Source organism: Dendrobium catenatum, unplaced genomic scaffold (genome assembly GCF_001605985.2).
Source record: "Dendrobium catenatum unplaced genomic scaffold, ASM160598v2 fragScaff_scaffold_1446, whole genome shotgun sequence".
In the NCBI taxonomy this organism is placed as follows: domain Eukaryota; kingdom Viridiplantae; phylum Streptophyta; class Magnoliopsida; order Asparagales; family Orchidaceae; genus Dendrobium; species Dendrobium catenatum.
In genome coordinates, this window is record NW_021319908.1 from 2,717,578 (window position 1) to 2,861,756 (window position 144,179).

Sequence of the window (144,179 nt, forward strand, 5' to 3'; positions counted from 1 at the left end):
AGGGATAATCTAGTATCTATTGCATGTTGTTCATCGTCACCCATAAGTGGAATATTGTATGCATAAAGAGTCCCCTACAATGGCTTGTAGGTGTTCATATGTATTACACATATATTGTTCTTGCTCCTAAACGGCATGTTGTGTGCATTGCAACTCTTTCATCATTGATTGCAAGAGAACTGTGCTTTTTGTTGCATATCAACTTCATCAACACAGAGCTTATGCATTTGTTATATACTTGATTGGCATTGACTGTTCAAATGATCTAGCATCCACTGCATATTGTCTATGTATGTTTGCAAGGAATATCACCATTTGCAGGCAAGTTTAGTGTGTTCACTTACGTATTGACTTTCATTTATTCATAAAAAATGGTTATATTTGCTTTCAGGTTGATCAACGTTGACTATAGGAATGCTACTATGTTGTTGATTTCCTCGTATATGTTGGCTAGTAAGTTGTTATATTCATCGCATACTAGCTTTTATTTATAGAAGATTAGTGTACTTGCTAGATATTTGCTCGTGCCTAGCCATAGGAATAATCTAGCATCTACTACATATGGTTCATAGACACCTGTAGGTGGACGAGTGTATGTATGAAAAGCCTCCTACAATTGCTTGCAAGTGCTCATGTTCATAATGAGCTCTTGGTTCTTGCTCGTAGATGAACTATTACTTCATAAGTTCCTTGTAAATTCAGTGCAACTTCTTTAGATATTCTTGTAGGGAAATGATTGTACTTGCACCATATCCACTATCATTATTCATAGGTAGCTTAGTGCGCTTGTTTGCAGTTGATTGATATTGACTGTGGGCTGGATGTGGGGTACACGATGATTCATCCACTATTGTTGGATGATGCTTGCACTTAGTGTAGATCTTCTAAAGAAGCATTGTGCACATCATAAATCTTCTAGTGTCGCTCATAGATGCCTGCATTCCTTGCAACACCTCTATCATTGCTTTGATGACATCCTAGTGTACAACATGTTCAACATGTTCAGTGAGGAACATTTGGATCATCTAAGGGTGGTTTTAAAGGTGTTACAGAAGAATCAGCTAAAGGAACCTGAAGAAGTGTTATTTTGCACACGCTAATGTGACGTACTTGTGGGATATTATACCATAGAAGGGTATGGACGTTAATCAGGCCAAGATTGAGGCAATGTTGAAAAGTCCTCTACTTAGGAATCTGAGGGGATTAAGGTTTCCAAGATTTGATTGGATACTACAAAAGATTCATGAGGGGATATAACATCATAACCTGACCACTAACAGAGCAATTTAAAAAGGATAGCTTCTTATAAGGATAGGAAACTACCCAGGACTTTGAGAGATTGAAGAAAGTCATGACCACAATACAAGTCCTAGCCCTACCCAATTTCAGCAAGAGCTAAGATGAGGTTGATTTATGAAAGGGAGATGATATCCATTATATTACCCATTCAAAAGTGGCGGCCTTATTTGTTGGATCTACATTTTATCATCAGAATAAACCAGAAGAGCTTGAAATACATGTTAGAGCAAAGACTGGTATCGAGGAGCCTCAAAGGTGGCTGTCAAAGCTATTTAGCTATGATTTTGTGATCCAGTATAAGCCAGGACTAAAGAATATGGCGATTGAAGCCTAATCCAAATGCGTGAGAGAGCTCCAAGAGTTAACCATTTTTATATCACTGATGTTAGTTTAGGGAGTGTTGACCTCGATTTTCGTTCAAGTGCCCTCGAGGGCCTTTGATTTAATCAAGCCCCGTCAAGTCCAATTCGAGCTCGAATTAGTTCGTATTGAGTTGAATTAAACTCGACTGTTTTTGATTAAGCACGATTAGTTCACCTTAGCCACGTCGAGTTTGTTATAATTCTAGTCGTCATTTTATTTAAATTTAATTGGGTTAATTTGAGCAAATCAAATTGAATCCCAAATTGACCCGAATCAGATCTGATTTTGAGCTTGATTTTAATTCAATGTGCTTAATTTCTTTTAGGGCTTCATGAGAGGAGGCTCTTGCTTTTTTATCTTTTCTCCCTCTCAAAGGACTCCCAAGCCGTGAGACTTCGTCTGAGAGTTGCCTTAACCCTTCCCCATCTTCCCCAACCTAAACTCATCATTAACACCTCGCCGGCGGCGAGCTCTCCAACTAACCAAGCCAAAGGACCTTCCAAAGCTTCTCCAGCTCTATTCATAACTCGTTTGGACGATGTTTCAAGTAGAGAAATATATGAGGACAATCTACAAGCTCCACCGTTTGAAGATCTCGAAGTTCTAACAATAAAAATTTCTTAAAAAATCTTAAATTTAGGTCACTACACTTAGATCTATAAAAGCTTTTTAGAGCTTCCAAAAATCACCCAATATTTTCTGTTCATGATGTTAACCTAAGTTTAAAATTTCATTAAATTTGGATGTCTCAATTGAGAGAACGAATATTTTTTTCGTTTTAAAAAGAATTTAAAATGAATTTAAAATTATTTTAAAATCTTAAAAAATATATATAATATATTATTTTCTTTATGATTTTATCTTCTTTATTTTAAAACAAAAATTATCCATAAATATAATATATATTTTAAATTATTTAATTAAACTTATTTTAGGTATTTGTTTAATATTTAAATTAATAATATATTAAAAAAATTATAAAAAAAAAATATTTTCCATTAATATACTCTAAATAATTATCTGAGAAATATTAATTATTAATTACTTAAATTACTTAATTAATAATCAATTAATTTAAAATTTAATTACTTTCAAAACTTATGAAAATTAATTTCATTAAATTATTTTAAATTCCATAAGCTTTAATATTTAATTTAATTTTTATTTTATTTAAATAATTAATATCTTAATTATTTTGAAATTAAAATTTATTTTCAAATTATTTTGAAACTTCGTTTAGGTGACCAGTGGATCTCTCACAGTCTCACTCATATGAACATAAATTTTTTTTATTTATATTATTTTAAAACTAATATGTCTATTTATTTATATATATTAAAATTATTTTTAAAGTACATATATTTTAAATTCCTTAATTTAGGGGATCCGCTTTGTGAAATTTTAAACATAGGCTTTGCACATGAATAACATTCATGGGGGAGGCGGATTAGTGGATGATTGAGCATCAATCTTTCACAAATCACAACGTTAAGCGCACTTACTCTTCTTTTTTGTTATCTCTTGCATGTGTAGGATGCACGGGCATTTAGCCTTGGCCCTCTTATATCTTAGGATTGGTGTGTTTATTATTTTTATGCATTTCCTTCACGTTTACCTAAGCGTTAGTCTTGAACATGTGATTTAAACGCATCCAACATAGCGACACCCTAAGGATAATAATTAAGGACTCATCTAGAGAACTTAAAAAAATTATAAGACCTAGGAAAGATTTTTGAATGACACGAAACTTTCAATATTTAAACTTAGTGACATCTTAAACCTTAATTAACAAACACTAATTTACTTGTTAATTAAATCGCGATAACTTTAGAAAATTGTAATAAATTCATTTCAACTCAAAAAATCACTCAAAATATATCAAACTCTTCAGAATTTAACCCTTAATATAAAATAATTATATCCCTTTAAATGGACTTTAATATGAACCTTAACTCAACTTTGATGAAAATTTACCTTTTTGCTTTTATTAAATAATTAAAAATTATTAAAAATTCTAAATTTTCTCCAAACACTTGGGAATATCTTCTTAAGTCATTTCTAACCTTTAGGGCTGATTCCAATAAATTTAAAGCTGATTTGGATCAAAACCCATAAAACACCCTTAATCAACCAATTTTGATAATTCATTAATTATCCAAAACTTTAAAAATTCATAACTTTAACTAGAAAATTTCAAATTTATCAAACTCAAAGCCTAATTACTCGTTGTAAGGCCTAATATTTAATTAAAATACTATGACCCCCAAATCTAGCACATATCCAATAGTGATCTTTTGGACCCTCTTAGCCTAACACATAAGAAGACCCTACATAAGTCCAGGGCCAATTAGGAAATTTTCTAGACATCGACCCTACTTCCAAAAATTAAACTACCCACCTATCTTTCATAAAGATTGTACAACATGAATTTTACGCGCCTAGATGGTTAGCTGACTTTCTTTTTTAGGCAAGATATAAGCTCAGATGCATTAGTTAGTATATGAGTGTTAGTGTTTAATAAAACACTAAACTCACCTTAGATCTAGGATTCAAAGCAACTACATTTGGTGTCTCATAGTACGCCTAAATATTGGGTGAGTTCTTTCTTTTCGGGAGCTATAAATCCTACATATCTGCGTCACGTGGATGACACCACTTCTATCCTCCCCCTCTGTATACTTTGAGTGTACAATATGTTCTGTCTCCTTACTGCCTTATTCCCTCCAGATGTCAATGGTTCATTTCTTTTCCTTTGAGTAGGAACTCCTAGTCTCTTTTTTGTGTCAATCCTCATTTTCGAGAAGAATAATATTTGATCTTTAATCGAGAGTATTCTCGGGCTCCGGCCTAAGATATAATTTACCACGAGGGCTTACGCCCTGAGAAATGAAAATCCTTCATCAAATAAACCCCACTCGAGCTGATATATCGGGTGGGGGAAACCCCATGAGACTATCAGGTCGTACATATTATCACCCATCGAGATGTGCTGGTGAGAGTCGCTATCCTCAAAGATTAATCGTATGTATGATCTAATCTGCCCTCCAATTAGCTCGCTTGCAAGGAGAGCAAAGGCCTGCGATCGTTTCTATCCCCCATGGCGGTGCGGTCGTATACCCTCTGTACTCTGCAACTACAACAATATCCTTTCGGAGGTCCACAACGAGCTATTAAGGAGGAGAGTGTGCAAAACAAAGAGCTGAAGGGGATTAAGAAGAATGTATTGAAAGATAAGAGTAGTCACCTTGGTTATTCCCTAGAAGAGGAGATACTCTTGTACCAGAGGATATTTGTGCTGCCACTAGGGGTGCAACCGAGTCAAGCCGACTCGCGAGCCGGCTCGGACTCGACTCGATAATAGGCTCGACGAGTCGAGCTTATCAAGCTGGCGAGTCGAGCTCGAACACGATTTCGAGCTCGACAGTTAATCCAGCTTGAGCTCGAACATAGGTCGGACTCGACCGGCTCGACGAGCAGCTCGATGGACAAATATCGCGGGAAATCCAAATATCGCGGCGGGAAATCAAAACAACTGTAGTGCACGCCCGGATTAACGGCGGACGAGCTCGGGGATGACTGGTGTACGCGACTGCGAGCTCATGGCAATGGATATCGACGGCATAGCTCGTCCAGAGCTCGTCGGATCTCGAGACGTTGGTTCTGGACGGCGGACAAGCTTTGGACGACGGGCGGCGCTACTGCGAGCTTGATGACGACGGACGCGATGGCGGACGAGCTCGGGACGTCGATTTTCAACGGCGGTTCTTGATGGCGGACGAGCTCGGAATGTCAATTTTTTTACGGCGGATGCTATGACTTCGAGAGACGAATCTCAACGGCAGACAGATGACGACTAACGAGCTTGATGACGACGGACGCGATGAGGAGGGCGGAACTCGGGTCTCAAGACGACTGATGTTACGACGGGCTCGACAACCGAGCTCGACGAGCCGCTCGATACGACGATGAGTCGAGCTTGAGCTCTGATTTTGAACTCGACTCGAGTTAGAGCTCGAGCTCGAGCTCGGGTTTTGATTGTCGGCTTGACTCGAAGATCCCCTGGCTCGAGCTCGACGAGACTCGTTTGCACCCCTAGCTGCCACGGACCTCAATTCATGGGAGCTCTATTGGGGTCACTCTAGTGTTCAGAAGATATACAGGAGATTGTCGACAAAGTTAAATGAGAAGGGGGTGCCTAAGGATATGGAGGAGATGGTGGTCAGGCATGAGGCATACCAGAGAAATAAGTGCATGGCCATGGCTTCAGAGGGATTATTGTAATCACAAACTCTTTCAAACAGAGTATGGGAGGAGGTTTCCATGAATTCCATAGATGAGTTTTCCAGATCTGAGGGGTTTATAATGATTTTCGTGGTGGTGAACAGGTAGAGAAAGTAAGCTCAGTTTATTCCATTACGACATCCTTTTATTCCCCTACGACATCCTTACATTACAATGACTGTTATAACAACATTTATTAGAGAGGTGATCAAACTACATATAAGGGTGTCAAAACTTGACCTGGCCCAAAAAAATTCGGGTTTGGGTCAACCTGTTTGCCATACGAGTCGAGTTCATGTTCAAGATTTCAACCCATTTTTAAAATCGGGTCAAGTTCGAATTGACCTGCCAACCCGAAATTGACTCGAATTTGACCTGCCATCAACCCTCATCTACGTAGGGTGTCTCCGACTCCAACCCCCCACTCCTACCTACCCGCATGCGGCAGCAGCATGCCTCGAGTAGTCGGCCTCGACTCCCAACCGCAATTTGTCGATCCCACATGCTGGCAACTAGTCTAGCACCCACAGTCAAGCCGGATAAACTTGTCCTCGTGGTCGAGGACATCGCCCACTCGCCCGAGAAGCACCAACCACGCACTGGTCTTATGGCCTCAGGCCTCGCCCCGCACTGGCCTAGCGATCACATACCTCGCCCGAGTCACACTAACTATGCATCCGCGGCAGCCACGCGACACTACAGCATTTGGTTTGTTATTCACATCTTAAGAACGGGTCACGAGTCACAGGTCAAGTCAACCCGGTAACCCATGCGGGTCGGGTCCATGTTGAAAAACTTGACCCGTTTGTAGAAACGGTTCGAGTTTGGGTTGACCCGTTTAAGGCCATGTCAAATTAGGTTCGACCCGAACCTGACCCGTTAACCCAAATTGACACCCCTAACTGCTAGGAGTGTCAATTCGGGTCAACGAGTCGAACCCAAAACTCACACAGCACTATTCGGGTCAACCCGAACCCGATCCGTTTTTAAAAATGGGTCAGGTTCGCTGACCCAAACCTGACCTGATTCTGGTCTAAGTTAACCCGACCCAACACGAATGACTCGGAGTTGACCCAAAATTGCTATTTTTGGGGTCAAATGGGTTTTTAGGTTAAATATGAGTTTTCGTGTCAATTTCGGGTTGCTTGGTCAACCTGAACTCGACCCGTTTTTTAAACAGGTTGATTTGTTGAACTCGAATCAGACCCGTTTCGAGTCCGAGTTGACCCCAACTCAAACTTTTTCTGGTCAGTTTCAGGTCGTGTCAAAAATTGACACCCCTACTAATTGCATGGGTTACTGAACTTTATAGTGTTTGATTGAGATAAAGTATTCCTCAGTTACTTTTAGAGGGAGTTGTTCAAGCTGCATGGGACTGCGTTGAAGAGGACCACTGCTTACCACCCTTAAACGAATGGCAAAAGAAGTTGGTAAACAAGAGCCTAGAGACATACATATGATATTTTGCTTCAAAGACACCTAGGTTGTGGGCAAAGTGTTTGGTGCCAGCTGAGTACTGGTATAGCACTTCGTATCTTTCAACTTCCTAAATGACTCCTTTTAAAGTGTTGTACGAAAAAACCCATCTCACTTAGTGCACTTTTGGCAGAGTAACACAACAGTCTATTCAGTTGAGTAGTAATTGGAGGGATAGGGTGATGGATGATTTGAAAAGACACTTATTGAGGGCTCAACATATCATGAAGAAGTAGGTAGATAGGCGTAGGAAGAACATTCAATTTGAAGTAAGGGATAGAGTATACTCAAAGCTTCGTCTCTAGAAACAAAGGGCGATGGCTAACGGGAGGAATGAGAAGCTATCCCCAAGGTATTTTGGCCTTTATAAGATATTGGAGAGGAATGGGGCGCCAGTGGCGTATCAATTGAGGTTAACCCTAGCCACTGCCATACACCTGGTGTTCCCCGTGACATAGTTGAGGAGAGCTATTGAGTATTATGCATCCAATGTGGAGTTACCGTGGTATTAACGGAGGATTTTCAAGTGGAATCGAAACCACTGGAGCTGAAGAGGTAATACAAGGATGGGGAAAAAGCAAGGAAGTGTTGATAAATTAGAAGAAACTTCTTGAGCATGACACCACAAGGGAGCCGTATAAGAGGATTAAGCATCAAATTTCGTCCTTCCACCTTAAGGATAATATGGGTCTTTGGGATGGTGATATTGTTAGATTGATTCATGAGGGACAAGCTAGATTTTACAGTAGCTTGAAGCCTAGTTTGTCTTAGACTTTGTTCACTCCACTTGGGTGGGTTCCACTCCATAATGAAGAAAGAGAAGGGTACGATTGGGACAGAAATTCAAATTGCAGGGTTGTTTGGGTGTTTTATTTGGTTTGTATGCTTTTAATAGATTGTGTACCCTAGGGTTAGGGTTATGTTATGTTTTGACTGAATTTAGATTGTTCTTAGATTGTGAGACCTCTAGTTGATGGCTAGGGAATTGAGATGGCCAAATCTTTCTCTCCAATTGAAGATCAATTGTTTCATGCTATTTTTCTTTCATATTTCTTACAATAAAAAGATTCATGGTGTGTTCTTCCCAATTTCTCTTGCAATTCACTGGTTTGGTTAAAAATTCTACTTCCTATCACAACCGTTATATTTGGTTGGGAATAATTGAAACACAAGCTTAAAAATGAAAAGAATGTGCATCAATGATTCAAAATATCTAGAGGGATAAAAGTAAGAGGCAAAGAGAATCGTCAAACATTTGAGAATTTCTTCTAAGAAAAGAAAAATATAAAATTAGCTTTGATATCATCACTTTTAACATTGATGAAATCATTAAGGATAGAATTCCACCCACATATTATATATATAAAGAGAGATAGAGGAATTTGCACAAAAGACAATTAAATCTAGTGTAGCGCTCTTAACAAATAATAGAAAATCAGGATTCAAAAAGCGAGCCCAAAGCAGATGGATCAAGGCTAATGATGACAGTAGTTTGAGCACCTAATCTCACGGGAAAAGACCACCAGAACATAAGGCAATCAGCAAACCAAGTGCAGCAAAATCATTTACAGGTTGCCAGTGGTATGGTTTAACGAATAAAACCCGAGTTATTATATGTGAAAGCAATATGTGAGCATCATAGTAATCTTACATTGGTGGTGAGTAGGAGTTTCACAAAATTTTGTGTGAGCTGCCCAAGGGATTTCTCCTTTCTTTCTGCAACTGCAAGAAAATCAGATGGAATACATAATTCTAGCAAATAACATCTTTGAGCTAACACAATATAAGTATCTTCCTCTTTTCATCATCATAAACATTCTTAATTTTTTATCAAATTTCATCAAACAATACCATAGTCCCTGTAACAGATATATAAAGACATACCACATTTAGGCTTTGCAGCAGTATCAGTTATACAGAGCCTTCCTTCTCCATAATCATCATTGTGATCTAAAGATTTATCATCGTCTTCATCATCTGAAACCTTCAATTTTACCATAAAAATTGCAAGTGAACTATAAGAAACAGAACACGTAAGCCAAAGCATGGCAAAATTTGCCCATGCTCAACCTGAATATAAAGTGCACCGTAATATTTAAAAGCTAGAATAAAACTCATTGGCCTACTTTTGCAGACGAGCTTTCCAAAGATGATATATTATGTTCCTTTGCAGTCCCTTCCTAATTTACATAAAGGCATTCAATATTTAGGAAAATCTGACGAATAAACTTGGTAAATGGATCATAATCAGAGATGATCATAGGAAAATCAGGAACCTTAAGTTGCTCAAGAGTAATAGGGATCCCTTTAAATCCTATCCACAGATATCTGTTCTTCGCCTTCCTCGTTAAAACCTGCTTCCATTTGAAAAAAAAATAAAAAACAGTGTTTCCTTAATAAAGCTCCAATTCTAAATTCAAGTTATGAGAAGTTAATTTAACAACCTACAACAATAAATTATATAGCTTTTCCCAAAGCAAAACTTTAACGTAAATGACAAAGATCAATAGGGAAGATCTCACCCCAATGCTCTCCATCACATTCACAATATCATATATCCTCCTCCGTTCAACGCCCAGCTTTATGGCGGCATCATCCAAACAGACAGTATCCACATCACCTTTGTTGTAAAGAGATACAAAACTAGCAAACAAGAGGGCCGAAACTCATCAATCAATAAAAGAATAGATCCAAACTATCGTTCACGAAATTTTCAGAAGGAAGCAGATAGAAGGATCGGTCCATTACTTAGAGCAGAGAAGACCCAGAGATTTCTGCTTCCGGCTGTAGGCATGGTGCCTGCTGCCAGATTCGCTCTTCTCTGCCATGGATTCGCAGAAATTCGGGTAGAGAGAAGTAGAAGAGTGGGAGCGAGCGGACTTTAGTAAATCGAACGAGGGACAGCGGCGACTTTATGACCGTTCGATCTAGTGAGAGAAAGAACGCTGGCCGTTAGAATTTTAGGCGAAAGATTGGGCGGGGGTACTAATTCGGTAAATTTTTAACGATGAAATGAGAAATTATGTGTAAGGTCCTAAATTTTCCCTCTCTTACTTTTTAGACCTTCACGCGTTTAGAGATAATACGAACCTCGGGTAGAAAAGTAACAAAAAAATTTTCTAAGCCCTCCATTTGCATATTTCTCATGCGATTCTTGGGCCCACTTGACGCCGCGCTGTTTCGAATTTTGAATTAGCGCGGGATGATGAAATTTTCCTGGACGAGACTGCCCTACACGGTTCGTTATTTTAACAATCTACGCGCGCGAAGCGGGAGCAGAATAATAGAAGGGCAATTACGCCTTTCATTGGTCGAAATATTGGATTGCCAAGGAATATTTTCCATTTTGTATGAATTGATAGTTTAGGGTTAATTTAATTGTTTAATTACTAATTTTATTTTATTAAAAATGATAAGTTTGTAATTTGATGTTAATTGATAAAAGAACTTGATACCTCATCAAAAATCTTCTTGACCAAGCACGAATCTCGATGCAATATATAAGATTGAAACTTCCAATATTTAAATGGGGATCATCTTATCTCCAACTTCAACAAACTTATAGTCAAATTGTATATCTCAAGGATGAACCCAATAACACCAAATTTGATTCAATCCGAGTCCAAATGAATCTAAATCAAGTGTCCAAAGCATTAATTGGATAATCAAATGATGGTTGAATAAGGCATGCTTGTAGTCAAATCGAGCGACTCAACAAGACGAATCCAATGAGCCCAATATCGCTAAATCCTGATATCATTAAGACTTTCAAATGATCAATAAACAATCGACAATCAATGGGATCAATATCGGTCATCCATTCAAACCACTCTCATATTGGCCTAAATCTTTCACATATTTAGAAGTCATGTCACTCTCAAAAAACTATAAATAGCCCCCATTCTTTTCATGAGAGGATGGAGAAGGGGGGAAGCCGCCGACTATCGTTATAGTTCTTCCTGACCACCACCAAACTTTCATCCATTCGTCGACCACCGTCAGAGTTCTTCCATACCACTGTTGGACTTCCACCCCTTTTGTCGATCACCAACAGACTTCTGCCCATTAGTCGATCACCGTTAGAGTTCTTCCAAACCACCGTCGGATTTACGCCTGTTCGTCAACAATCACTAGACTTTTGTTCGTTCACCGACCACCGCTGGAGTTCTTTAGAATCATCATCGACTGCCGACTACTGTCCTTCTGACCATCATCGACTATAGATTATGGTCATTTGGACCACCATCGCCAACTATGATCCTCCTGACCTTAGTTGCCCACAAACTACGGTCCTTTTTTACCTATGTATCTTGCCGACTACAGTCCTTCCAATGACCGTCGCCCACCGACTACAATCCTTTCGACCACCGTCGCCTGCTAACTATAGTCCTTATGACCATCGTCGTCAACTACGATCATCCTAACCTCTGTGGCCCACCAACTTTGATCCTTCCAACCACATCGTCAACTATAGTCCTTCTAAACCTTCGTCTCCCGCCAACTACAATCCTTCTGACATCCATCTCCCGTATATTACAGTTTACGCTCTTTTTTATCACTGTTGCCCACCTATGGTCCTTCCAAATCACCATTGTCAAAATATGGTCTTTTTTACCTTCGTCACTCGACTACTGCCCTTCCGACCACCGTCATCTAACTACGGTTCTTCCAACCTATATCGCTCATCAACTATGATATTGCCACCCAAACAAACATATCAACACTGATTCTTCCAACCCCCACCATATAATGCACTTTATATGATGTATATTTACTACATCGAGCCAAGATCTTCCTCCTAAGAAAGGCCCATTTGTAATCAATTGCAAACATTAGTGGATTCAATAAAATTGGATCAGACCCCATGGTTTTTCTCCTTTTCATGAGTTTTCATATAAAATTTATGGTGTCACTTATAAACATTATAACATACTCTTTTATTTTTTTTTGTGTTATATCTTTGTACAAAGCCAAGACGCTAAATTATATCACTCTCTACCATCGTAAATATTTCAGGACGGAACAAAACTAATGTTGATATGTCTTTAAAAATGTGATTATTTTTTTAAACTAACGGCATATTCAAACATACAATGAGATTTGTATTGGATAATATTATTTTAAATTTTTTAAACAATCACATCAAAATTCATATATATATCAATCGATCGACCTTCTAGAAGTACAATCACATTGAAAAAGCAACTTAATCTTCTAATTCAAACCGTTTGTCAATGTTATTTTTAAAGCATGAACATTCAATCGATCATCATAACATTTCTTCATAGGCGCTAATCTTCAAATCTATATTTTTCATTGATTTATTGAACATATCGAAGGGCGCGATTATTCAACTTGAATCTTAAGAGTAATATGGCTTGGTTCTCCATCCTTTGGCCAATTGAGGAAGACAATTCTCATTTTGGTATAAAATAGGTCTTAGTGTTTGCATGACTCTGTATTAATTTTATTATTGATCAAAATATCAAAATGCTATTGATCGAGATGTATTTTGTTTAACAAGAATCTCAAATATGATAAATTAAATTTGTCCATTGTAAGATTTGCATAGCTAATTAAAAAAAATCCTTATCTTAATATGGGAGAGTATTAATATATTTTGTAGTCGTTATAATTCTACAATAAAAGGGAAGCCCTACCTCAATATGGGAGAGTATTAATATAACATAAATGATTATAATTGTGCTAAGTGTTTGTTGTGATGGTGAATAGAATCTAAAGATCTTGATGTAACATATTTTATGTGGAAGTAATGTTAATTATTGGGTCTAAAAAAGTAAATAATCGAATGAACTAGATTTATCAAGCAATTGAAGGATCATGATAAACATTATGTAATAGGGATTAGTATGATGGAATGATTTGGTTGACCTAAACTTGACAAGCAAACGGAGATGGTGGACATAATTTTGTCATTAAATAAGGGAAAATTAGGCAATTTATAGATGAAGAGTGATTAAATGTCACACCCTGGGTCGAGAAGGCAACACACCCCGGTAACACGTGATACGATAAAGGGATATAAATACTTATTTTGCACTCACAAAGAGAAACATGCATATACAAATGGAGACAACAAAATATATATATGCCATAGTAAACAATGGAAAGAAAATTAAATATTCATTTTATTAAATAAATAATCAAATGAATAATACACCCACATAATGGTATTAAAACAAGTAAATGAAGTATGAAAGAAAAAAACAATATTTAAGAAAACTACCAAATCCTCAAAAGCAAACATAAAAAACCTACTAAACATATAAAAGTACCAACTATAATCTCTGTTGTTAATAGCTCTGGTCCTGAAGCGGCAGTCCACCTAGCACTCCTAGAAGATCTGCTACAAAAAAGTAACAATGAGTGAGTTTGATAAATCAAACTTAACAAGTAGCTCATATCTATTAAATCAAAAATGTCAAAGGAATAAGACGTGCAGTATGAACAATCAAAAGATGAAATAGTAACTTATAGTCACTATATCAAAATAGCAATGACACATCTTATATCTCCTACAAGAAATTCTAGTATGTTGGTGTATATGTCAAATAATGCCAAATCATTATAATGCTTACAAATGCATCACAATAGGTACAGGTACCTCAGAATGACTTTTATGTCATTTATTATTTTAACTCATTTCCAATTTTATATATTAATACATTATATGTATATAACTATAATCAATTTATCAAATACCTATTATCAGGAAGAAACAACAACCCAAAGAAATTCAATAATTTTCTATAGAGTTTTTAGCCAAAATCCAATAGGATTTTAATGACATGCTCACAATCATATAGTGTAAGTACATTTATAAATAATTGTTATGTATTATTTAAATTAACATGGAAATAATAAATTGTATAACAAACATGAATTACAACAAGAGTATCATTTATTGTATTAATCAACACTAATATGTATGAATTGGATTCTCTGTTGCATTGAATATTTTAAATGAAAAGACTTAATATGCCATCTTGATACTCGCACCAGGTAAAAGGCATTTATATTGCGTAAAATTTATATATTGTGGACCTTTTACTTGGCATTTGAATGTCTTAACGATATCCGAATTCGACGATCATGAGCTCGCTGGATTCGTCTCGTTGAGCCGCTCGATTCAATTATAAGTATGTTACATTTGGAAACCTTTTGGTAATCCAAATTATGGTTTGAAACTTTCAAAAGGGGCTTTGAGTATTTGATTTGGACCGATTTGAGCTCGGGTTTGGTTCGCATTTTGGAGACATTCGATTTGACTTTAAGTTATCTGAAATCAGGATTCAGATGATCCTGATTAGTTTTTGGAGTTTACAACTTGATTTTGCGTCTAGATTCTTGCCCAATCAAAATAATTTTTTGATGATATATACCCTCCAAAACAGCTGAGCGCCTTGCGAGCTCACTAGCCTTCTCCCTCAATCCACACTTGTGTTCCTCTGATTAAGTAGTCTTGGTTTGGCGGTATATTTCGACCATCCTCGGCGGTCTCATGACATTAGCAGCGAGCAGCCGCCCTCTTCCCCGAGCTCGTAACCTAACATTTGCTTGCTTTGGGAAGTCGTGCCTGCAGGTGATCATGCGGAGGGGTTGAGTGATGGTAGGGAAATGCGGATTCGTCAACGATGAGGCGGCCAGTTTGAGGATCCATGCATTTGTAGCCTTTATGAGTATCTGAATAGCGAAGAAAGACGCATGGAGTTGAGCAAAGGGCGAATTTGTGACGTTGAGGAGGTGGTATGCACGGAAAGCAGGCATAGCTGAAGGCTCGAAGGTGAGAATATTGTGGGTTTTGTTTAAATAGTAGTTAATAGGGAGACTTGTTCTTGGTTACAGTGGATGACATTTGGTTAATTAGGTAGACGACTGCCTTGACAGTGTCGGGCCACAGGTAATAGGAAAGGTTGGCGACATGAAGTAAGGTTATAGTAATAAATAAACGCTGGTGTTTGCGTTCAGTTTGGCCATTTGGCTTTGGCAGCTGATTTGATGTAGAATGCCGTGGGTGTTGAGGAAAGTGCAAAGCTCTTTGTTGTGATATTCAGTGCCACCATCGGGTTGTAAGCATTTTATTTTATATGGTAGCTGATTTTCAATAAATGTTTAGAAATGAATGAAGTGAAAAGGAACTTCATATTTATTTTGGAGAGGAATTAACCAAATAAAGTGTGAGAAATTATCGATCAAAACAACATAATATTTATATCCTTGATGTGAGATAATTGGGGAAGGACCCCATACATTAGAATGTATTAGCTCTAGTGGTAAAAGCTTGTGACTACTAGATTTAACAAACAATAATTTATGACTTTGGAGGCCTTATAAGAAATGCAAATATTGGCAGTAACTTGAATGTCAAGAGGGTGATTGCATTTGGAGATGTTGGTGCTGACTTATGATGAGGGTTATCCAGGTAATGATGCCAGTGAAGGGTTATGGACACTGAAGCTGTCAAGGCTGAGCGGACGGGTTGCTGAGGAGAGATTTGAAGATGATGGAGTCCGTTACGGCATGGACTTGCGACAAGAAGTTGGTTGGTTCACTGGTCCTTGATTTGATAACCAAACGCATCAAGGAAAATTAGATATTGTTGTTAGATGTGAGATTGGAGATAGAGAAGATAATATGAGAATGAGATGGAACATGAAGGAGTGGGGAAATATTAAACTTACTATGAGGGGTAGGCAACAAACCTTTACTGGTATTGGCGATGGGTAAGGAGCTCCCATTTCCAATTGTAATTTGATCCATGCCTTGGTATGTGGTGGTTATCCATATGAGAGGTGAGGTTAGATGAAGCTGATGAAGCCTCTGAGTCAATAAACCAGTTTGTTGTTGGTTTGGATGGTCTTGCCGACAAAGCTCTGGATTGAGATAAAGGGAATAATGAGCTGTAGTTGATATTCAGGTGATGCTAGCATTTGGAAGCTATGTGCCCATGTTTATTGCAAATTTGGTAGACTGAGGGTTGGATACTGACCGAGCTCCAGTAGTGTGAGGTAATTCATGAGCAGAGCATTGGGAGTAGTTTTTGCGGTTACCATAATAACCTCTACCGCGGGTAGTGCTAAGAGCAATTTTAGAATCGAAAGCAGGGAGTTTTGCTCCTACGATGCTTCGGTGGCTAGGTTTATTTCTTCACTAATGAGAAGAGAGTAAATGTCCTCAAGGCTAATTTTTTAAGTTTGGTTTTGATTGAAGTTTTGAAAGCTTGGTAGGAAGAAGGTAAGCCATTGGGGTATAGAGGATGGTGTCTCAAAATCAATGGTCGATTCATAGTTGCAATTTTGTCAACTAGAGTCTTTATGGCTGTGAGATATTAGGTCATTGGTTAGTTTTTCATTGAGATGATATGGGGCTCGTTTTTGAGCTGAAGGACTCGGGAACGATTGGTGGCTTGAAGTCGACATTCAATTGCAGACCAAATTTCATTGCATGAGTCGATGTGAAGAACATACGGAAGAACTGTAGTTGTGAGAGTAGTAGAATAGATAGCTACGACAAGGTTTTGCTCTATGAGAACCTATTGGGTGTATGCTGGGTTTGGAGTAGAGTGTCTATCGGAGGTAATCAACAGACGGTTTGTTGCAATGGAGGTTCCATCCAGGAATCCTTAGTAACCATTTAGGCGAAATAGTTTGAGAATTTGGGATTTCCACATGGTATAGTTTTTATTGGAGAGTTGTGTTGAAACAATGGTTTTGATATTTGAGATGACAAACTTAAGAGCTGGGTGTTGGGGAAATTGCATCCCAAATTGTGATGATGCTGATTGATCCATGAATAGACAGTAGAATACATGTAAGAAAACAAACTAAGCAGATAATGTTTGCTGTGGAAAATAGAGAACAAAGACCTTCATAGTAGCGGCTGTGTTCTATATGCATTTTCATTAGTTTGCTTACAAACCTTTATGCACTATATATAAACTGTGATAATAGTTTAATAGAAACATGCTACTTTACATGTGTCGGGTGATAGTTAGCTTAGATGGTTTTGATCATGTGGTTGAGTGGGTAGATAGGCAAAGTGGCTGCTGCTAGTAATCGTCACCACATTTTTATGTAGTGCTAAGTCATATTTTCTTTTATTAGTGATAAAAGTAAAATAAGTATAGGGTCTCATTGTTGTTGTTGTGAGTTTTACATACATACCACTTAATACTATTCTATTTACATATTTAACACCTAAAACTTTAATATTACATAAATACCACCCATAGTTCATTTTCATACAAAATATGAGTGGTAGAAATGAAATATATGAGTGGTAGGAAAGAAATATAAGTGGTATATTTGATATTAAAATAATATAGGGTGGTATGGATGTAATATTAAAGTTTTAGGTGTTAGATATGTAAATAGGATGTTATAAAGTTGTATGTATGTAAATTTCCCTTTTTTTTAATATATCTCATATATGCTCTTTGTTGAATTCCAAACTATGAATACTTCACAAATTTGTTGAATAAAGTTTTGTTTGATTTTAATCCTGTTAAAATGTTTTGATGATTAGATCATAAATTCACGGTTGCTAAGGCAGGTATAAAGAAAAAATCGGGCTATGATTGAAACATCAGGAATTTTCTTTTATTTAACTATTTATATTGAATGAATATATTTGAAGATCTGGTTTAACTATGCAACTAGAGACTATTGCTTTTTGTTGGATCTAGGATGAGGAAGAAGCTTCTTCTTGATTCTCCTTCTTGAATGGGAGAGAGTTGTAAGGGAGAAGAGAGAAGACAACAGGGAAAATCAGAGAGAGGTTTTTTCTATTTTTTGTTACCTTATTACATACTAATGGAGTCTATATATAGACACAAATGGTAACACAAAGGGCTACACAAGAAACTAAGCAAGCTAGTACAAGGGGCTACATATGAACCTAACTAAAGAAAGTACAACAACAAATCTTGAATCAATCACAACAAACTCCACCTTGATTCAGATTTACAAAACATTTGAGTCACTCCATATGACTCCATTTGACGTCTCAACCATGTTGGCGTCATCTTTGGGTGTAGCTCCTTTCCGCTTCAACAAATCTGGACAATTTTTGTTGAAATGCCATTCTTTATGTATGTAGAAATGTTTTTTTTTTACTTTACTCGTGTCTTTCTATTGCTATCAGGATGTCGCCAACACATTCTTCTTTATCCTCATTTCTACACTGAAGTTGTTTGGACACCAAAACTGACTTTACCTCGACCATGGTCAATGTTTGCTTTCCATATAGTAATATATCAATTACATTCCCGTATTACTTTGGAAAAGAATAAGAGAATAATATCTTGATCTTCCTCAATCTTGACATCTATTTTTTTAAGGTCAAGGAAAATTTTGTTAAATTCATCAATGTGCTTTTTCAGGTCTTTACCTTCATTCATCCGCAGTGTGTATACATCTTTCTTTAGATACAGCCGGTTGACCAATGATCTCTTCAAGTACAACGACTCTAGTTTCTCCCAAACTTCTATAACATAACTCTATTCGGCTAGTTCCCTCAATTGGGTTTGCCTAGCCCTTACCCTGTCAGTCACAACAGTCATATCTTCCCTAGAGATTGTCTCAAAGGTTCCTTGATAAACAACGAGAGATTTCATTTTGATTCTCCATAAGCCGAAATCATTTTCACAAGTAAATTTGTCGATTTTGAATATTTGTATTTACATGGTCAAGAACTTTACCCGAGTAGCAAAGCCGCAACCCCGCACTTGCTTGCACTCCACATTCCTACCCGCACGTTCCCGCTCACGCATGCTCTGCTCCACTTTAAGACGACTGCATCCCCCCGACACACTGCATCCCATCCAACCAACTCTGTGCACTGCTCCTATTGTTTCTAGCTAGCCCTGCTCACTGCGCACACTTACACCCTGCTCTCACCCCCTTGCTCTGCGTAGCCTCTCTCAAGCACCTCAGGCATGCCTGTGTTCCCCATAACCTGCTGTCCGCCCGCGTGCCCCGCACCACAGCTTGCAATTGTTAGCCCTTGCCTAGGTCTGACCGCACTCAGGCGGCCCACTTTTGTACCCAGACCGCGCCCACGCCCTAAGCGGCTATCACGCCCTCTACGCGTTCAACCCGCAAATAGGACCGCCTCCAACAGCCCAATCCAGTTGCAAAACCCTCTGCCTTCGATCCCGCGGCCTCTCTTGTGATTATGTCCGACCTCATGTACAAGAATGGGACCTCACGAGCTCGTAGTTTCTGTTATAACTAAAAAATTTTAAAACTGTATTTTGACCTGCAACAGTAAAACAAATTATTTAGGAGTCATTATAAGCCCAAATAATAAACCGTCTTCTCCATAACATCTCTATTATTGCGTTTTAGTTTCCCAAATTATTTCATATTTTTTAGCACTGGTAAAATTCTTTAAGAAATATGCACCTATCCGTAGAAGTGGAGAGTTCGGGATTATCAGGTATTTGTTTTGCAAATCGATTTCACCTGAATTTTTAAAATAAAATAATTTATTTATAGATATTTTTCTAAAATTTTTAAAATCCGTAATAGAATTTTTATAATTTTATTACTGAAAATTCATTATAATATCATTATTTTATAAAATATCTAAAGTCACTTAATATTAAAGCCATTTAAATCATTTTATTTATTTCATTCGCGTTAATAGAGAAAGAATTTTGGGAGAAAAAAGATAAAAGAGAGTAGAAAGAAAAAGGAAGATAGATTTTAGTAGCTGCAGAGCGATTTTTATCTGTCGACCTAGTTGGGAAATTTATTTGTCTCGAGATAGGTTATGTTTTGCCAATTTCAGATTTCAATAATTTTGTGTTTTCGATATTTTTCCGATTAAATTTATATTTTCGTTACCGAAAAATGACGATAATTTTTTTTGGTAAAATTTTCAACGCATAACTTTTTATGTATTATAGAGATTATGATTACGAATATTTTGAGTATATTCCGGAAATTTTTCGTTTAATGATTTTGAAAAAACAACTATTTTTATATACTTAAAAATTATTTTAACATCAAAAAATAATGCTTTAATTCAATTAAAGCTTTAGAATGATGTTTTACACAATTTGTGGTAATTTTGTTATGTTTGAAAATTATAAATTTTTACTCACTAGTATTTATGTTGTCTATCGTAGGGACATTTTGACAATGTTTGAATTCAATACAATTGTGTTTTAATTAATGCAATGCATTGAAAAATATGTTGTGAGGTGTTGTGATGTGATGCTGGTGCTAGTGGGCGATCGAGGTGAGATTATGTTATTACGGCGGTAGTTGGCGATTGAGGTTGGATTTTATTATGCCAACACCAGTGGGTTGTCGAGGTGGGATTCTATTATGCCGGCGCCAGTGGGCAACTGAGATGGGATTCTATTATGCCGGTGAGATTTTGTTATCTAAGTGTTGTTATGTCGGAGCCAATGGGCTACCGAGGTGAGATTCTGTTATGAAGTATTTGTTTATAATTCTATTCATTTTAGTATTTATATAATTATAATTCATCACAATTATCTCAATTCTTTTGGTTTTGGTTACTGATTTCTGTTTTAGGCTACGATAGCATGCTGAGCTGTGTTAGCTCATTCCTGCTTTTGCTTTATTTTCAGGCCCCGGGAAGGGTAAGCGATGAGGACATCAGCAAGAGATTCTGGCTCGTCTATCAGATGATACATCGTAGATCAACGGCTACGATTAGGAGTCTTTATTTGTGATGCATTTATGTCTTTTATTTTATTTATGTTCTGGTTTTACCATTGTACCCCTGAGAGGGATTTGTTGATGTTGTAGCTTATAGGCCAGTTCGTCTTTGTGTCTTTTGTTCCTTGAGGCCTATATATGAAGACCCTAGCTTTGTAATAGGATGATGATTGATGAATGAAATTTCAGCTCTTGTTCTTCATTTCTTTGTGATCTCTTAAGAGAAGAGAGAACCCTGATAGAGGGCGAAAGCAATACCCGACAGCCGTCGGAAGAGTCCGGGCTCTCTGTCTCCCCTTCCCCACCCTTTTTCTCACCAAGCCGCCGAATACATTCCCTTTCTCCCAAACCGTCGTTCACCACTCCCTCCTCCTCCCACACCACCGGCCACCTCCCCTCTATACCCAAACCGTCGGCCCTAATCCTTTTCCCACTTCCATAGCCGCCGGCCAACCCACCAAGGCCCCTTCACCCTTTGCCGCCAACCAACCTCCTCCCAATGCCCTTGATTCCAATTTCAAATTAGGCTTTACTACTTTCCTAAATTAGCACATTGCTAATTTGGAAAGTCCCCTAATTGAAACTCAAATAAATTTGAATTTCAAAATTTTTCCTAATTAATATTTCATATTTTAGGAAGTTTCCCAATTACCACAAATCTGAAATTAATTTAGATTTGATTCCCCAATCAACAATTAATGCAAGGATCCACACACATTGAATGTGGACGTTTATCCCTCCCCTCCTTTGGCTAGCCCCCTCTCTCCCCATCTCTCCTTTATTTCTTTCCCCAATTACAACCCTAAATTAGGGGATAATACTCACCCCTTCCCTCCTTCTTTTCCCCTGAATTCAAATTTCAAATTCCCCTATTCAAATTCAACCAAAAAATCTAAATTAAATTTCAAATTTTGAAGTTATTTTCCATATTTTGAAGTTATTTTCCCTCTCCCTTCCATAACCCTAAATCTAAAATTAGAGGAGCCTCTCCTAGCCTTGGCCGAAACCCTCCAAGCCTCTATCTCCTTCATTACCTCTCTTCTCCCTTGCTTCATCTACCGTCCAAAAAGGAAGATACACCACCACTCGGCCTACGTTCCCCATGAATGGCCGATCCTAAACAAGACTATGGATTCATATACGATTGTCAAGGAAGAGTAGTGATGTGTTGAGATCATCTTTCTTCGACCTCAACTTGGAGATCGACCACACCGTTGACAACTACGTCGACCGGATCCTCTTTACTTTGGCGACAGCCATTGACGAGTATCAAACCTCCGGACAGTGCCAAGTTCTTCAACTTCCACCGACTTCTGTCTTTTCGATTAAGTTTTCGTTGGGCAATACTGCAGGCGTCCTATGTCTTTTATTGGCGTCATTAAGTTTGTTGAAAGTACTCTTCCGCTAAAACAACCCTCAAGAGTGAGAGTGAGGGAAACTCGAGGTGAAATTTCTATTTCTTAACCCGTGAAAATTTCTTTTTTTCTTTATGATGAGGTATTTGCTCATGTTGCTTACTTAAGAAACAATTAGCCTAATCATCACCTTGGCAGCTCAAAATAAATGGAAGATACATCAAATGGAAAATCATCCTTCTTGAAAAACAAGTATATATTCAACAACCACCAGGATACGAAGTTGAAAGTCAAGAAGATAAAATTTTAAAATTAAAAAAGTCTCTAAATAGGTTGAAACAAGCATCAAGAGCATAGAATAGTCGGATAGATAAGTACTTACATGATAAATATTTTATAAAATGTCCTTATGAACATGTTCTTTACATAAAGAAAAAAGAATAATGATGTCTTAATCGTTAGTTTAAACGTTGATGATTTGATCTTCACCGGAAATAATCAAATAGTATTTCAAGAATTCAAACAAGCAATGACTAAGGAATTCATGATGACTGATATTGGGCTGATGGCCTATTACTTGGGCATTGAAGTCCATCAAATGGAAGATAGAATATTTATCTCACAAGAAAGCTATGCAAAGGAGATGCTGAAGAAGTTCAAGATGGATAATTGCAAACCTATAAATACTCCTATTGAATGTGGAGTTAAGCTATCAAATCACGATGAATGAGAAAGTGTCGATTCTACATTTTTCAAGAGCCTAGTTGGGAGTTTGCACTACTTAACATGAGCAATGCCTGATATTCTCTATGCTGTCGGACTTGTCAGTCGCTATATGGAGACTCCAACTACCAGCCACTTAAAGACTACTAAAAAAATCCTACGCTATATCAAAGGTAAATTTCACTTTGGCTTACTCTACTCCACGTCTAATGATTTTAGACTTGTAGGATATAGCGACAGTGATTGGGCTGACGACATGGATGATAGTAAGAACACCACTGGTTATGTGTTCTTCATGGGAGATACAACTTTCACCTGGATGTCAAATAAACAACCAATTGTTCTTCTATCTACTTGCGAAGTAGAGTACGTAGCTGCAACATCTTGTGTTTGTCATGCAATTTGGCTTCGAAAATTGTTAAAAGAATTAAACTTACCTCAATAAAATGCAACGAAGATTCATGTTGATAATAAGTCTGTAATAGCATTAGCCAAAAATCCAGTTTTTCATGATAGAAGCAAACCCATTAATACACGCTATCACTATATCAGAGAATCCATTATAATGAAGGAGTGCAAGCGGAATATGTGAAGTCACAAGACCAAATTGTTGACATCTTCAACAATCCGCTCAAGTATGAAGACTATATCAAGATGAGCAATTTGCTTGGAGTTCCAAAATTAAATTTAAGGAGGATGTTGGAAATTAAACTTAATTTGGCCCATTGTTATTTGGGCTTTTGTTTGAAGTTCATAATCTAGAGTAATCTATTGAAGAAGACTTTAGAAATCTTTTATGGAGTAATTATTAGAAAAGTTTAGAATAGTCATTTAATGTCATTTATGACAGAAGATATGAAAATACTCTAGAGAGTCATTTGTAACCATTAGATTGAAATATGATGACACAATCCTAACAGTGTATTACTAGTATAAATAGTAGTGGTGCTTTGAGTTTGTATCAAGCAAAAAGTGATAAATAAAATTTATAGCTTCTTTCTTCTCTTTAGCCTTCTCTTGTTCCAAAAGCTTTTTTCATTCCAACACTCTATTCCCTTATCAAAATTATTGCAAGCCACTTATGCCAAGAAGATGTTTGGAATTCCTTGAGTGTTGCAGCCCAGGGCAATTTATAAAACAGGGGTGGGATAACAAGTCTTCATAATGAAACAACGTCACTTTTGTAGAGGATTATTTAGCCAAAGAAGCTGAAAATATCTGGTAAAATGTCATGAAGTAAGTTGAAACAGCGGATATGCAGATATAATTAGGATGGGTTCAAGTATGAAAATGTTGACATATTCTGACCAACCTCAATTTGCACATCATGAAGCTAACCACAGAACTTTCCATCGTGATGCTTTGGCTGATGGAAGACCTTATACATCATTTTTCTGTAATGAAGTGAAAGTGCATCGAGGAAGATTGATCTCATGTTGAATTTCAGAAGTGATAATACAACAAAGTGACTGTCCTTTCGTTTTTCCCTCTATTAGTCTGTATGGTATTGATGGAGTGTACTTTTTTGCTGCTACACGATCACATAAAGCAGCTTGGATTCAATCTCTTCTAAGGAGTGTAAACAAGCCGAGCTCAAGTAAGCTCAACTCTCATCTGTTATTCAGCTCGGCTTAGTAAGTAAATGAGTTAAAATATTTTATTTATGTTTACCATGTTTGTTTATTAAGCTAAGCACGAGTTATTTGTAAAAAAAAAATTATTTGAATATGTTATATAAATTCTAGAACAAAACATCCCATCACACATTTATATGCATTTCTTCATACGCTCGTGTATGCATTTCTTCATACAAATATACATATATAAGTACACATAATCTATATATTTACGCATGAATACATGAAAGTAAACAAAGTTGTAAAAACATATTAAATTTAACTAATTATTGATCTAAAAACAAATAACAAGCTTTTTTGATAGCTTACCTTCGAACTAAGAAAGTTGTAGTGAGGTTCATTGTTAACAGCTTCTTTCATGGGATGAGTGTCACAAATTGCTTTCTTGATCTTTAGCTCACTTTCATTATTATTTTCTTTTCAAATAAATAGCTTTGAGAAAAAGCTAGAAGGAACCTATCATGTATCAAACTATATTGCTTGGATTTCCTTCTATCATTGCTGATAACCATTTTTGTTATTCTAACAATCATACTGCAAGACCTGCAATTATTCTTTGAATTAAACTGTTTTTTTTGCTCAAAATAGTGGAAAAGATAGGCTAGTGAAATATCGTTTTTCAATTTTCCAATGAAGTTTCTTTGACATTATGATTATCAACTAAATACTTGAATTGCAAAAATAACACTTACAAATATTCCTTCTTTTTTGTAAGTTATTATGAACTTTAAATGTATGTACAGAGGATTTTTGATTTTTATTGATTAGCTATAGGCTTCATTTTTCTCCCTTTTTCCATTGGCCTTCCTCATTTTTGTTCCTTTCTATTAACATGCTTAACTTTTCTTCCTATCCACAGAAGAAAAGCTATAACTGATGAAAATGTTGAGTAATTAGCTTCTGTAGCTGGACCAATTGTTGTTGAACTGGAATTCAAGCAGCCCGCCTATGGGATAGAAAAGATTTGTGAAGCTGATGACTATCAGATGCGAGTTCACGGCTAGAAACATCCAAACAGTTGCCAGCTTTTGAGAAAGTGACCTCTTTGTGGGGACTAACTCAACTTCTGCTTCTGATGCCTAATCTGGAATATCTTTTCTATCTACATATCAAATTTTATGGTGTATGTCCACTTTGCTACCTCACATGGTGGGTTCCACGCTCCTGCAGGTCGATCTCTATATGCCCAGCTTAAGTAATTAATTTCATGCATACTAAAGTAGAGGTTCTTAATGAAAAATTTATGCATCATTTACATAAATTTCTTGGCCTTCTGCGGCAGTCAACGCATCTTAACTTTTCTTTGCCATTTCGTTAGGAAGAAAAAGAAGTGTCGACCTTAAGGCATCCTGCTGGCAATTTGTTTTCACGTGAAATTATTGATTGTCCATTTCTATATGGTAATTTGTTTCCTCATCTACCTTTTATTGCCATGTCCTCCTTATAAGTTTTCTATTGTAATTGTTTTTAACATAACATTTAGCTTGCAATCTTTTATTTCTTCTTCTCTGAAGTACTATAATGTATACTTCTTTTAGTGCATCAAAATTTACTTTTATCTATTATTTTTCCTTTTTGCTTTATTATTATATTTTCAGATTTGCATATGCACTTGAGTTGTGGTAAAAGAAAGTTTCCATCATGTGTAACATGGGATGTCGTTCTGTAATTGGAGTCCTTAATTAAGCAAACAAATAAATCAACTATGAGGGTTTATAGGGTTCCAAAGTCATGGATGGCTATCTTTTGAGTTTAAAATTAATTAGGGGCATTATCTCATTCTATTTACAACTATCTAGAGAGCCTAAAACTAAGAAAGGGAAAACACAGCTAATTGTAGTGAAGAAATAGGGTCCATTAAGCAAATGATTGATTTTCTATTCGTGTTTCTAGGAAATTTAAGTAGTTCATTTTTATATGTTTGTAAGAAATCTAAGCAGTTCATATTTATGTGAACGTCACCAAGGGGTTGATTGATTTGTTGGAAAAAGGAATGTAGAGTAAAATGCAATGTATTTGAAATGTTTGGAGTCGTTTAGATTAGTCTCAAATAAATACAGGAGATTACTTATAAGGAAAAAAAAAAGTTTGAAGCTCAATGATGGTGGTGGTCGGTCATCGACGAGGGAGAGGGGGTGGGGGAGGAGGTAGGCTACAAGTTGCGATGGGCAATAGTGGGCGGAGGTGCGGCTGATAACGATGGGTGTAGAGGCTGCAGTGGTGATGAAAAGTAGTGATGGTGGTTGTTGGCTAGCGACAGTGGTGTCAATAAAGGAGTTAACGTGTAGCGTATTTGAAATTTAACAAAAAATGAGTAAGTTTTTTTAATACATTAAAAGTGAACTATGGAGGTAAGCTGCAAGTTGCGATGGTTGGCAATAGTGGGTGGTGGTGGTGGTTGACAGCGATGGGCATGGTAGCTGCTATTGCGGTGATAGGCAGTGATGGTGGTGTTTGGTCAATGTCAGTGATGTCGACAACAAAGTTAATTTTCAGTATATTTGAAATTTAACAAAAAAATGAGCTAGTTTTGAATACGTTAAAAATGAACTATGGAAGTAGGCTGAAGTTTCGATGGTCAACAACAGTGGGCAGTGGTGGCGACCGACAATAGTGGCCAGTGGGTGTGGTAGCTACGGCGGTAGCTGCGGCGGCGGTGACGGGCAATGATGGTGGTGGTTGGCTAGCAACAATAGTGTTGACAAAAGAGTTAACATACTTTATATTTGGAATTTAACAAAAAATGACTGAGTTTTGAATACATTAAAAATGAACTATGAAGTGAATTTGAATTAAATTCTTCAAAAAATTTTACTCAGTATTTTTTTTTTCATCAAACAAAACACTAATATTTCTACATGCTTTATATCGCTTTTCATCCAATCAAAGAATGCATAACCATCTGCTAAAGCTTGAATGCCATAATTTTATTTTTGTTCTCTACAATTTGTACTTTTCTTGCCAGGAAAAATGATATAGTTAATGCTAATATCACACCCTTAGCGATGATGTAGTTTTGATTTAGATATAAACCTTTAAAGTACGGCTATTTCATTTTTGCAAAATTAATTAAGAACAGTTTTAATTTATATACAGATGAAAAGTTGAGGTACTTAAGAAGTTCTATCCATTGCTTGATGAAATCTTGGGGTTTACTTCAACTATTTTCTAGTTCTTAAATCAACTTTTGGTCTAATTGACAAAGGAGCATCTAGAGGATAAAAAGTTGTTGTCAATGCTGTTGCAGTCCATAGTAGACAATGTTGGGAAGAAAACAAAACCTATGCAACTATAGAGAGCGAAAAGTAGAAAATGGTCAACTCAATCACACAAGAAATTTATATACGTTAACCCAATTGATGGCTATATTCTTTTGCCATCGTTGTAAATTTCAAAATTCATGATTGAGAAATATACCCACCGCTAGGCAGTAGCTGAGGACCTCTAAAAAAGAACAAATAAACAAGAAAGCGGAAAAAGAGAACTGGGAAACAATGGGAAGAAAGAGTGGGGCCGGCACATTTTAGAATTTTATTTTATTTTATTTTTCTGCATCCTTCCAATGTTTGCTACCATTTAACTATTCAATAAAGATAGCAAAGGCTGTTATGAAATCAGTTGGTTTCCTTACAACTTTTCAAATCTTTTTTTTTACACAATTTGTTGCGACTGTGAAAGTAAATCATGTAACGAAACAAATAAGAAAGTAAAAGCAACAGAATAAAAAGATATCAGGATTTAACTTGGAAAAACTCTGAATTTGGAAAAAAAACACGGAGCTACACCACATCAAGAAATTTACTATGAAAGTTGAGAGAAATAAGTGCAAATCTCTCTTATCTCTTGCTCTCTCCTTGTTTCTCTTCTCTCTTACACTGTTCACACATTCAAAACACTAGAGAAAGTCAAGTAAATAACACTAAGAGACGTCACCCTTCTAACAAACGAGAAAGAAAACTATTCAGTCCGCCTCAAAGCGTTGCGGCGCTTAAACCTCTTATCCTGATCCGTCTAACGATGCTGCGATGTTCAAACCCGCAGCGCTACAATGCCGAATCTAGAGCGCTTTGATGCTCTGCTCTCTATCGTTTCTCACAGCAAACTTTGCAGCACCAGGGCGCTAAAAAAACAGTGTTGGGGCGCTTAGGTACATGGCGCCAGGGCGCTCGGATACATAGCGCCGAGGCATTATACTAAAAAAAATTAATTCAGTTTAACTTAGATCCAAGATAACTGTACAACCCGATTGTTCGACACAATCAGATTCCACACAGACTAACATCTTCTTGAAAAATCAGACGCTAATGTGGCGAGTAAAGGGTCGATGTCGTTCCCTTAACAGCCCAATGTTCCCATCCAGATTTGTATCATTAGCTGTACTTCTATTAAATTGATACTTAACTAAATGTCAGGAAACGGAGAGGTTGGAATGAAAAAGAAGTTAATGCACAGTATTTTATTTTTTTAAGAGACGACAAAGATTCAAATAAAAGAACGTCCCAGAAGCATAAATTAATGTAGTAAAGCTATCATAATACAGAACACAAAGGAATGCTGAAATTGCTGTTAATACATTATATATGATATGCTTTTTCTTTTTTATTTGAAAAAAAATTGAATATTAAAGCATAAATTTAATGTAGCAGAGATTTGATTTAAGGATCTTGACAATATTTTACGATATGATTTCGCATTGAATGATAATTATTAATTTCCTGTCTTGGAATAAAGAAACCAAAGGTGGTGGGGGGAGGAAGGTAGCGTTCCTTGCTGTAGCATAACAATTTCTTCAGATCTTAGAGGCAGAACTTCATTAATCATGATAAAAAACAGCAGTTGCAGTATGCAAATTGAGGTTAAAAAATAATGACAAATTCATTATTCATTGATCTCTCAAAAAATTATATTTTATTAATTTTAATATATGACTATTTTTAGACAATTCTTATGTTGTAGGCTTAGGACCGTTTGGGATAGTTTTTTTTTTTTTTACATTTTACATTTTGGTTTGTAACTATAGTTTTATTTGATTATTATTTTCTTGTTACTTTTTAAAATTTCTATAGTGAAAAAGTTACCAGAGTTGCTAAATACGGTAACTTTCAGAAAGTAATTATTTCACTTTTTAAAAAATATATATTCCTAATATATGCAGTAATTTTTTTAAAAATATATTTATCTCATAATAGTTTTACAATCGTCTTTATAAAAACATTACAGTGGTCTTAAATAGACCATTAGAATTAGCAAACTGTAAATAGAGTTTTTCTTTCTCAAAGTCGCTCTACGTTCTAAACAGTTACGAGTTTAATTTAGGCTTTATTTGAGACAGCTTTCTTACTACTTTTTAAAGCAGTTTTTTAATACAAAATTTTTTAGTTTAAGGCTTCGTTTGTTTTTTTTTTTTGTGCTTTTGTAAAAGATAGTCTTAAAAAATATTAGTTCAGAAAATGAAGTTTTGTAACGGAGAAGCATATATAAAAAACTTTCTCAAAACTGCAGAAAAATGAAAAAAAAGAGTTATTGAGAACGTGATTTGACGAACCAAATAACACAAAAAAAAAATTCCTCCGTTTCCAAAAACAGAAAAGGCAAAAAAACACTCAAACAAACAAAGTCTAAGATATTTATGTATTAAAAAATTGCTTTAGAAAACAATAAAAAAACTATTCCAAACGAAGCTTTATTTGGTAATTACAGCATTTGAACTTAGCATTTGCCATTAGGCTTGCTAATTAACTAACACAGACACTTGAAAAAGAACCTGGACTGCTGGCAAAATGTAAGTATGCAAATTCTTTATCTATTGAAGCAAGTAAGACAGCTTCATGAAATCTCGATAAACAAACAAATCTAGATTGTTATGGCACAGCGAAGCACATTCACTGTGAGCCTCATTGTATTTTCGAAACAATTATTTAATGGAGCTGTTGATGCGGTACTCAGATATGATCTTGACAGTATCCTCACGCAAAATCTTTTTAAATGGGACCGTTTGAATCTCTTTGAGTACGGCTTGATTTTGCCTAAGTAATTAGGACTTAAGAGGTTTTGTACTTTTGTGTGGGTTAAAATATTAAAACAATAGCCTGGAGAGGTACATTAAATGCACATAGTAATTTTTAAGGTTTATGAAATAGAAATTTCAATAGTTTTTTTGGGTACTTTGCACATAAAAATCAACTGAACTTTCCTGAATATGAGGTCATGATTCAAAGTAGGATGATAGAATAAATTAAAATTTAAAGCTTTTTTTAAGGTTTTTAAAAAAATGATGAGCAATAAATTGTAAAGTATTTGGCTCGAATTTACGACTTCGAAGATGATACTGTCTTTTTTGACTAATGGGTTATGGGTCCTTTCATGGAAGCTTTTAATTAAGTTGGTTACAAATTCATTCAAGTCATTTCTAATTCAGCAATAAAAAATACAAAATGAAAAAAATACTCGGCCGGGGCTGATAAAAAATTGCTAGTTTTCGGGTTAAAAAATGTGTCAATATATGATTTTGGGGTAAAAAACGGGTTTCTGGGTAAAAAAAAAAGGGTCAATTTTGAGTTTTCGTGTCAACCTGAACCTGGCCCGGTTTTTGAAACTGGCCAATTTGTTGAACCCGAACCAGACCTGTTTCGGGTTTAGGTTCACCTTAACTCGGATTTTTTGAGTCGGATTGGAATCGGGTTTTCGGGTCGTGTCGAATATTGACACTTGTAAGAAAAATACTTTAAATATGTTTGGATGAATATAAAGTAAATGCATGTGAATGTTTTTTTTTTATTTGGTTGGAAGTAACGAATGAAAGTCTTAAATGGTGATGGCCGGTGTTGGCGGCGGTTGGGAGGCTGTAGCGGCAGTGGGCGATGGTGGTTGGCGAGCGCCAGAGGTCACCGACAGCGGTGTTCAAACAAGGGGCAAGCAGTGTAAATCATACTCGCCCAAAATTAGGGGAGAACACTTTACTTCAAAATTGAACTGGAATGAAATACATTGTATTTAATAGACTTTACTTTGGATTTGCATTTCAACGTACTAAACACCAACAAGTGAAAGCAAAGCATAGTTAATACGCTACACTCACTTCCTCCAACTAAAAAACCCCTTAGTGAATTTAATATTTGGATAAAAATGGAATTAGAAAAAATGAAGTTAAATTAAACTTTTAAAGTCTTTCCTTTTCTCTCTACAATAATGTGCATGTTTTCTTGCATCTTTTCATATAATTAGTATTAGTTGTTCTTTTCATTGTTGTACTTCTTATTCTATTTACATAAGCGGATTTTGTGCAAGAATAAAGCTTTATTTGTCCGATTTTGAATATGCCGCAAGGGACTGTTTGCAATAGTTTTTTAATTATTTTATTTTTTAGATATAAATATGAATGTTCTAAAATAAATAAAGAGTATTTATGTATACATCACAAAATTTTTATATCCAATCATTAAATTTTTATATTTATTTATATCATTTTAGTGTCCAAATGTTACCAAAATATGCGCATCAATTTTTTTTTATTTCAAACGAATTAATATTTAAAATTTAGGATATTTTTGATGTGATTTAGAGTTTTGATTCGTATATATGTAAATATAAACATTTAAAATTGAAAAAAAATGGATTAGTATGGACTTAAAAGTTACTGTATTTGCTTTAAGATTAGTTACTGTATTACTGTATTTGCTTTATGAAGGGTTTATATTACACTATTTTCAAAATAATTTTAGCGACTTTAAATTCATTTTATTATAATTTATATATATCAAGATTTTTGGCATAATTTTTTTATATGTACCTAAGAATTTTATAACATGTATATGAATTCTCTAATAAAAATTAATGTTAGGACTTAGGTGCACATAATGCACTTTTATAAGAGCAAAACTACAACATTAAGCCTTTGTACCACTACGAGGGGTCCGCTACATGAATCTTATAAAAAAAGATAATTTCTAAAATTTTCTAACAAAATCTTTTTGTCTACCTATACCTTTCTTAATATAAGTCAAATCTAATGTATCTATTTTCCTTGCTGGATCATTGGAAGGCCGTCGTTTTATGTGACCAAACCATCTAAGGTGACCCTCTCTCTAATCTTATCTTCCACTGAATCTACTTCCAACATTTTCACGTATATGCTCATCTCATATCATGTCTCTAAGGGTAAATCCATTCATCCATCTGAACATCCTCATCTCTGCAACACTTAATTTAGTATTATGCTTCTCTTTTAACGGCCAATATTTTGCACCATAAAAGCATTGCTGGTCTCACCACCATCTTATAGAATTTTCCCTTAAGTTTGAGGGAAACGTTTCTATCACACAACAATCCCGATGCATTCCTCCAATTCAACCATCAAACTTAAATTCTACTAATAGTATCGCCATCTATTTTACCATCACTCTGAGCAATAGGTCAAATATATCTAAAACATGTACTCTGAATAATGACTATCATCCAAAGTCACAATTCATCTACTAGATCTATTACTACTAAACTTATCCTTTTTTAAGAGTAAGACAATTTTCAGATATTTGATAAAAAATAGATTTTTATAAGAGTGCAAAATAAATGTTGATATATTGGATAATATAATAAATTTAAGTAACATATGTAGTAAAATTTTTTTTTTTTGTGACCATTTGCCTTACTCTTACTCCAGTGAAGCAAGAGAAGTCCAGCAATGTAACATGTTTTAACCATTAATCTCTTCCTAAATCGCTTTCATGGCCAGCAAAAATATATTGGCAAAACCAGTACGGAGCAATGGAATAGAGCTATCACAACCACAACTATTCATGCAAGGATTGCAAAGCGCCAACCAGCAAACCTGGCAAGAGCTGCATCTTCACGTGCTTTGTCTTTCTCCTCTCTACTGAGATTCCACTCCACTCATACTATCGCACCATTTCTTCTATAAGAGAAACCCTATCTGTTCACTCTCTGCAACAGCTAGCTATCAAGGAAGAGAAAAGATAGCTAGCTTGCTAGATAGTTGTATTTAGCCAAAGCCATGAATTCCTCCACCAAGCTCTCAGCTTGTCTCCTCATTCTTATGCTGTCTATCTCTTCCTCCTTCCATGTTGCCATTGCTTGTGGTTACTGCCCGACGCCTACAACCCCCAAGCCAGCTCCCAAGGAAGGGCCTATCATCCTCCCTCCGGTCATCGGAAAACCACCCATAACAGTACCTCCAATCACTGTAAAGCCACCCATCACTCTTCCTCCGATCATTGGAAAACCACCCATCACTCTTCCTCCTATCATTGGAAAACCACCCATAACAGTACCTCCAATCACTGTAAAACCACCCATCACTCTTCCTCCGATCATTGGAAAACCACCCATCACTCTCCCTCCGATCATCGGAAAACCACCCATCACTCTTCCTCCGATCATCGGAAAACCACCCATAACAGTACCTCCAATCACTGTAAAACCACCCATCACTCTCCCTCCGATCATTGGAAAACCACCCATAACTGTACCTCCAATCACCGTAAAACCACCCATCACTCTCCCTCCGATCATTGGAAAACCACCCATCACCCTCCCTCCTATCACCGTAAACCCACCAATAACAAAACCTCCGACGCCCGGAACACCGGGGTGCCCTCCACCACCAGCTGCCAAAAAAACTTGCCCAATAGACACCTTAAAGCTCGGTACTTGCCTAGATATTCTCAGTAATGTTATTCAAATCGGAGATCCAGCGGTCAACGAGTGCTGCCCGGTCATCAAGGGTCTCACCGGCATTGAAGCGGCGGCTTGCCTTTGCACCACCATCAAGCTCAAGCTTCTTAACATCAGAGTGTTATTTCCCATTGCTTTCGAACTACTGGTCAGTTGTGGCAAGACGCCACCTCCAGGCTACACCTGCGCTTGATTGAGTTCATTATTTTCATCGTAGTGTAAATCTGTTGGTTTTAATTGTTCCTCTCTATTTGATCATTAGGTGTTTTAATTGTGCTATGTTCTTGTAAGAAGAATGTGTCATGCATTAATGCTTTGACATTTCATTGTTCAATTAATGTCAGTCATGTAAGGCTTGAAAACTTGGTATTATGTACTATTCTTATATTTCCTCATTTCGTAATAAAAAAAACGACAAAGGTTGTTCAAATGGTAGATCAAAACAATATCTATGTTCGAGCTTTATGAAAACATATTTATTGTTTTTTTAAAACAGTTTTTTTAGTAGTAAGAAAGCCACCCCAAATGAAGCCTTCATTTGAGATGTCTTTCTTACTGCTTCTTAAAACAACTTTTTAGTAAAAAATTAAAATTTTTGTGCTGAAAAACTGCTTTAACGAGCTGTAAGAGCCCCGTTCCAAATGAAATTTTAATATATTGCAAAGTGCATATACTTGTAGTTATATATGCCAGAATGTGCATGAATCTTTATAATTCGTATAAGTTACAAAGCACCTGGGATATCTGGCTTAGGTTTTGTTTGGGAGGGCTTTCTTACTGCTTTTTAAAGCAGCTTTCTAGTTAAATTTTTTTTACTTTTGTACTAAAAAGTTGTTTTAAAAAACAGTAAGAAACCGTTCTAAACAAAACGAGCACGCCTAATATGGCTCAGGGAAATCGGAATCTGGCCAGGATTTACCAAAGGCCAGCTTGCAGTGACCTCACGTACTTTTTTTTTTTTTTTTGGGACATTTAGGCCATTTAAGGCAAATTCACACACACAACGCATACACATAGACTCGAACCCTGAACCTCTTAGTTGGAAGCCTAAGCTCTCAACCAATAGGCCAAGGAGAGTTGTGTTCCTTCCTCTCTACTGGACTATGATGTGTTGTCTATTGCTTTTTGTAGTTTCTTTATTTCATTACGATGAAGCTCGTTATAGTATTATTAACAGTTTACTTTGTGATATTGTTCCTGTTGATCGTTGAAAAAGTTATAAGCACATATAGTTTTGATTTGACATTACGGACTTGTGATTGAAGCAGTGCAGTGATGCATAACTCGATAAGTTTCTGAACTAGTGAACAATCACCTCTTATGACCCACCAAGCTTTATTTGGTATGCTCAAAGAATCTTTGTGGGAAAGAATTTTTTATTTATAGGAGCATAAATTTATGATTTTAAAATTACCCTCAAACTTTTTATTGGAGCTTGAAATTAATATTAAAGTTTTAATTTTTTTATTATTATATAGTTGTTGTTATAAGAGGATAAATTTTATAATAATGAAAAAAATTATTGTTATGCTCATCTAAATGAATTTCAACATAAATTTGTTTGGACTATATATTTCAACTATTTTTTATAATATATTTTTATATCTAATTTAAATAAAAATATAATTAAAATATTTTATAAAGAATAGTAAATATATAAAAAAGTTGGATCTTATTAATATAAAAGTTTATTAAAAAATATGAAAATTATAATAAGCATATTTTAAAATACTTGATTTAAATTTCAAAATTATAATTCTTCTCTAGTATAATTTGTTGACTTTAATTATATAAAGTTTCTATCAAGAGATTTGGAGTTTTAAAAATAATTAAAAAATTGATGAAATTTTTAATTAAAAAAATATTAGTAATGTGAAGAAAAATAATAAAAATGGAAAAAATATATAAATAAGATGAGAGAGATAAGAAAAAGGGCAAATTTTCGAAATAAGCAACATTAATAATTAAACTATAAGATTAAGCATGTATATGAATTTCTATTTGAAGCCATGAAAAAATCCCTATGTTATATATGATTTGTGTTATTTGTTGCAGGTGTGAACGGCAAGTTTCAAAATTTTAAAAAAAAAATTCTGGACATTAGTGGCGGTTATAACCGCCACTAAGTCCCAGAAAACCGCCGCTTAACGCCGATTAAGTCGATTTTGCTTGCCTTTGTGGTGGTTAAAACCGCTATTATTCTGGGGAATTACTGGCGGTTTAAACCGCTGCAAAAAAAACGCATTACAAAAAGCTACCCCGTCGGTCCTAAAACCGCTGCGGAAGGCCATTGCAGCGGAAGGCAAACACGGCGGATCTGCAGCGGTTTAATGACCGCTGCAAATAATGTAGTGGCGGTTATAACCGCCAGGAAAAGTAAAAATTTATGCTGCAAAAACCCTATTTTTTGATAGTGACGATACAGAGCGCCCAAGTGATGTGGCACTTTGTTATTGATCTCTGGACGCGTTCGAGGTCCGGACACAATAATTACTCGACGTGGGCAGGCAGGAAAGGCGAGCGGGTAGCTAGGGCCACAGACATGCAACGTTACAAGCTGGCAGGCGGGGGTGGTACTGTGGTAGCCAAATTTTTTTGAATCTTTTTATTTTTCAAATATTTTTTAAATAAAAAAGTGAGTCATTACTCAATGAGTATATCATCTTTTAAATTACAGTACTATAATGCATTTAGAATAATTTGCATGCTCATTTCAAAAATTCATTTTGAATATTACTATCAATGTTATGCATATCTATACGTGTCACATATGTCATATATTTATCTTTTCTATAAATAATACAATTGTTATAGAAGACACTGTCTAAAATAATACCAATGCTACACATTTTCATTTCCTTTTTCAAAATATTTTTCTTTCATGCTCACAGGTATATTACATTCTGAGTCAGTACCAAAGCATGTGCTCCATTATTTAATCATACACATGCAAGTATTTTTATTTAATAACTTTATTTGCATGCTCCATATAATTTCATATCATTTCAATATAATATTTGTGCTAAATTACATAAATCTATATAATCAAGTTCGATATAATCAATTACATTTAAAAGAGATAACACATATAATTTGTTATAATGATATGTAGTAAAATCCAATTAAAATAAGTAATACAATTATCGTAATATAGAAACATAAGTACTTGCATTGACATTTCAATTTAGTCAAAACTATCGTCAGCTTCACGAACTTTTATTTGGTCCGATCACCTGACGTAGCTATACGTTCGGACGCCAGTAAAGTAGTGCCACGTGTTCTCACTATTTACCGCGCGACCCGACAGCCCCGACCCGGAATGGAGACGAGATTGCTATATTCTCATGTTGCTAGGTATTGCTTGGTATTGGTCGATTTTGCTCGGCAATAACCAGAAATACAATTATGTGAAGACCAATACAGAGAAATTTCTCGGTATTGCTCTTCACAGAGCAATATTTTTCATTATTGCCAAGCAATACCTAGCAATACGTAGAGCAATACCGAGCAATACGCGAACATAGCAATCCTGGGTCAAGTCGTCGGGCCGCGCTGTATTGAGTAAGATCACGTGGCGACATATTATTGACGTCCGAACGTAGAACTACGTCATGTCACCTGACCTAATAATTGTTCACCTATATAGTTACGTTCTCATTATTATAATTTATACTTGGCTCAAAATATACCACAATCCCAATAATTAATTTCTTAAATATAAATATCTCTCTCTAATTAGCTAGTTAAAGCACCTAATTTCTCTCATATTTAACCAATTTCTAAAAATACATCCAGAGTCAAGTCGTCGGGCCGCGCTGCATTGAGTAAGACCACGTGGCGACATATTATTGGCGTCCGAACGTAGAGCTACGTCATGTCACCTGACCTAATAATTGTTCACCTATATAGTTACGTTCTCATTATTATAATTTATACTTGGCTCAAAATATACCACAATCCCAATAATTAATTTCTTAAATATAAATATCTCTCTCTAATTAGCTAGTTAAAGCACCTAATTTCTCTCATATTTAACCAATTTCTAAAAATACTGAAGTTTAAATTAATGATAAAATGTACCCTCCTTGCTCTAGATGAAAAATCATTATTTAATTATTGATATTTTCTAAATTAAATTTATATATTAGTTTATTTATTTAATGATGCCTCTAAGAAAAATAGAAAATATCCTTTTATTTTCAAATTTAAAATTTTACTTCTAATTTTAACGATTCCAAGTGACGTCGAGCTCCTCGCCTTCTTTCACTTCACGTGATCGGGAATTGTTGCTCGTTCAGCTTCCACGATTCCAGGCAACCAAAATGGCACCGAGTGTCTTCTTCGATTTCTTCATTTCCTTCATCTTCTTCATGTGACTCGAAGTAATGAAAAACTTGTTCCGACCGTGCTTCTTCTTCACGCGGCGGGATCCTGGGTTTGAGATATTACATTTTCAGAGGCAGAACCAACCTCTTTTTTGCATACTTCGAGGCATATAGATCAATTAGTGCTGACATATAATTGAATCCAATGATCATATATCTATCATTGGACCTGAGATTGATGTTGATGATTGTCTAAATTAGATGATTGGATCGATGCCAAACTGCCAAACTAATATAGGTAAAGTGTGCATCTTTAAGATTGATAGATGGGTTGACACAATCATTATCTAATATACAAGCTAAAAAGTCTAGTATTATTTTGATCCTTATTAAAGGACTATTTCGTTGATAGTAAAGTGAATGCAATATAAAATAAATGTATTGTAAGATAAATATTTTGATGTTATTTAATTATTAGTAACGTGAATGCAAAGGGGAACCATTTTTTCTGTTTGGTTGGGTACTTGGGTATATGCAGAGTAAAGTAAAATCCATTTATTCTGAATACTTAGAGGTTGTTTGATTGAGTGTCTACAGAATAAGTAAAAAAATATTCTAATTTATATTTTGAGTCCATATTAATAATTATAATTTTATGATAATATAAAAATAATTATATGCTTTAATAAAATACTTTGCTCCATGAGCTATCACGACTATACATCAATAAAATACTTTGTTCTATGAGCTATCAAGACTATGCAATTTTTTTAGTAAACTAGCAACATGCCAATTGTAAAAATAATAGTAGTTGTAATCTATAGCCTAACAATTCTTTTTTGTTCAATGAAACTCAATAAAATTGAGTTAAAAGCTACAAAATATCAAAATATTAACAATATCAAACCAAGGTTTCAACACTCAAGAGATTTTACAAAAAAAACTATAACAATATTATTGGCATTCAAAATATCTTCTTCTTCAATAATCCATGCATATGCTATCATCAACCACTTATTCTCTCATGGCAAAAAATATCTACAATATAAAATATAATCAAACTTTTATAAATGTTAAAGAATGAAATCCAGTACAAAGTGCTAAAGCCACAACATACCAATTTCATTATTCTGATGCTAATGAATCCTTTGTTTAACTCTTTTCACTTCCATCAAGCCTTTGATTCCTTAGGTTTGGAGAGAAAGAATTAAATGAATCATTATTGTGTTCTTGAATAACTTATCATATATAATATCAATCTCTTCCACTCTAGAATGCTAGATAAATCTGTCACGAGCTCACTAAATATTTTTCTTTACTCAAAAGCTATTATTGTTGTTTGAATTGCATTAGCAACTTGAACTACATTGTTTTCCATCATTGCAATATAATTAATCATGAAGACTATGATCATCAACATGTCTTTTACTCTTTTTCTTTTGGGTGGACTCCTTAGAAGATGACGACATTCCTCGCTTTGTCGTTCCTACAATGTATTCACTAACATTTTGTTAATGGCAATCAACATCTACTTATGTATCCACAGGAGTCTCCACATGACCAACTGTCTCCTCACCATCCAGGTTAATATGTTGAGTATCCAATGGATCTTAGCAATTTCTTGACCTAGCCCAATCTCTAATTGTTTGATATTCACCATAAACTTTCTCTAATTCTATATAATTTGAGAGAAGAATATTAAGATATATCACATTTTTTGGAAGTCTGTAGTTATTCAAATTAATAAGCGTAAGACAAAAAGACTGTATCTTTACATCTGTAAAACTCATCTAAATTTGAAGTATCATCTAGATATGCGTTAGAAACTCCTCTTGACCCATCAAGATAGTCTTCGTTCCGTATGTCATCCCAAGGCACTCCAGACATCTTTCTTAATTCTTTATGTGCTTCCAAACACTTCTTTAATATCTAATTTGATTCTTGCATACTCGGATCTGACCTAAATATCAAAATTCTCTTTTAATTTTTGAGCAACACCTTGATAAATAGCATCTTTGAAGCCATTTGTAGGTCTCGTGTTAGCATCGACATGCTCACACATTATCTGCAATAACCCAGATATCCATTCAAGTTTTAAACTCCATAGAAAGTTTTTTCTCTTCTTAAATTTGACACTTGATTTGCTAGATGGATATCGTGGCTTCATTAATCCTGCAAATAACCACTTAGAATTCATCTAAATTTGAGACAACTTCATTATCATGCCAGCGAATAAGAATATGACATATTCAAGTACAAAAGATATATTAGCAACAAATATGTCTTTAGTGCATTTACATAACTGCATATACAAATAAGTGCTATACAACAATAAATACATATTTTTATATCTAAAAGCTAACATTCTCCAAACAACTCCGCATATCAAAAGCAATTAGATCTCATTTCTCCAACCACTCTCGAGAGTCATCTACAATAGCTTCAAGTTTACCTCTTTCATGATGTCTTACTCTCCACTCATCTTCTGCCAAAATTAAGTTATCCCCACCCTCAATAATTATCTAGTTATACAAAACACAAGATCTCAATAATGAAGGAAGAGACAGGATGCAAGAGACCCATGTGCTTCTCTTTCTCTCGCGCATCTGTCTGTTGAATTCCTTTCTCGTACGATTTTGGATGAATTTCTTTTACGCACAAATTGACCTGACTCATGAAGTTTAGAATATTTGAGATTTTACTTTAATTTTCTTCTTTAAATCAACCAAACAAATAAAAACTTAAAACCCAAGTATTTACTTGACTTTACATCCAAAATATTTTCAACCAAACAACCCCTAAGTAAAAATCATCTAAGCATAAATCACTAATCTTGTTATTTCTTAAGGTCTTATCAATTGTCTCCTTATTTTAAAATAGTTCTTCTAATATATATATTTTTTCACCTTAAATTATGTCATTTTATATTTAAATGCACTATGTACTAGGCTACTAGGTGGAGGTGCTGTATTTGTGATTTTTCTAAAAATTTAATGTGAATTTTTAAACCCTTTATCACAATCACTTTAAACATATCAATACAAATGTTTTCTTAAAATTTTAGTATGAGAGATTCCACTCTTTTTATTTATTAGGCAAAAAAAAAAAAAAAAATCTTTCCTTGAAGACATAATGTAGAAAAAAAGATTCATGTAGTCGACCCCACCTAGCAAGATAAAAATTTGATATTGTCGTTGTTGTAGAAAAAAAATAGTTAATGATGAAAAATTTGAACCCAATTGATAAGAAGTAAGAAGTTCAAAGTAGGAGTAATAACAATGCTTTAAAATAAGCTTTGTTTTGTGCTGGAACATTCACGATGGTAGAGAGATGATGAATTTAATGTACTAATTTTATATGAAGATATAACACACATACATATAAAAACAATGAGGTCTAACCAAGTCAAAATAACCCCACTAGTGTTTATTGTTACAAATGTTGCACTTCATCCAGGGAATTCATTGACTTAATGCAATAAATATATATTGTATAAAGTTTATTACACAGTTGGCGTTGAAAGAGTCCAATGACATGAATAACAGTTGGCCTGTTCATTTGGTCAGTAAGATTGTAGTCAGTGGGCGGTTGTGGTCGAAGGGATCATAATCGGGCGACGGAGGTCGAAGGATTCGTAGTCGATGAGCGACTGTGATCGGGCGACGAAGATTAGAGAAATCGTAGTCGAGCAATTGGGGTTGAACTGTTGAAGGGTTGGGGGACAGAGGTCGAAGGGATTGTGGTCTCTGGGTAATAGAGATGTAGCATACAATATTATGAACTAGTTAAATAATCTTTTAGAAGTTATTAAAAGTCTAATTTAGAAATCTAAGTCTAATCTTTTAGAAGCCATTGAGAGACGCTTTTCCTAAAGGTTGACCTAACCTAACCCGACTCCCTCTTTTATGATTTCTCTCGCCTCGGGCTCAGTACTCATTTGTCTACTGTTAAAGATAAAATGGGCACTAAGCCACTGGCGTGAAAGTGATCGAGGAAGAGAGCCGGAAAAATGGAGAAATATTTCGGAAATCCTTATCGCGGTGATCCTGGCGTGCCACACACCGATCCCGAACGCTTTGCAAACATCTGGATTGGCTCATTCGCCTTCTCCGCCCTCGCCTTCTTCAACCCTTACATGTGGCAGCTGTCCAACCAATTCAAGTTGGTCATTCTATCCTCGTTTCCTTCTTATTAGGGTTTCACCACATCAGAGTCATAATCGTTATCTTAAACTCCTCTGATTTATGTTTCCACGCATTGGTGATAGAAAGGAGAAATTTTGAATTTACTTTGGGAAGTTTTCTGTTTGTTGCCTTTTTATTATAAATCTCTGTATGCATCTGCGCTTTCACCAGCTTTTTGAGGCTTATTGATACAGGTTACAGTGACTTTGGTATTGGCAGGATACAGTTTATCTGCGCTCAATTTCTGTTGTGGGTTTTTGAAACAACTCAGAGAAATACATAATGGTTTTATTGATTGAATAATCATAAATTTCTTATTTGTTATGGATTTTTTTTTTTAATATTTTTTCTTCATTTTGGTTTCTCTTGTTGAAAATGCAAGTCAGCTGGCAGCCACCTCGATTTTCATGGTCTGGTATAGATAATCCTGGAAGGACTTGAATGAAAGCTAGTTGAAATAATTAAGTGATGGAAACGAGTGAACTTATATCTATAATTGGTGTGAATGTCTCTTTATCTATGGTGGATTTAACGTGCATTCCTTATCTTCTAACTCTTTGTATGTTATTCGGAGTAATCTATCTCTAGCAAGAACCTATGTTAGCATCCATGTAAATTGTCAGGAGTATAGGTTCTTTTAATGTAAATCATGTTTTCAAAATAAAATTATGCAACTTACTGTAAAGAGTTTGAAAAAACTATAACGATTCTTTTCCTTAATGGTAAAATATGTAAATGCATACTCACTAATGATTTTTTTTTCGCTTGTAACAGGAAAAGGTTATTTCTTTTCAACATTGAAAATCAGTATTTGTAAGATGATTTTCTTCTTAATCCATGTACATCTACAAGATAGGCATAGAAATACATAATAGTACTTATATATATATATATATATATATATATATATATATGCATTTAAGCACAATTATTCATATAAGACATCAGGGAGGAGAAGTTTATGAGATCATGTTTGTTTTGGAATTGATGATTTCAACCGGCCTAGCCTAATTAATCATAAGTGTAATTTAGATATGCTGGAGCACATGGATTAAGCCAAAACTCTTCTTAGGCAAAATAATGCCTAAAAGAAAGTTAATCTGGTTCATTTTTTCAATATGATAGTATTATTATTATTTTAGGTTCCAAGGGATTTGATTCTCAGCTTCTAATCTCTATCATTATTATCAGGCCTCATTTGGCTATTTGAAGATAGAAAACATGTTTTAGGAATCAATATTTTATCTTTCACTCATTTTGTGTTTGAAGATGAAATTATCGCATTTGAGAGATTTTGAAGTGTTTGTAGAGTTTAAAATCAATAAATTTTTCTAATTGCATTCAATCAAATAATGAACACTAGTAAATTCATCATGTTTAAAATGGGTCCTTTCTTATCTCATCCACTTGGGGTTGGCTTTACAAATGCTTCTACTCCATTCATTTATGTCAAGTATTGTGTGATGTATTGATTCTATTTTGTGCAAATCTTCTTGTATACTGTTTCATATTATACTTAATGTATTGCTTTTTTCCTTCTGATGCTTAAAAGTCATGGATTAATTTAGCTAAGATTGCAATTTTTCTCTGGGAAACATGGCCCAATTTGATATGAAGAAATTGGGCTTGAAGAGGTTTTTGGTTAGTTTAGGAGATTAAATAAAGAATCGTTAGACAAATAGGGATTTCAATTTAAAGAATCTGTTCTGCAGTTTAAGCCTACAAGATTAGCTTTTGGTTCCTTTCTTTTTGGGATTTGTGAAAATGAGGTTCTGGGTTCCTTTAATTAAAAATGTCATTTCTTGGCTCTTCTAGTTGTGCTTGAGTGAGAAGAGTATTGTTATTTTGTGGCAATAGCTGGCAAAAGTGCCACCTTTTAGAAACAAGAGAATGAAGTAGGCATCAAACAGTGTCTATTTGTAGCTTTTATCCTAGATAAGCAGGAAATTTTGAGACAAGTATTTACAGTCATCGTTGAGTTTTCTTGATTGCCTTGTCTGGATTAGAATAAAGCATTTAATACAACTTCTGAGTTCTTTAGTGAATTTCTGCTGCGTGCAGTGCTTTAATATAACTAACTAAATTGCTTGTGATATTTCTCTGGTGATGCCACTCTTCGTTATTATATTCTTGTCCGTCTCTGAAGTTTAAAAATCGTATGCTTGGATATATTTTATTTTCCACTTTTGAGCCTAAGGTAGTAGAAGTGACATAATCTTATCCATCCAAATGATTATTTCTTTCTTTTGGATCAAGCTGTTTGGATGTAATTCCCAAAAAAAAAATAAATAAATAAAAATTCCCAAAAAAAGCTGTTTGGATGACAGCCGAAGTATGGTAAAGATGATATTCTTTTTTCAATATATCAAACGTGTGTAAAGATGACACTTGAGGTTTAACTTCTTGAGGTGATTTTGAAGTGTTTGCACCATATTTTGTTTTAATATTTTAATTTAATTTCATTGTTTTCTGTACTTTGTGTATGTATCCAGCCCGAAATGTGCTGTACCACTTTACTTATATAAGAAACTTAAAATCTTTATGCTTCTATTTATCCAAACATCTACTTATCTCATCTCGAGTATACATTAAATGCTTCCTGCAGCTGGCATGACAAGGCCATGCTGTTTGAGCACTACCATTGGAAGAAAGCCAAGGAGAAAGGGGAGCCATATCAGTTCAAGGTACATTTGGGACCCTTACTAATACCTGTGATGTTCTAATTTGCATAGTGTAGCATCTCTGACGTTTCTTATGTTTTCTTATGTTTTAAACTGATATTTAATGCCAGTGAGAAACCTTAAGAAGTTATTAATGTGGATCAATCTTGTCAATTTACTTTTAAGAAGAGATATGCATCAAGTTCATGTAGTTAGAAGTTTTTTCATATATTTTTAGAAGCGTATACAATTCTGAAGCCTTTTAGTCATTTATTTAATTTTTTGTTAATATTTTGTTTTTGGTTTTTTGGGCTATAATCTGTTGACTTATATATTGTTGTTTGCATCAAAAACATGTGTAAAAATTATTGAATGAAGAAAATTTTAAATTAGATTTTTTCAATATATGCACTATTATATATACTGTTTTTGAAGAAAAAAGATTTATTTTTTATATTTGAGTGTGTATTTTCTAATACAAAGAATGGGAAAGAAATATAAGAAATGTAGTCATTTTGGTTAAATTTTTATCATGTGTTGTTGTCTTCACCTTCAAGGGAGGATCGACCCAACCATCCTCAATGGCCTTTACGGTCTTCTTGTGCCTTTCTTATGTTGCTTCCAAGTCGTGCAATTTCCACCTCTAAATGATTGGTTGCCTTGATTGCTCTTAGTCACCACCTTTACCTTGTTGTATCGCCTCACTTGTCGGCTTTAAATCGTGCCATTTCCACCTCCAAAAGGAGGTCCATACTAATTGCTTTCAAATATATTCAAAACCTTTATGCACCTTTCTCACCACATTCATATCATGGCATCACCTCAAGAAGTAAAACTTCTTGACTACCCTCAATCACTTACACAACCTTCATGCATTGTCTTGCTCGCTGCTATCAAGTGGTGCCATCTCCACCTCCAAATGAATTTGAACTAGCAGCCTCATCAGCTACCTCCAGGTTGTGTTGCCTTCACTTTTAAAGGAGGATTGACCGAATCATCCTCGATGGTCTTCACAACCTTCTCACATCAATTCTCATGTCATTTCCACCTTCAAATGGTGGATTTTTTTGCTTGCCCTTTGTCACCTCCATAACCTTCTTGTACCATCTCTCTCATCACCTTTAAATCATACTGTTTCTTCCTCCAAAAGAAGTAACATGATTGCTTTTAGCTACATTCATAACCTTCATGCACCTCTATCAATTTCTTCAGATCATAACATCTTGACCTAGGAGTGTAAACGAGTCGAATCGAGTATCTGCCTGATCGAGCTAAGCTTGTTTAATTCTTATTGAGCTCGTTGAGCTTGAGCTCGGCTCATTCAAAAAATTAGTAGGCTCGAGCTTAGCTCATTTACTCGAGCCCGTTAAGAAAGATCGAGCTTGACTCATGAAATAATTAAAATTATTTAATATATATTTTACTATATTATTTTAAAATTAGATTTTAAATATATTTTAATTTAAACGAGCGGCTCGACAAGCTTATGAGCCAAGCCTAGCTGAGCTTGAGCTCAAGCTCGTATAATATACGAGCTCGACTATAAGATAGTAGTACACTATTAAGGTTGAGATTAAATTTTTGTTTATTATATAATTCATTCATTAATTATAGAAACTATCAATGATTTGAATGAAAAGTTAAGAAACATTGATCTATATTTTTGCTTGATAAAGTTTCATTTCATTTTTAAATAGTAGCATAGATTCTTTAATAAATTTTATTGTTGGAATTGCAAAAATTCCTAATCAAGCATAAAATTTGGTGCAAGGTACATATCTTAGAACATTTAAAAGAGACTAAACATACCATAAAATTTTTATTTCATACATTAATTGTGAAGTTGAATGAGCTCTAAATCGTGCTAGTATCAAAATGACTAACTCATTGCGCAACGAATTCATTAAACACTGAGGTCGCGCAATTTGGAGCTTAGATGATTTCAAACAAGTTGGACAAAGGAGAACCTCCTCGTCTGTCACTCTCAGGTTTTGTTGTCTTCACCTTCAAGAGAGGATCGACCCAACCATCCTCAATGGCCTTTACTTCTTGTGCCTTTCTTATGTTGCTTCCAACTCGTGCAATTTCCTCCTCTAAATGGTTGGTTGCCTTGATTGCCCAGAGTCATCACCTTTACCTTGTTGTATCTCCTCACTCGTCAGCTTTAAATTGTGCCATTTCCACCTCCAAAAGGAGAGCTCTGAATTCAGCGAAGGGAAACCGTTTGTGAATGATATCTACAGTTGGTAAAAGCTATTTTTACTCTGCTAGGCCTTGTAATTTCTCACTTTTTCGAGTTCGTGCAAAAAACCCCGCATACCTTGCTCGATCTATTTTATATTTATCATTTGTGAATTTCTATTTGAAGCCAAGCCAATCACACTCAATCAACTAGACTTGTACCAGACAATTCACTCAATCAACTAGACTTATACCAGACAATTATTATAAAATTAATAATCAGCAGAGTGGCTTGTTGCAGTTTTTGCCTAAAGCATCTGAACCTTAGTGATATGCCGTTTCAGTGTGAACCAGCCCAGTCCGGCCCCTTACAGGAGGCGGAAGTAGTCCGCCAACTCTAGTGTGTTCCACCCAAGGGGGTGGGCCCCACTTGTCCAAGCTATTTCAAATTGAATAGGAGTGGGCGGTTAGGGCTTGGGAGGGAAATTAAATTAGAAAAACTTTTTTATGAAAGAGGAGGAGAGAATTAAGGATGATTAGGTTATGATTGATTGAAATTAGGGTTTCTTGGCGACTTGGTCTTTAAACTCTCTTGTCTAGAGATTTGGGAGAGACGATCCTCCTCTCGAATTGAGGATCTCTTGTATCTTTGCTTTGTTCTTGTTTCCCTTTATTTTTTATTAGTATTGCTATCGTTTGATTGTTCTTCCACTACGATTTCTTTGTGTTCTCGCTGTTTTTAGAAATTATTATTAGGTTTGCTTGCGATGTCAATTAGATCTGGTAGGATCACTCGCGAACTCAAGTATTTCCTATCACTTAGTTATTTTGCTTTTTCCTCAACATTGCCATCTGTGTGACTATCATTGTTTGTGATTTATATTGTTTTGAGAATCACAATTGTGACGCAGCTAGCTATTAGAAATGGATCACAATCAAATTAACTAGTGTTCTTAATTTCCCTTAAATCATTCAGAAAGATTAACTATCTTGTTTACCTTTAGGAAAGTTTCTTTTCATTTTTTTTTGTCTCATCTCCTGCAATAACTTAAATTCTTTTATCCTTCTATGATTACAGTGGAACCAGTACATGAGCAAGCCGCTGCGTGACTCATACTACTTCAATTGGCCTGTTTACTTCCCATAGAAGTATTAGTTCTTATTCATCTTTCAGGTTAATCTGTCAGTTTTAGTTTGCAAACTTGAATCTGTTTTTGTAAACCCTTATTCTACTTTTGCTACTTTGCAAGACCTCTGAAATTTATTTGATACTATTTTTGAAATTGTTGCTTATCTGGAAATCATATTTATAGCCCTATAGGAAACCCGTGCCTGCATTATTTTGAATAGAGCTGAAAATGGTGAACTTAACAACAGCAATATCGTACGGGTTTGGATGCAAATTGGTGATGGGCTAAAAGTTGTCGGCCGAAAGAAGCCAATAAACAAAGTGGTACAAATTGTTTCATAGTTTTTGCGTTTAGGAACTTTTTTGCTTATCAGGCTTTTCTCATCATCTTGACTGTCATTTTCAACCATTTTGTAAGTGCATGAATCAGATTTTGCTTTATGTGATGGGTGTATTAGTTTCTAAATGAAATAATTGATGTTAGATTCACATTTGTCTTTAGATAAGGAAAAATTATTATGGACGTTGAATGCGTATGGAGACCAATATGGATGCGTCACGCCATCCAATACACAGTGCATTGGGTAACGTGGTGCGTCCAGATTGGTCTCTGAATGCGTTCAGTGTCCGTACGTAATAATCTCGTAGATACACCCAATTTTATTAATAAATCATCTTCTAATTAATAACTAAAGAACTTAGAGAGATTCAGATGAATATGGAGAGAGAGAGAAATCATGATATAAGTATACTCTAAAGACCTAAGTACAAAAAAATATATATATTGAATGTGCTTTCTCACACATTCTTTATAGGGTTTGGAGTGTTAGAGGGAAATATTATACTCAATGAAAAAGTAAAAATTATTAATGCAAGAATGATAAATTATAAATTTGGCAGGTGCTTGCGTGGCTTTGTATCTTCAAAATATCTGTCTTACGGTAAATTCTCTGGCAAGTTTTAATAGACTAGTGTGTTAGGCTAGTTTTTTGAAAAGGTCACACAAGACGAGTTTATATGGGTGAGTCCTCAGAGCGTGAAGGTTAGTCTTTGAAAGCTTTTGACCTCTGGATGTGAAGGGTGAGTCCTTTGGGGACAATGATGATTGCAAGACTGGGTCGGAGGGGTTGTAGTTATTGGCCCATGAGATGTGCACTTGCTGTAGCCGGATCGGAGATGTCAATGGAGTTTGACAATTCTGTTGATGATGAGTGACCCCGAGAGGTTGATCTCTATCAAGAGATCGCAAATTTGACCAAAGCGATGAGTCGTCCCATGCACGCATATTGAAAAACTCAAAGCAAATTCTTTCGAGTGCTAAAGGGATACTCGTCTTGATAAAGTTGCTTCACAAAACAGTAAGAAAGCGGTCCCAAAATGAAGCTTTAATCTGGAGACCGGATTTTGGATCATCATGAAATTAATTTTTTTTGCTTAAAATTGTTAAAATATAAGTTTGTAGGAGGTAATTGGACCTTGAAGGCAAAGCTCTTGTTTGAGCTAGAAAACGTTAATTGAATGGATAAAAAATTAATTTTCGATCTGTGAATGACCACTGCTACAAAGTATCTCACATATTTACTGCATAGCATCGTATATACTCTTTAACTCTTAATTGAAAGTTTATTCTCATAGATTAGCTTCTGAGGGGCATTTTATATATTAAATACAATCATTCAAAATTTAAAAACCTAAGTCTATTAATTTTTATTGCCAAGAATTTGTTGAACTTATTCATTTAGCTATAACTCCAAATACATAAACAAACATTTTTTTTTAATTTTATAAATAAGATATTGAAGTTCTCACTAATTAATGACTTATTAGTATCTAACTTTGAATATTTTTCAAATCTAAAAGCTAATTATCCGAAGGTTATCTTAATTAATCCTCAAATTATGATGAACATTGTTAATACCACAGTTAATTGTGCTTTAATTTTAATTAATGTTCATAATCTAAATAACAATCAATAATCTTATGTTTCCTTAATTATCCCAATTAAATTAAACAACCTGAGCTCATATTACCTTCCAATAAAAACTATTCCTACTAACAAGAACAGATAAGCAAGCAGCAGAAAATACAGAAAGGAACGCAGGGCTTAAGGGGAAACATGGCAGGGTCTGCCACTTTCATAACAATTTTATAACAGTAAGGTCTGCAAATGTATAACATAAAGAAGAATCAAGCCTTGTTTAGTGTAAGTAAGTAGATTTGCCTGATTCACCTAATAAAGCATGTAAACGGGTCACAGTAAGTTATTTTGCCTTGCTGGATATGTTGTTTGAAAGCCAATCAAGGCCTTCATATAGGCCTTCCCCAGTGGTAGCACAAGCGCTTTGGATATACCTGTTTGGGAAAGACAACCAACCATATTAACTTCCATTAGATAATCTTCACTGGTAAATTACTCATTCTCTTGTTAAAATAAAGTTTCAAACAAGCCATTATACTAGCAAGTATTAGTTTACAATATAAATATAACTGAAGAGCATGGTAGCAGTATAGCACCAAGGAATCATATCTAGTTTCCATACTTTGGTGTTTTTGAAGATGTTGGAAGGTTTCAAACATTCACAAGGTGATCTTAGAAATATATTATGGTGTTAATTACAGTTGAATCAGTTCATCTTTATGATTTTTTGCAGTTACAGTTCAGTTTCTATGATGTTGGTATGTGAACAAGAGAGAAAAGAATGGCATTGTTGAATAAACGGAGTTAAGAGGTGAGAACTTGTATGAATAAATGTCTAATATCTGTGTATTAAGTATGGTGTTGGATAATTGAGATGATCAACTGAAGTTTGTCAAGAGTTCAGAATTTAGAATTAGAGGCGAAAATATATGATAAAATATATTTTAGATTTAAAATAAAAAAAATGTTCTGTAAGATAATACAAAAAAAAATTCAGAAGACAATCGACGAATATTAGCACCTACGAGCTACTGTAGGAGATTACTCATTCACACGATAGCCACTTATAGATGGCAATGAGCAAAATACAAGACTATAGCAAATGTAGGGTGTTCGTATGGTTAACAACAATTAAGTTGTCATCAAATGCATTAATCTGCTCGGAAGTATCGATAGTGGATATGAAGCGAATGCAACAACACCTTGCCAATCAACTTCGGGGTGTAAGGGGGTAAGTACAATCACTAAACAACATACACAAAAGATGTGCAATAGATATGCCACTATATTCCACTATGCAGTCAACATCAGTATACAATCAAGTGGCGATGAAGACGAGCATGTCTTTTGCCCCAAGAATTTAGAATGAGAGAAAAAATTGTATGACAAAATATAAAATGCTTAATAAATTCAAATGTGAATATGATACCAGCGGCGTTGTCGAAGGGCATGTAACCCTAGCTTATCAGTAATTTCAGAAATACTCATTGCATTTGGAAGGTCTTGTTTGTTGGCAAATACTAGTAGAGTTGCGCCATGTAATTCATCCTGAATGCAGAAAATGTCCTGTAAGCTGCAACTCGACGTGCTAAGAAGGAAACATCAATACAATTTAAAATTTTTGATACATATCATAATTGTTTGTGTGGAAAACAGCATTATCATTTCTATTTAGCATATCCATCAAAGTGTCAGACCGCGAAATGAAGTTCCTGGCACTGAAGACAACTATGTCAACTGAAATGAATACCATTCTTGGCATCTAAGTCAAGAAGGGACCACTTAGCTGAACTCTCCATTCTATGCATCTTAAGAAGTTGAAAATGTAAAAAACATGGTAAATAAAAGTGATCACGTGAAATTACTCTTCTTTTTGCTTTTATCAACATTGCTTTGAATTAGTAGTAACTAGCATCCATATGACCTTCCTAACGGCTATTAATCAACGACATATGCGTTATTAATTGAAGCAACGCTATTATGAAAAGTTTTCACAATTAGTTGGATGAAAATTTAGACTAGGTAACCTCACTCAGCATTCGATGCAGCTCATCTCTAGCTTCCAAAATTCTTTCTTTATCATTGCTGTCAACAACAAATATAAGTCCTTGGGTATTCTGAAAGTAATGTCTCCACAAAGGTCGAATCTGCACCACAAACATGATTTAAAAATAATGAAAAAGATTGAGCTCTAGTCTTTCAACTACATTTCTTATATGAAGTAAGTAAAAGTGAATCAAATTACATGCACGCAACAGAAATTCTAATAAAAAGAAAAAAAGCATCCAAAACTAGTATTTTCGGATAAGTTACCTTCCATAACAAGACACATTATACTGAAAGAATGTCGATATTAAATCGGTATCAGTAAAGAATATTTTTTAAGGTTTAGGTCAGCAGCTGTAGTTACAGAATAGAGGTCTAGAATTTCAGTTATGCCAGTTCTATAATTTAGGCATAAGTTTTCTTTCATCAAATTTTCTTCCTAGGCAGCATTTTAATATTTAGTATAAATATCAGATGTTGGAACTAGACTCTTTAAGGTACTTCACAAATATATAGTTAAGCAATAGATTATTTTTGGCTCTTTGCAAATCATTTAAGGAGGTACTGAAGATACTGCAATAAAATTACATGTACATTTGTAGGGTAAGTGAGAAACTTTGAATGAAAAAAGAAAAGGATGGCCTTCATATGAGATGAATTTAAGTCTTCTTATTTTCTTTTCTTAAGTGTCATTTTGTGCCATTCAATGGCCACATCAAGTAATAAGGTTTTAAATTTGACTAGAGATAAAAAATGGAAAATTTTAGCTCAGATTGAAATAATAAGCTAGGCTTGACTCAAATTGAACTTCTGGGCTTGGATTAAAAGGAATAATAATTTAATAATTGAAAAAAATATAAAATATCACAAAATAATAGTGAACGATCAGAAAATTTCAGCAACTGTGAAATTCATGATAGAAATAATAATAATAATATTGGATGCTAGAAAAAAATCAGTCACTGTTAATGTAAAATTAGCAAATGCTTTTTTTATTTTAAATAATAATTTAATGATTGAAATTTTCTAAAATACCACAAGAAAAATAGTGAACGAGCATAAAATTTCAGCAACTGTGAAATTCATGATACTAAGACAACAACAACATCAAGCCTTCATCTCACTATATGGGATTGGTTATGAAAAGAAAATTTTATATCTAAAATACTCAATAAAATTTCAGCCATGCATGAAAACCAGTGACCAAACAAAATAAAGTAAGAATAATATTAGAAATCACCCAAAAGAACTAAGCCTTGCCAGTACAAGGAGACTCACCCAAAAAGTAAATTTTAAACCCTGTGAAACACTTAAAACAATACACATTCAACCATCACACACGAGTAGAAGAAAACTAAAATTCTTTTTACATTTCTCCATGTTCTATAATTTTGGGAGCATCGAAATTCCTATTTAGATAGCCCACAAAATAAGAAATCTCATAATTTGTTAAAATTTAGTCAAATCCAACATGTTTCACTTCATCTGATCATCAAACATGGAGAATTTAAAGAAAACTAGAATTCTTATTATAATACTCAACGTTCTATAATTTTTACAAGCCTCATGGCCCTACTAATAATAGCCTACAAAAAAATCCAAAATAATAAACTTCTCAAATTTTGTTAAGATCAAGTAAATTACTACTTTTCAATACATCTTTTATGAATTCCAACAGCATCAAATCTCCCATAGAAAACCTAAATCTTGATTGTACAGTTCAATTCTCAAATTACTTAGAGACATGCAAAAACATGGTATCAGCTTTCACGAATTAAGTAATTAATGTATGAGCATAACAATGTGTGTTTTGCAAGATAATCCCTAAATCATAACAAATAAGTTTGTCATCTAATGACAAAAGAAACTTGTTAAATCAGCCATCACTAATGCACAATCCCTCCATATAGCTCAATTTATAGAATAAGATGAGCAAATACATCTGATAAGGTGCTGGATGTGAATTCACAAAGCAGGGATGGAAAGAGAAAATCCATGATTTGGCAGCAGGTTTCAGAAACCAAGTCAAATAAAAAACATTGAAGTTTGAAATACTACCAGGGCTTTCCAAATATTTCAATTCATAAGTATTTAACTTTAATGCCCTGCATAGCTTTATATAGTCACATATTTCTTGCAATTAGATTCTAAAAGATCCTTGTAGGAAGCCCTTGAGATGGCAAAATTTTAAAAAGGATGAGCTTTTACGTAGGATTTAGGAGAAGGAATGCAATCTAAATAAAATTTAAAAATGATAAAAAATGCAAAGCAATAGTGCGTTTTTCACAAAACCTGAATCAGAACTTCGTTTTCACGAAAAATGCAAAGATTAATTGCGTTTTTAATAGAAAATGTGATCTAGATATGTGTTTTCTACTTAAAACCCTTTCAGCTTTTATATTTTGTTGTTTTATATTATTATAAAGCATATTAGATATTAAATAAATTTAACCAAAAAAATTAATATTAGATATATTATTAAATAAATTTAATATCAGATGTTATTAAATATATCAAATGTGATATTACAAAAAACAACAACATCAGCTTATCCCAACACATCAAATGTGATATTATAAATTTATAATCATATATTTGCGCTGCCGGAAACCCGTGGGCGCTGCTATGGCCCCTTAATGAACGCGACCTGATCGGGGAGGTCGACCTCGCCAGAGGGGAACGCCCTTGACCCCTGGCAGAACGGTATATTGTCTGTTTACATGTTGTCTTATTATTGGATATGTTTGATTTATTCATATTAATTTAACTTGAATGTATTCATATGTTATGATTGGTTATTGTTAACTCTGAAAAGCATGTATTTATTAGCAGAATGCTCTGTTTGACTAGGGGGAGTGGATAGGTGAATTTCAAAGAGCATATGTGAAAATTGTAGCGTTAGTTGTTGATTATTTATAAGCTTGGTAAATAGTAGAACATTTGGAAGGAGGAGGGAATGTGTATTTAAATGCAAGTATGTGGTGGCACCTACAAAGGGATTATATTCATAGGAGTTGAAGGCCATTCTACTTTAAGATTTCTAGCCATGGAAATTAAAATGTCTCATAAAAGATTACTCAAGTCGCAGTTGATTTGAATTGAAACAGACTAGTTGATGAAGCTGAATCTAGGATCAAAAGGACACTCCCTAAAGAGGTACCTTTGCCATCTACTCATGGCTCATCTCACACTTCTTCCTCATCTGTGAGAGTTGATCAAGCTTTATCATTTAGAAGTGAAGGATATGAAACAAAGAAAAGAAAAGGAGTTGTCAGTAGCCCTCTGGAGAAGGCTTTTAATTTGCAGCAGCGAGAGGAATTGGATGGTGAAATAACAATGATGTTTTTTTCAGCGGGGCTTCCTTTCAACCTTGTAAGGAATCCTCATTATAAAAATGCATTCATTTTTGAATATAGCAACAACCTTGCAGGATATGTTCCACCTGACTACAATGCATTAAGATCGAAATTATTGGAAAGGGAAAGAGCACATATTGAGACATTGCTTGAACCAATAAAAGGAGTGTGGAAACAAAAATGTGTTAGTTTGGTGTGTGATGGTTGGACAGATCCTCAAAGAAGACCCCTTATTAATTTCATGACCGTTATAGAGAATTACCCAATGTTCATTAAAGCTGTGAATTGTGAAGGAGAATACAAGGATAAACATTTCATTGCCAATTTGATTAAAGATGTGATAATCATGATTGGGCCTTCAAATATTGTGTAGGTTATCACATATAATGCACCAATGTGTAGAGCTGCAGGATTATTAGTGGAGCAAACTTATCCCCATATATTTTGAACCATGGTTTAAAATTGCGCAATATGAGGCTCGCCTTGAGGCCCGCCTTTACGCAATTCAAGTAAAAAACGCCTCGATGCTTACGCCTCGAGTTTTTTTTATGAGGCTTGCGCCTCAACTTGGTTGAGGTCCGCCTTGAAGCCCGCCTCACCTCACTAGCAACACCCTGTGTTGTGCACACTTTAAATCTTGGTCTAAAAAATATTTGTGCAGCAAAAAATATAGAGGCTAATGAAATCATTTATGTTGAATGTCATTGGATAATAGTGATTGTAGATAATGTTGTTCTGATCAGAAATTTTATTATGAACCATTCGATGAGACTTTCAATGTTTAATGATTTCTCCCACTTGAGAATGTTAGCTGTTGTTGAAATTCATTTTTCCTCTGTAATAATCATGTTGAGAAGATTCAAATAAATTAAAAATGTTCTTCAATCTATATGGTGATTAGTGAGGAGTGGTCTTGCTATCAAGAAAATGATGTTAGGAAGGCAATGTATGTTAAAGAAAATGTCTTAGATGATTTGTGATGGGATAATGTAGACTACATTTTGGCTTTCATTGATCAAATTTATGATATGTTGAGAGAGGCTGACACAGATAAAGCATGCCTACATTTGATTTATGAGATGTGGGACTTTATGTTAGCAAAAGTGAAAGAAATTATATACAAACATGAAAGAAAGTCACATGAAGAAGACTCAAATTTTTGGAGCGTTGTCTATACCATTCTTGAAGATATGTGGAGCAAAAGCAACACACATCTGCATTGTTTGGCTCATTCATCAAATTCAAGGTACATTTGTATTTATCTTTTAAATTAATTTAAATTTCTTGATAAATGAACATATAATTTTATATGCTTTATTGGGATATTTTGATTTCACTTCATATATTATATTTTTTTTTATGTTTTATATTATTCACTCATTAGTATATAAAAAATTTATCATTTATGTTTACGCAATCTTTTGATTTTGAGGCTTACGCCTCAAAACGCCTTGAGGCATACGCCTCGCCTCACAAATAAAAAACGCCTCAATACCCGAATACGCAATTTTAAACATTGTTTTGAACACCCTGTGTTGTGCACACTTTAAATCTTGTTCTAAAAATTATTTGTGCAGCAAAGAATACGGAGGCTAATGAAATCATCTATGTTGAATGTCATTGGATAATAGTGATTGCAGATAATGCTATTCTGATCAGAAATTTTATTATAAACCATTCGATGAGACTTTCAATGTTTAATGATTTCTCCCACTTGAGAATGTTAGCTGTTGTTGAAACTCATTTTTCCTCTGTAATAATCATGTTGAGAATATTCAAATAAATTAAAAATGCTCTTCAATCTATATGGTGATTAGTGAGGAGTGGTCTTGCTATCAAGAAGATGATGTTGGGAAGGCAATGTATGTTAAAGAAAATGTCTTAGATGATTTGTGATGGGATAATGTAGACTACATTTTGACTTTCATTGATCTAATTTATGATATGTTGAGAGAGGCTGACACAAATAAAGCATGCCTACATTTGATTTATGAGATGTGGAACTTTATGTTAGCAAAAGTGAAAGAAATTATATACAGACATGAAATAAAGTCACATGAAGAAGACTCAAATTTTTGGAGCGTTGTCTATACCATTCTTGAAGATATGTGAAGCAAAAGCAACACACCTCTGCATTGTTTGGCTCATTCATTAAATTCAAAGTACATTTGTATTTATCTGTTAAATTAATTTAAATTTCTTGATAAATGAACATATAATTTTATATGCTTTGTATTATTTGAATGACTTCAAGAAGACCATCAACGTGTCTCACCACAAAAAGATTTAAAAGTTTCAAATATAAGAAATATATGCCTGAAAAGATATTTCCAAAATGAGGAGAGAAGAAAAAGTAATATAGAACTTGCAAAGTTCTTTGGATATTTAGAGGATTTTGGTAATCAAGAATCTTTGGTTGATAGATGGACGATGGATCCAAAAATATAGTGGTTGATTCATGGAGCTTCGGCACTGCTTCTTCAAACAATAGCAATAAAACTTCTTGGTCAAGTATCATCCTCTTCCTGTTGTGAGAGAAATTGGAGCACATACTCATTTATTCAATCAATGAAGAGGAATAAAATAACTCCACAACGTGCTGAAGATTTAGTTTATGTGCATACAAATCTTCGTCTTCTATCAAGGAAAACCCCACTTTATATGACAGGTGATAGCAAGATGTGGGATGTTGCTGGAGATGAGTTCAAATGCCTTGATGATATGGGATTATTGGAGGTTGCAAATCTTTCTCTAGATGAACCAGAGTTGGAAGCAATGATATTCAATGAAGATGATATTGAAGGCCAAAGACCAACCTCTGAATCTAATTTTATTATTCACTTTATTGAGTAGTTGGACCTTGATGATGTACAAAATGATTTTTTGCTTATATTTTTGTGGTTGTACTAGACATTTTGTACTAAACATCTTTATGTTATAAGCTAAACATGTTATCATAAAATTAATTTATTATTGCTTATCATTTTTAATATAATGTCACCTTAATTTCTATATATTATATTAAAAAATTATTATGTCGTGTCCACGCCGCACCCGTTTCCTATATTTTTAAAAAATGTCGTGTCCCGTGTCCGTGTCGTGTCGATGCATCATAGGCTAAACCTGACTTGGAATTGGATGAGCTTGAAACTATAAGGTAAGTAGAGTGGTGAAAAAATGATAGCTCAAATGAAAGAACTCAAATTCTAATTGTTTATACCTTCTTCCGAGTCAAACATATTTTACATATGTGCATCAAGCTAAAATAAAATGGTTTGATTTACCAATCTCAGAAGAAACAATAAAACGTGAAAACTTAAATACAGCACCTTATCTTGACCCCCTACATCCCACACCGTGAAGCTAACATTCTTGTAATCCACAGTCTCCACATTAAAACCTGCCCAAAAAAACAGACATGAGAGGCATGCCACCAATCATTGTGAACTATTAAGATTAGGTCAATTTAAAGAAAGTAAACGGAAAAGATGGATACTCAAATAAACAAAAATCTTAGAATCTGAACATTATCTTGTATAAAATATTGTCAAAATATAGCAAAAATCTTGGAATCTCTACATCAAAATTCTTTGAACTATAGTCAACATAAGGAAACCATATCCTATTTCTGCTGTAATAATAGGCCCCGTGTTTAAAGGATAAGATTTTACTGAATTCTTGAGAGTAATATCTGCAAGTGACTTTAGTGTAATATTACTAGTTTGCATGCTCCTAAGTTATTTTCAAAAAGCGTGTTTCCTCAAACTTAAATTGTTAGGAAACTCCATACAATGAATCACAGTACAACATATGTAACTTAATAGCATCAGTTGAGCCACAGAACACAAATTTTGCAATAAAAAAACAAGATATCATATGATATAAACTTTTCTGACAGAAAGAACAAGCATATCTGCACCAAAAACGTGGCTTCTGGAGACAAAATAAAGCAGTTAAGATTATTATTTTCTTAAACAATTTGAAAACATGTCCAAGCGGTTACAAAACATAAATCTTACAAATGCAATCTATGGTGCAAATCTCATTCATCCATTCATTTATCCAAAGAACTGGAAAACCTAGACAAGTTCATATCTTAAGTATAAAAAATAAGAGAAACACACAAATATCAAGTATTGGAACTGTCAAAGCGTCCAGAGATTCCAAAATAGTGTACAAAGAGTGGGAAGCTTGGTGGGATAAAAAACTAGAGGCGAACTATGTCAAGGATAGTCATGGGTAACAACTAAAATAGGTAAACTTTAAACACACTTGTAAAAATTAAGGTATGGCGATGAGTGTCTGCAATATATGGTGACGAGTGCGCACAAACAAATAAACTCAGGAGGAATCTTCTCTCTTTATTGCTCTGTTATTTATACCAACACTCACCCATGACACCATTAACCTTAATAATAGGATAGAAAACTAGGGATCCATGAGCCTATTCAAGGACCAGTAAAACTTATTAAAGGATCAAAATATTGTATGTTTATCTGGTTCCTAATTAGCTTGATCCTTGACTCAACACAAAATAATAAATAAAGTATGAGTTTTCAATAGATCAATATTAGATGCGCCAAAACTACTTGCATGCATGAAGTTGCATTGATGCGGACATCTGTACAAAGATTTGGCGCATTTATCACAGGAGGCATCGTAAATCGACAGCTATTATTTAAATCTTCATTTATGAGTTTTTTCTGAATTTTAGTTATTATTTAATGTATTTCATGTTTTACCCCTAGGTTAGTTTATGTGAGAGTTGTGGCCCAAGGGGCAATTTTGTATTTTAGAGTTTTCTTATGTTGTGGCCTATATATATGACCTTAAGCTATTGTAATAGGGATGGATTATTGATATTAAAAATTTGTGTTCAACACTTGTGTTCTTTTGAGAGGACGATAGTGAGATTCCTATGGGAAGGAATCAGAGTTTTCACAAGCCGCAGGATGGGTCCGGGCTCGTGACTTGAAGTCCCTTGGAGAAGGGCAAAGAATCACCCATCAGTCTTTGGAAGAGTCCAAGGCTCGTGGTTTTTGTTCCTTCTTATTGTTCCTAGTTTTCATCTTCATCTTCTACCTACGTCCACCTTCATCTTCTCCATCTCCAAATCGTCGTCTCCATTTCCACCATAAGCCACCGGCCACCTCACCAGAAAATCCTCCAAACCGCCGGCCATGGCTCCCTAGCCGCCGGCCTCATCACCACTTCTCCGTCTTCTTGAAATTTCCTAATTAGGTTGATGATTTAATTGGGATGATCAAATATTTCAAATCCTTTTGAATTTGAATTTGAAATCTTTCCTAATTGGGTTTGATCCATATTTGGAAGGTTTTAACTATCCAATTCAAAATTCAAATTTGCATTAGGAGTTAAATCCCCCCTCAATTTCCTCCCTTTAATTCAGGAATTAATCGCAGCTTTAAATCTGAAATTTAATTTCAGATTTCAGATTTAAGAATTAATTCACCTAAGTAATTGGGGCCCACTTATTTGAAATCAAACCCCTCTCCCTCCCTCTCTCCTAGGCCGGCCCCTCTTCCTCCTTCCTTTGCCAAATTAAGAGTCAATTAATGCTCCTAATTAACCCCCTCATTCACTCAAAAGCTCTTTGGAAATAATTCCAATATTTGAGAATTTTGTCCCTGGCCGAATTTTCTCTAAAGTCATATTTCCTAATTTTTGTTCCTAGATTAACTCACTGGTTTAGGAAATAAAGATTCCCCAAATCCTCAATATCCCGCTGGCCTTGCTCTCCCTCACCGCCTCACTTCTCCCACCGCCTCACTTCCCTCCTCATATCTTCTTTCCTATGCTATTACAGGAATTGATTTGGAGCCTTAAATTCTCCCCCAAGTCATTAATTCCAAAGCATACGGGTCCGAATTTTCTAAGCAACTTTTGGAAACAAAATAGTTGAATTTGCTTTCAGATTTCATTGACAAATGTCTCTTACTCCACCGCCTACCTGCTCTCTCCTAATTGCTCCAGACGGAATTTCTAGTGCAGAACCTGAGGCTTGGCATTTACCTCCAGCCTTCTCATCGCCATTAAGGCTTGACTCCTCCCTTAATTTTCTCTACATTCTATTCTACTAAAATCTGGAGATTCATCTCAGACTTTTGCAAGAAATCTGAAACTGTTTTCAGAATTTAAGAGAAGAGGTTTAGAGCTTGTATTCTCTCTCCTATCAAGAGAACCTCTATTTTCTAGAGAGAAATCTGAGGTTCTTCTCAGGTTTTGGGCAAAGAAGTCAGAATTTCCTTCAGGTTTTGGAGAAGGGATCCTCTCCCTTGCAAAGCCGTTTCCCGTTCTACATCATGCACCTAATACGCATCAGAAGTGGGATTTGTTGTGTTTTATTTCCCTTAAATCAACTTCCTGTTCTCTAAGAACTACAGTTTCAGAGACCTGTGGACTCACCTATGGTTGGGATGGTGGTGATAACCTCTCCAAGCTTGAGCTTATAGAGGATAGTTGTCTTGCCGGCCGCATCGAGACCCACCATCAGAATACGCATCTCCCTCCTTGCAAACATCATCTTGACAAGCCTAGAAAGTGCCAAGCCCATGGCTACCTGCACACAGGAACAAGATAGCAATGTCGATTTACAAGAGAACGAGAAATGATTGATTGCTGGTTTTTTTCCTATGTTTGCTATAACCTTTTTACAGGCAAAAAAGCATAGGATTCAGATGGAGAGAATAAGATGCAAAGGTCCTTTGAGCCTCCTTTATTCTTTATTCTTCTTCAATGTGGATGTCATTCTCCATCACTGGCTAGAGGCTGTTGTAAAATATAAAACTTGTGCTTTACACGCCAACCATAATTACTTCTTAGAAATCCATGCAGTTAGTTACTTATCTCTTACCCTTTCCAAATGACTAGGTATCCTATCAAAATGATTGCTCGGAGTTCTAGCCTACCACACTTTTTTTAGGTCCAAGAAGGCTATCAGCATATAAGGAGGTATTAGTAAACAATCCTTTTAAAATAAATAATCAAAATGATCCCTAAATTTTTTTAAAAGTATCCATTTGAATCTTAGACTTATCAAATATTCATTTTAGTTCCTCAACTCATTAAATCTAAACCAAATTATTCCTGCTGTCATTTCTTTAAACATAAATTGGTAGAAGGAAGCTTTTCATAAGAGCATTTCGTACATCTTAGAGTAGATCTCACTACTTAATATCAGCTGAAACTAACGAACTAACTATAAAAATTTCAAAAACACCCTCATGAAAAGCTATTCTCGGTCAACGAGAAAGTTGAATGTATGAAATAATTAGTACAAATTTGCTGAGTTGATGGACCACATTGAACGCTTGAAAAAATATAAATTAAAATGCACACAACTAAAAAGTTTAGGTGCTATGTTGGTTATTTATTCAAGCTTTTTAAATTCTACAAAATCAAATGGCTTGCAAATGGAAACCAAATTATGAAAATACAATTTTATTATTGCAACATGCTAGTTTTCCTTCGCATCAATCAATAAAAGCAAAAATAGGGCATGCATACAACAACCAGTTGACATGCTCCTCACCATCACTTGCTCCTAGGAAGCAAAGTACCACTCCTCTGGTAAAAATGGCAATTGTGCTTTGATGTTAAGGAATCCAATCAGATTGAACCCAATAGGGCCCGATTATTTTCTCAATAGATAAAGTTGGGCTAACAAGTGGTCGACAAGGACAACGATAAGTTTTCTAAAGAAAAGCTTCAACAAAGTACCCTAGGTGTTGTACAAGGAGATTAAAGATGGTCAGATAATCCTATTGCAAATATATTATGCAATTTATCCCAAAAAAAAAAGAAAAAGAAAACAAGCAGCATTATAAACTCATAAAAATTTGGAATTTTCTAACAATGTCCATCTTACAGCATGCTCAAATTAACTTGAAAATCTTTTGCATAGAATAATAGGTAAACTTCATAATATGTAGGATTTAATATGCACAATAGGGTTCGGGGGGCAAATAGGGTAATCAATGGTAGCAAGCAATATAAGATTTCTACATGAATCTTAAAGCATAACAAGTTAAATTGCCTCTAGAATAAGATTTAGCTTGAGTTCAAAATAGATCAAACCATAAAGCAAAATACAAATGAAACTCCACAATTATGTATTGATTCAAATTGAAGTCCACTCTATGAACTTCTGTTATGATCGTCTTGGTCTCCTCAACAAAAGTCTAATCTTGATCCAATCATACGAGACTCATCAAGATCTTGTCACCATTTTTTTTCAAGCCATTTAAGTTAGACGGAATTGAAGTAATTTTTTGTGTGGAGTGAGGGATAAAGTTTTATACTTTATTAAAGGTTAAAAGGGGTTCTTCCAATGACAGATTAATGGAAAGTTGGTAGACCTCTAGTGGGATAGTTTTCGAGAGAGATTGGTGGGTGAGATGGTGAAGATATGGCATTAAGGGGGAGGGGGTTATAGTTAGAGTTTCAAGGTCAGCCATTTATAAAGTTTTGAATCTAATAATAAAATTGTTTTTTTTTTTATTTATCGCCATGCATGTCATTTTTCTCGATCAATTCTTAATTGATTTTGATTTAATTGCTTCTTTCTGGACTCAATCCTTACTTGTTACTAGGATTAATTAGGAACTATAGAGAGAAGCAGATAAAAAGATGAGTGGGGAAGGATATCAACCAGAGAGATGATGTTGAGGGGAAAGTTGAAATATTAGAGAGAGAATATCAAGAAATGAGATAGAACTAAGGGGAAAAAGAGGGATTTGCGTTTACTAAACTGTTACAAGCAAATTTAAATTTTAGACTGGAGTCATAAGAAAATTTTCAAGATGATATCACATTCATTGTTGCAGCTGCCAAATCTTGCTCATAAAGTCAAATATACAATATTCAAGAGCTATAAGAAAATGTATTAAAAAGTCTAAGAATAAAAATTTGCCAAATGCATTATCGTCTTCATCTACATTTCCCAACTAGAATAAAAATGAATCATCAATCCATCAATGTAGTTTTTTGGCCTCCACGTACAGTGGTTCAACACCACCCCCCCCCCCCCAAAAAAAAAAAAAAAAAAGAAAGAAAAAAGCATCATGGTTGCTATTTACATGCTTTACTGTCTACAACAAAGAAAAGTAGAGCAGGAAAAATAATTCAACATTAAAGAAAAATTTATAACATGAAGACCTTTTGCTAAAACATTATCTATGTCGCCAAGGTCTCGGTACCCCTACTGGTCATGCAATGGTCTTCCACTCAATAATTTTGGGGTTAGACCACTTCAATGTCCAGTTGTGCCAATGAGAATTGTCTTTTCCTAGGTTAGGCTTTGATCAAACCCAGGCCCCATCAATTAAATAAATAATATATTGTCTATCATTAAAATTATTCCATAAGAAAATATTGCCATGCCTATATTACATATGTTAATTTTTCATTATTATGTTTTAGAGGACAGCATGATTTGAGTCCGAAAATCAAGCCTAAAATGGTGTCTAACCCTACCCAAGCAATATCAAGCCATTAGAGCCCTAGGGTAGCCCGGGGGAGGCAAATCAAAATTGGGCATGGTTAATGAGTGCTTAGATTTGACTCCAAAATTTTACTATTGTATCTAGATGGGTGGTTCCACAATGATGGAATTTAAGAAGCCAAAAAACCTAGAGGACAAATCAATTTATCACACTTAAGGAAAATTATATTCAAGTAATTGCGTAGGCAAATGAACTTGATATCTTTGTAGTTATGTACCAAAATATACACAAGAAATGGTTATTTAAAAAACCAAATAAAACGAAAATACAAGTAAACTGCACCATTATTACTCAAACATTAAAGCCTGTTGCTAGAGGTGCAATTGCGCATATCTAGCTATCAAGAGGATCAAGTTTGCTAATAGCAGTCCTACTGGTAATCAGCTACTATTGTCCAATGCTAGAACAAAATAACATAACATCCAATAGAACTCACTGAAGAATCAACTAAACAAGAAACTTTATTTCAAATTCGTTTCCTTCTCACCATCTTTCTTGATTCTAATCATTCTTTTAACTGTTTTATTAAAAAAAAAAACAGGCAACAAAAAAATAGCAATGCAACTCAAATATATTGCATCAAGAAACAAAATCATACTGAAAAAAACTTTCCAGAAAAACAAAGTCTCACCAAACAAATTGTAAGCCAAGCCACCCTCTTCATAATTTTCTGCAAATCTCCTTCACCTGTCTTCTCTGTATTCCATCTTCAAATCATCCATCAACAACCTTTTTTTCTCTCAATTACTTCTCAGACTCCTCACAACTTCCAGCTAGGCAAGACCAGGTCGTCAAAGCCCATAAAGAAGGCCACCAATGATCAAGGGAAAATTAAAAATTAAAAATTAAAAAAAGGAAATGTTAATTCGTTTCCTTCTATTCCAAAAGTTTATAATTCTGCCTAAGTGGCTGGTTCCACAATGATGGGATTTAAGAAGCCACCAAACCTCAAGCACAGCATTTACCACACTAGAGGAAACTTTTATTATAGTAATTGCCTGACCAAATAAATTTAAGAACTTTGTAGAATGCACCAAAATATACACAATTTTGCAACAAAAAGCCAATTAAAAAAAGAAATCAGATGAAAACATAGGTAACATGCATCCACATTTCTTAAATTTTTTAGCCTATGGTTAAATGTGCAATTGCGTGTCTGGCCTAACAAGAGGCTCAGGTTTGCCCACAGTGCTCCAGCTGCTATTCTGCCTATATGTTCAACACTAGAAAAAAAAGTACTATTAGCATCCATCAAAGCTTACGTGAGAATTAACTAAACAAGTAACTTCATTTCAAATTCATTTCGTTCTCACCTTTCTTGATTCTGATCATTCTTTTAACTTATTTTATTAGAGAAGATCAGGAAACAAAAGAATAGCACCGCACCATAAATGTGTTGCATCAAGAAACAAAGTCATCCAGCAACAGTTTTCTTAAAAAACAAAGTCACACAAAACAATTTGTAAACCAAGTCACCATCTTCATAATTTTCTACAAATTCATTATCTTGCCTTCTTTCTATTCCATCTTCACATCAGTCATCGCTACCCCTTCTTCTTTCAATTTCTTCACAGAATCCGCACTTCTAGCTTCGGTTGTCTCACGGTTTGGTCGTTGGATGTTTTGGTTTTGAGCTGAAATTTTGGGAATTAAGTGGTTCTAGCTCATAAATGTTTGGTTTCTTCTCAAGTCAGCTCTAATGAGTTTCTACTACTTTATCAGCTCATTAATGCAATTAATTAGATTCATTTCTCCTTACTTTGGCTCCTTGGTTTCCCCCTCATTGATTCTTCCCCTCATGGCTGGTTCTCTTCCCCTTCCCCTTTGTCTTCTCAATTTCTGCTGGCTGTTAATGTTCTCGTGGTCTCTCCCTCTCGGTTTCACACCCCTATCTATTTTCCAGTGAAATGCTGCTCTGTTTCCTGTGTTGGCTCTTCGGGTCCCTTGTTGGCTGGGTTTCCCGTAGTTTTCTCTCCCTGTTTTCTGTGCAGTTTTGTGTGGTGTCTTTTGGCCTTCTATTTCCCTTTATTTATTAGGTTTTAAATAAAATTTTAGGGGCTGTTTGGCTGCCCTCTTTCTCCTATAAATATGTGGTGTTTTATGTTAGAAAAGAGAATGTTATGATGGTATTTTTGGAACTGGAAACCTGAGGGATTTCCTTTCTTCTTTAGAAAAGCTTGCGAGTTTGTTCCGTGCTTCTCTTCTCCTTTAGGAAAGCTTGCGAGCTTGTCCTTTATTTGTCTAGTCTTCTAACCTCTTTCTTCTCGTCGCAAGTGCCACTCCATATGTATCCTTCTTCTCAAAGCTAATGAAAAGCAAGTTTAGATGCGTGTGTTTGTGTCAAAATTTGTAAGTCTTTTATTTTTATAAAAGTTGTAATTTGTCTATTTTGTCATATTTTGTTTAGTTTTGAGTATTTTGTGTATCTTTTTATCCTAGGAAGAGTCTTTATTTTACTCGCAAAAATTTGGGGCCCTTCCCAAATTTTTGCTTGCATCAATTTGGTATCAGAGCAAGTTGTCGTGTGGGTCTTGGTGTCATATATGTGAGAGTCATGTAAGTTTTTGTTTTGAGTCTAAATGGATAGTCCATGCAATTATCCTTCAGAAGCCTCATATCAAGATTCAAATGAGTCCTAAGGAGAATTTGACCCCGCCAAATTTACAAATGAACCAACTATTATGGATGTGAAGATTCCAATTGTAGAAGGGATTCCATCGCAAGGAAGTTCTACAAATCCCCTGCAAAACGAGTTGTATAAAATTCAATATCAAATGTTCTTGTGTTCAGAGAAATTCGAGAAGAAAAAGAAATTTCTGCAGGACCAATTCAAGCAAGAACGTGAGAAGATTTTGAAGAAATACGAGACAAAGATTCAAGAGCTTGATGCGCCTTCTTTGCCTCATCGAAAGAAATATAAAGACAACTCATCGGGAGATGAATTCTTTCAACCGGAGAAGAATTAATGTAGACAGGGGGGGTCAAAACAAAATGAATATTTTGTTCTTTGGGCTGCTTGTTGTCTCACAGTTTGGTCCTTGGCTGTTTTGGTTTTGAGCTGAAATTTTGGACAATTTTGGGAATTAAGTGGTTCTAGCTCATAAATGATTGGTTTCTTCTCAAGTAAGTTCATTAATGAGTTTCTACTTCTTTATCAGCTCATTAATGCAATTAATTTATTCATTTCCCCTTACTTTGGCTCCTTGGTTTCCCCCTCCTTGGTTCTTCCCCCCCCCTGCCTGGTTCTCTTCCCCTTTCCCTTTGTCTTCTTAGTTTCTGCTGGCTGTTGATGTTCCCGTGGTCTCTCATTCTCGGTTTCACCCCCCTGGCTGTTTTCCCGCGAAATGCTGCCCTGTTTCCTATGCTGGCTCTTCGGGTCCCTTGCTAGCTAGGTTTCCCGTGGTTTTCTCTCCCTGTTTTCTGTGCAGTTTTTGGGGGCTGCTGTGGTGTCTTTTGGCCTTCTATTTCCACTTATTTATTAGGTTTTAAATAAGATTTTAGGGGCTGTTTGGCTTCACTCTTTCTCCTATAAATATGTGGTGTTTTATGTTAGAAAAGAGAATGTTATGATGGTATTTTTGGAACTGGAAACCTGAGGGATTTCCTTTCTTCTTTAGAAAAGCTTGCGAGTTTGTTCCGTGCTTCTCTTCTCCTTTAGGAAAGCTTGCGAGCTTGTCCTTTATTTGTCTAGTCTTCTAACCTCTTTCTTCTCGTCGCAAGTGCCACTCCATATGTATCCTTCTTCTCAAAGCTAATGAAAAGCAAGTTTAGATGCGTGTGTTTGTGTCAAAATTTGTAAGTCTTTTATTTTTATAAAAGTTGTAATTTGTCTATTTTGTCATATTTTGTTTAGTTTTGAGTATTTTGTATCTTTTTATCCTAGGAAGAGTCTTTATTTTGATCGCAAAAATTTGGGACTTTTCCCAAATTTTTGCTTGCATCACTTTCACCATAAAGAAAGTACTTCCTTGCTAAGAACTGATTCTATATAGTTCAGGGAACTGCTACTACAAAATGATGATGAAATCAAGAGAAAATTGTCCGGTATTCATTCTTTCATACACCCCCACCATTCTCCATTCTTCAATTTCTGCAAGTACAAGCAAAATGGCATTAGGAGGCTATTACTATAGGATGTATAGGAATTTCCCTAATATCGCCTTCTCCTGCACAAGCAGCTTCTCTTGCACCTTTTATGATAGTGTAACACACACGGACATTATTATGTTGAGACTAACATGACTATGGGAGTCCATGACTACTATTTTCTGTGTCCTTGGGTTGCAGTGGCTTTGTTAAGGATTTATTTGCATATTTTTACAACCGCTTAGTTAGTTAAATTTTTTTTTTTTTCTTTTATTTTGCTTGTTTTATTTTCTGTTTTCTTATATCTTTTAAATAGCCTAAAATGTACACTGATAAACCTTATTCTAATGAATTTAAGAAAAAATAAAAATAAAAATAAACCTTATTCTGACGATAAAGCAAACCATGAAAACAAAATAGCCCTTATAAAGGAAATGGCAGCACATGAACCCATAAAATTTGACTTGATGATAACTAGGAGAAAAATATGGAACAAAATAGATACTAAAACTATGACCTACAATTGATAACTAGAAGTTCTTGCAAATCATATTCATACTCACGACCAAGTTGTAAACCCTTCATCATCTCTTGTGTTGTCGGAGTTTATTACCTTCCTCACTGAGGGTCTAACACTCTTTCGTGTTCAAGAGCCCAGTCATGGCCTGCTCAAGATTGTTTATGACTCAAACATGACTTGCATATGGATAAGTTCAATTCATAAGTGGATTAACCAGTAATTTATTGAAATTTAGTTAGCTTGAATCATTAACAAAAATGATAACTTCTCATGCATACATTTTCAATGCTGTTACACAAAAATATAACTAATGTATAATTGTTACTTCTTTGACACAAAAAGGATAAATGAATGTTGAGCAAGAGACTAGTCAATTCATGTAAAACATTGATGGAAATAGATGGATTATGACTTGATTGAAGGAACTTTATTAGCCTCTACCTAAACATTTATTTCCATTTTGATACTATTTGTCTGCTGTTTAATATAACAATTTTTATCATAAGTTCCTCTTTTCTTGGTAAAACAAAAGAATTAGACAGATTTGTAACTCACAAGGTCTAAGGTCATAATGCAGCATCTCACGCAATGATTAAATTGAAGATTTACTTTTAGACATGAATTGGAACTCATAGGAAGAAAACCATAAGTACTACTAAGAAGAGCAAGAAGCCATGAAATGGCTTCCAAGAATGACCTGAAAACCATAGTTAAATTTTTTATGGTAGAAAAAGCTATGTGATATCCATAAACAACTAGAACTTTCACTTAAGGATAAGCAAACATATGAACATGACAAATTTAAAAAGATGTGTTATGCTCCAAGGATCAATTCTAGACCAAGTAAAGCTTTGGCTTCAACTACCAAGTCACTACTGTAACAAGCATTCAAGAAAGTTCCCCATCCACAGAAGTATATGATTTCAGCATCGTCATGAAGCCCCATCAATATCAGCAAAATATGCAGAGCTTCAAGTTGTTTGAATGATGGAGACGTCTGCCTTTAAATATTATCCTCTCCTTTAATAGCAGTGTATCCTTCCCATGCATTCCTATACAGAATGTTAACCATTGTCAAAGCCAGAATAAAAGGCTAACGCTTTTTAATCACAAGAGGCCATGATCAAGGAGGGTTATTGAAGTCAAAGTTGACCTTAAGTTGATAATGTAAGTATTATAATTTAAGTTCTAATGGGTTTGTTTGTTTGCATGTGTTAGGGTGTATTATATTGCTTTTTGCATGCATTTGACTTTTTTTTGTTTGGTTTAAAGCAAATGGATAAAATTTTAAGCATAAAGAATATCCCAAAACTCTTATGTTCCTTGCATTTAAAAATCGGCAAAGTTAGCTGATTCAAAATGCATGCAAATCATTTATGTATCACTCAAGCCTGATCCAATCACCCTCTCCATTCTTCATCACCGGCAACCTACCCCGACCTCCTCCCATCATTGGAAACATCCCTCTTAATTTCACTTCATCTTCCCCTCCCATCACACTCCACCATCGCCATAGTTGGAGACCTTCCCTGACCCCCTCCAATCATTGGCTATACCTTCCTCTCCATCTCAAGCATTTATTTTGCATTCACAACCAAATTAAAAAAAAAATTGCTATATCTTTTAAAGAACTAACTAAAAAATACATTCATTCTTAAGTTGCATGTATTTAATTACTCTGTATTCTTAAAATGCATGCATCCTATAAACATGCAACCAACCAAAACCTAACCTAAATTCAAAATCACGTAACATATAAAGTAAATACCTAAGTTGATGTTAACACTCCTCAAACTTATAAATTCTTATAGGCTTAAATGTTTTGGAAATCAAGAGCATAAAATAAGCAAAAGATAATAGGAACTTCAAGTTTTGTTGAATGATCAAGAAGTTGCCTTCAAAATACTCTACTTCTATGATATGATATCTCTTCCATGCATGTCTACACATAATGTTAAGGATGAAGGCTCAACTAAAAGGTTAGCATTTTTTTAAATTACAACAACATCAAGCCTTTATCCCACTATGCGGAGTCGGCTACATGAATCCTTTTTCTCCATTGTGACCTATTAAGAGTTAAATTCTCATTTAAATCTAATAAAGAAATGTTGTTTTTAATATTTTCTAAACAAGTCTTTTTAGGTCTACCTCTATCTTCTTTAACATAAGTCAAATCTAATACATCTACTTTCCTAACCGGGTCATCCGAAAGCCACCATTTTATGTGATCAAACCATCTAAGACGACTCTCTCTAATCTTATCTTTTCACGTATATACACATTTTGTATCATATCTCTAAGAGTAAACCCACTCATCCACCTGAGCATCTTCATCTCTGCAACACTTAATTATGCTTCTATTTTAATGGCCAACATTCTGCACCATAAAACATTGCAAGTCTAACCACCATCTCATAGATTTTTCCCTTATGTTTGAGGGGTACTTTTATATCACACAACAAGCCTAATGCATTACTCCACTTCAAACCATCCAACATGAATTCTACTAATAATATCCACATTTATTTCACCATCACTCTGAACAATAAAACCAAGATATCAAAAACTTATACTCTTATTAATGGCTTGATCACCCAAAGTCACAATCCCTGACTAGATCTATTATTACTAAAATTACACTCCATATATTCAATTTTAGATCTACTCAAACAAAAGCCTTTAGACTCTAAGGTTAACTTCCATAATTCAAGTTTACCTACAACTCCATCTTTAGTCTTATCCACAAGTAGAATTAAGATATTGAAATCAAGTTTAAATTAAAATTAATAATGCTCTTCACAGCCTCTACATGACCGGTTGCATCATAGCAGTAGCAGTAGCAACGATCACCTCATTACCAACTATTTAGGGTAGGCATATTAAGTTCTTCTTCACCATTCATCCTAGCTATCAGAAAGTTTGCTGGAGTAGTAGTATTCACCAAATTAAATAATACGACCCGTTGTATCATTTTATATGATTGCACAATATCATCTATTTGGTCTATGATTATAATAATATAACATGTACTCCATCTCCATCACACAAAGATATTGAATCCACATAACATCCAAATCTGTGTTATCTACCTCAGCAAACAGTCTAAAGATCTTCACTATCTTACTCTTCCTTAAATTTTCAGCTTGGGAATTTTAGGACAACAATCTTATGTCATTTCTTTTGCATCCTAAGGACTACTAAATGGGATAAAATAAAAAAAAATCATTTACAGGCCTACCATGCAAAATAAGAACATGTATTCTAAACTTGCAGTAGAAAGAAGCCCACTTTATCCATACAAACTCTCAAATAATCTCATGTTGAATAGATTGTTTAAATGATAAAAAGATTCTAATTACAAAGGTTATATATGATGCATAAGAGATGAACATCAAAATTGAGATCAGCCTAAGCAACGGCAAAAGAAATATGAGACAATTCGAATGAAACATCAGAACTGCCATTTACATTGCATTGAGCAAAAATAACAGGGAAAAAACCCTTACTTTAACCTTCAAAAATCGACTAGACCTATAATACATACCACATAAGTTAGTGATTCAACGATGTTTGCTAGCATGCTGCATCTGTATCAACTGATTAAGTGACACAACATCCCATCCATCTAGTCCTTGTGCATATAACACTTCCTTCACAGAGTCTATGCAGATGCTTATATTGCCAAAACCATACACTGGAAGGCCATTATGTGATCTGCCAACTTTAGGAACAAAAATCAAACCTTGCTCTACTGCATAATCCTCCACAATCTCTTTCAAGCTCATTTCAGGATCCGCTCCACCGCCATCCCTTGGAAACCCATTGGCAGAAGCTGAAGAAGTATGCAGATGAACTGAGTATCCTGCTGTATGTTGAACTTCAAACTGCCTCCTCTCGGTAACTCGTAAGTAACTTGCATTCTCTCGAGCTCCAGGTTGAACCAGCTCCATACCTTCCGAAGCTTGGTTCATCATAGACAAACCAGAATTAAATAGCAATCTGATCCGCTCATTGGCAAGCAATTCCGGTGGAAAAAGACCCTTCCAACCCATATACCATTGCATTACCTCATTGAAATCAGGATTTGAACACAACCAATGGAACAGAACCTGCTGCCACTTGCTGAAAAAGCCAACTTCTAACATATTAACTACATGTTGGATTGGTATAACAGAAGCCCAAGTCATAACCCAGTTGAACTGATCCAGTGTCTGGTTAGCTGGATTAATCTGAAATTCCTGCAACGCACTCATCAGCTTTGGAACTATGAAGCGCACAATAAGATTTTCCCAACTGGCTGCATCAAAAACATCCTTCCAAGGAGAAAGGATAGCATAAGCAGAAGCATCACTAGCATGCCAAGCATGAAGAACGTTACCCAACTTGAACCGAATTTTATGATATAAATCCTCTAATCTCTGACCAAGTAGAGGCAGCCATGGATGTATCCAAACATGAATAGGCACTGTCTCTCTACGAGGGTCCCAGGAATCCACAGCAGTGGAGAGTTTTGGCATTATCACATGCTCTAAGATGGATTGTAGAATGATTGGAGGAAGCAACTTCTCCCATGACTCCACAAACCGTAGCATGGGCTCTGGATCCCTTGCCTGCCAACTATTTGTCCCTGATATCCTGACTGCTGGCAGGATTACCTCACCTACCAGATGGGCATACGGTGAAGTGTTGACTACATCATCTGAATAATCAAAAGGCTGATCACCCTGCAGAAGATCCCTCCATGAAGACATAACTGTCAGTCCATGCAACGGATTCTGTAGTGGCTCCCACCCCTGGAAGACTCGGATAAGCTGTGGGATGGCAAAAGAACAAGCAATGCAAGAAATATTGAATAACTTATAATCCTCTGCAAATCTCTCTTTCAAATCACTGAATGTCCTCAAAAGTGATTCCAGTGTCAAGATACCCGACAGACTATCCTCCTCAACCTGTTTCACCATCTTTGCTATTGTCTCCATTGCCTCCAGCTGCCGCTTCTGCCTGGCAGCTTCCTTCTGCAACTTTTCTTTCTCCTTCTGCAAGCTCACCACATTTTCTCTCTCCCTTCTCAACTGATTGTCAATCTTAAGAATATCAGACTCCGCCATATCCACAATCAGCCTAACATTGTGCTGGAGTTCAGGCATAGGCACCTGATTCTCCTTCGCCTCTACCTCAGCATTCAAATTTTCAAGATTGGAAAGTACTCTAGCCTGTGGTCCTCTCATGTCCAGAATCTTCTGCTGAAAAACATCAAGCCCCTGCTCCTGTTTCTTTGCAAGCAGCTCATCAGCTGTCATAAACTCTACTTTCTTTTTTCCTTGTTTCTGCTTCAACCACCTCTTTTCCTTAGGCCTGCTGGTAGTCACGGTTGGTGTGGCCTTCCCCTCATTAACAGCCTCATCTAAAGCTGGCAACTTTGCCTCCTCGTAGTCATTAAAACCCATGCCCATGCCCTTGGGTCGCAACTTTGCTTCAATGGGAACGGTGATGCCTTGCTCAGATTTCCCCAATCCAGTACCCACTTTGTAACCCATTTTCTCCATAAGCTTCAAGCCAATTCCTCTCGTATGGCTCTCGAACTTTCCCAACTCTTTAGACGAACCCGTCTCTCTTCTCCCAATTGATTTCTTCTCAGACCTCAATTTCTCCCTCTCCATCTCTTCCCTCTCCCTTTCTCTCCTCTGCGCTGCCTCCTTGATCTTCCTGCCAAAAGCTGTCGGGAGAAAGTTCTCATCTTCATCGCCCTCTCCGGTCTTATCAGGATCGACCCGGAATCCCAACCCGAACCCGAGGCCCGCACTGGGATTATGATTTTCAGAAGCAGTGCTCTCCTCAGCGTTGCGCTCCACCTCCTGATTGGGCATGACAGTACCTGTGGAGATGAACTGAACGGGCTTGGATAGGTCGGGTTTTCTGATGAGGCCGCGTTTGCTCCGCTTCCTGGAGACGCGGCCGTCAGAGTCGGAGTCGGACGAAGCGGCGGCGAAGGAGCCATAGATGGTATCCTCCTTGGTCTGAGTCCTCTTCTCCCTCTTAGACCGGTAGTAGTACTCGTCACCAATCCAGCGGCCACCATCATAGTCGTTTTCCATATCGAAACGCTCCATTTCCTGGTCCTCATCCATGATTGCCGTCGACCTTCCCCACCTCTAGGGTTTCTCCTAAGCGGGCGGGTATAGGTTGTGTATGAGATCGCTGCTCGGAGGGCAGCCCGCGATCCCTGTATTCTTTCGGAGGAGAAACGGCGGCTGAGTGTCCGGAGGAGAGAAGGCGGCGGAGGCAGTTTTCGGTGAAGAGGAGGCGCCACAAGCGAAAATAACCCGCGACCTGCGTTCTTCTGATTCAGCGATAGCTGGCCTCACTGAACCAAGGGAATTTCATGTGCATCGTTCAAAATCTTACGTATTAATAAAATTAATGTTTAAATGCTTTTATTTTTAAGGGAATTATATGCATAACATATATATATTTATTTATTTATAAATTTAACATTTATATTATTTTTAATTATTAAATCATTATTTGCATGTATCAAATTCAAATTGATAAAAATTTTAAGGTACAAATTCTCTTGATCAAATTATAGAGCATTCAATATTTTATTTTATGATTTTTTTTTTTCATGAGCATTATAGGTATAAAAATGTGTGGCTGTTTATTTGACTTGTCTTCTTAAAACTAACATATATTTATATAAGTGAATTTTCTTGACCAAAATATGTCATTTTGTAAACAATTTTCACAAATGTGTTTTATAGGATAACTAATTCAATTATCTTTAGAAGCTTTCATGACCACCTTATGTTGTCTCACTAATCAATTGTGTCATCTATATCGTAGGGAGGATGAACTAAATCATCTTTACTAGCTTTTAATAACCTTCTTACATGTCCGTGTTCATCAACTTTAAGCCATACCATCTCCACAATCAATGGAGCACCTATCTAACCAACTTTAAGTGGGTTTCGTGAGCTTTCTACACAACCTCACCTAATATCGTTTAGTCATATAATTTTTCACTCTATATGAGTCAAAATCAAACCATTTTTAGGATCCTTCATTAACTTCTTGTGTCTATTTTATTGTCATCTTTAGGTTATATCATCTCCACCTCCAAAATTGTTCAATTTAATCATCTTTAATTCCCTCTACGATCTTTTAATGCTGCTTCGTGTGCCACTTTCATGCCATGCTGCCTTCACCTCTGGAAGGAGAATTGGCCTAACTACCTCATCTGCTGCCACAAACCTCCTAGGACACTCTTCTATCACCTTTAGGTTGTGCCTCCTTTGCCTCGAGGTTGAGGACCATTAATGGCCACCCAATGCTTTTAGTATCACTTCATTCATTATGTTTTCGCCTCCTAGATGATGGCTATCCTAATACATAACCTTATTGTATTCTAAACACGAAGGATACATAAATAATTCCCTTGTTTCTCTTTATTTGTATTGATACTTGCTCTGATTTTGTGAACAAACATCCAATTAGTTCAAAACACAAGTAATAGCTTAGATCAGGCACATACAAAACAAAACATTCATTATTCCATATACACAATATTCATTTCATAAATTCCACCACAAAGATAAATTCAAACATAAAGTGTAACTACTGTTGTCTAAAATTAAAAAAAATAAAAATAAAATTCATCCTCAATTAGTCTCTTAAAAAATTGCATCCCAATAGTTTTCTCTCCAAAAGGCTCAATATCTAAATCTTCCAAATTATCACATTCCAGATTTTCAGTTTTAGCATCACCAAAATCACCTTCATCTACAAACGTGACATGTGAAATTATTATTTTGCCGGAATATAATTTTTAGATATTAGTAGAAACTAAGAAACTTTCACTAAGTTTGTATATTGGATACCAAGGTGGCAATGAATCAACAAATTGTAAAACATGATAAACAAATATAAGACAAGTTGACCAAGCTATGTAGTAATGAAATACAACAAAACAAGGTAAATAAAGGTCATATGCAACCTATTCATAAAAATAACTAGATTATGATCCAACATGATTTTTTAGGAAAAAAAATAGCACAAATATGCATTTTGAACTTCATCAAAAGCGGAAACATCAAGCAAGGGCTAGAAGATTCGAGGCAAACAAGGTGATTATCTAACCAATCTACATATAAGTTATCATCTATGCAAGGGGGGAGAGAGAGAGAGAGAGATCACTTACATTCAACAAACACAACATCAAGTCGATGTAAATGAGGAGATGATGCAGGCAGCATCTACTTGGGTGAACCGGCGGACCATCATACCCGCGTTTCAGCCTCCACTACTTCTATTATTATTAGCTTTAGTACTATTATGTTATTTTAATACTATTTCCTGCACTTTTTCAACCTTCTAGAATGAGTAGTTATCCCTCAAAAGACCGTGAGCTGCAGAGGGGGTTATTTAGCTTATTTTCAATACACAAATTGTTCACAGTTTTACTGTTCCATTGAGCTTAGCTCTCCGTGTGGTCTCTTCCTTCTTTGCTACTGCACCATTGTGGTATCAGAGCTAGGCTGTTCGCGAGAATGGCGGAAGGCAGCAGCCACCCCCGACCCGACGGCGAGCAGAGTCTAGAATCCCTGTGGGAGAGCCACCGACAGACGTCGAAGCAGCTTGATGAGCTGATAACCAACTTCGGCCATTTCGCAGAGAAAATGCGAGACGAGCTGCGCCAAATAAGAGCGTCTACAACTCCAGTAGCGCGGCCATTTGTTCCGGCAACCATACCGGAGCTGAGGCAACCAGTCCGTCGCGCTCCTGGAGGTCCTGTGTTGATGCCGGAATACTCAGAATCAGAGGAAGAAGACGTACAGAGACCAGAGCAATCCGATTCAGAGGGGGAAGCATTCTTCCCTCATCAGGCCAGAGGAAGGAGACATCGAATGCCACGGATGGAAGCTGAGGGATTCCGTATAAAAATGGACATTCCCTTCTTTGACGGGAGATTACATATTGAAGACTACTTGGATTGGGAAGGTGCGGTAGAAAATTTCTTTGATTATATGGAAGTTCATCCCGAGAAACAGGTTAAATATGTGGCCTGCCGTCTCAAAGGAGGAGCCAATGCGTGGTGGTTGCAACTGCTCCAGAATCGCCACCGTGAAGGAAAGAGTCCAATCCGTAGTTGGAGTCGATTGAAGCAGCTCATGAGGAGACATTTCTTGCCTATGGATTTCGAACAACTGTTGTATCTTCAAAATCAACAGTGCCGGCAAGGTCACCGACCAGTCCATGAGTACACTGAGGAATTTTACCGTTTGAGCGCCCGAAACAATTTGTTGGAATCTGAGAACCAGCTTGTGGCACGGTACATAGGAGGATTAAAGGAGAACCTTCAAGACAGATTAGAACTCAACTCAGTTTGGTCACTCTCTTAAGCTGTGAATTTCGCCCTCAAGGCGGAGAGTCAACTTCAGCGGCATTACCGGACAAATCTTCCCCGTCGATCATTCGCGGATGGCAATGCTAGACCTTCGAAGGCGGTGACTCCACCAATAAAATCTGCTACATCTCCCACAGCACCAGCCAATGTGACTCAGGAAAACAGGGGAACCATTCGGCCTCGAGCTCCTGCACGAGAGAATCCCTATGCCAAGCCCAATGTGATAAAATGTTTTAGGTGTTTGCAGCCCGGACACAAATCGAATGAATGTCCAGCCCGACACCAACTACAGTTAGTGGAGGGCAAGGAGGAACTTGACCCGGTCAGTGCTCAGGAGGACATTGAGGAAGGGGTGGAGGAAGTCTTGGCAAATGATGGCGAACCCATTCTGGGAGTTATGGAGAAAGTGCTATTAACTCCGCGGACTCCTGTTGACACTCAGAGGAACAAGTTATTTCGCATCACCGTCAAATACTGGTTTCCTATACCGAGAATTTCAAATCTCTTGGACAAGTTATCCGGCTCCGCAATCTTCTCCAAGCTGGACTTGAGGAGTGGTTATCATCAAATCCGCATAAGACCCGGTGACTAGTGGAAGACTGCCTTCAAGACGGTCGAAGGCTTGTTCGAATGGAAGGTCATGTCGTTCGGTCTTTGTAACGCACCGTCCACTTTTATGCGGCTCATGCACGAGGTTTTAAAGCCTTACCTCGGTAAATTCTGCTTGGTCTACTTTGATGACATCTTGATATTTAGTAAATCTATGGAGCTTCACATGAACCATCTCCATTCCATTCTTGAATTGCTACAAGAGCATCAATTGTTCCTCAATCTGGCAAAATTTGAGTTTGCGACAGAAAGCATTCAATTTTTGGGTTTTGTACTCACTTCGGCAGGAGTCATGACAGCTCCCGAGAAGATTTCGGCCATCTGAGATTGGCCAGTACCAGCAAATTTCACTGATGTGCGCAGTTTTCATGGGCTTGCCAATTACTATCGGAGATTTATTAAAGGCTTTAGCAATATAGTGGCTCCTATAACAAACTGTTTGAAGGCACAATCATTTTCCTGGACTCCTACCCAGCAGAGAAGTTTTGACAAGATCAAAGCCGCTCTTTGTTCCGCCCCCGTGCCAGCATTGCCTGACTTTGACAAGCCATTCCAGGTGGATACGGATGCGTCGTCCATAGGCGTGGGAGCCGTGTTATCTCAGGAAGGTAGACCGATTGAATATTTTAGTGAGAAATTAAGCTCAGCTCGGCAGAAGTGGTCAGTATACGAGCAGGAGTTGTACGCCGTAGTCCGGGCGCTCAAGCAATGGGATCATTACTTGTTACATAAAGATTTCGTTTTATGTAGTGACAATCAAGCCCTGCAGTATATTAATAGTAAAAAAAACATCAGTCGCATGCACGCCCGTTGGATAGTTTTCTTTCAAAGGTTCAGCTTTGTTATCAAGCACAAGGCCGGACATACCAACCGGGTTGCGGATGCACTAAGCCGTCGAGCTGCACTGATTACTCACCTACAGACTGAGATCACAGGTTTGTTGGAATTAAAAGAACTGTATGCAGGAGATAAAGACTTTGCTCATATCTTGACCGAATGTGTTCAAGGCCGGCCTCAGCAGGACTACACCTTACAACAGGGATTTCTATTTAAAGGCAATAATCTGTGTATTCCCGATTCCTCATGGCGACCTCAACTAATCAAGGAGCTACATGGTGGAGGACTAGCGGAACATGCGGGGCGAGATCGAACACTCGAGCTGCTGCAATCTCGTTTTTTCTGGCCACACTTACGACGAGATGTATCAAGGTATGTTGAGAGATGTTCAGTATGCCAACGTTACAAAGGTACATCACAGAACACCGGGCTTTACCTTCCACTACCTACGCCTGATTCCATTTGGGAAGATTTGACTCTCGATTTTGTTTTGGGACTACCGCGAACCAAGCGAGGGGCAGATTCAATCATGGTTGTGGTAGATCGTTTTTTCAAGATGACGCATTTCATACCGTGCAAGAAGACGTATGACGCTGTCAACATTGCACACCTGTTTTTCAAAGAAATCATCAGACTACACGGTCTCCCTCAGAGCCTAACGTCTGATCGCGACGTTAAATTCGTCAGTCACTTTTGGCGAGAGCTTTGGAGGTGCCTCAAGACTGAACTTAATCTAAGCTCCGCCTACCACCCACAAACCGACGGTTAGACTGAAGTCGTCAACCGGACGCTTGGGAATATGCTACGATGCCTAGTCCAAGATAATCCTAAGAAGTGGGAGGAGCTTCTCAGTCATGCGGAATTTGCCTATAATTCTTTGGTGAACCGGTCGACCAAGTCAAGCCCATTTCAGGTGGTATATACTAAACCCCCTAACCATTTGGTTGATTTGGCTATCTTACCGAAATGCAGCAAACCAGAAGTCAACAGAACCATTTCTCAAGCAGCAGACACCATTCAGACAGTGAGGAGCATCTTGCAAGAGTCAAATGCCAAGTATAAGCTGGCGGCAGACACTCGCCGGCGTTTTAAGAGCTTCAATCCGGGTGAATTGGTGATGATCCAGATGCGTCGGGAGAGATTTCCACAAGGCAGTTATTCCAAGCTCAGTCCAAGGAAGTTAGGACCATTTCCGATCCGCCACAAGATCAATGACAATGCCTATGTCATTGATCTGCCACCAGAGATCCTTACTTCACCGACATTTAACGTATCGGACATTTACAATTACCATCCTCCTGATGGAGTTCAAGTGATAGAAAGCTCGTCGGAGTCGAGCTCTTCGGAGGCGGGGGAGAACTGATGCAGGCAGCATCTACTTGGGTGAACCGGCAGACCATCATACCCGCGTTTCAGCCTCCACTACTTCTATTATTATTAGCTTTAGTACTATTATGTTATTTTAATACTATTTCTTGCACTTTTTCAACCTTCTAGAATGAGTAGTTATCCCTCAAAAGACCGTGAGCTGCAAAGGGGGTTGTTTAGCTTATTTTCAATACACAAATTTTTCACATTTTTACTGTTCCATTGAGCTTAGCTCTCCGTGTGGTCTCTTCCTTCTTTGTTGTTGCACCAGGAGATGAAGTTGGTGATGCTATATAGTCAGAGAAGCACGGTCGAGGGAGAGAGCCGCTTGCAAAGAAGGAGCTTTTGAAGTAAGGAACCATACCCATTATCGATGATAGAGACCAACAAAATCACACGTTTGCCAGACGTGAAGGCGAGAAGATATATGTCATGGGTTTTGTCAAAGGGAGATAGGGTTATATGTTTTAGATTTAAATTTTAGATATTTAAGTTAATTAATAGATTATTATATTTTATTAATTTGGACAGTTAGATAAAAGAATTGGCAGTGCTTGCGCAACATATAGTTGATCCGGCGACTCCAAAGAATTGGTACTGGTTCGACGATTAGCTTGTCGATCCTTTAGTTCGCACCAATTCTGATTGACTAGTTGCAAAACACGAACTTGCCTATTGATCGGTTCACAATTAAATCGATCGATTCGATCTAATTTTTAATTACTTGAATAAAAAAGTTGTCATTATAGTATTTTTATAATCACTTAAAAGTAATTTAAGGAAAACAAATGTGCCAAATTCTTTGAGTATTTTTACAAATTTAAAATTATCTTCTTACAAATCGAATAGGGCAATTCTAACATTTCTACAAATGTAACACTTTTAGATATCTGATTATTTTTTTGATAATCATAAATTTCAAAATAATCAAATTTATTTTAAATTGAACGAAATAAAATAATATAATTAATTGTTCAATCCAATAATATATTATTATCCAAAAATTTCCCGAAATGAAGAAAACGCGAAGATTAAAATTTCTAAACGCCTGCCAGACTGGAATATTGGTGGGGAAATTAAGCCGGCGACACAAGATACCGCTCTCCCACTCGCGAACTTTGAAAATGGAAGCAGCGTCGATCGATCTCCGGCTTCTCTGAAAGTCCTCTCTCTTTCTCTCTCGCCCCAGCTCACCTTCTCGCTCTCTCCCCTTTTAAACGGGTTAGTTTTTCTATTTTTCTTCCATGCATCTATTTCTGATTCTATCTATGTCTGCTGAATTGCTTTTCTATATAAAGAAATGGATTCGGCTTGACTAGTTTGGTAGCGGATACTTTCTTGATTTAATTCTCAGGCTAAATTGATTTGGTAATTCATAAAAGGGCTCATATATTGATTAGCAAAAACACTACCTTAGTTAGGTGAATCAGATGTTGATCGAAGTTGATGTGGATATATCAAATCGAACATTTTAATATCAATATTATCAAAAGTTGAAGTCCTTATCACTCTTTCTTGTTCTTATTCTTCTTAATTTTTGCATAAAGTTTTGAGGTGTCTTGCTTAATAGGATTTTGTTTGGTGTTGGGTGATTTGGACGAAGATTCTGTTATTGATAAAGAGGATGGAGGGAGGAGGCACGCAGCAAAGTTTGAGGAAGTATTTGGGAGCTATTAAAGACTCAACCACGGTTGGATTGGCCAAAGTGAACAGTGATTACAAGGTTTGTTTATTTGTTACCAGCTTAGGCTTATCAATCGGATAAATTTGATAATTAATAACTTGTTTGAATTTGTAGGAATTGGATATTGCAATCGTTCGGGCTACGAACCATGTTGAATCTCCTGCAAAGGAGAAGCACATCAAAGGTTAAGATTTGTGAGAGGGATAAATTCTCAAATCTATTAAATCCTATGACTGGTGGATTTAATAATTCCTAGATATAACCGATAATAGACGTTTAATGGAATTTATCAAAATAATAGAATTGAATGTCCCAAAAATTTTGTTTTGTAGGATTTAGACTAAAATTGTTTTAAATTCTGCCTGAAATAGGACACCAAGCGGCCCCATAAAGAAAATTTTCATTGTTGAGGTTCTGCAAAATGAATTTGCTTCGTGGTTTTCAAGTTCTTTTGCTTTACCTTAACCGTGGTACTAATCCTGCAACTGAGCAGATGAAATGCCACATTTTGCTTGCTGTTGGGTGGTCAAAATCAGTCATGACCATATATATTAGTATTGTAAAACCTTTGAATGTTTGCATTTCATGCTCTTTATAGTTCTATATTTGTAGTAATCAGTATGGATTGAATTACTTCAAATCTTCTTCTGCTGTTTTTCTTCGAAATTTGTCATTGCCTAGTTGGATTTAAATAATTTTTATTTTACAATTGCAAATGTCCCATTTTTCTGTTTGCATGGATTTACAATATAGAGGAGTTGCATATATCAATTTGTTGTGTTGGGGGTGTGGATGAAGGTGATCTTAAGTACTGTGAAAATAAAAGAATACTAGAGAACAAACTTGAATCTTATCTCTTATTCCAAACTAAAAAATAGTAGATATTCATAGATGCTAAATATAATTAATTTATAGTCTAAAAATTAAAGAATAATTAAAATAGAATTAATTATCAAAACAAAAATAATTAGAACATGCAGATTATTGAGATGAACAATCATCTTATGGTTGATTAACCAAAGCACATGGATTGTTTGATGAAAGAGCGACATGGGTCCTGCCGATTACCGGATTTTCAACACCCCCTATAGAGATATTTACACGTTTGCATCCCAACATCTGCATTGCCTTTAATAGATCCAACATATATGTTTATTATGAGATAGATATAACTTTCTTTGATATTATAAAATTCATACAAAATATATTTTAGAAGCTCAAAATATTTAATTTCAAACTCTTTTGCTAGGATCTCTTTTAGCATCCAATACATTTTTGTTTATTTGCTAAGCTTGATAGTTACCATGTGCCATTTTTTTCTTGAGCTTTTGTTTCTTTATGGGTAGCATCTCTCCATTCAGGTGTTTTTAACACTATCTTAATGTTGTTGGCAATATTTCCACTGAAGAAATTAGTAGTGAAAGCCTGGAACTAAAAAATTAGGTTATTATAAGAGATGAATTCACTAGTCGAATATTTTGTAGTTTATACGAGGCTATCGTTATTGTACCATTTTTGTGAGCAATCAGGATTTCAAACTTAGAATTAGTGTTTTCTTGTGAATGATGATTGGAGCTTGGTTCAAGCTGTCAATTTTGCTATGGAGGAATGCTTGGTTCACTAATGCTTGTTGAATGTTTCTGTCGTCTACTATAAACCATACCTTTATATATTGTATTTTACTTTAGGGAGTTTAGTGAGAAATAGAGGTTGGAGGTTAGTTGGATGTATAAAAACTCATATTCATGAAAGTATTTGAATTTTCTCCTTGAATGTGAATTTTGGAGAAGATGGGCTAGTTTTAAAAAAAAAATGTTACATTCATAGAAGTATAAAATTTATTCTTTTTAGGGTAAGTCATGTTTCATTCATTCATAAGGTGGGATACGAACAAACACTGAGCACCCAATTATTTTGAGAGGAATAGTGAAGATAATTTTGTTTTTGGGATATATTTTGAGGGAGGACATGACAAGGGGTATTGAATTTGAGATTTCTTGATGGCGTTCAATTAATGAGCTATGTAATTGTTAGGATAACATCTCCTCAATATGGATTTAAAATATTAATGGATCCAACAACTTCTAGAAGATGTTTATTTTTTCTTTCAGCAATCACATTATATTGTAGATTATGCATGCGAGAGCTTAGGTATACAATCCCCTATTGAAAAAGATAGTCCCCAAGAATTGAGTGAAAATATTTTTTTCCATTGCTAATCCTCAGAATTTGGATTCTAGTTTTGAATTGCACTTGAATTTAGAGATGAAATTTCTTAACAATGTGATAAATTTCAAAATTTTCTTTTGTTAAGAAGATCCATGTAGATCAAGTGTAATCATCTGTACAAGATATGAACCACCTAACCTTAGATATATTAGTTACACCAGAGGATTCCCAAATGTCTCTATGAATGATAGAGAACGGTTCATAAGGTTTATATGCATAGCTCGGATATATGTTTTTTATGTGGTGTGAGTTGATAAGTTATCTATTGAATAATTTTGAATTTTAATTATTAAAAGAAAATGGGAATAATTTTTGAAATACATAAAGCTTGGATGATTGAGACAGAGGTGCCATAAAATGATTTCACTTTCTTTAGGACAAGATATATATATATTGAGCATGTTTTAATCGAGCATGTTTTATGCATACCGTATGACCTTTTTAGTATCCAAGAGGTGGAGATAACATTTGTTTTAGCATTGCTGATTGTATTCTATAAGACCGAATACTGAAATCACAATGAGAAAGGAAATATTCAGTAACATAATTCATATCCTTGGTAAGTTTACTAATGGATAAGATATCACAAGTAATTTTAAGAACTAATAAAGCTAAGTTCGAGGATTTAGAATCAGATATTTTGATTCTTCCAATGCCTATAATAGAAGATAATAATCCTTCGGTAATCTCTGTAGAGTATTGATGTGAAACCAAGTAGGAATTGCACGTTGAAATTTATAAAGGTTGAATTAGGCATTGTAACATCAACCAATGCTTCACTTAGAAAAGATTATACGAATTAAAAGTTGTATAAATTGATATGGCAAGCAATTACACAATAGAAGAGCAAGATATCAAATAATACCAATTATAAAATGGAAACGCTAGTGCAATAAACTAACAATCCACCACGTAACGAAGAGAAAAGTCACATCGAGTTTCCCTCACTCACGCTCTCTATGGATTTTTGGCGGAAGAAGAATTGCCACAATCCAAAAGATGCCACCACAAGGGAAAGGACGCCTAGGGTAGAGATCCAAGGAAAGCTAGCCGGAGGAGGAGTTGTGTGAAGATGACCGATGATTCGCCAATGTCCGGTTGGAAGATGTTCTTCGATGGAAAGTACCAACATGAAGAGGATGCGATCCACATAATTGTCCACGGTATCGTCAATATTCAAGTTTAAGTCGAAGAAAGGGGATCGAAGAAGATCCGTTCGTCCTTGATCATCAAACACGAATCCGTGATCGTGTTCCGGATCGGCCATGCATGGGGGAGACGTCGGTTTGAAGATAATCCTTGTATGCGATGAAGGAGAAAAGTGGGGGAGAATTGGAGAGGAGGAGAATTTTGGCTAGGGTTATGTTGGGATGGAGGGTGGTGAATTAGAAGGGCTTAGGTTTAAGGAAATCTGAAATTAATTATCAGATTTTGATGGAGGGAAAGATTAATTTGAAATCTAAATTAATCCTAAATGAGGGCTTAAGTGGGGTGGCAGCCAAGGGGAATTTAATGAGAGTCTAGGTGGCAAATTGGAGAGAGAATGGGGCTATAGAGGGGTTGGCCATAGGGGAAGGGATTGATGTGTCTAGGTTCGATGTATGGGCCCGGGGAGGATTGAATTAGGGATTGTCATTAAATCTGAAATTGATTTCAGATTTGATGTAATTAAAAGGTTTCCTAATTTTAGTTTATTAATAAGAAAAGCTTTGAAATTAAAAAAAAAAATTGAATTCAACTGAGACAACTTTCCAAATTAATAGTGGGGTAAATTAGGAAAGTAATAATGGTTGATTTGAATTTTGAAATTCAAAGGTCAGGGGGGGGGGGGGGGGTTGGCGGCTAGTGAAGGCTAGGGTAGGCCGGCGGTGTGGGAGCCTTGGAGGAGACTGGCGGTGGAAAGGTGAGGGGAGGCCGGCGGCTTAGGGAGGTGGTGAGGGTTGGCGGGTTGGGGAAAGAAAGAGAAGGGATTTGGAAGATTCGGCCGGCCGCAAGGGTCTTGGGCTTGGTGGCCGGTGGTGGTAACCAAGGAAGGAGGAAGAAGGAAATACTAAGTACTAACCGCGAGTCCTGGAATCCACCGGTGGCTGCGGGTGATGCAAGGCACTCTCCTAGTGTTTCTCCTCTCAAGAACTCTCAAAGAGATCAAACAAGAAAAGTTGAAATTTCATTCATAATCATCATCATCTCAAATACAAGGCCAAGGACCTATATATAGGCCTCATAGAAAAAGAAAAGAAATGACTAACTTTCCCATAGGGCTACAACTCAAATCAACACGCAAACTAAGGTACAGATGAAAATAAAGTAAATATAACCTAATACATAAAATATATCAAATATATAAACTCCTCATCGTAGCTGTCAATCTACGATGCTTCTGGCGGTAGACATTCCAAAATCTCTTACTGATGTCCTCATCAAGTATTCCTTAGAACATAGTTATATTTTGTGAAATAGTGAAATATTCATATGTAGCTCCTAAGTTCACAATTCATGATTGAATCTTGTGAATCTTGAATTAAAGACATTTATGATCATATTTTTTTATGTAGTTGATCCGATGATTATGTCAAATTTGCTAGGTATTGGGCTTTCTAGGAGCTGGCTGAACATCTTTTTCAACTTTTCTATCTGCTCTTGATTGAATGATGGAACTGTGGATGTAGATGACTCATAGATTCACTGTTAGTTGCTTGAATATCTTATTTGTATTTATTTGTAGTTTTCTCTAATTCAAATAGCAAATGTCAAGGATCTCATTCTATAGATAAACTATAGTAAACTTTGATGCTATCCGACCATCAGGAGCAGTTATTTGTCCCAACATATGTTAAAATAACTGAATTACATCCCTGTACCTGATATGATTACCTTTTGAATTTTTTGCAGCTATATTTTTGGCCATTTCGGCTGCAAGACCTCGGGCAGATGTGGCATACTGTATTCATGCTCTTGCAAGGCGCCTTGCAAAGACACACAATTGGGCTGTATGCACATAACTACATTGTATATTCTGTATTGATTTCCATGTTTCTGTACAGGTTTTCACTAAATGTTGTCCAAATGGGCTCTAGCACAACAAATTTATCACGTTAAACTAATTGTTTCTTCTTATTAAAAAGTATATTTGGTTGCTTATGCTTAATAATTTCAGTTCAAAAACTATCATAAAGGTAACAAGTTTTAATCTCTTAAGTATAAATTAAACCTTTATTTGAATTGTTTGATACGTTGCCAAATTTAAGCTTGAATAATCCTACTGTAGTTGTTATTTCTTCACGTTTTCAGGCGCTTATAAAATTTTATTTTGATTCAACTCATTGCGTCTATTGACCTTTTCAGGTTGCATTGAAGACTTTGATAGTTATACATCGTGCTTTGAGAGAGGTTGATCCTACCTTCCGTGAGGAACTTATTAATTATGGAAGAAGCAGAAGCCAAATGCTAAACTTATCTCATTTTAAGGATGATTCTAGTGCAAATGGTAAGTGCTGTAATTGAGCTGACCAAGGCATAATCAAATTGGCACCATTACCCTTGACTAATATTGCCTCTTTGGTTACAGCATGGGACTACTCTGCATGGGTGCGTGCATATGCATTATATTTAGAGGAAAGGCTTGAATGCTTTCATGTGCTGAAGTATGACGTAGAAACGGATCCTCCGGTATGCATCTTATTAAGGCTTCGTTTGGGACGGCTTTCTTACTGCTTCTTAAAGCAGCTTTATTGTTATAAAATTAAAATGTGTGTACTAAAAAGCTGATTTATGAAGCAGTAAAAAGGCTATACCAAACAAAACCTAAATGCTTGTTGTTTTTGCTTGATGTGCTTTGGAAGCAGCTTTGGCTACATTTCTCAATTTGAAATGGCATTAATTAAATTTGTTAACTGGATGATGTCGTTGCTTCATTTATTAATGATATTTAAAGCTACTTCAGTTACGCAAGATGGCTTCAATTTCATTTGTCTCAAAAGAGTGTTTATGGAAATGCCATTTTCCTTCTCTCATACTAAATTATTTCATCTGTTAATTAATGTAAACACAATAGTTTTGAATTTTCATTTTGGAATGGATATTTGATTCATTTTAATTTTTTACTAGGATTATTTGAGAATATGTTATTAAGTTTGGTATTTCTTCCATCTATAAATAAGGAAATTCCAAGTTATTTCAGCTTGTTTACAGCATGTTATATTTTTAACTGTCCTATTTAGCTTTATTCATCTTTCCATCTGATTTATTATCTTTTCTATTTCTTTCTTGGTTGGTGGCCATCATTAGCTTTTTTTATATGATCAAAATTATTAGGTTGGATGAATGGTGATTCATTTTAAATGATAGATACCCCATGCTTGAGCCCCACTTTAATGCTTTCAATTCATGAAACCCATTAAACCAAGTTTTAAGGCCAATTGTTTGTAATCTTTCTTTAACTAGAAGATAAGATTGTTGGCCTGAAAGATAATGTTCTCCATTCTAAACTAATGATTTTCCAATGATTTTAGTTCCATAATCCAGATGATACAAATTAGATAAAGAGCACACAGCAGAGAGGCTAAGATGTTCTTTACCCTGGCATTGTAATGTTGTATTGTGTAAAATTTAGGTACCCCAAGTTTCAGTAAGAACTGATATCAGTAAGAAAAATGCTTGAGAAAATAATTGTTATAAGACCTTCGGTTGTTGCAAATGTCATATTGTTTTTTAAGTGAAATATTAATATGTGCAAAAGTCATACATTCGTTGGACTCATTAATTACACTACCTTAGCAGAAAAAAGGGTCCTACTGCTAGTATAAAATCCACTGTTTATTTATTCATCATGAAATTCATATTATCCTACAATTGATCCAATATTAATTTTTAAGAAATTAAAAATCTTAGTAGTTCGATATTGTTTTTGATGTCTTAGCTCTTATATGCCTTCTTGATGGAAACCTCATGATCCTAAATGTTGAAATTTCGAGCATTGTATGAAATGTAATTTTGATATCTTTGTTGTGTTTCTGGCGGAAAGTATCAGTCCTAACCAAAAATATTAATTTTGATACAGAGAACTCGAGATAGTGATGCTGCTGAGTTGCTCATTCAATTACCTGCCCTGCAGCAACTTTTATTTCGTCTGATTAGTTGTCAGGTTGGTGAATAGTGATTCATGCAGTCTAGTCTAGGGGTGTAAGTGAGCCGAGCCGGCTCAAGCTCGACTCGTTTATGGGCTCGTGAGCCGAGCTTATCGAGCTCACGAGTCAAGGTCGAGCTCGAGTTTGAGCTCGTTGAGTAAACGAGCTCGGGTTCGAGTTTGAGCCGGCTCGGCACGTGAGCTCACGAGCCGGCTCGAATAAATATTAATATTTTTAAAATAATTTTATTTTATTTATTAAATTAAAATATTAAAAAATAATAAAAACCACCTAAGTTTTATTTAAATGTTAAACATTTCATCTTTTTTTTTTCTAAATTTTGACTAAGTTCTAAAAATCCCGTCTAAATTATATAATTTCCGCCCATGGCACGCGAGGCGGCTCGAGCTTGTTTACTGTGAGACGAGCTCGAGTTTGAGCTTGCTTTTCAACTAACAAGCCGAGCTCGATAAAGGCCTAAATTTGACTCGTTTACACCCCTAGTCTAATCAGCTTTGTTCACGGCAAACAAAACAAGCAAGAATATATTTTCAAATGTTTCATAACTATTTATGCTTGAATGTTTGTGCAGCCACAAGGAGCAGCCATCCATAACTTCGTGATTCAGCTAGCACTTTCCTTGGTAACGGAATTTATTACGTCCTATACTATATTTTAAGTTTTATCCCGTATACATTGTTCTATCTGATATAATTTTGTAGGTTGCTGCTGAGAGTACAAAGATCTATAATGCCATTAGTGATGGTACAATCAATATGGTCGATAAGGTATTGCTATTTCTGTACTCAGCTTTTGTTTCTAATGTTGCCTTCTAAATGCCACGTATTATTCCAGTTCTTTGAGATGCAACGCCATGATGCTCTCAAGGCACTTGACATATATCGACGTGCTGGTCAACAGGTATTTTTTTGGTTTTTTTGTGTCCTTGTTAGAGCATTTATTCATTCATGAGAATTTTCATTATGGCAATGCTTAAATAGGGTAATTCGGTTTATCCTAATTTATTATTTTAGGAAATTTCTTGTAAATGTTAAAAGCATATTATTTTTATTACTGATAGGTGGATGAGTGATTTTACCCTTAGAGATAGGATACGAAATGAGCATATACGTGAAAAGGTTGGAGTAGCTCCAGTGGAAGATAAGATTAGAGAGAGCCGCCTTAGATGGTTTGGTCACATTAAACGGAGGCCTTCTGATGGTCCGGTTAGAAAAGTTGATGTATTAGATTTGACTTATGTTAAGAAAGGTAGAGTTAGACCTAAAAAGACTTGGTTAGAAAATATTAGAAATGATATTTCTTTATTAGATTTAAATGAGAATTTGACTTTTAACATGACATAATGATAAAAAAGGATTCATGTAGTTGACCCCACATAGTAGGACAAAGGCTTGATATTGTTATTGTTGTATACTATGTGTAGTACTTTGTTGATTCATCATCCTCTAATATTTTTTTTTTATTATTTATTATTTATTATTTTTATTTTATTCATCATCCTCTAATTAAATATTGATTTGCAGGCAGAAAGGTTGTCAGAATTTTATGAAGTTTGTAAAAGCATTGATATTGGACGTGGAGATAAGTTTATTAAAATAGATCAGGTTTGTTTTCTATGGCATCTGAATTTTAAGTTATTGTATTTTTATTTAAAACTTATTGTTTATTATTTATTTATTTTCTTATGAATATTTATTCTTTTTACTTGATGATATTTCAGCCGCCTGCATCATTTCTCAATGCCATGGAGGAGTATGTTAGAGAAGCTCCACGGGCGTCAGCTGTTAGAAAAGATCAGGTTAGTGATGTCTTTCTGCTGTTTTGGTTGTTATATTTTTCTGTTACCATCATAAATCAGCAGCCTTTCATATTGCATATCTGTTCTTTGTATCATTATGCAAGCCAAAAGTAATAGGGTGATGAGCTATTTTTTATTGGACTTTTTTGCTAGTGTTTGATCTTTTTTTTTTTTTTTTTTAAATTTTTGTTTTTTTTTTTTTGTGTTTGATCATTGTTGACATGGATGCCTGAAATTTCCTAAGAGTTTATCTCATGCTTCTTATCCTATGTAGGGTAAAAGTTCTTTCAAAAAGCTTGTCAAAGTCCCAGTTCAGCACTTTGAGCTACCTTGTAGTGCTATTTGTTAACTTCCTATCCATGACTAATGTTATGGAATCTCAATGATAGCTTAAATCTCCTAAATCCATTACAGAAACAAACATTATTTCCCCTCACGTGAATTAAACTAGCAATTAGGCCCTTGTTGAGCTGCTCCATAGATTTCACACTTGAATAGGCTTCCATCACTTGCTAGTTCTTTTTCGGGTTGTTGAAAACGCTAATATGATGTAAATGATTCACAAAATGTTTAGCTCATAGTATTATTAGCTGCAAGAAGTACCTGATACACAACTCACCTTGACATGTTCGTTGGGAGATTAGTCTATCAACTAAGAGATTTTGAGTTCGAGTCTTATGTATGCGATGTGTGTGTGAATCTGCCTTAATTGAACTGTCCCAAAAAAAAAAAAAAAGCATTGGCTTCTCAAATGCGGCACTTGTGCAGTTCTAGCATGCCACTTGAGTGGGAGGTGAATGTAAAATTGATCATTCATAATCAGTCATTTACTACTGATACCTGATACAAATTAATTATCAATAAAAGATTACTGTTTTGTCTAAATTTAAATCATCTGTTTTCTGCTTAATAAATTGAAATTTTGTACTTGTGGCTAAAGGTACTTTCAAGATAATCATGGACTATCAAGTTTCTGGTTTATGGTAGGCCAGATACTGTAGAATATTAAATATTTGATGACATGCATGTTTTTGAGGATATGTCATTTATTTTGATGGAAAATGTCCCGAAAAATCTTTCAGGTGAAGGATGAAAAAGCATCTCCAAAGGTCATTTTGGCCATTGAAGAAAAGAAAACGTCAGAAGAGCCGGAGGCACCTCCACTATCTCCACCACCTCCTGAACCAGTAAAGGTGGAAGCTCTTCCTGTAGCATCTAAGGAACCTGATCTGCTGGTATTGTTCAGTTCAGAAATGCACGTTCATAAAATATTATACACCTGTTTCACCAACTTGACATTCTCCACTTGTGCTTGCAGGGTTTGCATGATACCAACCCTGCTGCTTCTGAGTTAGATGCTAAAAATGCTTTGGCCCTCGCCATTGTTCCAGTTGGTAAACTTCATTCTACTCCCATCTTTAGAAGCTAGCTAACCTAACATCTTCCTGTTTAATTATTGTACTCTTTGCAAAAAATTTTGTCAGATGATCCATCAACAACTGCTTCACAAGTTAGTTTTGCATCGGAGAACGGAACCGCGGGTTGGGAGCTGGCACTTGTCACTGCTCCAAGCTCAAATGATTCTGTTGCTGCAGCAAGCAAATTGGTAGATATCAACCTCAGATTTCTACTCTGATAATATTTGTCCAATCTCTAAGATGATTACATTTGCCCAATGTGTCTGCAGGCTGGAGGATTGGACAAACTTACATTGGACAGCTTATACGATGATGCAATCCGACGAGCAAACCAGCCAACCACTTACAATCCATGGGAGCCGGCACCGATGGCTGGCTCCATGCAACAACCAGCATTGTCGCATGATCCATTCTATGTATCCAATGCCATTGCTGCACCTCATTCAATCCAAATGGCAGCCATGGCTCAGCAGCAGGCATTAATGCTGCAGCAGCAACAGATGATGATGATGGGTCAGCAACAGCTCCACCCACAGAGCAACAATCCATTTGGAAATTCGTATGCTACAGGAAGCCCACAACCCTATGGCTTTGGTATGCCCCTTCACTCATCAAACTTGCACTCTGGTTTCATCTGAAAGTTACCAGAAAGTATTCTGTTGTGATGAGAGGAGAGTGTAGTAATTATATATTATAATTCTTTATTCAGAATTTATGCATTTTGCGTGCATTTCTTGTGTAGCAAAAGAGCTGGTTTGTGTTACTGGAGAGAGAGAAAGGAAGAGGGAGAAAGCGGGGATCGTAAGACATGATCATTGATATAATTGATATTCCTTATAATAAGAATTCTTGTTTGTTGCAATAATTGAAATTGGAAAAAACTTTGCATAATTGGGAAATCTGATGCATGTCTCTTTTAATATGCCATTCTTTTCCTCTTAGTGGCCTTCTTTGAGTTTGTTTTAGCATAAAAGCTGGAAGGGTTTTCTAGTTTTTACGCTATCCGCAGAAGGAAAGTTTTTTGGCCTGCTTTACTACTTCTAGATATTTAATTGTGTTATATATGGTTCATTTGATCACCTAAATGTCTGATTTTTTGGGAAAAAGTTTATGTCCTGTGTGGAATATGATTATGTTGATCAATCTGGTTATTATGTTGTCCCGGACCTCAAAACTTGTCATGTCTGCTGGGGCTGCGGGGGGTTTACCTTGGGTTCAGGCGCTTTGCACCCGAATTTTTTTTTCCCCGTACAATGCCCCAGCGTTGTGTACCTGAGCACCCCGACGTTGTTCCCGAGTGCCCCGGTGCTGAACAACAGAAAGTAGAGCGCCACAGCGGTATAGATATAGTGCTGCAATGGATCAAGACAGAGGTTAAAGCGCCGCAGTGCTTTAAACTAGTGCTGGAACACTGCGAGACGGACTAGACAGTTTTTTCTAGTTTTCTAAGGTTCCATCCCTTGGGGTTATTTTACTTGGCTTTCTCTTATATTTTTAGAGTGTAGATATTGAAAACGGTGCATGTGAGAAAAGAAACAAGGAGAGTGCGATAGAAAAGAGAGATATGCACTTATTTCTTCCAATTTTTATAGTAGATTTTTTGGTGTGGTGTGGCTCTATGATTTTTTCCTTATTTTGGGCTTTTCCATGTTAAATCCTGGTATCCTTTACTTTTCCGCTGCTTTTACTTTCTTCCTTGTTTTGTCATTGTGGTGTTTACTCATCTCTCCCCAATAATTTAACTCGTGTCTTTTTTTTTCCATTCTACTGTATTTGGCCTTAAAATTCTATGAGAATTTTTCTCAAGAGAATTTTGTTTTGACAATTTTATTGTAAATCTTATGATTTTGTGCCAAGTGGAGTTTGGTGTAGTTTGATGTGTAAAGCTTGGGTGCACTTGTTAGATCAAGCAGGAACCACTCTCTCTTTAGCGAAGATCGTGTAAAGATTTCTCCACCTTCTCAAGGAGTAGGGAGGGAATTGTAATTGCAAATTTGATGAAGTGACATCCTAATTCGACTGAAGATTAGACGTGAATTAAGTTGGCTATTGAACCATGTAAACATTCTTATTTTGTCTAAAATTTTCTTTTATAGCTTTATACTCGCCTTAATGGTGCATTTACTTAACTGCTTGAACTTAAATAATACTGTGATGAATGTTTTATAAACTCTCCTGCACCTGTGTGGTGTAGATTTTAATTGCTCTCGCATTGCATAAATTCTTTTTCAGATTTTATTTTGTGCTTGCGTTACTTTGATGTTTATTACTATAGTTTACATAGCTACTATAATTGAGCTATCATTTCATATTACATCTAATAGTTAGAAAACGGGTTAGGTGAGTTGGTGGGCGAGCGTGGTTGGGAACTCTCAACTTATGTTCAATTCCCCTCTCAAGCGGGTGCAACTGCTTAAGTGGGGAGAAAATAAGTACGTGGTCTAGCACCTGTGTGGCTGGTTGCTGCTAGGTCTGTTGTTTGCCGCTAGGTTTTTCGATGAACTAGTTACTCCGTCAAATGCCTCCCCTACAGGAGTGGTAACGGGTACATACCCGTTCTAAAAAAAAAAATTCTGATCTTTTATTCACACTTCTTTACTAATTTGTGTAATGTAACAACTATAAGATTAGATCAATTAATTACAAATACGTGTTTATTAAAATTACTGACAATAACAATCATTTATATTGTTATTAAAACTCTTTTCTGTAGACATCTTTTCAAAATAATTTTTTTTATGTTAATTACAAAAAATCTAATCTGATCATTTTTCTGTCTATATAACTGATTACTTCAGCAAAAAAAAAAAAAGAGAGAATATTTGAAGGGCGAAAATCTCGTATTCTCATTTCCATGAATTCAAATATGTTTAAGATTAGGGTCTATTTAGACTGGGTGCATCATTTTATGAAGTTGATCGTGCAATTATTATGGGGGAAATAATTTGACTTCTATGATTGTCAATATCAAACTTTTATCTCATAAGCTTCTTAAAATCAATGAAAAAAGTAATAGTCAAATAAAATTACGATTTCTGTCAGAAATGCAAAATAGTTAGAAAGCTATTCCAAATACGCTAAGGCTTCGTTTGAGACACATTTCTTCTTGCTTCCAAATTCCAAAAAAATTTTGTACTAAAAATCGCTTTAAAAGGCAGGAAGAAAGCCGCCCCAAAAGAAGCCTAAATCTTCTTAATAATTTGACAGGAGATCGGTCCAAATATGCTAGGTTTATTATTTTCATCTTCAAATGCTTAAAACAAGCCAGCAACACATTCTTTTGTCATGTCGGGACTAATCAACAGATAAAGTATATAAAAATATTAAACCAGTAAGATCTGTCAGTTCTCCTATATGCATAATGAGGCAAAGTTTCCATCTCTATTTGTTGTAAGCCATTGGAATATGGGAAGGAACAAGCAAAAGGACTACATAGGAACTTGGCTGAGCTTCGGAAGCCTGTATCGATAACTGGACATGAATTGATCTGTACTAAAATAAGCGAAGTGCTTTGACTGAAACGCATCAAAAGGAGTTTTGCTTGCATGGAAGGAGACCTGCATGAGGAAGCAGCTGCTGTGATTTCAATCTTTATTGCTTTCTTTACAGTTATGAAGAATCTTTTCTTCCTTTTAAATAAATGAACGTTAAATATTTTAGCGACCTTTTAGGTAGCAGTGAACTGTACTTATAATCAATAGAAGTGCGTACTAGCTATAGTTCGATTAAGTTATTATTTTTTAAATGAGATGGTTTTCGCTCAGTTGTTTTAAGAGTTAAAGTTTCAGATATGATATGCATGTAGCTGTGATTTTGCTTAGTGAGAGTATATTATGTGTTAAAATAAAACAAGAAATAATATATGTACACTTACTCAGTAATTTTACGTATGTTATCATTTTTATATTAATGTTCTCTCCACTTTTTGTGAGAGAGCGCGCAAAATGGTCCATTAACTCTTTAAATTATAGGTCCTAAAACAAACGTAAGCTCACTAAAAATACATCACTTGAATAAAAACCTACGAGCTTTAGATCCAACTAATACAAGGATAAAAAATCATTCAAATATAAAACAACAACAGGGAAACTAATCAAACTCCAACGCCCCAAAAGCAACAGTACCCCAGCAATCGACCACGACAAGCTCCTAAGTAGCTCGGCACGAGAGGGCAGAATGAGAAACAACCTGCACAAAATAAGAACAAAAAAACCAAGACAAGGAGAGAAAGACCTCCCCAAAATTACCAAACAGACTGAGAAGAAGACCCGAGCCACAGGATAAGCCAAACAGTCAACCACCAGATAAACCCACATCTCACCAAGGTCACAAACAATAGCAAACACCACTAGCAATGCAGAAAAGACATCACACACCATAACAACAAGAGTTACTTCCTTGATTTTCTCCTCCGACATTTAGTGGCACGCGAAAGAACTTTATCAACAACTTGACAAACTTTTAAATCTTATAAATCCTGAAGCGATTGTCCATCACTAAAATCATCACCATCCACACAAGATGGGGATCGAAGGGGAGAAAGCATCCTGATCCGAAAGGACGGAACAAGTGACACTTGAAGAAGAAACAAATTGAGCAAGCATGCCTTTAGGGTACATAACCACTAAAGGCACATCGGCAAGGAATCCCATAGGCCCACCAACCAGAGGCAAATCCACCCCAACAAGAGAGGGCATAGATTCCTCCAAAATGATAGGCGAACCCACACCATCAACCAGAGAATTGCCAATTTCAGTTTCATTGCTTGCAAGCACAACATTCCTCTGCATTTCCACATCCGACACAGCTAATGCACCTCCACGCTCGACATCAATAGAGTCAATTAACGGCATATCCAACGTCTTCAGATTATTAATATGCGGCAAAACAAAACCACCAGAACTAAGAAAAACAACATCACAATGAGCCTGAGAAGAATCAATCAAGTTCCCATGGACCCCATTGCAAATCAAAGGAGGGACAACATAATTTTTCTCTTGATCACCAACAAAGACTTGATTTTCTACCAATTCACCTACATTCTCCCCACCATAACCAATGCCTGGGTTAAGATTATAACCCACAGGATCCTGTGGAAAAACTTCAATAGTGATTGTCTATTTAACAGAAGGCGCAACGACTTACAATAAAATCAATACAAACAAAATTCTTTCATTTCAACCGATTGAATATAATCAAAAGTCTTCGTCCCAAGCCAAACTTGAGAAGCATAATATTTTGTAACATCTAATTCCACTAATATGCGTGCCACAGAGGGTCTCGAGCCATTAACAGTCGCATTATCCGCTCATGAAGTAGGAACTATAAGAGAAAACCCTACAGTAATCTAAGTCTTTGACAAGCTTAATCAACACATTTTTTGGATTCAGTAAAATAACCAAAAAAATCCCCAAAAAGCTTTAAGCTAAAGAAAAATTTTTGAATCAAATCAAGCGGTGGATGTCAGGCCGAAAACTTTTCGATTAAAGCAAACTCGAAAGGCAAAGCAAAAGACGACATTTCCTCATCAGCGATAATAAAAGCCGGCAAACCATGGTGTGAAGAAACTTTGAGTGGGGGAAACTCTGGTGAGGCCGACTCACCGATAAAACATCTCTAAAAGGCCTAGATTTAACTTTATCATCCAAGAATCCAGGGCCCTTTAACTGATTCACAACCATAGGAAGGGAAACATAAGAAAAACTAAAGAGGATTATGAAAGAAAATTTACCCAAGAAGAGCGAGAGATGGGGCCAGAAAACCTTAAACCCATCACGAGCTCAACTTTTCTTTAACTCTATATATGATTGCTTTTGTTGATCGCCATACTCTTAAAAAGTGCTATATATATTATGTGTCATTCTAGTTTTTCCACCATCTTTGTTAAGTTTTCTATTATATTTTACACAATAAAATATATCTTATTGATATATGTCTTATGCAATGTAAGAGAGAGAATTAAGCCACACTACCACACAAACTAACTATTCCAAATTAAGGATACTTAAGAAAAAGGGAAGCTATGACTACATAGCTTTTCAGTCTTATCACAATCCAATAAATTATATTCTAATGTAACATATTGGTGATAAAGAGAAATCTGAAAGAGTTATAGGCTTTGTTTGAGACAGCTTTTTTTCTACTTTCTAAAGTAAATTTTTTATTCAAAAAAATTTTAGTTCAAGAAATCAGCTACTAAAAAGCAATTTTAGAAAGCAGAAACAAAGCTATCCCAAGTAAAACTATAATCTCAATTATGAGGCTTATGGTGCCACCTAGCAATAGTGTGTGAATTTGGTTAACTTGGATGATTTACTTTACAAATTAGCTTACTAATTAATTTTGGTTGTAAAATTCAAAAAATCAAATAGACCAAATTATTCTTTAAAACAAAAGAAATAAAACCAAACTTTAGTTTAATTAGTTGGTTTCATTTTGCATCAAATGAAATATATTTAACTTAAATTATAACATAAGTATCCTTAACTTAAATAAAATTTATTAAAAAGAATATAAGTAATTTTTATTAAAATTAATAATTTAGGCATGCATGTGAAATAAAGAATATACTTAATGATCATTATTTTACTTGCTTATTTAATTGAGTTTATTGATTTAATATTTGAAAATTAATATAGTTTTTTATTAATTTGATTTTCTTAATTAAAAAACTAATAATAGAATATAGATTTTAATAATCAAACTAAGAAAATAAAATAATTCTATTCAATTTCTTCAATTTTATCCAAATAATACACACCTTTGACCTAGAAGTGTGAAATAAAGAGACTGACCAAAAGCAATGCGTATGACTTTGATTTATCATTGTTAATATTTTTAGATATTTTTGTGTCTTATAAAAGGTCTTAAACAGCCTAAGCTAGCAAGAGGAGCCTTTACAATTCTCCTATAACATTGAAATTGCTGCCTTATAGATTCCTAAAAGTCATAAGCTTCATAATTACATGTATTTTATGTCAATCATCAAGAGTTATAACACATTAGTTTAGTTTCCATTGACATTATTAAGTTTCATTTGAGATAAATTTTTTATTATTTTTTTAAATTAATTTTTTAGAATACAATTTTTTTTTAAAGCAATAGAAAAATAATTATCAAAAGCTGTCTCAAACGAGATTAATAATTTTGTGCAGAGGCCAAATGTCGTCTGGAGGCCAAACAGAATGAGCCACGTCACCCCTTCGCTCAGTACCATGGACGTGGCTGCACTTGATTGGCCTTCGGACACAGAGCTGCGTCCGGCCTCCGCACGAAATAATTTCTCCTCAAACGAAATCTCAATTAAGCTTTTGCAATACCTACACAATGGATAATAGAAAATTGCTTCAATTACCTCAGTTAAAAGTTAGAGCATTTTTGTCATAGTTCCTAATAGCATAAGCTGAATGAATCATTTGAAGTTATATGAAAAAATAGAATATAAGTTTTCAATATTCTAAAGTTTTGTTTGGGAAGACTTTCTTACTGTTTCTTAAAACAACTTTTTCATACAAAATTTTAAGTTTTTTACAAAAAAATAGCTTTAAGAAGCAGTAAAAAATCCTCCCCAAACGAAACCTAAATCACCTTAATGATCATTAATTAAAACTTAATGCATAATTATTAATTTTCTTGTAGGTGTAGAAGCACCCCACCTAATGAGAATCCTTAATATAAGTATGTTCCACATGACCACTGAATTATATGCCACTAATGCGAGCTTTAATTACTAATTAGAGCTACTTGTCACCGAGTCCAAACTGGGCAGACAATGTATGTTAGAGTGCTTCTATTTTCCACACATATTGGTTGGTGAATAATAAATGCTAAGATGTCTATGTCCCTTCTTTGCATGCATTGGGCTCACATTGCTTTGCACTCAATGAAAATAGATAAAAAAAATTATAATGAGGTTCCTTGCATAAACATATATAAATAGGGTGTAAACATTAAGCAAAATGATTTCATATTCAATAAAAAAGAATATGTTTATAGAAAAATGTAATATAATGTTTTATTACATGATAAGTGTCAAAATTAATTTGTGTAGTTGACCCCACATCTTTAATTTTAGGTCTAGCTCTTCCTTCATATGTTTTTTTTTTTTTGGAGATTTAGGTCAATTAAGACAGACTCACACGCACATTAAGTACACAAGACTCGAACTCAAGACCTCTTAGTTGGTAGCCTAAGCTCTCAACCAACAGACCAAGATGAACTGTGTTACCTTCATATGTTAAGAAAGGTAGAGTTAGACCTAAAAAGACTTGATTAGAAAATATTAGAAATGACATTTCTTTATTAGAACTAGAGCTAAAGCTAAAGCATGTTGCAATAAAATTGAGCTATTCTAAAGAAACCCTAAAAAAGGGGACATTGATGTAAATATCTTATCAGAAGCTAAACTTTTTGTCATCATATTTATGAAAATTTAATATTACCATAATATACTATATCTTGTTAACATAGAAAAAATAATAAAAATATTATACCTCAAAGTATATAGTTGATGGTGCTATTCAACATGAATATGATCCTATAACAATATGGATGAAAGCTATATAGGGATTAATCAAAGGCCTGATATATGACTTCGGTGGTGTTGCGCTGAGAATTATGCATATGTTTGGGCTCCTCCACATTATAGAGATCTAGATGGAGACAATTTTGAGGACAACCAATTAATAAAGAGAAGGCCCGACCAGCTTATGTGATCTATGCTGAAGAGTTACAATAATAAGACACTTTAAGTGGTGGAGCCAAATGGAGGGAGTAAGAGCTAGAAGTAGAAGAGGGAGGAGATGATCACGAGGAGTATAAGGTTGCAATAATTAAAAGTTTGTATTTTAATAAATATTTAACTATTGATGTTGTGTACAATCCCATATTTCAATATCAAACTAATGTTGTATAGTTTATGCTCAACTAATTATGACTATTTATTTCTTTTAGTTATTGTAAATGATGCATATGATATTGTTTGTTCTATATATAGACAATTTTGTCATTATTATATTATTTTATGCATATTGTTTATGATAAATTTAAAAACTTAAATTAGTAAGTAAAGATTCAAAATTAATCCTTAAATTATTGATATTTTATTTTTATTTTCATATATTTCCCTTAATTTATGGAATTTCATAAAAACCATATAATTAAAAAGATTGTCACATGTGACTTCTTCTCAGAGAGCATGGAGGTGGCCCTCTTCATCTTAATTTAAGAAAATATACACGTTTTAGCTTTAAGACTGAATAAAATTTACATAATAAGTTCTAGTATGAGATTATAAGAATGTCTAAATAATAAAGGCTTTGTTTGGGATAACTTTCTTGACGCTTTATAAAATTGTGGTAGAAAAAAATTAATTTTTAAAGCTGTTATATAAAGTAACTTTTTAGTATAATTTTTTTTTTTGTAAATCAACAAAAAATTAGTGGTCAAACAAAAATTATGATTACGGATTAAAAAATCAAGCAATAAAAAGCTATCCAAAACTTTTTTTGGTGGACATAATTTAAACTTCGTTTGGGACAGTTATAGACCGCTGTTTTTTCGCACTTTTAATAGATTTTTATACCAAAAAGCAGCTTTACATAGTCTAAACAAAATTAAATTGAAATGAATTAAAGTTTCAAAAAAGAGATTTAAGATTTAAAACTAATCGGAATAAAAAAAAAAACCTAAAACATCTGCACGTTTTTTGATGAAGATCTTGCGAATAGTAATCAGCTGCTTTAAGAAGGGCGGGCCTCATTGCACCCAGTGGAACCCAACAGCATCGCCGCCAGTGTCTTCCTGCCATACAAAACACATACATGCCACGTGCCCCCAAAATCCACGTGGCATGTCCACATCACCAAAACCGATTCCCACGTATTCCTGCCGCAAACCAGACCTGCTAACGTGGACGGCATTCTTCACGGAGTTCCGCTGCCACGCAGCACAATGTAGCTGATCTTAACACCAAAAAATATGTTTAGAGTCTAATTACAAGGCTTCTAAAACCATATGAGGTTTGATTTTTCCAATTTCTCTGATTTTTTTAGAACTTCTAACAGTTTTTCTGCTTAGTTTGTGTTGAATTTTCAAATTTTTTTTTAAAAAAAAAAAACGTGTCGCTATGTAGTTTTATGATGCGGCTTTTGGAGGTATTGGGCTCCAACATAGAGACAAGGCTTCGAGTACATTATATTTAATTTATAATTGGTGCGGGCTAGAATAAATGTGGCAGTGGAGTATAAAATTTTTTTATGTTAACATTGCACAAATATTTAGCATACAAATAGATAAGATAAAACATCAATATTTTTATGTGGAAAACTCTTAAGAAGAAAAAAAAACTATGTACTCTGACCCTTATGGTGAAATTGTAATAATAGTGAGAGTTGGGCGGAAGTTCGGCGTCACTCGGTGGTCGAGTGGAAGTCCGGCTTTTGTCGACAGCCAGGTATAAACCCAGCAACGTTCGATAGCCGAGCGGAAGTCCGGCTTTTGTCGACAGCCAGGTATAAACCCAGCAACGTTCGATAGCCGAGCGGAAGTCCGACGACCGTAGGTGGTTGGTAAAAAGTCCAGCAATTGTCACTGGCCGGGCAGAAGTCCGATAATGGATGGTAGCCGAGCAAAAGTCCGACCACAGTCGGTGGTTGGGCGATGGTCGAGGAGGAGCTTGATGGCAAGAGAGATCTCAAATTTTCTTTCTTCTCCCTCTTCTTTTTCCTCCCTACCCATGTGAAGAATAAATGCTATATTTATAGTTTTTTGGGAGTGACATGACTAATAAATATGGCGAAGATCAAGGGATGGACGGCCGATATTGACTCTCTCAATTATGGACCGTATATCAATCATTTGAATGCCTTAATGATGTTTGACTTAGATGATCTTGGGTTCATTGGACTTGTCTCATCGAGCTGCTCGATTAGACTAATAACATACAATATTTGAATATCATTTGATCATCCAGTTTATACTTTGAAACTTCCAAACGTGCTTCGAGCTATCGATTTGGTCCCATTTGGGCCCGGATTAGATCTAATTTGGTGTTGTTGGGTTCATCTTTTTTAGATGTTCAATTCAACTATAAGTTTGCTAAAATCGGAATTCAGATCATCCCGAAATTAATTTTGGAAATTTCTTATTCAACTTTACCTAGAGATTCATGCCCGATCAAGATAATTTTTTTGATGATATATCAATAATAATTACAGTTAAATTAATTTAACAACCCAAAAAAAATCAACTTCGAAAGATTCATAGTTAATTTATAATAATTATGATTAAACTTTTCAACATTCCACAAAAATTGAGTTCTAGTTTGATTGAGTTTTGTTTAGAGTTGGCGAGCTATAAAAAATTCCATCAATATATCTGAATATATTTTGTATAAGCTGTATTTAGTAACTTTAGTTTGCTATATGTGTCATAATTGGGAGAGTCACATATTATTTTTCAAATTAATTAAATTAATATTAGATAAATAATTTAGTTATAATATTTAATAATTTTATTATTTTACTATATATTTTAGTTTTATTGTTTAATAATTTAATTATTTTTATTATAAAATATTAGAAATGATTTTTCATTAGATTTAAATAAGAACATAACGGTTACTAATACATAATACAGAAAAAGGATTCATGTATCTGACCCCAAGTAATGCGATAAAAATTTCATGTTGTAGCAGTTGTCATCATTGTTTAATAATTTAATTTTATTGAAAAATAATATATATATTCATGATGCAAAATATAATTTAGATCATATTATTTGGATGATTTTACTGATTTTAACCAACTTTATCCAAGTAATCAAAATTTTTTCATACTAATCACTGAGATGAGATGTAGACTTCGTTTGAGACAGTTTTCTTGCTGCTTTCTAAAGTAAAAAAATTATCACAAACGAACGATTAATCATATCATTATTTTTGATTTGCTTTATTGTTTGATGCATGGATAATAAAACTAGCCAAACAAAAATAAGGAAATAAATTAATTGGAATAAAGATGCTTCAAGCAAGGTCCAATTTTTGAGGGAACATCATTCCTTAAAGAGCTGACAGTACCATTAAAATAAGAGTTTAAGCTTCAAATACTACTTAAGCTTAAGCTGTCAAATTCAATTATTTAATTTTGCCAAGAAAAATCTCGCCCTTAAAAAAATGACACATTGGTAGGATGGGCCAATTGCATATATAATGGACAGAGTCATAAGCTTCTAGCAGCATTACCAGGCTCTCTTCCTTCCTTCTTCGTAAGAGCTGCTTCTCTCCGCCTAATCTCTTCATCTCCTACCTTTCCTTTTTAGCAATAAAACCTTTACAAAAGCAGAAATCAAGGCTTTGCAATGAGGCCTGCCATGTCACTAGTCAACCTCCTTTTGCTTTTCCTCCTATTCAACGACACAGCTGAAGGTATATTTCTCATCACAAAAAGCTGCAACTCTTTCTTTAATTGTTGCTGACAGGAACAATTAAGCTTCGTTTTGGATGCCTTTTTTATTGCTTCTTAAAACAACTTTGAAAACTATCTAAAAATCCGTCCCAAACAGAGCTTTAATGAAGCTGAGCTGAGCATTTCTATTGTTTTTCTCTTCTTTAGGCATTCGCCTGGAACAGCACTCCTTGGTATCTATCCACAGGATTAGCACTCAGGTACAGGAATTCATTAACAAAATTCTTTTTACAGAAGTTGATATTGAAGAGAAATTTCCTGTAGGGAATTGAATATATGATTTATTTGTTTTGTTGGTGACCTCAGGAGGCCTATCTCAGGGGAGGAGCTAGAAGTTCAGAGGAAGAAGTTCTTTGTAGAGAGGGAGAAACTTGCTCAGGTACAGTAAATGATATAAGGAGTTCTTTTAATGAAATGAAGGCACTCCATCAGAGTCTACCAGGGTTTCATGAAGATTATGTTGGGCCTAAGAAACACAATGCTAAGCACCATTGAAAAGTTTCAAATATCTGTTTACCTTTAGCTAGCACTGAATAGCATGGAGAGCCTCCCCTTTTTCCCAATATCACTAAATGTTACTTGAGCTTCACACAGTGTTGAAGCAATTTTGCTTTATGTACTCAACCAAAACAAAGTAGTCATGTGAGCCCTGCAAATGCCTCTCTCTCTCTCTCTCTCTCTCTCACGCTGCAAGCGAATCAAACGTTCGACGAGCTACTCGTTACTCGGTTCGATTAAAGCTCGTTTGTGATCGTTTAACTAATTAAACAAACAAATTTGTACAACAATTTTAATATTCGATCCTTAAATAAACAAGCATGTGAGTGTTCATATTCAGCATTGAATCAATGATGATTTGGGGCTCTGATCACAGTTGCTTCATATCATCTTTGATTCAATATCAAGACACATACTTGTTTATGAATCCAATATTGAATCAAGAATGATATGAAGCAACTGTGCTCATAACTCATAATATGCATATAGCAACACTTAAATATCTGAATTGACAGGACCAAGCTTTACGCACTAGTTTATGCAACTTTCTTATGCAAATATAAAATTCAAAATAAAAATAGAAATTCACTAAAGAATCACGAGCTTTATATGATCTCTCACTGTTACAGTCGAAAGTGATATTTTGCATGATAAATCTCTTAAAAGGCTTGGCTTTTATCTAATAATGCAGGGTGGAATAATAGAAAAATGATGATGATAAAGACGAGAGAAGCCACGGCGTCATCACCAAAGGTTGGTGTGAAAAGTTTGCTAATTAATTACTTTGGTAATTAATAAGTCATAACATATTAGAAATTACTTAATTATTGTTAATCCACAGAGCGAAGGCGTCAAGGAAATCAAAGGCAACAGTGATCAGAGCCCTGACAAGGAGAGTACTTCGCCGGAGAGCTACCCCGACATTTTAGACATCGCCGGAATGGATTATTCTCCGGCGAAGAAGAAGTCTCCAATCCATAACTAAAGGATGTATGAATGAATGAAAGAAAGCTTTGACTTAGGAGTGTAGATTAATATTTATAGATTAGTAGGCCTTTGAGCAGCAGAAATACTGGAAATTATGCAGTTTTTTGGGGGGCATTGCCCCATTTTGTAAGAAATTGTAACTTTGTAACTTAGAACATATTATATAATTTATCATTTTTATATGATGATTGTGTACTTGATGACATGTTTTGCATGAAGCCTTGTAAGGTAGGATCCCACCCACCAATGCTTAGCTCGGTTTGGAACCCCCTATCTCTTGAGCGGCAGTCGTCCTTTCAGTGGGGGCCCGAAAGCGCCGGCTACGGATACAATGGCATGGGTGGCCCTGTAGGTCGGCCGGGGTTTACGAATAGTCAAAAATGGACGGTTCCTCGTCACCAAAAAAATGGAGGTAGGACCCCTATGTTATGTAGATTTGTAAGAATTCTTCTCGAGCTTGTAGAGCTGTATCAACTAAGTACTGTGGTTGGCATGGAAAGGCGGACAGAGAAGGAGAGAGAGGTTGTCTCTTGTGACTGTTTTTTTAACAAAATTGATGTGGTGGGCGTCTATTTCAAGTTGTGGGGAGAAGGACAGCGATGTGCGACAAGTTATGTCCGGAGCTCTTAATTTGATGTGTTCTTATTTTAAGATTACAAAATAAAAAATTAAATTAAAATGATATTTAGGCTTAGATTTTGTTTGGAATAAATTTTTTATTTATTATTGAAGCAATTTTTTATTATAAAAAAATAATTTTTATATTAAAAGACTGGTTCAAGAAATAGTAAAAAAGTAGTCCCAAACGAAGTCTTAGGCTTCGTTTGGGACCGCTTTTTTATTGCTTTCTAAAACGGAGTTTTAGTAAAAAATAAAAAAATTTGTACTAAAAATCCGTTTTAGAAAGCAATAAAAAAGCCGCCCCAAACAAAGCCTTAGTTTGTGACGACTTTCTTATTGCTTCTTAAAACAGCTTTCTAGTACAAAATTTTAATTTTTGCAATATAAAAAACTACTTTAAAAAATAATAAGAAAGCCGTCACAAACGAAACCTTAATCATAAATATAATCGGTCGTGTTGAATTTGAAAGATCTTGCCAGAGAGAAATGAATCAAGTTGAACTAATTACTGCTAATTGTGTAGGGACGAATCAGGGGGATAATGAGCCAGTTTTCTCGAGTCTTTCTGATCACGAGAACTTCAAGTCTGTTTGTGCATATTTTGGAGGGTAAATGAGATTTATGTGTTGCTTGAGTGAGCTTAAGGACTTAGCATTGACGGTCGAGTTAGTGCTACTTTTTTTTTAAGGGGAGAGGGGATATTTAGGCCAATTATGACAAAATAATACACACAACACATATGCAAGATTAGAACTCAAGAACTCTTAGTGATAATCAAAGCTCCCAACCATCAGACCAAAGTAAGCCGCGTTAGTGCTGATTCTTAGATGACTTATTCGAGATGTAGCCAGGGGCTCAGAGAGGGGGGGCCTTAGAGGGCACGTGCCCTCGCTCTGAAATTTAGAAAAGTTTGTGTTAGGAGCTAGCTTCCCACGAGCGATTTCCAAAAAAAAAATTGAATGAAATTTACAAGCATATCTTCATAGAGTACATTGATTTTTCATAATACATATAAACATGAAATTGATTAATTCAATCTGAATATAAAAATCAACTGAAACAAAATTAAAGTTGGGTCCCCCTTAAAAATTTATGGCTTCGCCACTAGATGTAGCTCTAGGTATCTCGAGGGCATCTCCAACCGAAAATATCATTTTTCACTCCAAAATGCCATGAAACTAAAAATTGTCATGATTCATCTCCAATCAAATGTCATTTTACCCATAACGGTCCTTCTTTGCACGTTTCTTCATCAAATTCAGTAGAGACAAAAAGAAAATGGCGAAGATGAACAGTGCAACGCCAATATTGACGTCACACTTTTCATCTCCGATCAAATGGCGTCAAAAATGACGGTGGGTTGGAGCAAAATAAGAACGGCCCATTGGAGTTTCCCTGAGGCCTTAGTAACTTCCAACTTAACAAATATCGTGCTGCAGGAGATTAAACATGGCCGTTAATAATTGCATCAAGATCATTTATCTATTTTACGAATATTAATAACTAATTGACATATATTCCGAGCCAATACCAATTAATTAATGCTTTGTCGGGGGATCGCATGCATGTGGCATGTGGGTGTGTTATGTTAGATGACCGGACGGTGGGGATGGGCCGGCCGGCAGAGTCGCCATCGGCCACCGTTGCATTCAATTTATACGGGGAAGCATTCGGATATGGCACCAAGTGCATTTGTCTGTGGCGGAGCTTCGGAGATGGAGATAGCACAGTGATGTGTCTGGTCATCTTGTGAGGCGCACAACAAAAGAATGAGCCTAATTAAATGTATCCAAATTATTTGGCGATTTATGTCATTTGGAAGAAAGACAGGTTTTTCAAGTAGGGCTACTTTCCATTAGGAGGTGTTGAATGAAGAGGAAGGTAAAGATTAGCCTACAGACATTCATTATTCAATCCGCATGTGTTGGTTAGAGCTAAATTGTTTAATCAATGGATGATAAGCGTTCGGTCGAGAAAGGCTTTGTTTGAGACGACTTTCTTACTGCTTCTTAAAAATTTTTATACTAGAAAACTGCTTTAAGAAACAGTGAGAAAATCGTCACAAACGAAGCCAAAGTGTTGATACCATGCACTAGTTTGAGTAGATGGTAGGTTTGGTGTGTTATATATGATCACGCATTGTTAGTGATAGGTAGGTGGCGAAGAAGACTATTGTGAGGGTTATGTTATGCTTTTTAGAATTAGAATTAGTATGAACATGAGATTTATGATGTGAATATATTGGGGTCACACATTCAAGAACTAAAACATGCATCAACATAAGCGAAGGAAGATAAATGATTTATTATATATCTAAAACTAGCATTATAGATTTTGTAACAACTTAAACTCTTAACAATCGAGATATTGAAAGCTTCAGTCTGATATATAGCCTCATGAATTTATCGTATTGGTGTAATTTTTCAGGAGTTCACTAGCTGATTCTAAGAGTGTTCCGATACGAACACGCTTAATTTTAAAGTTTCCAATAAAATTCTAACCATTATACTAAAATGCGTCTCGATGTTTAAGAGTTTAACTTTATTTTCTTAAGAAGTTTGACAGATTCAATTCTTATAATGTAAAACATTTAGGTCATATGATTATATAAAATAGAAGTGTTAAAAGGGAACATTCATAAGTAAATAACTGAATTGTCAAAGAGAACAATAAGTAGATTACTAATTTAATTTATTTCTAAGTTTCTTATTTTTGCTTACAATTAATTAACATGGATTTAGGCTTCGTTTGTGACAACTTTCTTACTGCTTTCTAAAACAAATTTATAGTACATAAATTTATAGTTAAAAAAAATTAGTACTTATATTTTAAAGATTTGATCTAATTTTTAGTACTTATATTTATTATTTTTTGCTTGGATTTATGATATTTTTGCTTATTAGTTAGATATATAAGATTTGAGTTAAACTGAGATCTAATATTTTAATGCTTAGATCTATATATTTTTTAGGCTAGTTTTATTATATATATATAATTTTGTTAGATTTTTAGATCCAAAATTTAATTACATATTTACTATGTTTAAGTAAATTTTAATAAATTTATTCTTGCATTTTAATGGGAAAAAATATTAATTTTTTAATGACAAGATTATAAAATTGCTTTTTCAATTTCATTTGTTTTAATTAAATATAATTACTAATTTGTTGGCTAATTTGTTAGTTAACTATGAGTGAGAGTAAGAATGATATATATTTTAACTTCTCATAGTTAAATCTAAAAAAAAAAAAGCTGATTTTTTGACAGTAAATGAGCATTTCTAGTGGGTTTATTTTTCTCATGAATGAAATTCTATATATAATCAACCGAAAATACTATTTTTTAGTAACTCGGGCTTTTTTCTGTATTGTTTCTTTTCATTGAATTGATCGCCTTCCAATAGTTGTATTAGAATAGAGAGAAAGAAATTGATCAATTATGATCCAAAATATTTTTACTTGGTTAGTCACCCATCCAATCTACATCCACACCAAATTTTTCATTCACTTAATATTTCATTAATAATAGTCAACTAACCCAACTACTTCACTCCTCGAGCACTACAAGAAAATCAGGGATTACTGACGGCATTTATCAGCAGTCGTCGGCATTCAACTGGCGGTAAACCGACTGATAAAACTGACGTTTTTTACGGCCGGTAATCGGCGGCTTACCGGCGCTATGATTGTCGGAATTTACCAGTCGTTTATACCGCCAAAAAGATGCCGGTAAGGTCAACGTCAGAAACTGACCGTCGGAAATCTTTTCCATGCATGCAGTTTATACCAGCGGCACTTCCTGATTTTCCTATAGTGAATTTTGTGGACATTGCCTCACAACTTATGAACTTCCCTTACAAATTAGAATACCAACTCTATAGATTTATTTATTTAAAGTGAACATATTGGGAGGGATAGATAAGATTATTACCAATCAAAATAAAACTACATAATCTCTTTTAAATGTATAATAGAAGTGCAAAATAGATATACAAAATCCTAGGAAATTGTGTAGAGAAATTTATTCAATAACCAAGGAGATTCTTATTATAAACACTTGAAATCTTTCCAATTGATATTACAAATTTAGCACAAGACTTCATTATTAATTTTATATTAATTATCCAATAGTTAGAGTGTTATTTATAAGATTAATTTAAGCTTTGTTTGAGACGGCTTTCTTTCTGCTTTTAAAGCAATTTTCTAGTTAAAAATTTTATTTTTTGAATAGAAGAATAAACAGTAAAATGTCATCCCAAACAAAGCCTTAGTTTACAATGACTCTACAAATTTTAAATCTCCAATCAATATAAACTAGTTGTTACACTTGAGTATTAGACATCATATGTATGATTTTCAATCGAATGTACTATTAATTTAAATTCTAATGAATCGTATTCTAAGTAAAAGCTAAGTACTCTAATACAGAATCATGCCACACATGTTAGATTACTATAATCTTAAGCTTTGTTTGTGACATTTTTATTACTTCTTTCTAAAGCCACTTTTATTCAAACAATTTCAATTCAAGAAATTTTTTTACTAAAAAATTACTTTAAAAAGTTGTCGCAAATGGAGCTTTAATTAGATTGTGCACTTGAGCTTTTATTAGTGTTCCTCTTGAGTTCATTTTCAAGTGATCAAAATTTAAGTTTAGTGAACGAGAAATTATTATGTGCGGAATCCGAATGCATTCGAATTCCAATCACCTAGTGAACATACCGTACTCACAATGCTCATTATGATTGCTATTAATAGAATAACATGTAGAAACACGGTATGACACACAATATTTGTTATCATGAAGAGCATCCCAACCTCAAATTTGATCATAATGACTTATTGAGATCTTAGGCTTCGTTTGAAACGATGTAGGTTTTGTTTGGGACAGTTTTCTTACTGCATCTTAAAATAGCTTTCTAAAACAAAATTTTTAATTTTTGTATTAAATAACTGCTTCAAGAAGCAGCAAGAAAGTCGTCCCAAACGAAACTTTAATTTCTTAATGTTTCTTAAAGCAACTTTCTAGAATTTTTGTTCTAAAAAATTATTTTAAGAAGCAATAAAAAAGTCGTCCAAAACGAAACCTTAATTTTTCTTGTTTTTTATCAAATAACCTGCAACTTTCATGCCCATGTTAATTTAACTTGTATATATATTAAAATAAATGCAGGTTTAATTAATACATTTATTTATAGGAATTTCTACTAATTATTAATAATTATCAAAGTATTAATATTTAATTATGTGATTAAAAGTTTTAATCATAAACTCATCAAAATAATAAATAATATCATTCATGTTAATTATTTCTGTTAGTGTTTGAATCCAAACAACTACTGCCTAATAGAATACCATAAATGACATTTAAAAAGAAAAAGATACAATTGATTGATGAAGATTTTTTTTTTGTTTGATTTAAAATAAAATAAATGTAATATGAAACTCTAAAATAATAGCGACTGACAACGATAAAAGGTAGATGGAAGGTTTGGCCAACCATTAAACCTCTCATTCTTTCAATTCGATATATTATCCTACTTTTACAACCATGCATAATAGTTTACTCTCAATATGTGAAATCTCTTAAGTAAAAGAAAGTTAAACTCTTAAACATCGAGGCATATTTTGTTTAATGGTTAGAATTTCATTAATAAAACTTAGCAGTTAAGCGTGCTCATCCTGAGGAAATTATGAGATGAGTGATCTACTGGGAAGTTATACTAACAAGGCAAAATTGTGAAGTTCTTATGCCAAAACGAATACTATCTCGATAGTTTAAAGTTTGGGTTGTTACAAATTGTATCAGAGCAATATATCAGCCGGAAGATGAGAACTAATTGTCATACAAGACAAATTACTATGTACGCTATGGGAGCCACCTTTTGAACCTTGTATTGAACAAAGGGCTACGTGACAAGAGTCACCACTTGAACTTGTAGGGGCTATCTCTAGAACATTACTTGCATGGTTGATAATTCTAGGATAAAGATGCTCACAAGGACGTCAGTTACTTAAGTGGAAGAGATTGTGAAACCCCTTAAGTAAAAAAAAAAAAAAAACTAAACTCTTAAACATCGAGTCGCATTTTGGTGTAATAGTTGAAATTTCATTAAGAAACTCTTTAGTTAAACATGCTAATATCAGAGCATTTTTTGGATAAGTGATCTACAAAAAAGTTATACCAACAAGACAAAATCGTGAGGATCTTAGAACAAAGCGGACAATATCTCGATAGTTAAAAGTTTGAGATATTACAAATGATGCGACCATACTAGCACCAACCAGTACACCGGATCCCATCAAAACTCTGTAGTTAAGTGTGCTTGTGCAAAGGTAGTACTGTGATGGGTAACCGACTGGAAAGTTACACAAACATGACAAAATTATGAGGCTCTTAGACCAAATTAGACTATATCTCGATAGTTAAGAATTTGGACTATTCCACAATATTCATCAAACCTTAGTTAACCCCCCACTTATTTTAAGGTTTGATTTTTTTCCTCATTAACAATACCTCTATTGCATCCTCAACCGGTCCTTAAACCCGCCGCTCGCTGCTCTCCCGTGTTCTTCGTTCAGTTTTTTGCTCGCTGTTGGCGAGTTTCCCGCCTCTTCCACTCGCATTTGGCAGCCTTAGCTTTTCTTGTTCTCACGTCGACTAAGCACATTCCCCTTCACTGTATAACGTATCCTGTGCTAACTAGCTGGAGTTCATCTGGCCTCTCGTTCTCTCAATCACAAAGCAGTCGCGCCCTCCCTGATTTCGAGCTATGTGGGAAGCTCATCATCCATCGGACCACATATCACAGGAGCTCCAAGGCCTAGATTTAGGATACTATTGTACTACAAAGGTATTGAACTCAACCTGCTTGATATGTCATCAAAAAATTTATCTTGATCGGGCACGAATCTCAATGCAAAATCAAGTTGGAAACTTTTGAAATTAAAACTGGGACTATCCGAACTCCGATTTCAGCAAACTTATAATCAAACTGAGCGTATCGAGAATACGAACCCAACGACACCAAATCCAACCCAATCCAAGCTCAAACGGGTCCAAATCAAGTGTTAGAAGCGCGGTTGGAAGGTTTGAATCACAATTTGGTTTACCAAACGGTTTCCAAACATGATGTGCTTATAGCCGAATCGAGCGGCTCGACGAGACGAATCTAACGAGCCCAATATTACCAAAATCCGATATCACTAAAGCATTCAAATGTCCATCCAATTGTCCATGATCAAGGGATTCAACATTGGTCGTCCATCTAACCACTCACCATTTACCCTTGATCTCTCACATATTTACGGGTCATGCCACTCCAAAAATCTATAAATAGACCTCTCATTTCTCTTGGAAAAGGATCCAAACAAGAAGAGAAGAAGGAAGATGAGAAAGAAGAAGCTCCTCCTTGACTATCGCTTGAGTTCGCCGGACCATCACCCGAGGCCCTCGCCTTCGCCGGACCACCACCTGAGATCCTGTGCTCTGCTGGACAATCACCCGACGCCCGGATTTCTGCCAGACGACCACCTAAGGTCTAGAGTTCTGCCAGACCACCACCCGACACCCGAAGTTCTGCCGGACCATCACCTGACACTCGGATTTCTGTAGTATAGTTGATACTTGTAATCTGATCGCCCTTGGAGCGAGTCAGCCCATTATAACCAACTCAAGTTCTAGTGGAATCATTTTCAACTGAATCAGACCACGTGATTTTTTCCTTTTTACAGGGCTTTCAACGTAAAAAATCTTTTGTTCTTTATGTGTGAGCTGGATATCCGTGCAACACTAAGACGTAGTATTCTAACTCTATCGCCGCTTATTTTCTAGCCTGCAACACTGCTAATCTTAGCTTTGCAAACTCTACTAGTTAGTTTAGTTCTGTTATTCTGAAAATATAACGTGATGCTTTATTTCCTCTGATAAATTTTGGCATGAATTGCACACTACTGTATCGAGCATTCAATTTTAAATACTGGAGTTTGACATTTTTTTAAGCTTTAGAGAAAGGCTTTTATTCTTCAATAGAATAACTAGGTAAAAAATAATATAATTTAAATTTGAAATATATTTGATAGAGTAAAAAATTATATATACGTATTACTAAAGGGGGCTTATTTTCTTTCCATTAATTGGCAACATGAAGCTTATTTTCTGTCATTCTCATTGCTTCTGTCAGGAATGAGAGTAAAACACTGCAGAGAAATAAGCAAGAAAATAAAAGCAGCGGAACTAAAGAACATAAGGATTTAATATGGAAAAACTGAAAATAGGAAAAAAATCACGGAGTCGCACAACACCACACCAAGAAATTCACTATAAAAATAGGAAGAAATATGTACAAATATCTCTTCTCTCTCACTCTCTCACTCTTACCATTCGTACAAATCACGGAAAAGTCAATTATGTCAACAAAGGGACACAACCCTTGAGAAAAACGAAAAAGATAACTGCTCACTCTGTATCACAGTGCTGAGGCACCAGTTTGGGGTGCTACGACGCTCAAGCCTCTGTGTTACACGACTGTGGCACCATATCTAGGCCGATGCGGTGCTCTGCTTTTTATTGTTCAGCGTTGTGGCGTTCGGGAACACAACGCTAAGGCACTCGGGTACACAACTCTGCGGCTTTCACCCGAATTCAAGGACGGGTAAGCCCCTCACACCCCAAGCAAACACGACAAGCTTTGAGATCCGAGACAATAAAAAAAATCAAATTGATCAACACAATCGGATTCCACACATAACAACTTCAGCTCGAGAAGTTACCATGACAGATTAATGCAACGATGGCCTTAATTTGAAGTGTGCCGATCACTTAATTATCATTAATATTGATATATTCTTAACAAATTATCTTGATCGGGCACGAATCTCGAGGCAAAAATCAACCTGAAAACTTCAAAAATTAAACCCGGGAGCACATGAACTCTGATTTCAGCGAGCTTACAATCAAACTGAGCGTCTCGGAAATACGAACCCAACGACACCAAATTCAACCCAATCCGAGCCCAAATGGGTCCAATTCAAGGACCCGAAGCGCTGTTGGAAGGTTCAAACCACAATTTGAGTTACCAAACGGTCTTCGATTTTAACGAGCTTATACTCGAATGCGGCCGACGAGACGAATCCCAACAAGCCCTAAGATTTGAAAATTCCGGACAAATCGCTAAGGCGCTTCAAATGTCCAAACAAACGGTGCACAATCATAAGATTCAATATGGCCGTCCATTCGACCACTCCCTATTCGCCCCTGACTCACGCCCTATTACGAGCTATGCCACTCCAGAAAACTATAAATAGAGCCCTCACATCTTCACAAAGGGGACTAAAGTGAAGAGAGAGAGAAGGAAGGGAAATAAGAGAAGGGAAGGGGAATTTCCTCCTCCTCGACCACGCCGGAGCTTTTCCCGCCGCCTGAATAAGGCCGGAACCTGTCGGATTTTCGGGAAACGACGCGGATTTTGCATAACTTTAGTAAACTTTGTTAGAGCTGATTGTAAAACTGATCGTCTCAACTTGTGAGACGAATCGATCTTTGTACTTCAAACAAACACTAGTGGAATTATTTCAACTGGGCGTGGCCCCGTGGTTTTTTCCCTCTTTCGGGTTTTCCACGTAAAAATTATGGTGTTCATTCTCTTTTCTGTTTTTGTGCTGAATATTCGTACAACGCTCAGACGCAAATTTACAAACTCTATCGCCGCGTATCTTTCAGCCCGCAACAAATATCATCATCATTTTTATACCATTTATTTGAGGTGGTCATTTAATTAGTGTTTTGTACATATTTTATTATTATTATTTTTTTTTTTTAATTTACTTGGCTGACTTAGCTACAGAGAGAGATCCTGTGATTATGCCTTGAGCAAGTGTCTGTCATGTAGCCAAGAGAGGTTGGAGACCCTTCCCTGAGCCTGGACCATTGAAAGAGCACAAGTTTGATATGTTCTGATCCTTAATGAAGTTGTCAAGTGATCAGCGACTTTCCCAACCCGTGCTTGTCTGCCTTAGACAAAAGCATTTATTCCACTTGTTTGCTTGATACTCTCTTTGCATTAAATGCAAAACCCCAAAGAAGCCCGAATTGCCCATCTCTTGTCCAATGTGAACCACCACCACTACCTATGAAGTTGATTTATGGAGCTATGTTTTTCAAGCTCATGCGAGTATGTAGGCAACACTCTATTTTTAAAGATAAATTTTGAAAAATATTATTGACTCATTAGGAGTAATTATTATGTCCGGACACCGAATGCATCCAGAGACCAATAACAAAGCGCCACATCACTTGGGCGCTCGGTACCGTACTCGATATAGCACTCGGTGATGCGGAGCATCCTCGGCTTATGCAGTTCCACGAAGTATCTTATCCCATTTTAACATATGCTAGCTAATTCCGTTATTTTGAATTCAAGTTCCACTACTTAGTTTGCTTTAGTTAGTTACATAGTAAAAGATTTTCCTTTTCCTCTGTTTACACTTATAGTAAAAGCTGGTATATAGTATCCAGAGATATAAGGATGAAGACAGAGTTTTCTATTTTACAATAAATACTATCAACTCCACAGTGACCTGGAGTTTATCTAGCTTGTTCCCCTGTTTTCGTTCATTGAATCGCAGGTGCTACGATATCACTCGATATCACTCGGTATTTGTCCGGACATAATAATTTTTCGTGTGGGAGGGCACATGTAAGTGTCATTAGGAAAATACTATTAGGCTATTTGCAAATGTTAAAAAGTTACTTAATAACTACCATTCGATATGGTTTAATTATCCAGCCAACATCCAAGCATTATTTGATATATTTCGTTCAATATACATATATATATATATATCATAAAAAAAGCCCATTTCTAGCTTTTTTTTCATAGAATGCATGTGCATTGCTTAAAGAACATCGCACCATTTGTATGCACAACCTCCAATCATATCATGTTCAAAGTCTAGAATTAGGCAATTTTGTGTGCATTTTGTATGTTTCTGAAATTAAGGCTTCGTTTAGGATGATTTTTTTATTGTTTCTTAAAGCAGCTTTTTAGTACAAAGTTTTTAATTTTTGTATTAAAAAGCTTATTTTAAGAAGCAGTAAAAAAGTCGTCCTCAACGAAACTTAAATTTCACCATGGCTTGGAGTTATATGATCTTGATTGAAGTGATATCTAGCTCATTGTGTTTGATTTTTTATTATAGAATGAGGTTCTTAGTTGATTCTACTAGTGTTATTACGCTTAATTAGAATGCAATCTAAACTAATTCCATAATCCTCATATTATTGCTGCCTGCAACGCTATGTTTGCCTCTACATTAGATAAAATAATAGATTTTTGTTTCCTATTAGATCGAAACGCACACTAAGGCTTCGTTTGGGACGACTTTCTTCCTCCTTCATAAAGCGGCTTTCTATTACAAATTTTTTTAAAAAATTATACTATAAAATCATTTTAAGCAGTAGTAAGAAAGCCGTCCCAAACGAAGCCTAAAAATGTGATTGAGATGCTTTTCTTGTAGACTTTGCAGCCCATACTTTGTAGACTTTTTCCATAAATATCCTGACAGGGTTCGACCTAAAGACATCTCTACACAATATGTTTAGTTATGTTGGGCAATTGCCTAAAAACCGTTATAATAAAGACTAAAAAATAGATAAACGGGGACAAATTACATAAAGAATCATATAATAAAGATTTTTTTATTTTTATTTTTTTAGGGAGGGCAATTGCCACCCGAACTTAAGGTGGATCCGCCCTTGACCGGTCTCTATTGCTTATTCTGTTTAAACAAAATTTATATATTTGTTTATTTGTTTTTTCAGTTGATTTTGCTGATTTGATTAATACTTGGGCACTTGGCAGGATTACATAGAAGACTACTGTACATCAACATAAATCTTCTAGGCTGTTTATAAATTTAAATTTTATAGAAAAATCTGTATTAGAGTCACATAATCCAGCACAAAAGTTTGGGAGCAGAAGGATTTTGGATTTTTCATGCATGTTGTGGTTGTTTTTATGTGAGGTATGATGCTTTAGGTTTTAAAACTCTTTAAGACATTTACTTTAAGATTATTTTAATTAATTACTTTGAATGATGCTCTTATTTTCAAAGAATTATTATTAGCATCACAAGAATATGTGCTTAGTTTAAGAATGTTTTAGGCTTTATTTGGGATAATTTTTTTTTTTGCTTTATGAAATAATTTTTTAGTACAAATTTTTTTTTGAATTAGAACATTTTGTACATAAAGCTACTTTAGAAAGCAGTAAAAAAGCTATCCAAAATGAAGCCTAAGGTTTCATTTGAGATAGCTTCCTTACTACTTTATGATACATTTTTTTAGTACAAAATTTCTAATTCAAAATTTTTTTGTACTAAAAAACTGCTTTATAAAGCAATAAAAAACTTCTCTCAAACAAAGCCTTAGTCTATAATTAAGCTTAGCAAATGCACATATTATGATCTATCTCTCTCTATATGTGAGGTTTTAAATGATCATATATCTTATGAGATTTATATCTTCTAAGGTTTTTATATGTATTAATACCTTTTGATACCCATGTCTTTCAAAATTTTTAGTATAGTTATATCTTTTCAGTCCATTGCAATCAAATTTGATTTAAATAAATTCGAATAAAATTTGATTAAGTTTGAAATTATATTCTATAAAAATTTGATCAATAATTGAACATTCTTCGAACCCTAATTAAACATTGTTATTTAAAAAAGAAAATTTTCGATCAAAATTGGAACATGATTTGAATAAAGTTTGCGTAAAATGTTGTTAGTAAAATATAGATAATAGTTGAATTGCAATTTGGAAGAATTTTGGTTCAATGTTTGAATAAGTTTTGTATTTGTTAAATAACATAATATCATATAGCATAATACAATCATAATAGCTATGACAACCATAAACCATACCAGAGGACATATTTTAAATATGAAATTTTATATAACATTAAAGTAGTTACAATGTTGTATGATAAATGGCTCCATATTAATTGAATTAGTCAGTCCACTGCTGCTTGGGTTGGCTCTGCCTAAACATGCCCAATCTGGTTGGTTTAGGTTGTCAATTTTTCTTGAACCTATTATGTGTATATTCTTTCTCTTTTTTTCTTCAAAAAAAAAAAAAAAGTTTGCTAGTAGTGCGGGCCACTGTTCAAAGCACGAAAATGGATTTCTGAATGCCGCTCGGTTGGACGCTCTCACAAGCCGCAAAGTTTCGAATGGCGTTCGAATGGAGATGCCATTATGCAAGAGAATGGCGTTTGTGCCATGGCTTCTAATAAAAATAGACTCTACACATAAAAATATCAATTGTGCTTCAGCAATCAACTTTAGGTCTAAATGAGATTCTTCTTGCATTAACAATTATCTAATAACAACAATCATCACAAATATGCCACATATATTAGCCCATCAATATTTGTTTCTCATCTAATCAATTTAATTCAATATATGCCACACAAGTTTTTTTTTGTAAAGATGACTCACAACCTCCATATTACTAGGGAAGTTGGCGGCATTTGAATCCATTTGAACCACATAGCTCATCTTAGTTCATTGAAAGTTTTGACTATCAATAAAAAAAAACTTGAATTCGAGTCTCAAGCACATAAAATGGCGGATCCACCTTAAGCCGAGCCCCCCCCCCGCCCCCCCCCCCCCCCCCCCCCCCCCCAAAAAAAAAAAAAAAAAAAAAAAAATTTAAAATACCATGATCTTTAGGCAATTGTCCCAATATAATTAAACACTTTGTGTTGAGGTGCTATTTTTAGGGAACGATAAATCAAATATAAAGAGAGATAGTAAAGAGAACTTATCATTTTATTTATTAATTTGAATTCCAAAAATATCTTTACAATAAAAATTTATCCCGTGAGGAGGTGCTGTCCGCTTGAACCCCCGACATATCTGTGAAGCGAATGACAATCAAGAATATGAACAAATAGGAGTTGAGCCAAATTCAAGTCAGCTCCAACATACATTTTATAGAAATTAAATGACTAATCAATTATATATATATATAGGCTGATTATGAATAGATTTATATTATTTGACTTAAATATCCTAATAAAACACAAAAATCATTGTAACCCAACCACTGTTTTAAGCAGGGGACAGTTTCCAAGAGTGAAAAGGCTCTCTAACTTCTCTAACTACTGCGAATCCATCACCCACGAAGTACCCTTGGCTTGTATTTTCCCTTCGTTTTCCCGTCCCCTTTCCCCGGACCGTACAATCCTAGCACCGAACGCCGAACACCAGAGCGATCGCGATGTCTTCGGCGGCGGTCGCGGCGCCGGAGATGGTTGCTATGGAGGCGGCGGCTCCGGCGAGGCTAGGCTATGCCGTGGAGCTATACTTTGATCCGGCCCTCGAGAACCAAGTCCTCAAGGCGTGGAACGTGCTTGCGCGCCGCCAGATCAGCACGCAGCTCATTGAGATTGCCGCCCGACCACACATCACTCTCTTCTCGAGCCCCTCGATCGACCCCGCCCGATTTCTCCCTTCTGTACGATCCCTCGCTGCCCGCCTCGAACCCCTCCCGGTCTCTCTTTCCTCCGTGGCATCATTTCCCGGCGGCAGCGGCGGCAGTGGGGTTCTCTTTCTGGGTCCGACCCCGACCTCGGCGCTGCTTGGGCTCCACACACAGCTCTGCGAGATGCTGCGGAAGGAGGGGGTAGAGGCGGCGGAGGAGTTCCGGCCGGATTCGTGGGTGCCTCACTGTCCTGTGGCAATAGACGTGCCGAGAAGCCGGATGGGAGAGGCCTTCTGCATACTTAGGGATCTGAAGCTACCGGTCTCTGGCTACGCGATGGATATTGGGTTAGTGGAGTTCTCGCCAGTGCGGGAGATCTTTTCGGTTCCGCTTGGGGGTGATGCGGAGGCTTGAGGTATGGGTGAACCTTGCTAATTTTTTTTTTTTTTAGGATCTAAATTTTGGTATTCTAGATGCGGAGGGTTTTCGGTTCTAGTTTTTCTCTAAATCTTGAGTTTTCTCCGGCAATGAGCTTTAAGTGTCCTTTTTAATGAAATTCGAGGGTTTTTAGTCTGGATCATTGGTAAGCGATATCTTCAATGCTATGTTTTTCTCTGACCTTGCGATTGTTTTGCATGATAATCTTCAAATGGTAATGTAAGTTGAAATGTAAAAACAAAACCAGGCTCTGAAATCATTCGAACTTATCTTTGATAGCATTGCTGGTGCCAGGCAGTCCATAACCGTGCCATCTGTTTCCGATTGAAGCTTATGTTGCATTGTTTCTTAGCTCTTGTTATGGAGTCTTTCTATACCATATTCATGTTCACGAGATAGCAACCATCGCGTTTACTAAATTACCATGCTCATCCCATCTATAAACTTGTATACCCTATTTAAAATTTATGATGCTAAAACTATCATTTGATGTTTCCTTCTGACACAATCAAATGCTTCTACTGAACAAGGAAATATAATATCGCACACGAACCTTATCATGATCAAAATTAATATATTACATGAAATTGCTTAAAAACAATTGTTTTAAGAACTAGTTTGCATGTTGTAAACAAAACCATGAAATCATAGAAAAAAAATACATAATAACATTGCATTAAAATGATTACTAGCTTGCCTAAAGCTCCAGTTAAAGGGATTGGAGAAGGGATTTAGGCAATATAATATGTCTGCAACACCAGGTAATTTTGGGGGAAGAGGGAATGAGTCTGTCTTCTTGCTTGTTTCTTGATGCCCTAATTTCCCCCAAGGACTAGTATTTATAGCAATGCATGGCCAAGAAGTGCCTATTAAGAAACCTAAAAAACTATTAAGTCACATGATTCGCTAAGCTACTCTGTTATGATTATGCATATCGTTTTGCACCCCTTGATGTTGACCTTGCCCTTGAGTTCAAGCAAAGATAAATGATTGAAAAAAATGATAAAATCTATTGAAATTTGTGCCATTGGTTGGAAGGCTGCAATGGTTTGAGACATATGAGATCCAAATTGTAGCGTTTAAGGGGAAGGTGTGTGGAGTCCATGTAGGAGGATGATGTTGTAAGTGGGTATGTAGTAGGGCTATAAATGACTTGAGTTCTTGCTTAATTGAGCCAAGCTCGTTTAATTTATACATAGTTCTCGAGCTCAAGTGAAAATATGAGGACTGAACTCGACTTGAATGGACGAGTTTGATAAGAAAGCTTCGGCTTGACTCGTTTTTGGAGCTTGGTTTCTTATATTGATATGAATGAAAAAAACAATATGAAGAGAAAAATAGATTAAAACCTGAAGTTCAAGTGGTGCATGCAAGCAATTGAGAAATAAATGTCTAAAAAAGAGAAATAAATTGAAAATAATCATACTTGCTCTTTGATTTTAGTTTGCTTTTTGATTTTAGGAAAAATATTTGTAAAAAAATAGAAATCCTTAAATTAAGAAATAAATGAGAGGAGTGGCTTATACTTTAAAGAAGAAGCAGCCTTCCTCCTTTTCAGAATTGAATCATAGTCTGTCTCCACTCTTACAGGCTTGAAAAATGAGATTTGGAGTGACAAGCCAGAGGCATGAAGGGAGTAGATGTTAAGGTTTGTGAATTATAAGAGAAGATGATTTGTGGCTTAAGTTTTAATAGACATAGGGATTAGACCTAGGGCAAACAAAAGTTTATATCTAATAGGTGTTGGGCGTGATCGCTTGACTGCATCATGTGGTGTGATCGCTTGATCGCATCATGTGAGCTTGAGACAGGAGCCCCAATTTGCTAATTGTACTTGAAAAGGCATGAATGAATTTCAAATTGGGACAATAAGCGATTTATTTTGCTAGAATATAAATGCTAATGTGTCAGTTGATATTAATCGAGTTGGCTTGACATGCTGATGAGCCGAACCAGGCCAAACTTGAGCTAGTTTGTAATATATGAGCTCAAATTTGGGATCAAACTCATGACTCGATAAGCTCGACTCGTTAGCGAGTCGAGTTCAAGCTGGATAAACCCCTAATATGGATGAATTTTGACAAAATTGAGTTAGACATCTTGAATCTGAGTGGATCTAGCATTGAGGTGGCTTGGTGACTACAAAGTGTAGGCAGATTTGGCCATTGATGGTGGCATAAGGCCAGGAACAATGCATAGGAGCAGTTGATGTTGGGATCTGGTGCTAAGGGGTTTTGGGAAGCAAATAGTGCTAGAACTAGCGGCTATGGAAGTGAAAAGGCAGACATATGAGTGATTAGATCTAGGCCAGTGTGATGATTCGTGGCTGAATCTAGGTGGATCAAGGAAACGTTGTTGGATCTTGATGAATCGAGACAGAGGTGTAATTCACTAGTGGTTGCCAGCACTAATGGTGTAACCTATTAAGTAGCCTAATAAGCCTAATAATCTATAAACTCACATGACTCACTAAATTACCTAATGCAATTATATGTATTATCTATTTCAAGTGACTTGTATTCATAGTTTTAAGCTTCAAAGGTTTTTAGAGTTTTAATGAAGATTTGGACAAACTCAAAAGTTTCAATGAAAACTTATAAAATTTGAACAATACTTTACTAAAACTCTTGAAATTCATCAAAATTTTACTATAATTATATTGATGACATCCCATCAAATTTTATGTATGTCATATTTTTAGCTCCAATCAGGCAATCCTCTTTATTTCACACCTTAAATACATTTTAATAACAAAAAATTTCAAAACTAAAGTCAAAATCAAATTCTGAAATCGATAAAACTGTTGAAACTGAAACTAAAAGTTTTATTATTGGCTAATTGAAAATAAGCTTTAAAACCTTGTTTTAAATTAGAGATGTTGTATAACCTGCTATTTAAAATATAAAATGAACTTCATAAAAAAGGGGAAATCTAGAGGAACTGGATGTTGTAGCAGTTGTAAAGGATGGTAAAGTTTCTATTTTCGTCTGTAATCAATGTTGTGCTATAGAATGAATGTCAACTATTTTCTTAATACTTTAATTGTTGATATGTAGGTAAAAGAAGAGTGTAAGTTAAATTAGCAGAAATAAAGTCGAGTGCATAAGCAATTGAATTCTCAGCAAAACTTCATTTCTTCCTGTCCTTATTTAGCCTAATGTGGCTAAAGACTTTTACTTCTCAGAAAGGTTTAGAGTACAGAGCTTTGTATCCTCATGACAACCTCAAACATACACTGTATAATGGATCAGGCTGAAAAATATCAGATAATGTTAATAGTGATAACTTATTAGCAATTATTGCTATGCTATTTTTAGTGCATTAGCATATAGGCTAGGAATCTAGGAGAAGTTGAGGCCTCTCAATTAGAAAGAATGTATTGCTATGCTATTTTTAGTGCATTACACATGGATCGAGCATCATTTGGCCTCTAAACCTATGAAATTTCTTAAATGGAGATAGAAGAACTGATGAGTCACTACATCTTCATTTTGAAAAATAAAGTTTCTTAGTTAACCACAATTTTTATCTCCATCCTTAAACCTAGGATTCATTTCATTTTGGGTGTTGTAGCTGTTTGTAAAGTAGGTACAGAGCTGTTGTAAGGAAAGCAAAATTTTAGAAAGTTATTGTGAGTATTATGAATTATTTTTTTTTTTAAATTGGATATTAATTTTCTCACCGCCGCCACTTTTTAGTGGATATGTTTGTAACTTAGCAGCTTTTCACCTTAAAATTTTTTAAAAATTAGTTAGAAAATTATAGTCAAATTGAGCCATGACATCTTTCTAAAAAACAAAATAGTGAAATGGCAGCTCGACACAAAACCTTTGGTCTTATCATATGTATTTGACGTGGTTAATCTAAGTGATTTTGCAATACTAACAGTCACATTACTCATGCCATGACCTGAGATGGAATGTTTGTCTTTAATCTGTTGGCATATGCCATATCTAAAATTTTATTCATAATTGCCTTTTCGTAGTCCATAACTTTTTGAATTGTGTCTTTAATCTGTTGGCATATGCCATGTCTCAAATTTTATTCATATATGTTATTCATTGAAAATTAAACTGATACCATAACTTTTTGAATTTCTAACTTTTAAGCATTCATCCTCATGTGATGCATGATTTTAAGTATTGTTTTTTAGCACCTAATTTTTTGATGGCTTCTGTAGAAAGTTTCTCAATATTTATATGAACTATTATTTATTAAGCAGTTTGAATTCCACATGAATTCCAAATCTTTCAAGCATATTTTGCATTGTTATTGTCATTCAACTACGAAAATGACTAATATTTCATGATAGAAACAATGAAATTGTTAAAATATTAATATACTTACTTACAATACTAATGAATATACAATTGCTTATTTCCTGGGTAAGAAATGAAAAAAACTTAAAATATAAAAGAACCAAACAAATGTGATATGTTTTTATGTATGGATGACCTTTCAAGCAAATTAACCTAAATAATTTAATATTAATCATGATGGATTATGCACTTTAGATTTGGCCATATATATTAGTTTTAAATTCCAAATTTCCTTTAAATTTATCATCATGAATAAATCTTCTGAAATGCTGACACAATTTAACTCTCTTCATAAGGCTTTTTTATGAATTTGTAAATTCAGAAATCAAGAACAATAAATAAAATCGATTTTAGTTTGATCATTCATTAAAAGGATAATGCTAATAATACTTTCTCAATTTGCTCAATTAAACTAAAATAAACTTGATTTGGTCATTTTACATTCAGGAATAGATTTGCTTTTATCAGAAGTTCAGGCTTAGATATGATCTTATACAAAATTTTACTTTTGAGTTCAAATTATGACTTTACATAGGTTCAAGCTTACAAACATGTTCTAGTATAAGTGCAAATTCAAATTCAGCAATATCAGATGTTGAATCATATTATAACTAAGGTCTTCTTATGTATCTAATTTGAAATATATTTCCCTTAATATGATTATATTTGTTCATATATGATTTTTTTGCTTGTTATGTATGCAACAAGCATGAGAGGAGGTGCTAAGAAATTCTCTTTTGAAATTCTAATCATAGGTTATGAAGGCCTAACAAAGTGAATAATTATAAAATCCTCAATATCCAAAGCTATGTATAAAGTTTCGTACAGTATTTTATATAAATTCTTGTTCAATTCATCTTTAACTTCTTAATTATGGATTTTTAATGAAATAGATAATGATAATAGAATATTCTTGAGGTAAATAATATTTGACTACAAGATTTTTAAATTTTACGTTATATTAAAAAATATCATATTTATTTTTTTATAATTCTTAAATTGATCGTGCAGTTTATTCTTATATTCACTAAATAGCAAATATTGTTCCTCAAGCGTATACTTCATATTAATCAGTGTAGATTTACTAACAATACTTCACCAATAATATTAAATGTGTCTTATTAGTTTTGTTTAAATAAATTTAACCCTTTGGATATTAGACATATCCTAACATTCAATGAAATCTTTTAAATTATTAATACTATTTAAAGTTGCCTAAAATTACACCTCCCATTGAATATGTGAATATATTTTTAACCTCATAATAATCATATTGTAGTTGTTTAGAATCATAGTTTACTCTATTTTGTTTAATTTGCATTATGTTAATTTTCTATCGAACTTATTATTGTATCTTAATTGACATGATAATGCAGCCTTAAAAAAATAAAATGCATAATTCATTCAAGGGGTAATTTAAGCAAACGATTGTACCAAAATATAGAAAGAATTGCATCCACCAGAACTCATGCATGGAGAAAACAACATAAATGCAAGGGAGTATTATTAGATTTTTTTTTACATGCCTCAGGAGCCCATATTTTTAATCATAAATTCCTCAATATACAAGATTAGAAGATAGGTTTGATAATTATATCCAGTTGAAAATACTGTAGAGTCAACTATATCCAGTTGAAAATATTGTAGATTCAAAGCCACAGCTTTAAGTCCGTGTAAAACTGTAACAAAGACACACTAGCACGAACCCTATCAACTAAAGGAACAAAATCACAAGTTGTTGCCCAAGCAACTGAATGCTGATATTATAGGTAGGAACTTTTATTACGTTCCGTGAATGTACGTAGAGTTACGTTTGGCCGGCACTAAGATCGCAGGCACAAAACGAGAAATACCGAGCAAATACCGAGCAATACCAACAATAACGAGAAATACCATTATGTGAAGACAAAATACCGAGTAAATACCGAGCAATACCGAGTAATCCCAAAAAATAAAAAAACACGGTATTTTTTGGGATTGCTCGGTATTGCTCTGTATTACTCGGTATTGATTTTCACAGAGCGGTATTCCTCGTTATTACCAAACAATACCTAACAATACCGACCAAATACCGAGCAAAAATCGAGTAACAATCCTCTGACCGAACGTAGTGCTACGTCCGGTCAGAGGACGTAATAAAAGTTCTATAGGTAGAGCCACAAACCAGGTAAAAAAGTTGTGATTCATGCAGGCCAAAAAGCCGCAAGGCACAAGGTTAGAGCTGAAGTTCATGCAACCAAAGCGAAACATCAACCTTGAAAGAAGCCAACATGAGGGAGAAGTTAAGCAAAGTCTGAGTCCACTAACCTAAGGAGCAAGGCAAATTATTAATTAAGCCCAAATCATTCCTAGCCAAAATGAAGGCCCAAAACAGCAATAGACAAAGTTTGAGCTGATCAAAGAATGAGTGGTTGAACCAAATAGTGAGTGAAACGGAGAAACAATTATTAAATCTAACCATACTAGCACAATGAACTAAACAAAACTAGTGGAATGATGGTTTCAGCATATTAGAGAAGACAGTCTTATCCCATAGAAATCATCCCTTATGAAGAGAAATTAAAAAAAAATTGAACTTCTTAAGAAAAAAATATTAAAATAAGATAACATAAACTAAAGTCAATGCTCAGACAATCAATTTACTAGTTTCGACAGTCAATCTGCTAGTCCTATTTTTCTATTTTAAATGAAAATTTTAAAAATATTTTAAATTTTCATTTTTTTTTAAATGACCAAATACTCCTATTGTTTCTAAAGTACATTTTCATTATGCTTAAATATATACTATTGTGAATTCAAGCATTCCCTTATGCCCACACTTAATTCATTCTATAAAGTAGGGCTGCAAACGAACCGAGCCTAGCCGAGTATGTGTGTTCATGTTTGTGTTCATTTAATATCAGCTTGTTCAAGTTTGGTTCATGTTTGTTCGAGCTTTATTGTTTGTGTTCATGTTTGGTTCATTTAAATTAATGAGTGTTCATGTTCGGTTCATGTTCAGTTCATGTTCGTTCGTTTAGTGCTTATCAAACTTGTTCGCGAACATATTTAACGAATTTTTTTTAACTAACGAGTGGCTTGTCGAACGTTTGGTTCGCTTGCAGCCCTACTATAAAGCATCTTAAATACCATTTAGATCACAGCTATTAATCATCTTCTATCCTTAGTTTTTTGTTATGGTGGTTCATCTATTAATTTATCATAATTCATTTATGTGATAACACACTATTCTTGCATAGGTCAAAGATTTATCACAAACTCTCTATCCACGACTATGCTTCACTCATATTTTTCACATGCCCAAAATACAATAATTAATACTCTTCCCATTTTCTTTGAATTTTTCTATTTTTATTTTGACTTAAAAAGACTTGATTAGAAAATATTAGAAATGACCTTTCTTTATTAGATTTAATTGAGAATTTAACTCTTGACATGACACAATGGAGAAAGGAATCCATATAGCCGACCCTACATAGTGGGATAAAGGCTTGATGTTGTTGTTGTAGTATTTTGTTTCTTTCAAATATATGCTGAGGATTTTTCTCCAAATCATTATTCCCACTATTTCACTTGGCTTCTCATTCAATGAAGTAAATCTAGTATTAAGTTTTAGCTTACTCTACCTTCGCCCAACTTTATGAAAATGGGATTATAATATTGTGCATCACTTACATGTGTTATTAGACAACACTTGCTTATTTCTCACAACAGTCTGATTACATTATGGCTCACTCCTTATACGTGACACCCTCACCAAATCTCACCTACTTTCACCACAATCGAGAAAGATTGTGGGTTGTTGCTTTTGGCAAATGGCTTAATGTTTGTAAATATTGAATGCCATTCATTTTCATGAATTTATGCATAAGCTTTTGTGTTGGCTATAAAATGGACCACACCCAAACCTTTTCTTAATCCGGAATGGGGGCCAAAGTGATGGTTTTCAAATCAAATCCAAAAGGAGAATTAAAGGGCAGGGAATTTGAGATTTCATCTTTTTTTATATGAGGGGATTAATCTGATATTAAATTGATAATTCTGATCTTTGCACTAGTGGGGGATTGGTCATGTTACTATTAACACTTGTGGGTATGCAACCAAAAAAATAATAATAATTAGTATCAGGAGCTCTCGATGTGCTCCATCAGTAAAAGTCAATTCTCTTATAGTCTGTATAATCAATGTTGTTATCAATAAAACCATATAATGTTTTAGGTTTGATGAAGTTATTTCGTCATTTTCATATTTTCTTTCAGCTGCCCATAATATTTAAATATTATTTTGAGATTTATTTTCCACCGGCATATGCTTCTAAATTGGGCACTGAAATTATTGCAAACTCATTTCCTGTGGTAAGATGATTTATTTGGATGATCGAAATTCTGTTCTAGCTTATTGATTGGGGCATGGTAATTTTGGCAGTACTGCAAATTTCATAGATTTTGGTTTCTTATATTAAAATTGTATTTAATCTTTTCATTTTATATGAAAACTTTAGTAGACTTGCGTTGCATTCAAATTTTAGATCCATCTCTTGAGTTGTTAAACTTTGAGAAGGTTATTTAATCATCAATCCTCCTTTAATGGTTGGTACAAACCTTTTTTTGTACCAAAATTTTGTTGGTCAACAATAGTCTAATAGAAGGAAGCATAGGTGAGGTTTTTCACCTGTTACAAGGTGTGGCGTAAGCCTCGAAAAATTTCTGTGCTTATTTATAAGTTCAAAATTTTGTGCAATGAACAATAAATAGAGAAAAGTTAAAAATATGTTCTATGCTAATACAACAGTGCCTAAAAATTGGGTTTTTATATGAAAGGACGTTAAAACGTACATGTATTGTAAATGAAGACTTACTATAATTTCACCTGAATCTGAAGTCCGATTGGCATGAGCATATAAATGAAATTAGAGCCAATATCATACAAGCAAGCCAATCAATTATTCAGTCAAATTTCTTCTCCAACTGTGCATCCAGGTCATGATTCTCATCAAAATCCTTAAACAGCTAGGCATCCGGTTGACGAGTTAGGCTAAACAAGTTTTAATTTGAGTCAAAAGTCTTTGATTTTTATGACTATTGGTGTAGCGTTCTAAACTTCTAAATAGCCAAATAAATCTTCAGTTGCCATGGGTGTAAGCCACGCTATTGGATCGCAAGAGGCGCGCAGAGGTGACAAACAGCTTTGGAGTGAGCAAAAGCCCCACATCCATGCCCTGGGGAAAGTCTTAAAAAAGATTGTTGTTCAATTGTCTTAGTCTCCTATCAAACACATTTCAGACTGAACGTTTTAAAACCATTTTATTTGGCTTGATTTGCTGGCAATTTGATGTATATAAAGTATAAATTCATTCCAGGTTCTTAGATAAGGCAGACAAATTATTCTATGCGGAGTCCGGACATCGTCCAGAGACCAATAAAAATGTGCCACATCACCTCAAAAGTGTACCGCGCTCGGTACCGAGTGTAGTACCGAGCTGTACCGAGCGCCTGTACCGCTCGGTACCAAGCGGTACCGAACGGTTCTCCCGTCCAGTGTCGCACAAAATAATCTCTCCATAAGGCAACTGTTAATCAAGAGCCGTCAAACTAATTAAGAATTCTGATAATCACTAGTTCAACGATTTACATAAGAACAACCCTTCACTGAATCATAAACACCTTAAAGAAATGAAAAGACTTGACAATTGCACGAATTTTTGCTCATTTGATCGTTTATGACTGACAAGACTTGCTTATCATTATCAATGTTGTGTAATTCCATATATGCACGAATTTTTGCTACATTATCATAATAATGTTCTACTATGCCATGGACAGGTTTTTTCTACAGAGCCTCAAAATCACTTGAAGAAATATGTCAGAAAATATTCCAGATAACGGTAACATTTTTGTAGTGTGCTTGAATCAAGCTAATGAATTGTTATATGTGGTTGCAATCATTGGGATCATTAACTAAATTATTTGTCTCTAGTTTCAGAAGGATCATGATTGTCTTAATCCTTCATCCCAATAGCAAAGTTTTAATTTGATAGAGGTGATGAAGTATTTAATATGCTTTGTATTTGACTATTGTAATGCGCTATTTTCTTACTTATTTTCTTCCCTCTCTCATTTGTTGCCATGAATAAGAAACAAAAGAAGATTGTTCTGCACTACTCAGAATGTCATTAGCTTATTTTTCCTTGTAACAGAGATTTTCAACAAATTGATATTCTTGTCTTCTTGATGCATCCCATTCTCCTGTTTAGATAACTGCAAAATCTTACAAGCTGGTATCCTTCCCTTCATGTTGATGCTATTCTCCTTTTTCAAAAAAACCTTAAAATCTTCCAATTATATTATTTCTTATATTATATTCATCAAAATAGAAAAATAAAAACTGAGCTGTAGAGATTTGGTGGTTGCTTCTTAGGCTTTTGCTGGATGCAGAAATGATGAAAGCGTTTGAAGATAAGATATTGCTTATGGAATAATGGTGTATTAGTAGTATCAGTTTTTTTTTTCTTTCTTTCTTTTGGGAACGGGGTATCTATCTATTGCCACTCTAAAAGAAGTGTTTGGCAACGTAACTAATCCCTACGCATAAACTAGCAAGGCCACCCATCGGCATCAGGCCCCACACTTGTTTTGCCCCACTGGAGGGGAATCAAATTCGGGATGAGGGATTTTCAACCGTGCTCGCTCACTAATCACCCTAAGCCTTTGTGGGTAATAATATCAGGTTTCATTTGGGACAATTTTTATGATTGTTTGTTCACTATTTTAAAAAAAAAAATTATTAAAATATTATTTTAAAAAATAGCAAAAAAATTTGTCTCAAATAAATCCTTGCTTGTAAGATCTTAGCATTTTCTAGAGGAAAGAAAGTAAGCAAATGGAATCAATAGAGGATTTGATTTACTTTTAAGCTTTTGCCCAATTGCTCTATGTATCTTTTAACTGGGCTGGTGCTTCATAGGGCATGTTATGATAACAAATGTTGGATACAACATTAACATAAGTTCATGTTCCTAAAAAAAAAAAATTTGCATAATTGTTATTTCATATTAAAATGATCTGAATTGGGAAGTAGCTGCAACCACTATATTCTTGATTTCAAGAATATTGCCCCTTAAAGAGGGTTTGAAATATATTTTATATTAGCAATAATTTATTTTAAAAATTTGCATATTAAAAATGTAGTGATAATGAATAAACTAATGCTAATGGGTCCTATTTAAAATGTAGTAATAATGAATCTCCTACTTCATCTATTTTCGCAAAGGAAAGAAATCAAATAGCACAACAAATGTATGGATCAAAGAGAAAAGCTGCATCAGATTGAATCCATTCTTGCAAAAGTTCAAAATTATTCTGTCAAATATAAACATTGAAAAGATTATGATCAGTCTCCAGTCCTCTCACACTTCTCTCAAACACAAATAAGCAATCAGTAGAAATTATAATCTGTGAAAATATCCTTAATCAAACATAAAAATCCATAGAAACCCAAAGAAAGAGGTTCCAATATCTACAATTCCAACTTATTTCACATCTGCATGACTGATCTAAAACAGCTCTTTTTAACTTACCATGTTTGCATATTACTTACTAATGTTTATTTTTCTATCGATCTTTCGGATATTAAGGCTTAATCTGTGTCAGCATCTTCAGCCTCCCCATGACAACCACAGTCAGATGATGCAGGCACACTACTACTGCTTGATGCAGCAGCGCTCTTCGCTTTTGACTGCTCGGCCATCAGTTGTTCAAGAGCTTGTAGCTGGGCTTGAAGAAGCTGTTATGCCAAGTGCAATATTAATATTATTAGCTGGAAGCGAAGATCGGTGATGAAGATTTACATGCATAACATTCTATACTATTCTATTTATATATTTAATACTTAAAACTTTAATATTACATACATACCACCCATAATTTATTTTTATATCAAATATGAGTGGTAAAAATGAAATATGTGAAAATGAGTGGCATATTTGATATTAAAATAATATAAGGTGGTATGTATGTAATATTAAAGTTTTGGGCATTAGATATGTAATAGGATGTTATAAAGTAGTATGCATGTAAATTTCCCAACAAATAAATATAGACTTTAAGAAAGATAAGGCTTGTAGCTAGCTAAGATTAAAAGGATTAAGAACTTCTAGTTGCTAACATAATAAAAAACGATATCAAATCGACTTTGTGCACCAAACTGAGGAATTTAAGTTGCAAAAAGTACCATCATGGCACAATGACAGACAAGACTGCAAATATAATTTTGCTTCAACTATAAGCAATCAGATATAATAATTTATGTGGTAATATTGTAATATTTTTTCTATAAATTTGTCCATTTTTGCGAATTGGGATTATAATGGACCAAAATGAAACCAACCCAATGGCCAATTAAACAGTTTAAAATCCATAAAAGAAGAAATGTAATCATACCTAAAAAAATTTATAAATAAACTTTCAGCAAGATTTATATATGAAACATTCTGCACATAAAATATGACGATTTTTTTTTTTTTTTTGACTCTTGAAATTTTCTATAGGGATTACAGGTTTATTTATTGTATCCTTCAGATAATATGAGTCGGCCATTGAATAGCATATGTCAAACTAAGGTTTCGTTTGGGACGGCTTTGTTACTGCTTTATGAAGCAGCTTTTTAGTACAAATTTTTTTAGTTTCAAATTTTTTTTGTAAAAAAAGTTGTTTTTGAAAGAAATAAGAAAGCCGTCCCAAACGAAACCTAAGGCATTATCATGACCTGTATATATAGACGTGTAACGGAGTATGCACCAGTCTTCGTTGTTTAGTTTGATTGAAATTCAAAGGCTTGATGGAAATTCTATAGTACGATGACTCCACTCATATCAGTATGTGATTGAACTTACTGGTATTATATGATGTTTTCCAATAGTATCCCATGGAGTAACAGGACACAAAACAGATATAAAATTAAGCCACTGTGTCAGGTATTTTACCTCAATTTGACTCTGAATCAGTTTCTCAATTTTTAGAGGAGAACCCTGTAGATTTGAATTGCCAAGGGTTGTCTCCCTGAAGCCAATGCTGGATCCTGGAACTTGAAAAAGCGCAGCATTGTGTTGATTGGAAATAGGTTGATTCTTCAGCAATTGCCCATTTGAAGCCTCTGCTTTGGGAATCTGGGGAAGTACGGTATAACCTGGCGGGCTATAAAGGGAACATATAATAATATGAGACGGAAGCATTCAACGCTAATAATCTAGATAGGTGACACTAATACAGTTGAAACAAGTAGTCAAGATGTTCTGAAAAAAATTACATAAATCCATACAAATTAATTGTTTTAAGTCACTTTCCTCCTGACTCAAAGCAATATTATAAACTTTGCTCGGTTCATTAATCTAAATAGGGCAAATCTGGTCTTTTCATTCGCCAAGTCTTAGTGCATTGGATACTTGATAAACACAAAAAAAATTGGTGCCCAGATTTGAGGAGCTAGAACCTGAGCGCCTTAGGTAATACTCCACAGAGTGCCTAATGTGTCCCAAGGCAATTAATTTTAAACGGGAGAGGATCTTGCTACAAGTAGCATGAGTCGGTGATTTTGGTCGGTTGAGTCATGCACTGACGTGGAGTCGGTCGTATGCTACGGTTATAGTCAACAGTATTTATGCATTCTTTCTTCATGTTTGACATAAGCCACATTTATTGATCTCAATTCTCAAATATGGATGATTAAGATTGCGACTTGATGATGTTACTTATCAGTGTTTCCAAAGCACAAAGGATATTTTGAAGCTTGATACGCAAAGCCCAAAAAGAATAAAACACAACTTACAACAACCTTCAATACATATAATAAGGCTTGGAATACAAATAATAGAATTGGAATACATTTAAAAACAAAGAATTACATTCCTTTGGGTACAAAATAATTTAATTAACCTCAACTAAAATATATCTATTTAGGGGTTGCAAGTAAATCTAGAACATCAAATAAGGTGTCGAGTATATACTTCGTTTAAAGACTAGGTTGAAATGTTAAATTAAAAATTATTACAAGCTCACAATCCATATAAATCAAACTTTCAGATACCAAAAAGCAAATACGTATTAAATTATTCAGTAATTATGATAGTATATAACAAGGTAGCTAATAAAAAAGGAAGCAAAGGATAACATAACGATTTCATAGACGCCATTCAATATACAAAGAGGTAGTGAATTCAGATGAAGGTCCGTCTTTACAATACAAAGTGAAGAATATATCGTTCTGCCTTTGGCTAGTGCTGTTAAAATACACAGAAATACATGCACTCATTGATTAACATCGTTTCCGATAAGAAAGAAACGTAGAAATATGATAAATTACTTTGGCTACAAGTCCATATTCCGATAAGAAAGAAACGTAAAAATATGATAAATTACTTTGGCTACAAGCCCATATTGCTTACTCAAGAATTCAAGAACTCAAGAGGCTACGTTTCTTTGAGTTCTCTCTTGAGTTCTATCTAAAATTTGTTATTACTTCTTACTTATCAAACAAAGAGAGAACTCAAGAGACTACAAGCCCATATTGTTTGATGAATGAAATTATCTTATGTGGTATCAAATTGTGAATATTTTTCAAAAAGAAAAGAAAAAGATCAATTATGGATCCTCCGGAGCCGAAGGACATGAATTTTGTATTTTGGGATGAAATTGATTCCATGATAATGACATGATTGTATATGCTATAATGCCTAAAATCAGTGGGGCGTAAATATTCACGTCTAATGCAAAAGAAGTTTGAGACGTCGTAAAACATACTCAAAAGTGATGAACAATGGCTCATCTATGAGATCAAAATTAAGATCTTAACAACCAAGCAGGATAACATTCATGTTATTGAATATTTTAAGGCATTAAAGTTTATTAGCTTGAACTAGATTACTGTCAAAATCTAAATATGACGTGCCGCGATGATACGTTAATTTTCAAACAATTTACAAAAAAAGAAATAGTGTTTGAGTTCCTTCATGACTCAATAATATAGCTTCAACAATGTTTGTATCCAAATTTTAAGAGAAAATCTATCATCCCTAAATGAGATTTTTTGTTTTACACAAGTCATAAAAGGAAGAAAAACGACAAAGCTTGACGCTCCACTCTTCAAAAAATCTACTATGACCACCCATCGAATCCCAAGATATGAGATTTGCTGCCATAGATTCTTCCACAAATGTTTAAAGCCTTCTTTCAAAGGCAATATATGGTATAACTACTACCAAAAAAAATGGAAACATTAAAATAAGTGTTGGGAAATCCACAAAAAAGCTCCAAAGCTATGATGGAACTAAGGATATCAAAAAGAACAAGCCTGTATTGTTAAATCAAAAAGTTTCAACTCTAAAAAATTGACAATCTAAGAAACTTGAGTCCCTAGAAAAACCATATGAATTATGCTCTTCAACCCCCAAACCAAAAAAAAAACTAGATCTTAGGTTCAAGAGTCATTTATCACATGAAAACCTTGCCAACATCTTTCAAAACTACAAACATTATCCTAGTACTACAAAAAAAAAGTGGGAAATAATTTCTTAATAACTGTTGGAAGTCAAAACAATATTTTAATTTCCCTCGTATTTACCCTTAGTAATGTATTATATATTCTTTATCTTGTAGCAAATCTTTTATTGATCCAAAAAATTACCAAAGACCCTAACTACAAGGTAACTTTTTTTTAATCATTCTATATTTTAGGATCTTACTATTGGGAAGGCGATTGAGCAAGCTAGAGAGAATGAAGAGCTATATCTTCTTGAAGATAGAAACCGCTTGACATTTCCACCCACAATAATGAAAACATCAAGGAGCATCATTATAGGATAGGGCATCACTCTTTCAAAACTCTACAATTTATCATTCCTTTTTTCTAAAAACAAACATTAAAAAGTTTCATTATGAGCCTTGCGAATTGTAAAATATCATCATTTTATTTTTCTGAATATGATTCAAGATTCTCCACTTCTTTTATGTTAGTTTATTCTGAAATTTGGGGACCCTCCAAAATCCTCAACATTTTTTAAACTATTGGATTTATCATTGTATTGATGATTGCACTAGAATGACACAGATATATCTCATAAAATAAAAATCTAAAGTCAACATTATTCTCCCCAATCACAATCATGATAAAAAATCAAGTAAATACAACATCAAAATATTTTGGATAAATAATTGTTGTAATTACTTCAATCACAAATTATCTTTTTTTTCTTTCATAAAAAAATTATCATTCACAAATCCTCATGCTCTAAAACTCCACAACAAAATGAGATTACAAAAAAAATCACCACATTCTAAAGTCACCAAAGAACCAAATACCAAAAATATATTGGGAAGAAGCTATCCTACCTACCACTTACCTGATCAATAAAATACCCTCAAAAGTTATTGACTTCAAAATTAATTAAAACATTGAACAAAATTTTTCCCTCAAAACAACTTCCTCTCAAAAATTCCTCCAAAAATATTTGGGTGCATTGCCTCTATCCATATCCACAAACAACATAGGGGTAAACCAAATCTTAAAGCCCTCAAATGTGTTTTTATTGGGCATTCTAGCACTAAAAAGGGCATAAGTGTTATTATCCTACCATAAAAAATTCCTTACATTAATGGACGCCACTTTTGATCGACATCAATATCAAGCATTTATCCCACTTTTGATGAAAAAGAAATTTTTTTTTTATCAAAACTCATCCTCAATGGGAGAACTTTTCAATTATAGGATAAGTTTAATGAAATCTCTAACTTTCATCTTGACATCTCTACGACACAAATCCTAACAAATCCAAGCATTGCACCTCTTCAAATTACATAAGAAGAAATAAGCACAACTAGACTCTCCAGTGAAGCTCAATCTCAAAATCTTTATCAAGTAATAACAATCAACCCATCATTAATTCTTGGTGGCCCGTCTCCTAATACTCATCATTCTATAATTTCTCCTTCATATAAGACCTTCCTGACAAATATCAACTCCAGTTTCATTTCTATACCACAAAACCTATTTTAGGCAAATGAAAACATAAATTGAAAGGAAGTCATGGTAGATGAGATGAATGCCCTCCCAAAAAAATTCATATTTGGGCAGTTGTTGAACTACTGTAAGGAAAAAAAATGATAAGATGCAAGTGAATTTTTCTTATAAACTATAAGGCAAATAGGAGTCTAGAACAGAACAAGGAGATATTAGTACCCAAAGTATATAGTCAATTCCATAGAATTGACTATCAAGGAACATTTGCACCTGTTGTAAAATTAATATTGTTCAAATATTGATTTCTCCATAGGCTACTATGCAATATTAAGATGCAAAGAAATCTTCTTATATGAATATATTTCAATATCTAATGCTAAATCTGAAGTAAAAGTAATTGCCCAATAAATCTGCAAACTCTTACAGCTCAAAACCATTTTTAAGATTTAAAAATCAAATGGGAAGACCGGAAGAGCGAATAAAAATATACAGTGATAATGCTCATAACCCAGCATAACATGATCATACCAAGCTTGTAAAAAAGAAACTAGAGAGTGGGTTAATTTTTATTATGTGTACCAACAGAAAATCATCTTGCCGATATATTCATCAAAGAATTTTACAAACCCATATTCTAGAATATTGTAAGCGAATTTTAAATTATAGATTTACACATTCAATTTGAGGGGGAGTATTGAAAATTGCGGGGCCCAATCCTCCACCTCCTCCTTACATCAGCCCAATCCAAACTTTTGTCCTAGGCATAGAAGCCATAGGCCCCACCGCCCCACTATGCAAACAATCATAATATGATCTATCATGCATGCAAATTGAGGAGCTTTGTAATTGAAATTTCTCCCTCTTAACCCTCAGATTGCAATTCATGTACTCCTCTCAATTCTGTTAGCCATTAGCCCTCTTTTTTGGATTTTTTTAATTATTTTATGTAAATATCATTTACCTTTTCTCATATATAATATGTTTGGAGGCGCTTATAAATATCTCTAATATGTGTAAGAAAAGAGAGCAAAAAAATTCGAAGTTGTTTTTCATATTTCTACTTTTCTTGAACAATCAAATGAGAAAAGGAAGAAGAGCGATAAGAAAGAAGATACATAACAAATCCTCTAGATGTTTGATTTTGAATACACACAACAAATCCTCAAAGCAATGTGTTGTTAGAACTTCGAGGCTAGGTGTTGAATCTTCAAATCATAGAGATGGATGTATGAATCTTTAATAACCCTTCAAGTTGTGGTAAATCGCATACAGTCAGGAATCAAGATACTCCTATAATCACCTAGGAAGTATAGACACTCATAAATATATCGTGCCCACATCGAGCATGACACGTGACAAGCCCTGTCAAGTGTCTAACACACTCAAAATTAGGTCAAAAGTGTTTCAAGATAAGATTAGATTTTAACATCAGTCATACAAGACCCAACATGATTTGGGCATGGCTCAACAAGCCACAAAAACATTTGTCAAGGGCAGCCCCATGCGTAAGATATCAATACACACACAAAATATGTGAGGACTAACAAAGATTAATAAATGCTAATAGTGGAGTATTGCTAGCAAATGATAATTGTCACATGTCATAAAACATTTCTTTATTATCAATATTATTTAATTCTCTTTTAGTATTAGTAACTTCTTCTGTGAAGTGTATGCATATGATATCATATTTTAATGGATGATACCTTTAAAAGAAAATACTATAAATTACACATTTTCTATTAATAATTTAAACAATATAAAATGTTGGTGATGGTGTCGTGCCCTTTTTACAATTATGCTGTGTCGCCATGATTGTGCCGTGTCTGTCATAGTGTCTGTGCTTCATAGAAAATCAACTTTAGCATTATATGACACTAGACACACTTGCTTAAAATGATAAACCTAAATAAAAAATTATGCACTAATCCTAATGAATAAATAATACAGCAACACCCAACAATTACTATAAAAATAAATATGAACAAATGGCATGATGAATAATAAGAGCATGCATAAAAACAACTATAGTAATATATCGCTTGTTTGGCCACAATCAACTCCTCAAGGTTGCAAGAACTATAATGAAGAATTAACTACAGATAAAGGAGCAAGTAAAAATCCTCTATTGGGTTGTTAAATAAGCAAAGAATCCATCCCACAAAAAGAAGAGACACTAGAAAATCTATTCTAAAGCATGAATGACCAATGGGAATTCCATCCCAAGATGAGAGACAAAGGAGGGCCACTTAACCTGCCAAAATATCAATATAAGATTCTCAACATAGATCCTCATGAAACAAAATATCAATCATCTATATAAGAATTTTTCTAAGACCTTTAGTGTCTTGATGAATAGTAGTAGAATCAATTGAAGTGACTAACAAAAACTG

General features: G+C 35.0%; 9 protein-coding genes and 1 long non-coding RNA gene across 18 annotated transcripts in view; 6 read left to right on the forward strand and 4 right to left on the reverse strand.

Annotated features, from left to right (window-relative positions):
• The window catches only part of LOC110111670 (E2F transcription factor-like E2FE), a 40,125-nt gene extending 29,824 nt beyond the window's left edge, over positions 1–10,301 (reverse strand). For 2 of the 3 annotated variants that reach the window (XM_020843647.2, XM_020843645.2), the window contains exons 1-6: positions 10,168–10,301; positions 9,942–10,062; positions 9,696–9,773; positions 9,546–9,599; positions 9,304–9,403; positions 9,071–9,141 (exon numbers count right to left, since the gene is read on the reverse strand). In XM_020843647.2, the coding sequence (XP_020699306.1) occupies positions 9,071–9,141; positions 9,304–9,403; positions 9,546–9,599; positions 9,696–9,773; positions 9,942–10,062; positions 10,168–10,247 (504 nt within the window). In that variant the 5' untranslated portion in view covers positions 10,248–10,301. The remainder of the gene's footprint in view (positions 1–9,070; positions 9,142–9,303; positions 9,404–9,545; positions 9,600–9,695; positions 9,774–9,941; positions 10,063–10,167) is intronic. The other variant, XM_020843646.2, reaches the window with a different exon arrangement.
• A 4,624-nt stretch (positions 10,302–14,925) lies between these two features.
• On the forward strand, positions 14,926–26,324 carry LOC114580969. Its single transcript, XR_003702763.1, has 3 exons — positions 14,926–15,223; positions 25,709–26,019; positions 26,168–26,324. It is a non-coding gene; the product is annotated as an uncharacterized LOC114580969 (long non-coding RNA).
• Positions 26,325–33,737: 7,413 nt separating this feature from the next.
• Positions 33,738–34,969, forward strand: LOC110111669 (36.4 kDa proline-rich protein-like). Its single transcript, XM_020843643.2, has one exon. The coding sequence runs from the start codon at positions 33,860–33,862 to the stop codon at positions 34,730–34,732; it is 873 nt and encodes a 290-aa protein (XP_020699302.1). The 5' UTR covers positions 33,738–33,859; the 3' UTR covers positions 34,733–34,969.
• A 7,822-nt stretch (positions 34,970–42,791) lies between these two features.
• Positions 42,792–49,507, forward strand: LOC110111673. 2 transcript variants are annotated; one of them, XM_020843650.2, is made up of 4 exons: positions 42,792–43,025; positions 45,654–45,732; positions 48,968–49,063; positions 49,203–49,507. In XM_020843650.2, exons 1-3 carry the CDS (start codon positions 42,874–42,876, stop codon positions 49,034–49,036), a joined length of 300 nt encoding a protein of 99 aa, XP_020699309.1. In that variant the 5' UTR covers positions 42,792–42,873; the 3' UTR covers positions 49,037–49,063; positions 49,203–49,507. The 2 variants fall into 2 exon arrangements, with proteins under 2 accessions (XP_020699309.1, XP_020699310.1); XM_020843651.2 differs by having other exon boundaries at positions 48,968–49,038.
• A 1,615-nt stretch (positions 49,508–51,122) lies between these two features.
• On the reverse strand, positions 51,123–62,994 carry LOC110111689 (ADP-ribosylation factor 1-like). Its single transcript, XM_020843675.2, has 5 exons — positions 62,765–62,994; positions 59,668–59,738; positions 52,964–53,083; positions 52,366–52,484; positions 51,123–51,370 (listed from the first exon to the last, which is right to left on the reverse strand). Exons 1-5 carry the CDS (start codon positions 62,910–62,912, stop codon positions 51,280–51,282), a joined length of 549 nt encoding a protein of 182 aa, XP_020699334.1. The 5' UTR covers positions 62,913–62,994; the 3' UTR covers positions 51,123–51,279.
• Positions 53,014–76,854, reverse strand: LOC110111688 (septin and tuftelin-interacting protein 1 homolog 1). 3 transcript variants are annotated; one of them, XR_003702756.1, is made up of 4 exons: positions 74,013–76,854; positions 66,494–66,635; positions 59,668–59,738; positions 53,014–53,083 (listed from the first exon to the last, which is right to left on the reverse strand). XR_003702756.1 is itself a non-coding variant. In XM_020843674.2 (2 exons), the coding sequence occupies exon 1, from the start codon at positions 76,594–76,596 to the stop codon at positions 74,029–74,031; it is 2,568 nt and encodes an 855-aa protein (XP_020699333.1). In that variant the 5' UTR covers positions 76,597–76,854; the 3' UTR covers positions 71,162–71,520; positions 74,013–74,028. The 3 variants fall into 3 exon arrangements, 1 of the variants encoding a protein (XP_020699333.1); XR_002304907.2 differs by lacking the exon at positions 66,494–66,635 and having other exon boundaries at positions 53,015–53,083; XM_020843674.2 differs by lacking the exons at positions 53,014–53,083; positions 59,668–59,738; positions 66,494–66,635 and adding an exon at positions 71,162–71,520.
• Positions 76,855–83,726: 6,872 nt separating this feature from the next.
• Positions 83,727–95,881, forward strand: LOC110111687 (putative clathrin assembly protein At5g35200). Of its 2 annotated transcripts, none has more exons than XM_020843669.2 (16): positions 83,727–83,906; positions 84,256–84,408; positions 84,484–84,553; positions 89,491–89,588; positions 89,944–90,085; positions 90,167–90,267; positions 91,658–91,741; positions 92,317–92,367; positions 92,447–92,512; positions 92,580–92,645; positions 93,269–93,349; positions 93,466–93,543; positions 94,626–94,778; positions 94,862–94,937; positions 95,028–95,149; positions 95,231–95,881. In XM_020843669.2, exons 2-16 carry the CDS (start codon positions 84,310–84,312, stop codon positions 95,597–95,599), a joined length of 1,656 nt encoding a protein of 551 aa, XP_020699328.2. In that variant the 5' UTR covers positions 83,727–83,906; positions 84,256–84,309; the 3' UTR covers positions 95,600–95,881. The 2 variants fall into 2 exon arrangements, with proteins under 2 accessions (XP_020699328.2, XP_020699329.2); XM_020843670.2 differs by having other exon boundaries at positions 84,289–84,408.
• An 11,302-nt stretch (positions 95,882–107,183) lies between these two features.
• LOC110111693 lies at positions 107,184–109,092 on the forward strand. Its single transcript, XM_020843680.2, has 5 exons — positions 107,184–107,385; positions 107,573–107,625; positions 107,732–107,804; positions 108,615–108,676; positions 108,765–109,092. The coding sequence occupies exons 1-5, from the start codon at positions 107,319–107,321 to the stop codon at positions 108,906–108,908; spliced, it is 399 nt and encodes a 132-aa protein (XP_020699339.1). The 5' UTR covers positions 107,184–107,318; the 3' UTR covers positions 108,909–109,092.
• Positions 109,093–123,662: 14,570 nt separating this feature from the next.
• LOC110111671 lies at positions 123,663–135,013 on the forward strand. Its single transcript, XM_020843648.2, has 2 exons — positions 123,663–124,436; positions 134,601–135,013. The coding sequence occupies exon 1, from the start codon at positions 123,818–123,820 to the stop codon at positions 124,433–124,435; it is 618 nt and encodes a 205-aa protein (XP_020699307.1). The 5' UTR covers positions 123,663–123,817; the 3' UTR covers position 124,436; positions 134,601–135,013.
• A 1,099-nt stretch (positions 135,014–136,112) lies between these two features.
• Positions 136,113–144,179, reverse strand: part of LOC110111678 (ERAD-associated E3 ubiquitin-protein ligase HRD1) — a 23,140-nt gene continuing 15,073 nt past the window's right edge. For all 3 annotated transcript variants that reach the window (XM_020843658.2, XM_020843659.2, XM_020843657.2), the window contains 2 exons: positions 137,759–137,969; positions 136,113–136,560 (listed from right to left, as the gene is read on the reverse strand). In XM_020843658.2, the coding sequence (XP_020699317.1) occupies positions 136,414–136,560; positions 137,759–137,969 (358 nt within the window). In that variant the 3' untranslated portion in view covers positions 136,113–136,413. The remainder of the gene's footprint in view (positions 136,561–137,758; positions 137,970–144,179) is intronic.

Coding starts and splice junctions, on each gene's coding strand:
- LOC110111673 (XM_020843650.2), top strand. CDS start 42,874: ATGGAGAAATATTTCGGAAATCCTTATCGCGGTGATCCTGGCGTGCCA. Junction 43,026..45,653: donor CAGCTGTCCAACCAATTCAA/GTTGGTCATTCT, acceptor TGCTTCCTGCAG/CTGGCATGACAAGGCCATGC. Junction 45,733..48,967: donor GGGAGCCATATCAGTTCAAG/GTACATTTGGGA, acceptor CTATGATTACAG/TGGAACCAGTACATGAGCAA.
- LOC110111689 (XM_020843675.2), bottom strand. CDS start 62,912: ATGGGCTTGGCACTTTCTAGGCTTGTCAAGATGATGTTTGCAAGGAGG. Junction 53,084..59,667: donor ATGTAGGGGGTCAAGATAAG/GTGCTGTATTTA, acceptor TTTGTGGTGCAG/ATTCGACCTTTGTGGAGACA. Junction 52,485..52,963: donor TGCATCGAATGCTGAGTGAG/GTTACCTAGTCT, acceptor TTCTGCATTCAG/GATGAATTACATGGCGCAAC.
- LOC110111669 (XM_020843643.2), top strand. CDS start 33,860: ATGAATTCCTCCACCAAGCTCTCAGCTTGTCTCCTCATTCTTATGCTG.
- LOC110111687 (XM_020843669.2), top strand. CDS start 84,310: ATGGAGGGAGGAGGCACGCAGCAAAGTTTGAGGAAGTATTTGGGAGCT. Junction 90,086..90,166: donor GGATGATTCTAGTGCAAATG/GTAAGTGCTGTA, acceptor CTTTGGTTACAG/CATGGGACTACTCTGCATGG. Junction 94,779..94,861: donor CTAAGGAACCTGATCTGCTG/GTATTGTTCAGT, acceptor TTGTGCTTGCAG/GGTTTGCATGATACCAACCC.
- LOC110111693 (XM_020843680.2), top strand. CDS start 107,319: ATGAGGCCTGCCATGTCACTAGTCAACCTCCTTTTGCTTTTCCTCCTA. Junction 107,805..108,614: donor AGAGGGAGAAACTTGCTCAG/GTACAGTAAATG, acceptor CTAATAATGCAG/GGTGGAATAATAGAAAAATG. Junction 108,677..108,764: donor CCACGGCGTCATCACCAAAG/GTTGGTGTGAAA, acceptor GTTAATCCACAG/AGCGAAGGCGTCAAGGAAAT.
- LOC110111688 (XM_020843674.2), bottom strand. CDS start 76,596: ATGGATGAGGACCAGGAAATGGAGCGTTTCGATATGGAAAACGACTAT.
- LOC110111671 (XM_020843648.2), top strand. CDS start 123,818: ATGTCTTCGGCGGCGGTCGCGGCGCCGGAGATGGTTGCTATGGAGGCG.